Source organism: Rana temporaria, chromosome 5, assembly GCF_905171775.1.
Source record: "Rana temporaria chromosome 5, aRanTem1.1, whole genome shotgun sequence".
Taxonomy (NCBI): domain Eukaryota; kingdom Metazoa; phylum Chordata; class Amphibia; order Anura; family Ranidae; genus Rana; species Rana temporaria.
The window spans coordinates 358,909,486-359,053,664 of record NC_053493.1 but is presented as its reverse complement, the minus strand read 5'-3'; the positions used below and the strand labels follow the sequence as shown (position 1 = coordinate 359,053,664).

General features: G+C 42.9%; 1 protein-coding gene across 5 annotated transcripts; it reads right to left on the bottom strand.

Moving 5' to 3' along the window:
* Positions 1-37,351: 37,351 nt before the first annotated feature.
* ESRP1 (epithelial splicing regulatory protein 1) lies at positions 37,352-130,065 on the bottom strand. Of its 5 annotated transcripts, none has more exons than XM_040354681.1 (17): positions 129,719-130,065; positions 129,510-129,638; positions 104,730-104,843; positions 89,393-89,507; positions 74,519-74,620; positions 73,340-73,394; positions 72,102-72,212; positions 68,577-68,709; positions 68,449-68,491; positions 65,533-65,834; positions 60,763-60,981; positions 55,916-56,102; positions 47,355-47,526; positions 43,181-43,228; positions 42,559-42,712; positions 39,286-39,392; positions 37,352-38,310 (listed from the first exon to the last, which is right to left on the bottom strand). In XM_040354681.1, the coding sequence occupies exons 1-16, from the start codon at positions 129,851-129,853 to the stop codon at positions 39,309-39,311; spliced, it is 2,103 nt and encodes a 700-aa protein (XP_040210615.1). In that variant the 5' UTR covers positions 129,854-130,065; the 3' UTR covers positions 37,352-38,310; positions 39,286-39,308. The 5 variants fall into 5 exon arrangements, with proteins under 5 accessions (XP_040210615.1, XP_040210614.1, XP_040210613.1 ...); XM_040354680.1 differs by having other exon boundaries at positions 55,904-56,102; positions 72,102-72,209; XM_040354679.1 differs by having other exon boundaries at positions 55,904-56,102; positions 129,719-130,064.
* Positions 130,066-144,179: the final 14,114 nt, after the last annotated feature.

The window sequence follows — 144,179 nt, the reverse complement described above, 5'->3', positions numbered from 1 at the left end:
AATTCCACACATTGAAGGTCATGCGACCCCCACCAATGGACATAGTCGCTCCAGTCTGCTCATGTCCTATTATATATCCAAATAACAATAGCTCCTTTCTCCCACCAAAGTGCAATCTAAAAGTTTATAGTTCTTTTTATAGGTAGAAACCTCTCCATAAATTTGATAAAATGCATAACCTCAGATTTAAATCAGATGTATGGGATTAGAAAAATAAAAACAATCATACTCACCTAGATGGTTGTTCACAGCTGTCTCCCGCCAGGGATGGACTGGCCATTGGGACTACAGGGAGTTTCCCGGTGGGCCGATGGCTCAGTGGGCCAGCTTCAGTGACCGCGGACTGCCGCCCCCCTCCGCTCCTCTGTCTCTCCCTTCCCGCATCGCTCACCTCCTCTTCCTCCTTGCAGAGCTCACCTGGGGGGAACAGAGAAGCAGGGGGAGGACCAGAGGAACAGGGGGGATGACAGAGGAGCATGGGGGAGGGGACAGACAGCTGACTCAACAGCTATGGCCTGGGAGTTTCTCACTTCTGCCTAATCTTGTCCCATAAAGGGGGGGCCCCGAACTGATTCTTTCCCCCGGGTGAAATAATGTCTAGCTTCCCCTATAAGAGTACCAGTACCAGCTGTTCTACTCTAATAAAGTAGAATGCTAGTGGCTAGTGAAGGGGGAGAGGGGGCTTGGGTGGCCTGGGGGGGTGCAGGAGTTGTCCGGCCGCCATGGGAGAGACCTGTCAAAGTGGGCCAGTCTGGATGAAGTCCAGGGCCTAATTTTTGTCCCAGTCCAGCCCTGTCTCCCGCCACCTATAAGATTGAGAAGTGATCGATCAAACACCGCTGATCACTCAGCTCTCGATCTACAGCCTGCAGAGAGCCAGTGACTGTCAATTACCGGCTCTCTGCTCTGCCCACCAAAGCTCACTGGAGCACTAGACTGTGAAAGGGGCGGGGTAACTGGCTCAGGCTCTCAGCGGTTCACTGAAAGGCTGAATCAGCTGCCGATCCAGGTTTCTGGGAGGATCCTGACCATATGGTCGGGATGTTTTTAGAGCCTGGACCGTGTCTGTGACGTCAGCTGACAACTGGCTTTAGCTCGCTGTCGGCTGAAAACAGGTCACAGAACTATAACTGCACTTCTTTATTCCAAAGGAGAAGTATTGCCAAAAAGCTTTTGTAGGTAGATTCTGCAGCACTGTGTGGAAAACATTCAGCCTTTCACATGAGTCCTTGACTGTGAAGTGGGACAGGGAAGGCACAAGCCACTACGGTTTTCATAAATGAATGACAGAACAGAGGGACAGGTTTCTGCTCAGCCAACATAAGCCATGGTCTAGGGCAGCCACATCCACCTTGATTTACAGTGTTGCTACTTTGTGGGCAGAATAGAGTACCGCAAGCTTAGAATTTAACCAAATCTCTGTCTTTGCAACTAGAACCAAACTGCTAGAAGTGTAGGGTGACAGTTTCCAGTCGCTGGGTCTACATGTACTGATGCAGAGGGGTAGACTGTCTCTCTCAATTTTTTGCCCCCACTTTGGTACTTCTTATGGGCTATGACAACTGAGCTTGCATAATAACCTTCTGAGATGGGAAAGAAGGGCACCTTTTGCCACATAGGGCGAAGTCAATAAAGCATTTGTGCTACTTTTCTGGTGTTATGGCTTTTTAACCACTTCGGCCCCGGAAAGGATTTGCCATTTTTTGCGATAAAGCACTGCGTCGCTTTAACTGACAATTGCACGGTTATGCGACACTGCACTGAAAAAATTGCATCCTTTTTTCCCACATATAGAGCTTTATTTTGGTGGTATTTGATCACCTTTGCAGTTTTTATTTTTTCCGCTATAAACAAACAATTTGCAGTTTTTATTTTTTCTGCTATAAACTAACAAACAATTAAAAAATATATATTTTTTTTTACTTTTTACTATATTACATACAGTCAGGGCTTTTTTTCAGGGGGAACTTGGGGGAACTGAGTTCCACCACCTCTGGCTCAGACCCTTTGGTGCCTGCGCACCACAATCACTTGTAAACACGGAAGTATGGTTTCTGTGTGTACAAGTGACAGCTCTGCACTCTGTGTGTAACCCCCTGAACTCTACACTCTGTATGTATTGCAATCCTGGTATTTAATGCCCCTTTAAGACCCTTCTACTGTTTTTGAAATCTGAACGGGGTCGTGGTTGAGTTCCTGCACCTATTTTTTGAGAAAAATAGCTCTGCATACAGTATCCAAAAAAAACTATAAAAAAAACAAATGTATTCATCAGTTTAGGCCGATATGTATTCTTCTACATATTTTTGGTAAAAAAAAAATCGCAATAGGCGTATATAGATTGGTTCGCGCAAAAGTTATTGCGTCTACAAATTTTGGGACAGATTTAGGGACTTAATTTTTTTTTGTATTACATTATATTGTATTGGCGACAATCTGCGATTTTTAGCGGGACTGCAACATTGCAGCGAACAAATCTGACCCTCAATGACACTTTTTGGGGACCAGTGACATTATTACATTGATCGGTGCTATCATCCACTGATCAATGTAAAAATTACACTGGCAGGGAAGGGGTTAACACTATGGGGCGATCAAGGGGTTAAGTGTGTTCCCTCGGTGTGTTCTAACTGTAGGGGGGGTGGTAGGCTTCCAGGGACATGACAGAGATCACTGTTCCTGATCACTGGGAACAGTAGATCTCTGACGTCATCTGGCAGAACAGTCAATCGCCTTGTTTACAAAGGCAGTTCCCCGTTCTGCCTCTGTAATAGGTGATCGCGGGTTGCCAGTGGACATCATGTCCGCCAGACCCGCAGCATACAACTGCGCCTGCGCAAGCTGCTGCACAGGTACTGCGATTCACGCAGGAGAGCCTAACCTGCCGCAGTATATCTGCGTGAGCAAGTCAGCAAGTGGTTAAACAGTCCACCAGATTCAAAAAGTCCTGCTGCAAGTTTTGGACGTTTTACTAAAACATGTGATAGATTCAAATGGTACTTAATAGCGCCACTTTTACAAAGTGGTGCCATGGCTTCACCATATTAAAAAATAATTGCCTCCAGGTTGTAAATAATGAAACTGGAGGTAATTAAAGCGTAAGGAAAGTATAAAATTGTTACTTGTTTTAAACTTTTTTTTACACTTTTTCAGTTACTTCCTGGTTACACCTGGCAAATGCTGTCATACATCCCAGGAATCTTCACGAGGGGAGGAGGGGTTTTCTCAGCTACACACCCCCCCTCCTGTTAGGAGCAGGTGGATTCCTGGAAGTGAATGCTACGTGATTCATTTGCCCTTACTCAAGATGGCCACAGCCAGAAATGCTAGGGGAGTGTTTTTCAAAGTGATTTCTCAGAAAAATAAAGCATGGAGACATGGATGGATGGGAAAGTTTGCTTTGAATATTACAAATACATTTATCAGTGTTTTTGGTGCTCAGATGCAGTGTAGTTCTGCTTTAAGACCAACTCTAAGTTCGTGTACAGAAACAGGCAGAGTGCCTGTCTCTATACGAGGTGTAGCAGAGTGACATGTCATCTTATAGGCAATAGGAGGCTGCCTAGTGTCAATCAAAAGGGGAGCGAGCCTGATGGGGAGCTAGTGTCTATGAATCACCATGGGGCTTGGCCCACCCAGCTACAAAACTCCTTGCTTCTGCCCCCTCTGTGTGGCAGCTTTTGCAAGGAAGCTCAGCTGTACTGAGGATGGATTCTCCATATGGTCACTCTGGCTTCAATGCACCTCTTAATATCAGTGCTTGCCCCAAATCCATCTGCCTGATTGAAACAGATACATGACTCTGCCGCCTGCACCAACATTTGCCATGCAGAGGCATGATGGTTTTTCAAAGAGTGTCGCAGAAACTCTTTATGACTTCCCCAGATAATATTTAGGCATGCAAAGTACATTAGAAGTATTACATTTTCGTGAAATCAGCAACCTCTAAAAAACATTTGTTCCATGAAAACGAATCAAAAGGCAGTATATAAATATGTTAACTGTTCTGCATAATTGATCAATGCATTCCAGTGCCCACACAGGGGTCTGGAGATGGGGCTGTCTAAGCAGAAACACAGGATTTATTGTATCCTGTAGCAGAATATAATAAGAACTCTTGACACCGGCAGTTTGGGGTCCGGTCTCTGCAGAACTCTAGGTACAATATGAAAAGAGTTAGGACTTAAGGGACCCCAGAGACCCAAAAGACCAAAGAGCGGGGGGCAAACTGGACTATATCGGTACTGTATGAGCAGGTATACTCAAAGAGTAATTATATTAAAAATATATAAATTTATTAACATAGTATCAAAAAGACAAACATAATCATAAGATACATCGAAATAACAATACAATACAATAGACATGTAGCGAGACCAGAAATACAAGTCACCGAGCTAAAGTAGTCCCCAGGGGGAGGATCACGGTGAGAGTGGAGGTCACGCTGAGCGGAGTCTAGGTACAATATATCAGACCTGTGTCCAGAAAGAAAGAGTCAGCGTATACTCAGAGCTTGCCTAAAGTGCACAACCCACTGAGGCTTTTTTCAACCATTACTCCATTATAATAACATTAAGAATAACTGATGCAATATCATAAATGGCTTGTTCAAGCCAGTGACTGGGGTTTTCCGCACTAGATAAATGCCAGTCACCAGGGCACATAGAAAACAATTGCTTGGTGCTTTCCTTTGAAGCAGATTTAAATACATAGGGCTAGATTTACATACCTTTAGGCGGGCGTAGCGTATCTCCTATACGCTATGCGCCGTCCGTGGACGTATCCCAGTGCGCATGCTCCAAATGATGTCGGCAAATCGTCAATGCTTTCGGCGTGAACATAAATTACGGCCAGCCCCATTCACGGATGAGTTACGCAAACAACGTTACATTTGTTGACTCAATGCTCCCTCCCGCTGTAATGCCGGGTGTGCGGTGTGCGACAATTTATATAGGCCTCTTATGACATCACAGTCCCAGCATGCTTCGAGTGGTGACGACATCAGGGGGAGGGGTAATTATGTCATCACCACCAGGAGCATGCTGGGACTGTGACATCATAAGAGGCCTACATAAATCGCCACGCACCGCACACCCGACATTACAGTGGGAGGGAGCATTGAGTCAACATTGAAGAGGAGAAGAAGAGAAGAAGGCGACGCAGAAGACCGGGCCCCTGCTGGTGAAAGAGCTGAAAGAAGACAGCATTGGTGCCCGGCAGAAGAGAAAAAGAGCGGGAGAAGAGAGCGGATAAGTCGAAAGACCCCCCGAAGTCGGAAGAAGACCCCCCGAGGTCGGAAGTAGGCCCCCGAAGTCGGAAGAAGGGAGAAGACTGGGCCCCCGCTGGTAAAAGAGCTGAAAGAAGACAGCGGTGGTGCCTGGCAGAAGACCCCCGAAGTCGGAAGAAGACCCCCGGAGCTGCCTAATAAACTACTTTAAAAACCTGTGTAGTGTTTTTTTATTGACATTTTTCTTCCACCAGGTGAATGGGTAGGGGTACGATGTACCCCATACTCATTTACATAGGTTGGGGGGCTGGGATCTGGGGGCCCCCTTATTAAAGGGGGCTCCCAGATTCTGATAAGCCCCCCACCCGCAGACCCGACAACCAACAGCCAGGGTTGTCGGGAAGAAGCCCTTGTCCCCATCAACATGGGGACAAGGTGCTTTGGGGTGGGGGGGCCACAGGGTGCCCCCCTGCCCCAAAGCACCCCCCATGTTGAGGGCATGCTGTCTGGTACGGTTCAGGAGGGGGGGGCGCTTGCCCGTCCCCATTTCCTTTCCCAACCGGCCGGTCTGCATGCTCGGATAAGGGTCTGGTATGGATTTGGGGGGGGGGGCAAGCCGTTTTTTCGGCGTAGGGGGTTCCCCTTGAAATCCATACCAGACCTAAGGGCCTGGTATGCTCCTGGAGGGGAGTGCATGCCGGTTTTTTATTAAAAATTTGGCGTGGATTTCCCCTGTGGGAGGGAGGAGCTTGTCTTAGAACAGGTTCACACTGGGGCGACTTCCTGTAAAGTTGCCTCACTGTGAACGGGCATCCGACTTGGAGGCGACTTCCATTGAAATCAATGGGTACAGGTCGCCTAGAAGTCAGATTGAAGTAGTACAGGAACCTTTCTGAAGTCGGAGCAGTACATTAAGGCGGCTCCCATTCACTTCCATTCATTTTCTCGACTGCGCGACTTGGGGCGTCTTGAAGTCGGATCCCAGGTCGCCCCAGTGTGAACCGGCTCTAAGTGTTCTATTCCAAAAAAACAAAAAAAGGAACAAAAAAACAATCAGTAAAAACAAGATGATAAGAACAAGTTTGGTTTGTGTGGAGAGAACATAACACAATTGCAACATTTTCACAGCTTTGAATAACTATAATCGACATCTATGCTGTAACATAAATGTCTTCCAGAGAATCTGGTGGTGCTCTATCTGTTATATTTAGGACAGCAATCTGTGTCCTAATATGATATTGATGTCCTGAAGTGTCTTTTGCCCTCCAGTGCAACAGGCATTCCTGATCACTGATATCATATTAAGACTCAGACTAGAATCTCCATGATCAAAAGATCTCATAATACTAAAGCCTTAAAGAAGTAGAGCCCAAATACCCTATAATACGTTGGCTTTATTTAAGATCAAACCCCAATGAAGTAATCAAGCGATCAATGTTTTCCAGCTGGTTGGAGTTTCCAAGGCTTTCAATCCAAGGACCCTCCATGAGTTATGGCCCGTACACACGATCCGAATATCGTACGACGGATCTTATGACTTTTTTCGCTTAATAGTCGCAAGTAAAATGAAATGGGTTATTAAAGTCACGAAAATTCTCGTACGACCGGAAAAAATAATCGGAAGTGATGTCATGTGTTGTAATGTATTTGTATTGTATTGTCGGACGACAACTGTACTGACTAAACGAAAATCGTACAATCTGACATCGTACGAGGAAAATTTTCGTGCATGTCCGATCGAAAAATATCGGATGAACGGTCGTGATCGGCTCTCGAAAGTAGTGTACACACGATCCGAAAATCGTACGATTCTTCATCGGACGATCGTTTTCGTCCGATATTCGGATCGTGTGTACGGGCCATTAGACCACCACAGACCTCTCCACCCCCGACAAGGTCTAGCACTACCTCACACATATGCTACAAAGTTTCCAGGGTATTTAACAGATGTTTTATGGAACCTGAGGATTAATACAAGTGGATTTTTTAATTAATGGATTTATTTATTTAAAGGAGTTGTAAAGGAATTTTTTTTCCACCTTAATGCAGTCCCGAGATCCTCTTCGCCGCTCAGCCTGGCTGCTGATTGGCTAGAGCGGATGGATTGAGAGCAGCGCAGCCATTGGCTGGTGCTGCTGTCAATCACATCCAGTGACGCGGCGCGCCGAGGGGCGGGGCCGAGTGATACGGTGAGCGGCTATGGCAGCTCGCTGTATCACAGGAGCGCGCCCGCAAGGACTCATCACCATGCGAGCTCTCGCATGATTGTGGTGTGTTTTTGCGGGGAGGACCAGAGACAGCCACCGAGGGACCCCAGAAGACGTGGATCCGGGGCCACTCTGTGCAAAACGAACTGCACAGTGGAGGTAAGTATAACATGTTTGTTATTTTAAAGAAACATTTTTTTTTCTTTATTGACCCTTTAATGGCTTATTTATTTTATGCATTTTTCCATGAAGGATCTGGATCAGGTCATCTGTCCCACCTCATTCTGCCTTTGTCTTCCTGTTGGACTCTAGGCCACCAATCACACTGGGAGGCCTACATTAAAGCATATTGCCACCTTGAAAAATACATTGATCTCTCAGGTTCTCTTTAACCGCTTGCTGACATTAACGTCGGCAGAATGCAACGGCTGAACAAAGGGACATACCTGTACGTTCCATTGAATCTGCCGCAAGCTCCGTGACCATGCCCGCGGGACTCGCAGACTCGATGTCCGCAGGTGTCCCGCGATTGTGTCACGGAGATGCCTGTGCAAACAAGGCATTTCCCCGTTCTGCCTTGTGACAGGACACTGATCTACAACTCCCTGTCATCAGGAGCAGTGGATCAATGTCGTGTCACTCCTAGCCCAGCCCCCACACATTTAGAATCACTCCCTAGGACACACTTAACCTCTTCCTCGCACCCAAGTGGTTAACCCCTTTCCTGCCAGTGTCATTTACACAGTAATCAGTGCATTTTTATAGCACTGATCGCTGTATAAATGACAATGGTCCCAAGATAGCATCAAAAGTGTCCGATGTGTCCGCCATAATGTCGCAGTCACGATAAAATTCGCAGATCGCCCTCATTACTAATAAAAACAAAATAATAAAAAAAAAAGGCCATATGGCATTTGCCCCAGGCCCCCCTGCCAGAGGGGGCCCCAGACTTCCTTTAACCGGTTCCCGAGTGGCGCACGACTATTTACTTCGACAGAATGGCACGGCTGCGCATATGGGCGTATATATATACGTCCCCTTTAAGATGTGAGCCAAGTGGTCGCGTGCGCGGGACCCGCGGACCCGATCGCTGTCGGTGTCCCGCGATCGGGTCACTGAGCTGAAGAACGGGGAGATGTTAGCATAAACACAACATCTCCCTGTTCTGCCTAGCTGACACTGTCACTGATTGTGGTTCCCTGTCATCGGGAACAGCGATCAGTGACGTGCCACGGCAAGCCACGCCCCCAACAGTTAGAACACGCCCTAGGTCACATTTAACCCCTTCAGTGCCCCCTACAGGTTAACCCCTTCACTGCCAGTGCCATTTTTACAGTAATCAGTGCATTTTTATAGCACTGATCGCTGTAAAAATGACAATGGTCCCAAAATGGTGTCAAAAGTGTCCGAAGTGTCCGCCATAATGTCGCAGTCACAATAAAAATCGCTGATCACCGCCATTACTAGTAAAAAAAAATGATAAATAAAAATGCCATAAAACTATCCCTTATTTTGTAGACGCTATAACTTTTGTGCAAACCAATCGATAAACGCTTATTGCGTTTTTTTTTTTTTTAACCAAAAATAAGTAGAAGAATATGTATCGGCCTAAACTGAGGGAAAAAAAATTATTTTACATATTTTTGGAGGATATTTATTATAGCAAAAAGTAAACAATATTGTATTTTTTTCAAAATTGACGCTCTATTCTTGTTTATAGCGCAAAAAATAAAACCTGAAGAGGTGATCAAATACCACCAAAAGAAAGCTCTATTTGTGGGGAAAAAAAGATGTCAATTTTGTTTGGAAAACACATCGCACGATCGCGCAATTGTCAGTTAAAGCGACGCTGTGCCAAATCGCAAAAAGGGGCCCGGTCATTTGGCTGCACAAGGGTCCGGGGCTTAAGTGGTTAAAAAAAAAAAATTAAACTTATTTTCCCTCAAGACTTTAGTAGTGTATTCATTGAGGAAATTGTCAAGTTTGCAGTTTTTGCCAAGTTCCAGTCATGTCTTGCTCCATCTCACCAAGCAGTTTTATTAACCACTTGCTTACTGGACACATATACCCCCTTCCTTCAGCTTTCGGCACTGTCACGCTTTGAATGAAAATTGCGCGGTCGTACGACGTGGCTCCCAAACAAAATTGACGTTCTTTTTTCCCCCACAAATAGAGCTTTCTTTTGGTGGTATTTGATCACCTCTGCGGTTTTTATTTTTTTGCGCTATAAACAAAAAATTAAGGACTGTTTTACTTTTTGCTATAATAAATATCCCAATTTAAAAAAAACATATATATATTTTTTTCTCAGTTTAGGCCGATGCGTATTCTTTTACATATTTATGGTAAAAAAAGTGATTGGTTTGCGCAAAAATTATAGCGGCTACAAAATAGGGGATAGAATTGTGACATTTTTTTTGTTATTTTTTTTTACTAGCAATGGCGGTGATTTTTGTCAGGACTGCGATATTATGGCGGACACATCGGACACTTTTGACACATTTTTGGGACCATTCACATTTATACAGCGAACGGTGCTATAAATATGCACTGATTACTGTATAAATGTGACTGCCAGGGAAGGGGTTACCACTAGGGGGCGAGGAAGGGGTTAAATGTGTTCCCTGGGAGTGATTCTTACTGTGGGGGGAGGGGACTGACTGGGGGAGGTGACCGATCTGTGTCCCTATGTACAAGGGACACAGCATCGGTCTCCTCTCCCTGACAGGACGTAGATCTCTGTGTTTACACACAGAGATCCATGTCCTTGGCTGTGTAATGGCCGATCGCGAGCATCTGGCGGACATTGCGGCCGCCAGGCACGCGCATCGGCATCTCAGTAACGCGGCATTCGCGCCCCCCCAGTCGCCGGAGGAGCCGAGGCCGTAAAAAGACGGCCTCCCAGACCTGTAGAGCCACCTTGTGGCTGTCATTTGACAATGGCCCGGGCTCCAAGAAGTTAAATAACAAAGGGCTTTCTGATACCTTTCCAGGTGTTACCGTAGCTCTTAGAATATGTTTGAGTATGATGGTCACTAGTTGTTCAGGAGAAATGTCATTGAGCAAATTGCCACTGACAAAGAATTATCGGAGAACCATGATGACGTGCATGCGAAAATTCAAATTTTGACCATGTTTTTGCTGCGTACACACGATCAGGCTTTTGACCGGCCAAATCACATCAGACGGAATTCTATCGGAGTAAAAAAGAACGGGGCAGATCCACATACATCTGCGTGGGCGCAGCGTATGTGAGATACGCTACGCCGCTGTAACTTACTTTGCTATTCTTTGAATCCTGGAAGAATTTGCGCCGTAAGTTACGGCGGCGTAGGGTAACTCTTGCAGCGTAAGGGCGCGGAATTCAAATGCGGTGAGTAGGGGGCGTGTTTCATTTAAATGAAGCGCGTCCCCGCGCTGAACGAACTGCGCATGCCCCGTCAGTCAAAACTCCCAGGGTGCATTGCTCCAAATGACGTCGCTTTCGACGTGAACGTAAATGGCGTCCAGCCCCATTCACGGACGACTTATGCAAACGACGTAAAATTTTCAAAATTATATGCGGGAACGACGGCCATACCTAACATTGAGTACGCCACCAGATAGCAACTTTAACTATACGCCGGAAAAAGCCGAACGGAAACGACGTAAAAGAATGCGACGGCCGCTCGTACGTTTCGTGGATCGTCGGAAATAGCTAATTTGCATACTCAACGCGGATTACGACGGGAACGCCACCTAGAGGACGTCGAAAAATTGCATGTAAGATCCGAAGGCGTACGAAGACGTACGCCTGTCGGATCTAACCCAGATGCCGTCGTATCTTGGTTTGAGGATTCAAAACAAAGATACGACGCGGGAATTTTTAAATTACGCCGGCGTATCACTAGATACGCCGGCGTACTTTCTTTGTGGATCTACCCCAACATGTTCTACATCTAAACTCCGACCGAATTCCTCGGAATATCCGATGAAAAAACTCAGATAGGGCTCCACACGATCGGAATATCTGATGGAAAAAGTCTGTCACTTTCTCCATTGGAAATTCCGATCGTGTGTACAAGGCACGGTCTGTTCACAGGTGACAGTTATTATTCCATAAACGGGGGTTCACCTGTGCTCAGGAAGGGACGGAATTCATTCCAGGGGTATTCCGGAATATTCCAGATCAGTCACGCCAGTGTTGTGTATTATAACACTGCTCCTCTGGGAGTAGAATCTCACATCCAACGTCTGCAGCACATCATCCGGAACAAATATGCCAACACAGATCATTGTTCAGTAGCTGCACTGTTTGCTCTGTGCTCCGAATAGCACGTGGCCGATCCACGGAGGGATAAAAATAGCTTGTTTTCCTTTCTGAAGTAATGGAATCTGGGAAAACAGAGGAGCATGCCATGTTTTCTTATAACAAATGTGTGACAGCTTATTTTCAATCACCTGTATATTATAGAGGAGAAAAACATCTGCTGCTTCGGCCAGTTGTTACCCCCAAAGTGCTTGTGTGTGCTATATGAAAATGTATTATTATTAACATTATTTTTACAGGTACTTATATAGTATTATGCAGCGCTGTACATATACAGTGGAACCTCGGATTGCGAGTAACGTGGTTAACCACTTCAGCCCCGGACCATATTGCTGGTCAATGACCGGGCCACTTTTTGCGATTCGGCACTGCGTCGCTTTAACTGACAATTGTGCGGTCGTGCGACGTGGCTCCCAAACAAAATTGGCGTCCTTTTTTCCCCACAAATAGAGCTTTCTTTTGGTGGTATTTGATCACCTCTGCGGTTTTTATTTTTTGCACTATAAACAAAAATTGAGCGACAATTTTGAAAAAAAATAATATTTTTTACTTTTTGCTATAATAAACATTCCCCAAAAATATATATATAAAAAAAAAATTGTCAGTTTAGGCCGATACGTATTCTTCTACATATTTTTCGTTAAAAAAAAATAGCAATAAGCGTTTATTGATTGGTTTGCGCAAAAGTTATAGCGTTTACAAAATAGGGGATAGTTTTATGGCATTTTTATTTATATTTTTTTTTACTAGTAATGGCAGCGATCAGCGATTTTTATCGGTACTGCGACATTATGGCGGACACTTCGGACACTTTTGACACATTTTTGGGACCATTGGCATTTTTATAGCGATCAGTGCTATAAAAATGCATTGATTACTATAAAAATGCCACTGGCAGGGAAGGGGTTAACACTAGGGGCGAGGAAGGGGTTAACACAACTGAAGGGGGGGTGGACTGACATGGGGAAAGGACAAATCGCTGTTCATACATTGTATGAACAGACGATAGGTCATTTCCCCCCTGACAGGACCGGGAGCTGTGTGTTTACACACACAGCTCCCGGTTCTCGCTCTGTAACGAGCGATCGCAGGTGCCCGGCGGTGATCGCACCAGCTGTGCACGCGTGTCGGGATCAGGGGCGAGCCGTGCACGCGCCCCTAGTGGCTGATTCGCGAGGTGACGTAGATCTACGTGACCTCGTGCAGGGCAGCCGACCTGCCACCGTATAACTGTGGCGGCTGGTCGACAAGTAGCTAACGAGCGTTTCACAATGCGAGCACTGTATTTTTTAAAAACCTATCTCGGTTTGCGAGTGTTGTCTTGCAAAACAAGCAGGATTCAAGCCAAAACGGTGTGCAATACCGCGTTTGGCCTGAGGTGGGGGGGCGCGGGAGCCGAGCGGATCCAAACGGCGCCGATCGTAGTCGATTGGCGCCGTTCGGAAATGATCGGAAATACGCCAATCCCGAGCCTTTCCGATGTTTGTCAAGGTCAGCCGAGCTGTCCTCGGGCCTTTTTGTGTGTTCCTGAGGCTCTCCGGCGCCCCCCCCCACCGCTGGCCGCATGCGGTCCATTCATAGAATCAGTTCCGCATAGATAGCCCTAAGATCCGACAGGTGTAATTGACTTACACCTGTCGGATCTTAGGATGCAGTACCTCGGCCGCCGCTGGGTGGAGTTCGCGTCGTTTTCCTGCGTCGGGTATGCTAATAAGCATTGACGGCGACCCACGACGGTTTTTGCGTTCGTTACGTCGTCGCTAGTAATTTTTTCCCGTCGCAAATTTACACCTGCTTTAACATGACTTAACTTTAGTCGAGCCATGTTAAAGTATGGGCGTCGTTCCCGGGTCGAATTTCACATTTTTTTTGTTTTGGCGTAAGACGTCCGGGAATACGAATGGACGCTACGCACGTCGCCATTCTAAAAAATGACGTCACATCGCGCAAAGCACGGCGGGAATTTCTAAACTGAGCATGCGCAGTACGTCCGGCGCGGGAGCGCGCCTAATTTAAATGGTACACGCCCCATTTGAATTGGGAGGGCTTGCGCCGGACGTGTTTACGATACACCGCCGTAAGTTTACAGGTAAGTGCTTTGTGGATCAGGCACTTACACTGAAAACTTGCGGCGGTGTAACGTAAACGGGTTACGTTGCGCCGCCGCAAATGTACGAGAATCTGGCCCTTTATTTTTACCTGCTCGGTTTAGTGGTTTTGCACAGAGCAACCCAGATCCTCCTCTTCTAGGATCCCCCGCTGGCACTCCTGGCCCCTCCCTCCTGCCAAGTGCCCCCCACTGCATGAAGCTTGCTATGGGGGCACCCGAGCCTAGCCACTGTTCTGTGTGTCGATTCAGACACAGAGCTTCGGCTCGGCCCTGCCCCCTCTCTCTCTCCTCATTGGCTCACTGACTTTAAATGACAGCAGCAGGAGCCAATGCCACCCCGCTGCTGTCTCAGCCAATGAAGGAGAGTCCCAGATAGCCGAGACTCTCATGCAACATCGCTGGATTGAGACAGGGCTCAGGTAAGTATTTGGGGGGGCTGAGGGGGGAGCTGCACACGGAAAGTTTTTTATCTTAACCACTTCATCACCAGAAGAATTGGCTGCTGAATGACCAGGCCATTTTTTGCGATTCGGCACTTTAATTGACAATTGCGCGATCGTGCAACACTGCACCTAAACAAAATTGACGTCCTTTATTTCCCAAAAATAGAGCTTTCTTTTGGTTGGTATATGCTCATCTCTGCGATTTTTTTTTTTTGTTGCGCTATTAACAAAAAAGGAGCAACAAGTTTGAAAAAAACACAATATTTTGTACTTTTTGCTATAATAAATATCCACATTTGTTTTTTTAAAAAAAGCAAATTTTTACTCAGTTTAGGTCGATATATATTCTTCTACATATTTTTGGTAAAAAGAAAATCGCAATTAGCGTATATTGATTGGTTTGCGCAAAAGTTATAGCGTCTACAAAATAGGGAATAGATTTATGCCATTTGTTTTATTAGTAATGGCGGCGATCTGCGATTTTTATCATGACTGCGACATTATGGCGGACACATAGGACACTTTTGACGCTATTTTGGGACCATTTTCATTTATACAGCAATCAGTGCTATAAAAATGCATTGATTACTGTGTAAAAGACACTGGCAGGGAAGGGGTTATACACTGGGGGACGATGAAGGGGTTAAGTGTGTCTTAGGGAGTCATTCTAACTGTGGGGGCTGGGCTACAAGTGACATGACAGAGATCACTGCTACCGATGACAGGGATCAGACAATCAGTGTCCTGTCACTAGGCACAACAGGGAAATGCCTTGTTTACATAGGCATCTCCCCGTTCTGCCTTTCCGCGACATGATCGTGGGCCACCGGCGAACATCGAGTTTGCGGGGCCCGCGAAACGGTCGCGGGGCCCGCGAAACGGTCACAGAGAGCGCGGCTTCTTAAAGGGGACGTACAGGTACGTCCATTTGCCCACCGCTGCCATTGTGCTGACGTATATCGGCGTGCAGCGGTTGGCAAGTGGTTAATGCATAGAATGCATTAAGAGAAAAAAAAAACCTTCTGACTTTACAACTACTTTAAGTGGAAAATAGACAGTAACATTTTATTTAGGGGATTGTATAGTCTTTTCAAAGTCATTCATGGATACATGTAGAGTAAAGGGATATATGACAAACATAATTTCTACGTATAATTTTTTAATGATATATTTAATATATATGCGGCTATATTTGCACATTACACGCTGCATTGCAGTGTTACACATTCATTTTGCTTATATGCTCCTTCTTGCGTCGAAGCTCAATCAGGAAGGTGAGGCCGCACTATGTGTATGACACATCAACAGTAGTTGCAATAGTAGCATCACTAGAGCCGGGCACTCGAGGCACATGCCACACATCTCAAGCTCCGTGAACCATGTTGAAAGGCCGCAAACCGCCCCTCATCGTATTTCAAAGCTTCGCACTTTACACACACTCCCAAACATAGCTCATTGGTAAGGTGGGTTTTTTTTGTCCCCTAATGTGCTTTGCTGGCAGGAACAGTAAATCAGCACTTCAACCAGCCTCTGAAGAAGAAGCTTCCAGCATGTGACCACCCCATCATCATCCGCCCACCTACTGCCCTCACTGCCATCATGAAGAGGGAGGCAGACAGGGTGCCATGTAAAGGTAGCAGTAAGCACTTAATACAGGGCTTGACAAATTTGCTTGGAATCTAGGAGCCAGCTAAAAAAGTTAGGAGCCAGGAACACACCCGTCCTGCCGAGCTTGCGTGCAGAATCGAACGTATACGTGAGTAGCGCCCGCATATGAAAGTGGTGTTTAAACCACACATGTAATGTATTGCCGTGATTGGTAGAGCGAGAGCAATAATTCTAGCCCTAGACCTCCTCTGTAACTCAAAACATGCAACCTGTAGAATTTTTTAAACGTCGCCTATGGAGATTTTAAAGAGTAAAAGTTTGTCGCCATTACATGAGTGGATGCAACTTTGAAGCGTGACATGTTGGATATAAATCTACTCGGCGTAACATTATCTTTCACAATATAAAAAAAAATTGGGCTAACTTTACTGCTGTCTTATTTTTTAATTAAAAAAAGTGTATTTTTTCCCAAAAAAGTGCGCTTGTATGACCGCTGGGCAAATACGGTGTGACAGAAAGTATTGCAACGATCGCCATTTTATTATCTAGGGTGTTAGGATAAATAATATATATAATGTTTGGGGGTTCTAAGAGAAGGAGATGGTTAGGCAATGAAAACAGGCAGGGAAGCTCCATTAGCATTGCTGGTTGTCTTGTAATACCATTGGCCACCACAAGAGGACGCCAGATTCCAGAAAGAAGCATAGGCCTGTAGAAGGCCGCAAAGCCGCGGCCTCAATTACCGGCCGGTGCGGCCGACGTGATCGCGCGCGGGGGGGGGGGTGCGCATGAAGACAGGTTACCCCAGCTGTGCCGCCCCAGGCGCTAGGTCACTAATTCTAATCCACATTACTTAGTGACTTAGGGCCAGATCCTCAAAAGGGATACGCAGGCGTATCTGCTGATACGCCGTCGTATCCCTGTTTCTATCTATGCGGCTGATTCACAGAATCAGTTACGCATAGAAATCCATAAGATCCGACAGGTGTAATAGTTTTACACTGTCGGATCTTAGGATGCAGTACCTCGGCCGCCGCTGGGGGCATTTCTCGTCGAAATTCCGCGTCGGGTATGCAAATTAGCACTTACGGTGATCCACGAAGCGGTTTCCCTTCGTGAAGTCTCCGTAAGTTGTTAGTTTGCAAACGCAAAATTAGGGCTGCTTTTACAAAGTGTAAAGTTAGTACACCATGTAAAAGCAGTCCCTTCTTTCCCGCGACGCTGTCAATTTTTTTTTTTTTTTTTTTTTCCCGCCGCATCTCTTTTTTTTCCCGACGCAACTTTTTTTACCCGGCGCGATTCACAAAACTCGGCGCAAGTAACTTCGCGCAAAGCACGTCGGGAAAATCGTGTCGGGAGCATGCGCAGTACGTCCGGCGCGGGAGCGCGCCTAATTTAAATGGGACTCGCCCCATTAGATTGGGCCCGCCTTGCGCCGGACGGATTTAAGTTACACCGCTGAAAATTTCTAGGTAAGTGCTTTGTGGATCGGGCACTTAGGTAGAAATTTTGCGGCGGTGTAACTTAAATCCCAAAAATTAAGTTGCGCCCGCTGTACGTGGATCTGGCCCTTAGTTACTTAGTTTTAAGTGATATTAACGTGTAACCTACTCAATTTTTTTAAGTTGGTAAAACCTATTTTCGAAATGTATTTTATATATGTTTGAAGTTTTTTCAATAAAAATAATACAATAAAATGGTTTAAAAAAAAAAAGGAATAGTCCCATGAAACTGCTTTCAAAACAAATTAACATTTATTATTTATAAAGTGTTACAAATGTAATATTATTAAAGCAGCATCAAATGTAATTGTAAACATTTAAAAAGAAAAAGAAAAAGAAAAAAATGCCTCTTTCTCAGCAATCAAATCAAATCATTCTGAAACACATGTACACTATGGGCCAGATTCAGGTACAAATGCGGCGACGTAACGTATCCCGTTAACGTTACGCCGCCGCAAGTTTTCGGCGTAAGTGCTTGATTCACAAAGCACTTGCCTGTAAACTTGCGGCGGCATAGCGTAAAGCCGTCCGGCGCAAGCCCGCCTAATTCAAATGGGGCGTGTACCATTTAAATTAGGCGCGTTCCCGCGCCAAACGTTCTGCGCATGCTCCATTAGGAAATTTCCCGCCGTGCTTTGCGCGAAATTACGGCGTTTTTTGAACAGCGAAGTGCGTAAAGTACTTTCGCATTCCCTGACGTCTTACGCAAAAAAAAAAAAATTGAAATTCGACGCGGGAACGACGGCCATACTTTAACATGGCTGTTCTAAATGTAAGCCATGAAAAAGCAGGCTTATGTTTGCGACGGGAAAAACCGACTAGTGACGACGTAACAGAATGCGATGAACGCGCGTATCTTCGTGGATCGCTGTAATCAGCTAATTTGCATACGCGACGTGGAAAACGACGCAAACTCCACCCAGCGGTCGCCGAAGTATTGCATCCTAAAATCCGAAGGTGTACGAAGCCGTACGCCTGTCGGATCTTAGCCAAAAGCCGTTGTATCTTTGTTTGTGAATTACAAATAAAGATACGACGCGGCAAATTTGAAAGTACGCCGGAGTATCATACTCCGGCATACTTTTTCTGTGAATCTGGCCCTCTGATCTTTATAGTATATCTGGAAAGAACATAGAATACAGAATGTACTAACTTTTTTTAAAGCCTTTTAGGAAAGTAACTTTAATTACTTCAGCCCCGAAAGGATTCGCCTCCATGATGACCAGGTCATTTTTTGCGATATGTATTCCTCAGATTAGGCCGATATATATTCTTCTACATATTTTTTGTAAAAAAAAATGCAATAGGCATAAATTGATTGGTTTACACCAGTGTTTCTCAATTCCAGTCCTCAGGCCCCCCCAACAGGTCAGGTTTTCAGGATTTCCATTATTTTGCACAGGTGATTTGATCAGTTTCACTGCCTTAGTAATCACCACAGCCTTTTCATCTGAGGGAAATCCTGAAAACCTGACCTGTTGGGGGGGCCTGAGGACTGGAATTGAGAAACACTGGTTTACACAAAAGTTATCACATCTACAAACTATGGGATAGATTTAGGGACTGCGACATTGCGGTGGATAATCTGACTCCAAATGAAACTTTTTGGGGACCAGTGACATTATTACATTAATCAGTGCTATAAAAATGCACTAATAAATGTATAAATTACACTGGCAGGGAAGGGGTTAACACTAGGGGGCGATCAAGGTGTTAAGTGTGTTCCCTGGGAGGTGTTCTAACTGTAGGGGGGTGGGCTACCAGGGACATGACACGTATAGCTGTTCCAGATGACTGGGAACAAAAGATCTCTGACATGTCATCTGGCTAAACGGGGGATCGCCTTGTTTACATAGGCAGATCCCCGTTCTGCCTCTGTATACCACGATTGTGGGTCGCCGGCAGACTCTGAGACCGCCCGACCCGTGGGCACACTCCCGCTATCTCCTGTGCAAAGACCGATGTACACCTATGGCGGTTTGTGCCGTTGAGCAGCAGTATAATGACGGGGCTGGTCTGCAAGCGGTTAAAGTGTTTACATTTTTGAAGATAGATTTTCCACATTTTCTGAAAAACTTCAAAGGTATATTTTAGGTTTTTAGGGTAGCATAAATGAGTCCCATAATCATTCTCGCTGATAAAAAATAAGAGTCCTATATAAAAAATATATACTATACCAATATACCTGCCAATGCAGAATAAATATGGTATACAGTGGAACCTTGGTGTACGAGTAACGCGGATAACGAACATTTTGAAAGACGAGAAACTTTATTTATTTTTTATTCTGACTCGGTTTGCGAATGTCGTCTCACAAAACGCACAGAATTCAAGATAATGGCGTGTGCAGTACCGCATTTGGCCTGAGGTGGGGGGCGCTGGAGCTGAGCAGAGCCAAGTGGAGCCGATTGGAGCAATTCGTAAAAGCTCAGAAATACTCTGTTCCCAGGTGTTTCCAAGCCTTTCCAAGGTCAGTCCTCTGGCCTTTTCGAGTGTTTCTGAAGCTCTCTGGCGCCCCCCACCTCTGGCCACATGCGGTATTGCACGTCATTGAAGTTAATGCGGAACAAATTATTTTCGTTTCCATTGACTTCTATGGGGAAACTTCCTTTGATATGCGAGTACTTTGGATTACAAGCACTCTCCTGCAATGGATTATGCTCGTAATTCAAGGTTCCACTATATTTGTTTTTGAAATGTGGGGCTTTAGGTTACATAACCTTACATTGAATGTCCAATATCTCAAAAGCCGAACAAACAGAAAGTTTGTTTTGTGGTACAAATCAGCACAAACAAATAGTAGAATTGTTTTTAAAATGTAATAACATGTGGTGTAAAGTGGGAGAGGTTTCATCGACTCTAATGCGCAATATCGCTGAAACCAAACCAGCAGATACGTTCGTTTTTGCAGCACAAATCATCACAGATGCAGCGCAATAGTGGGCGGGTCTTGATGTTACATAATCTGAATTTGAATTCCATTATCTCAAAAAGCGACCTGCCGAAACATTCATTTTTGAGAGACAAAATCTGCAACTTGGTTGCGTTCTTCATAATGTAGTAAGTGCAAACTTTGCGTGCGCACAAGTGAGTTGTCCCAATAGGTGTATACAACAGACGCATTTCCATGTATTATATATATATAAATCTTCAAATAAAATAAACATTTTGGATGGTACGTTAACTGGTTAAGACCCGGACCATTATGCAGGTTAAGGACCTTGCCCCTTTTTGCGATTCGGCACTGCGTTGCTTTAACTGCCAATTGCGCGGTCGTGCGACGTGGCTCTCAAACAAAATTCACGTCCTTTTTTCCCACAAATAGAGCTTTCTTTTGGTGGTATTTGATCATCTCTGCGGTTTTTATTTTTTGCGCTATAAACAAAAACAGAGCAACAATTTTGAAAAAAAACGCAATATTTTTTACTTTTTGCCATAATAAATATCCCCAAAAAAAGCTATAATTTTTTTTCCCCTCAGTTTAGGCCGATACGTATTCGTCTACATATTTTTGGTAAAAAAAAAATGCAATAAGCGTTTATTGATTGGTTTGCGCAAAATGTATAACGTTTACAAAATTGGGGATAGTTTTATGGCATTTTTATTAATAATTATTTTTTTTTACTACTAATGGCCGTGATCAGCGATTTTTTTTCGTAACTGCAACATTATGGCGGACACAGCGGACACTTTTGACACATTTTTGGAACCATTGTCATTTTCACAGTGAAAAGTGCTATAAAAATGCACTGATTACTGTGAAAATGACAATGGCCAGGGCCATCTTAATGCAAGGGCACTCCTGGGCACTGCCCAGGGGCCCCAGGTACAATAATCACTGACATTGCCACAGAGATGAACGGGGAAGGTTTGTTTACACTCACCTCTCCCCGTTCTTCAGCTCCTGTGACCCGATCGCAGTACACCCGCGGCGATCGGGTCCGCGGGTGCGGTCACGGAGCTTGGGACGGGGGGCTCGAGCGCGCCGCCGGCGGTGCGCTCGCGACCCACTGCTGGGCTCTTAAAGAGGACGTATATATACGTCCATGTGCCCAGCCGTGCCATTCTGTCGACGTATATAGTCGTGCGGCGGTCCTTAAGTGGTTAAGCAACATTTAAAGCATGTGAACGATAATTTGTTCAATGTTCATTTCCAATGGCATTGATTGGCTTTGTAGTGACTTGGAAAAATTCTTGTCACTGGTGGCGCTCTTTTGTTCTGATGGGCCTCAAAGGTATGGGAACTGCCTTGTGAAGGCTTTCAAAGTTCCAAAAGACGTAAAAAAAATTTAATATACAGCATCAAAACTGACGTTTGGCAAACATGCGTCCCGCAATTTCAGTCAAATGAAAAGATGGGGGTAGATCCACATAGAATTGGATCCGCGCAGTGTATCAGAGATACGCTACGCCGCCGTACCTTACCTGGCGTTCTTTCGAATCCTCAGAGATTTCGCGCCGTAAGTTACGGCGGCGTAGTGTATTTCTGGCGGCGGAATTCAAATCGGCGATTAGGGGGCGGGTTTCATTTAAATGAAGCGCGTCCCCGCGCCGAATGAACTGCGCATGCGTCGTCCCTAAATTTCCCACCGTGCATTGCGCTAAATGACGTCGCTAGGACGTCATTTTTTTTACTTAGAAGTGAGTTACGTCCATCCCTATTCACGGACGACTTACGCAAAAAAATAAAAATTTCAAATTTCGATGCGGGAACGACGGCCATACATGGCATACATGGCAAGTCTATCTATACGCCGCAAAATACCAGCTTTAACTATATGCCGGAAAAAGACGACTAGAGACGATGTAAGAGAATGCGCCGGCCGCGCGTACGTTCGTGGATCGCCGTAAATCGCTAACTTGCATACCCGACGCGGAAAACGACGAGAACGGCACCCAGCGGACGCCGAAGTATTGCATCTACGATCCGAAGGCATACGAAGCCGTACGCCTGTCGGATCTTACCCAGATGCCGTCGTATCTTGGTTTGAGGATTCAAACTAAAGATATGACGCGGGAAATTTGAAAGTACGCCGGTGTATCAGTAGATACGCCGGCGTACTTGCTCTGTGGATCTGCCCCATAATTTTTTTTAAGTAAATGTAACTCAATTAGAATATGGAAAAATGCACATACCTTAAAAGTTTTGTCTAGATTACTCAATATTATACATTATTTTTGTAAATGTAAAAGGTGTGTTTTAAGAACTAATGAAAAATAAGTAAGGTACTTAAAATATCAAAGTAAATGAATTAACATTTATTATATCTGTAGTAGAATACATCATTTGTTGAACTTGGGAGCCCCCTAGTGGAAAATAAAAATATTTGCTTGCCACCGTTACTGTCAGAATTAAAATGTTCTAATCCGCAGGGATAGGCAATTAGCGGACCCCCAGCTGTTGCAGAACTACAATTCCCATGAGGCATAGCAAGACTCTGACAGCCACAAGCATGACACTCAGAGGCAGAGGCATGATGGGACTTGTAGTTTTGCAACAGCTGGAGGTCCGCTAATTGCATTTCACTGAGCTATAGTAATATAAAGCTGACGTACTCAGGTGCTGCGAGTCGCGACATATCTGCTAATGTCTTGTGCATTGTGTTAACCACCTCAATACCGGGCACTTTCACCCCCTTTCTGCCCAAGCCATTTTTCAGCTTTCAGCGCTGTCACAATTTGAATGACAATTGCGCGGTCATGCAACACTTTACTCAAATGAAATTTTAATAATTTTTTCCCCACAAATAGAGCTTTCTATTGGTGGTATTTGATCACCTCTGTGGTTTTTATTTTTTTAGCTATAAACAAAAGAAGAGTGACGATTTAAAAAAAAAAGCAATCTTTTTTACTTTTGCTATAATAAATATCCCTAAAAATATATTAAAAAAAAAAAAATTCCTCAGTTATGGCCGATACGTATTCTTCTACATATTTTTGGTATTAAAAAAAAAAAATCGCAATAAGCGTATATTGATTGGTTTGCGCAAAAGTTATAGCGGCTACAAAATAGGGGATAGATTTAGAGCATTTTTTTTTTTGCTAGTAATGGCGGCAATCCGTGATTTTTATCATGACTGCGATATTGTGGCGGACACAACGGACAGTTTTGACACTATTTTGGGAACATTCACATTTATACAGCGTACAATGCTATAAAAATGCATTGATTACTGTGTAAATGTGACTGGCAGGGAAGGGGTTAACCACTAGGCGGCAACCAAGGGGTTAAATGTGTACCCTACTGAGTGATTCTAACTGTAGGGGGAGGGGACTGACTGGGGGAGGTGACCGATCTGTGTCCCTATCTACAAGGGACACAGCATCGGTCTCCTCTCCCTTACAGGACGTGGATCTGTGTATTTAGACACAGAGATCCATGGTCCTGCTCAGTTACTGGGCAATCGCGGGTGCCTGGCGGACATCGCGGCCGCCGGCCAAGCGCATCGGGTTCCTAGTAACGCGGCTGGCTCGGCAAGACAAGGACGTCATATGACGTCCTCCAGAACTAGAGGATTATCGTGCTGCCGTCAATTGATGGCGGCCGGTAGTAAAGTGGTTAAGGCAGCTCATATATTTGAATGGGCTGCCAATGCAACACAATGGAGCAAGAATTAGACATGCAACGTTCATTCTGATGTAGCACACCACAAAGCATGCAAAACATAAGAACGGATTCTTCTGGACAGCCGCACTCCGAATAAAAATTGCCTTTATTGTAAATCCAAATAAAAAAACAGCACTACATGTCACAGCACGCGGCAGAGCTGACGCGTTTCACACTATACTTAGTGTTTAACCGCTTAAGGACCGCCTCCTGCACATTTACGTCGCCAGAATTGCACGGCTGGGCACATGTACGTATAGGTACGTCCTCTGCTAGTGCCCAGCCGTGGGTCGCGGGCGCGCGCCCGCGACCCGGTCCGAAGCTCCGTGACCGCGGGACCCACGAACCTGATCGCCGCTGGAGTCCCGCGATCGGTCCCAGAGCTGAAGAACGGGGAGAGCTGTGTGTAAACACAGCTTCCCCGTTCTTCACTGTGGCGCCGTCATCGATCGTGTGATCCCTTTTATAGGGATACACAATCGATGATGTCACACCTACAGCCACACCCCCTACAGTTAGAAACACATATTAGGTCATACATAACCCCTTCAGCGCCCCCTGTGGTTAACTCCCAAACTGCAATTGTCATTTTCACAGTAAACAATGCATTTTGGTCCCAAAAATGTGCCAGAATTGTCCGAAGTGTCCGCCATAATGTCGCAGTCACGGAAAAAAAATCGCTGATCGCCGCCATTAGTAGTAAAAAAATAAAAAAAAATTGTAAAAATGCAATAAAACTATGCCCTATTTTGTAAACGCTATAAATTTTGCGCAAACCAACCGATAAACCCTTATTGCGTTTTTTTTTTACCAAAAATAGGTAGAAGAATACGTATCGGCCTAAACTGAGGGGGAAAAAAATGTTTTATATATTTTTGGGGGATATTTATTATAGCAAAAAGTAAAAAATATTGCATTTTTTTCAAAATTGTCGTTCTATTTTTGTTTATAGCGCAAAAAATAAAAACCACAGAGGTGATCAAATACCACCAAAAAAAAGCTCTATTTGTGGGAAAAAAAGGACGGCAAATTTGTTTGGGAGCCACGTCGCACGACCGCGCAATTGTCTGTTAAAGCGACGCAGTGCCGAATCGCAAAACCTGGCCGGGTCCTTTTGCTGCCTAAAGGTCCGGGTCTTAAGTGGTTAATCATAGCCGGTGTGCTGTGATATGTAGTGCAATTTTTATTCGGAGTGCGGCTGTCCAGAAGAATCCGTTCTTATGTTTTGCATTGCCTGCACCCGTGGTTCTGGGAGAAGCAATTATTTTGAAGATTTCCACACCTGAGCGCCATCTTTCTCTTTGGCATGGTAGGGCACTACTGTGCATTGCACTGTGCTTGGGGTAGCCTTTGGAAATGAGTGGCACAGCAACGCACTAAAGCATGCATAGTGCATTACTATAATGTATAGGTGTGAATGGTCCCGTATATATTAAACCGAACTCTAGGCAGATATAAAAGCACTACAAATGATCAAACGTTATCTAAACCCAACAAATATTTAATTTAGTGCAGATTACCAGCCCTTAGAGGCGGTGGCTGCATTTGTTTTATTTTTCAGGAGAGGTATTGTCGTGAATGTTATAGCAAGAGCAATATTTCTAGCACTAGACCTCCTCCATATCTGTAAATAGGTAACCTGCAAAAGCGTTTAAAATGTTGCCTATGACGTTGGAAAAACCGATGTGCAAATACTGTGTGACATAAAAAATTGCAACAATCATCATTTTATTCCCTAGGGTGTCTGTTAAAAAAAATATATAAATAATATTTGGGGGTTATAAGTCATTTTCTAGCAAAAAATACGGATTGAAACTTGTAAACAAAAAGTGCCAGAAAAAGCCCAGGTTTTTAAGTGGTTAAAAAAAACAAAAAGCAAATAAGAAAAAAAAATGTTGTTACAGTTTGCATACACACACTGTGTGGTCAAGGTAGTAAACTTGTATCAGTCCACAATTTCAAATAAAATATTTGCCCTCCAAAACAAATAATGCCTGCTTCACCATATCACTGAAAGTAGATATTTAACCACTTCCATACCAGGCACTTACGCCCCTTCCTGCCAAAGCCAATTTTCAACTTTCCGCACTGTCGCTGTTTAAATGACAATTGCGCGGTCATGCTACACTGTACCCAAACAGAATTTTTATCATATTGTTCCCACAAATAGAGATTTATTTTGGTGGTATTTGATTACCTCTGGGGTTTGACTTTTTTGCTATAAAAATAAAAAAAGACCGAAAATTTTGAAAAAAAAAGTTTTTATTTTTTTTCTGTTTTAAAATTATGTAAATAAGTAAGTTTTCTCCTTCACTGATAGGCACTGATAAGGCGACACTGACGGGCACTGATAAGGTGGCACTTATATGCGTGGCACTTATATGCATTGATAGGCGGCACTGGTGGGCACTGATGGACACTGAAAGGCTGCAATGATGGGTACTTATGGGTGGCACTGATAGGCGGCACTGCTGGGCACTGATACATGCACTGATGGGCACTGACATGCAGCACCGATAGGTATCCCTGGCGGCACTGGCAGGGATTTTGGGTGGACACTGGTTGGCAGCTGCCTGGGCATTGATTGGCAGCTGCCTTGGCACAGATTGGCATTCCCTAGTGGCCAAGCCTGGTAGTCCAGTGTGGATGCCCATCCCTGGTGGTCCTGGGCGGGATCCGAGGGGGGGCTGCGCTGACCCCCCCTGTTAGGAGAGCAGCCGATCAGCTCTCCTCTACTCACGTCTGCGCACAGACGGCGGAACATTTTGAGCCAACTTTCACAAAATGGGGGGAAGGGAGTTACCGCTCCAGGTGCATGTGTTTAAATGATCTATGTCCTCTCAGGAAATCAAGGGTGCAGGCAATGCACAAGGCAATTAGTAGAAAAGAAGGTATGGACAGCCGCACTCCGAAAAAAAACCTTGATGGTTGTCTTTATTTTAAAAGTATAAATGCACTACAAATCACAGCAAAAAAATACAGTGATGAGCAGCTGACGCTATGACTAAGCACTAGTGTGAAACGCGTCAGTTGGTCATCCCTGTATTTTTTTGCTGTGATTTGTAGTGCATTTATCCTTTTAAAATAAAGACAACCATCAAGGTTTTTTTCAGAGTGCGGCTGTCCATACCTTATTTTCAACTTTCACCAAATCACATGTTTTTTTAGCTCTTTACCGCCACCCTTTGGGCAGCTTCTGCTATTGTCTGATCTTTAGCATTGGTTCTGAGCATGCGTGTTTGTACTTTGGACTTTAGTCCGATGGACTTGTGTACACACGATTGGATTACCCTCCATCGGACATTTGTTGCCGGAAAGTTTGAGAGCATTCACAGCGAACATTTATCCGATGAAAAACCGAAAACAATTTTCCAATGGAGCATACACACGGCGGGATTGTCCGATAAAATACGTCCGTCGGACATTTGTTCTCAAAAAGTCTGATAGTGTGTATGAGCCTTTACTTTACACCATTACAAGCACTATGAGAAATTCATGTGCTGCTGATCTCTTGCCAAATTAGAGGTCTGACTTACCCAGCAGAGGCGTAACTAGAAATCACAGGGCCCCATGGCAAAATGTTTTATGGCCCCCCCTGCAAATAGACCCCCCACAAAAAAAAATAATCAGTGACCCCTTACATTATCGTATTTACTCCCCCCTTACATCAGTGACCCCCCCCAGACTGGCCTAGTGCCGCTGTCACTGACCTCCTCTCAGGTGCACCTTGCAGGGCTCAGTCAGTCGGCTCCAACTCAGCGGCGCTGATTTTATCCTATAGTCTACTCACCATATTCCACACACGTCATGACCTCCATCCCGGTGGTGCTCCCACTCTTGACTCCTCTCCAGCCTCCTTCAGAGACTGCAGACGTGATACAGGAGATGGGCAGAGGTTGAGGACATGATACAAGAGATGGTTAGAGACTGCGGGCATAGTACAGGGGGTGGTTAGAGACCAGTGGCGGCTGGTGCTCAAACTTTTTTGGGGGGGCGCAAACGAAAAAAAAAAAATTGCAGCCTCACTGTGCCCATCAAATGCAATCACTGTGCCATCAATTGTCACCACTGTGCCATGCCATCAAACGCAGCCACTGTGCCATTAATGGTCACCACTGTGCCATGCCAAACGCAGCCACTGTGCCATCAATTGTCACCACTGTGCCATGCCATCAAACGCAGCCACTGTGCCATGCCAAACGCAGCCACTGTGCCATCAATTGTCACCACTGTGCCATGCCATCAAACGCAGCCACTGTGCCAACATTTCGCACCACTGTGCCATGCCATTAAACGCAGCCACTGTGCCATCAATTGTCACCACTGTGCCATGCCATCAAACGCAGCCAACTATGCCATGCCATCAAACACAGCCACTGTGCCATCAATTGTCACCACTGTGCCCTTTAATTGTCGCCGCTATGCCCTTTAATTGTCGCCGCTGTGCCCTTTAATTGTCGCCGCTGTGCCCTTTAATTGTCCCCACTGTGCCCATTGTCCCCACTGTGCCCATTGATGTCACTGACTGTGCCCTTCGTCACCGCTGTGCCCTGTAAAGTGCCCCTTCCCCCCCCCCCCCCCGGCACTTACCTTTACTGGAGTCAGCCATCCACGTCCCTCGATGTCTTCTACCGCCCTCGATGACTGACAGGCGTCTCAGCCAATCAGGTTACCGGTAGCCAGAATAGGCCAACCTGATTGGCTGAGATGCCTGTCAGTCTTATACAAGGAGCGCATCCCTAGTGCATCCCTTGTATAAGCTTCCGGGACCCGAGGGCTGTACTCGGAAAGCCTATCAGAGCCGTTGGCTCTGATAGGCACTTCCATACAGCCAACCAGCTGCCGTTATTCAGATGGCCGGACATGAGCGCCAACCATCTAAATAGAACAGCGGCAGCGGCGATAATAACATAGATTCGTGCAATGCATGAATCTATGTTATTAGACTCAGTGGCGGTGAGAGCCAGAGGGGGCGGCGCTCCAGCGCCCTCTATGGACGAACTGCCACTGTTAGAGACTGGATGAGAAAGACTTGATGCAAAAGACAATTTCTGAAAAAATAGTGCCAGCATGTTTTATTTAGGTTTTGGGAGCAGGGAGGGGTTAGATACATCCTTGTCCCCATTTGTTTTAGAATAGGAAGAGGTTTTACCAGATTAAAGAAGTGATGAAACTTATGAAAGCCATTTTTTTTGCTGCCCGTGTCCTTCCTTTTCCCGGTGACTACCTCCTAATATCTCATAAGCGTGTTACAAAGACATTAAAGCACCACAAACTGAAAAAGACCATATGTGCCTCCATTGTGGGGACACTTATAGTTTACTGTTAGGACCACAGATTCCAGGGTGCCGTGACGTGGCTCACGCATGCGTTTGCATATGCGTACGGACAAAACCCCTGTTTTTAACGCATAATGTTAGACAGGTTAATTGGTTTTCTGCGAGCTGGTCAGTAAGCAGGCTTGGTTTTTCCTAGGCATTCCCCAGGCCTTTGTTGTGAAAAGGCCATTTAAACCCGTCACACCAATGTAACGCAAATATGCAGCCTTCAGCTTGAAGGGGCTGTAACGGGGTGATGCCTGCAGCTATCACCCCCGTACCGTTTTTTTTTTTTTTCTTAGAGCCAATAGTCATCTTTCTTACAATAACAGATGCAGCCTGTTGCAGTCAGCTATTATTACCAGCTGCAGGAGGGGATGTATTTTAACTTGCAAGAAACAAGTGTCAGAAATGGGCTTAAAGTGGAGGTTCCAACAAAAAAAATAAAAAATTCACCAAAAATCTAAAAAAAAAAAAAATGTTTTACTTACCCTAAACAGTTGTTGCTATGCGGAAGTGCTGAATCTGCCTCTTCATCGTCCGCTGTGGATTCTCTTCCTCCTCCTACACTGGGTGTCTTCTTGTGAATGGGGCGCGCTGCATTCTGGGAACTGTGTGTGTCCCAGAAAGCAGCCGACCCATTCACAAAGCGCCGCTCGCACATGCGCAGTAGGAAACAGGCAGTGAAGCCGTACCGCTTCACTGCCAGTTTCCCTTACTGTGGATGGAGGCGCTTGGAGCTGGTAGGATCGAGAATCGGCCTCGGCGGGGGCCGACATCGCTGGCGGCTAGGACAGGTAAGTGTCCTTATTAAAAGTCAGCAGCTACAGTGTTAGTAGCTGCTGACTTAATTTTTTTTTTTTTTTTTTTAAATGGAACATCCGCTTTAAGCATGGAGGAGATAATTTGTTTTTAATATTCAACGCAAACTCACCAATCCATGTCTTCATGCTTTATTTTGTTGAGAACCACTTTGAAAAACACCTGCCTAGCATTTCTAGCCACCATCTTAAGGGCAGAAAATTCATGGCGCATTTACTCTAGAATTAATCCACCCTTCGCTCAGGCGTGCTTAGCTGAGAAAGCCCCTTTCTGCAGATAAATGAGAAATAAATGCCCATAAAGACTCCTGGGATATAGGCCATCATTTTGGCCTAGGCCAGGTAGCAACATAAGGCTGAGAAATGGGCAATGTTGATTAGAGAGAGTTTAGTTCTGCTTTAAGCGATGGAAAAGTGTAAAAAAAAATTAAAAAGTTAATTCCTTTACATACTGCATACTAAAGTTCAGAAAAAAAGAATTACAGGACTTGCTTAATAATGTAGTAGAAAGTGCAATGACAATATGATTGGCTATCGCACAATTAAAAAAAAAATCTAATTCAGTGTAACAAGTAAAACACTCCAGAACCCCCCCCTAATATGAAATATTCACAGAAAATGAACGGTTACAAACAGTAGGACTGTTTATTTTTTTCAGTATTTTTTGCACAAGACAGCATCAACAAAATAAGTCCTAGGTTTACAACACAAAAAGTAGAGGCTTCTCTGACGCACAATATACCAGGTCTAGACACTGGAGGGAAAGAAAAAACGCATACAATTTACACTGAGGTTATCATTTGTTAATGATCAAAGAGGCCAATAGTATACACCTGTGACAGCCAGTCATTGTAACCCTTGTACCATAGTGTAGAACGTGCACACCTATTGTCACGACAGAAAACAAAACAATTTAAAGGAGCAACCCTGCTCAGCATAACTTTTTTTTTTTTTATAAAAATGACAACACAATATTAAAAATTTCAATATGTATAATTTATATCCTTCTCTGTGAAAGAAAGCTTTCTTGGTTGGGCCACAAGCCTCAAAATGCCAGATTCATATTCACAAAAAGTCATACCCCAGGAGGAAAAAAAAAGCTCCTTAAAAGGGGTTGTAAAGGTTTTTTTTTTTTCTTCTAAATAGGTTCCTTTAAACTAGTGCATTGATTTGGGGGGGGGGGGGGGAGCATGCTGACTAACCCCCAGCCAGAACATCTCAGATGGGGGAAGCTTACTGACGAGAAACAGGAAGTGAGAAATTCAGACAAAGAAGAAAAACATTTAGAAGGGAAATCGAAGAAAAAGGTAAGTGAACCAACAATGCACTAGCTTAAAGGGGTTGTAAAGGTTTATTTTCCAATTAGGTTTCTTTAAGCTAGTAAAAAATGGTAAAAAGAAAACTGCGCTAGGATAACGGAAAATGGTGGCCTGAAGCTCTACAAACGTAAGCAGCAACTAACCTGAAAACATAACAGTGTAAAGAAGTGAGAAAAATATAGTTGCACTAATATCAAAGGAAACCTTTGCAAAAAAGGTTGAATTCAATTAAAATACCTGTTTAGATAAATACACAAAAGTAAATTAGAAAATCATGAAATAGGCCATAATGTAGACCTATATGCAAAAAAACAAATAAGAATCATACATAGTGAACAAAACATGAGCTTTGAGCCCTGCATTGGGCTAAACCTAAAAACACAGTGAATTAAAAAAGGAAAAAAAGAGTCCATATGATTGCAATATAAGGAAACACCCAGTGATGATCATGTTGACAGCTGCTCGATCTTCTCAAGATCCGTAACATTAAGTGAATGCCACCACCCTAGTTTAAGTGAGACTGCTTACCAGAGCCAAAAGGTCCCTTGTAGTATAGGACCAAAACCAGCATAAGTGTTAAACCCAGCAGACATGACTGAACACTGCATCCATAACGGTGATACGATATGATGATACGGCAAGCTCCTCATACGACAAACTCCAAAACCAGCATAGGTGTTACAACCAGCAGATACGACAGAGCATTGCATCCATAGCGATGATACGATGTGGTGATACGACAAACTCCTCAGCATAAACGTCAATTGGTATGGTATCATGCAAAGAAAGCAGATGCCTCGATAGTGTAAAATCAATGGCTTATTAAAATATAAAACAAACCGTAAAAAAAAAACCTCACATTTCGCAAGTGTTAGAACAGCCTTAAACCTGCAGCGTCGGCTACACGCAAACAGGAAAACCCGTCCGTATGGGAAACCGAGCAAGTCGCTCGTTCTGCCCAACGCGTTTCGTGATAGGTCACGTCGTCCCCTGATTTGCTAATTTACGTTTGTGTATTGTTTATCCAAACAGGTATTCATGATTCACGTTTGTTCATATAATTTTCACATTTATGGTCACCTTTTTCGCGAAGGTTTCCTTTGATATTAGCGCAACTATATTCTTTAAGCTAGTGCGTTGTTGGTTCACTTACCTTTTCCTTTGATTTCCCTTCTAAATGTTTTCTTTGTGTGAATTTCTCCCTTTCTGTTCCTGTTCAGTAAGCTGTTCTGGCTGACTAACCCCCAGCAAGACCGGCTCGCTTACCGAGGAGAAACAGGAAGTGAGAAATTCAGACAAAAAAAAAAAAAAAACATTTAGAAGGGAAATCGAAGGAAAAGGTAAGTAAACCAACAAGGAACCTATTTAGAAAATAAAAAACAAACCTTTACAACCCCTTTAAATGTAAGAGTGAGGCGAGCAAGTCTTTGCCTATGGGAACTAATGAAATATGGAATGTATAAGAATGACCGAAACAAAAGATTTGAGATCAATTGCTTAATATCTGTAGATTATCTTCTTGGGGAAATCTTTTATGATCGATGAGTCCATAAGAGAAGTGATAGCATTTTTTTATCATAGTTAACTATTAACTTTTATACATTTAGCCCTTCTCCGCTATCTTTCGATTTTCAATGTCAAGTTCAAAAAGAAAAAAAAATTCTATTTGCGTACATTTTCATTGATGTACTAGTTTTATACCAGTTTTGTAGGTTTTCCCAGCTGGTCTCGAAATGTTTGTTCCTTTTGCCCACTTCTTTCTGCAACAAATCATCAGCTGGGAGACGGTCTTCATGCACCACCATCATTGACCACCTGATGTGGTCTGATCATATTTTTCTCTAGTTCTCCCCGTCTGTCTCCAAGACACCTTGCAGAAATTCAGAAATTGGGCTCAACATAGGATTTTTCCCTTAAAGGGGTTGTAACCCTACGTGTTTTTTCACCTCAATGCATCCTATGCATTAAGGTGAAAAAACAGCTTGCAGTGTCCTGCCCCCCCCCCCCCCCCCCCCCCCCGTTTTACTTACCTGAGCCCTGTATTTCCATGGGCGCGTCCCCACCACGGAGTCCCGACTTTGATTGGATAGATTGCTCCCGCTGCTGTAAATCAAATCCAATGACGCGAGGGCCGAGTTATACACTAAGGCCCAGATTCTCAAAAGGAGATACGACGGCGTATCTCCAGATACGCCGTCGTATCCGAGTCCGGCCAGTCGTATCTATGCGCCCGATTCTTAGAATTAGTTACGCATAGATTTCTATTAGATCTGACCGGCGTAAGACTCTTACGCTGTCGGATCTTAACTGCATATTTACGCTGGCCGCTAGGGCCGTGTACGCTGATTTACGCCTAGAAATATGTAAATCAGCTAGATACGCGAATTCACGAACGTACGCCTGGCCGACGCAGTACAGATACGCCGTTTACGTTAGGCTTTTCCCGGCGTAAAGTTAGCCCTGCTATATGGTGGCGTACCAATGTTAAGTATGGACGTCGTTCCCTCGTCGAATTTTGAAAATTTTACGTTGTTCGCGCAAGTCGTTCGCGAATAGGGCTGGGCGTCATTTCCGTTCACGTCGAAAGCATTGGCCTCTTGCGGGTTAATTTGGAGCATGCGCACTGGGATACTTTTACGGACGGCGCGTGCGCCGTTCGTAAAAAGCGTAATTTACACGGGGTCACATTAAATTTAAACACACGCCCACATCTACCACATTTGAATTAGGCGGGCTTACGCCAGTCTATTTACACTACGCCGCCGCAACTTTCTTTTGAGAATACGGCACTTGCCTGTAAAAGTTGGAGGCGTAACTTAAATAGGATACGTTACGCCCGCACAAAGATACGCGCATCTACGTGATCCTGGGCCTCTGTATCTATGGACGCCGAGTGTATGACTCAAGAACACGCCCGCAAGGTAACCCCCTTGGGAGAGAGCTTCCCAGAGGGGGTTATCCAATGTGGGGAGGAGCCGCTGTGGGACTCCAGAACAGGTTGGTCGGGGCCACTTTGTGCAAAACGAACTGCACAATGGAGGCAAGTATGACATGTTTGTTTTTTTTAAACACAAACCTTTAGTATCACTAAGGTTTTGCGCAGATTTTGTTTGCAAGTTACTTCAGTATACAGAACAAAATCTCTCTAGCCGAGGAAAAAGTCTTTGTTGGTGCATTGGGTGTAAAGGTTACTACATGTTTAGGAGCCCACAGAAGAAGGGTTTGTACAACATTTTTATGCACCTCTAGGAGTTCAACAATATATAGAACAAATGTCTTCTAAACTCCATCTAAAAAAGCCTACAGAAAATTGGTGCTCAATTTATACATTTCTAAATTTGGTTTTGCCAGGGGCTTTTCTGTAATGTCCATTTTAAATATTCCTAGCAAGGCAGAAGCAGTTTGGCCCGCGATACACATTCTGAGAAAAGGTAAGTGGAATGTAGAAGCAGCCAAAATTGTAAAATGAAATAGAGCCCTGGTTTACATGTTACTTTGAAATCGAAGTAGTGCGATTTCAAAGTAGCAAGGTCAGCACGATTTCAGCTGCTACTTGGACATCTGTGTGGCTTCATACACAGATTTCTATTGAAGTCGCACCTGAAATCAGCAAAAGTAGTGCAAGAACTACTTTTTCAAATCAGTGCGGCGCTGCAAAATCACACAATTGTCGCACCAATTGGAACAGTGCCATTGCCTCCAATAAGCTGCGGGTTGTCATGCGATTTGATTTCTTAAATTGCATGACAAATCGCTCCAATGTCAACCAGGTCAGATATTGGGATTTGTAGGCAGTATATAAAAGTTAAGTAGAGTTTTCCTTTAAATTAAGAGGTGCACAGTCCAAGGTCGCTTGCCTTTTTTCATTTCCATCAATCAGGTGTCGCCGCGACATTATATTAAATTGATTTAATGTATTTTTTGTTTATTTTGACTTGCTTGTTTATCTTTGGATGGGTCTGTGGCCTATATTGTAACATCTAATCAACAAATTTATAAAAATAAAAAATTGCACATTGACAACCGAACAGCAAAAGGGTGGTGCTTGAAGTCTCGTACCATATCTTATTACTTTAAAACTTGTACCCTCATAGGTTAGGCTTTGTAACCGATTTGGTCTTGGAAATGCTTTAACCACTTGCCGCCCGCCAATGACAAATTGACGTCGGCAAAGTGGTTGTAGAATCCTGACCGGACGTCATATGACGTCCTCAGGATTCTGAGCCGCTGCGCGCCCCCGGGGGCACGCATCGTGGCGATCGTTGTTGCAGGGTGTCAGTCTGACACCCCGCAACACCGATCTCGGTAAAGAGTCTCTCACAGAGGCTCTTTACCTAGTGATCAGCCGTGTCCAATGACGGCTGATCACAATGTAAACAGGAAGAGCCGTTGACGGCTCTTCCTCACTCGCGTCTGACAGACGCGAGGAGAGCCGATCGGCAGCTCTCCTGACAGGGGGGATTCGCGCTGATTGTTTATCAGCGCAGCCCCCCCTAGGGTCGCAACACTGGACCACCAGGGAAGCCCATCCTGGACCACCAGGGAAGGGCAACAAAAAAAACCAAAAAAAGTCTAAAAAAAAAAAAAACATTAAAAAATAAAAAAGATGCCAATCAGTGCCCACAAATGGGCACTGACTGGCAACATAGGAAAAATAAGTGCCGCCCCACAGTGCCACCCCACAGTGTCCATCAGTGCCACCCCACAGTGCCCATCCATGCCCAGTGCCCAATCACTGCCCATCTGTGCCACCCATAAGTATCCATCAGTGCCACCCATGAGTGCCCATCTGTGCCACCTTTGAGTGCCCATCTGTGCCGCCCATGAGTGCCACCTATGTGTGCCCATCAGTGCCGCATACCAGCGCCGCCAATCAGTGCCACCTTATCTATGCCCGTCAGTACTACCTCATCGATGTCCATCAGTGCCATCTCATCAGTGCCGCCATATCAGTGCCCGTAATTGAAAGAGAAAACTTACTTATTTACAAAAAAAATTTACAGAAAAAAATAAAAACGTAATTTTTTCAAAATTCAGTTTTTTTAGTTGTTGTGCAAAAAAACAAAAAAAAAACAAAAACAAAAACAAAAAATCGCAGAGGTGAGCAAATACCACCAAAAGAAAGCTCTATTTGTGGGGAAAAAAGAATGCCAATTTTGTTTGGGTACAGTGTAGCATGACCGCGCAATTGCCATTCAAAGTGTGACAGTGCTGAAAGCTGAAAATTGGCTTGGGCGGGAAGGTGCGTAAGTGCCCTGTATGGAAGTGGTTAAAATACATTTCAGTGAATATTCCTTCTTGCTCTCACTCCTATGCTGACATAGCTCAGTGCCAGTCACGTCCCTCATCAATGTCCTCACACAGATGTGTATTGCAGAGAATAGGGGAATCGGTTTCCAAAAGCCAGCCATACATGGATCAAAATTCGGGGACTGGCCGACCCATGTATGGATGAGCCAATTGTACTGGTGTACAACCAGCCTGTTGGATTTTTCTATATACGGCTATAGCTGCTAGCAGTAACTATTGAATTCTGCTGGCTGGAAATGCTTCCTGCTCCCCCCCTGGCAGAATACAATAGTGCAGCGGGAGGCATTCACCCATCAACACAAACTGTGTTGGAGGAATCAAGCCATTTTCTTTCCTTCCACCCATGGTGAAAGGAAAGCAAACTGTATAATTTATGGCCTGCTTAAGAGCCGATTGGCGAAAGCATTGGGTGCATCTCTGGTGACAGTAAGGTAAGACTATGAATATTGTTACAACCACGTCTATTTGACTGCATATCTACTACTGTGACTGCAGTTGGATTTTTTTTTTATCAAGGAAGCACGGTTCAGTAAAGACAAAGCACCAATAACAAATGGAAGAAAAACAAAATGACTTGGCTTGACACTTTATTCAAACATGGCAATAGGTGGAAGGTCCATTTGGTGAACCCCCAACTGGTGCATTATAAAGACAATAAAAAAAATGTTTTTTTTAAGTGAATAATTAATAAAGCACTAGTTCATACTTAAAGCAGTTTTGTAATATATAATGTTCAAAAGCTAACCTCAAAAATATATACATATATTATATATAAAGATAATGTAACAAATAAACACAGTTTGACAAAAGCAAGTCAGGAGTGCATCATGCAAGTGCAATCGCACACACAGGCAATCAATTGGTTTCATGTTACCAGCACATAAGACTTTTTTTTATTATTTGTTTATATTATTTTTTTATTTATTTTTTTTATTTATTTTTCCGACAGTTTTTAATATCAAACTAAAAAGCTTACAAAGAACATCTGAAAAGTTTTAGACATTAAATGTGAAATAAAAAAAAAAAAAAAGTTTGCAAATATATCAGAGCATGCCAACAGAACCGGTAATCGGTTTTAAAATACGGCAAACCATTTACATGACAAGTGAACCCTTTATTTAATGAGTCAACTAAAAATATACATAAAATAAACATCGCCAGCTGTAGTAACACTTTTGGAGCAGAAGGTTGTTCTATTCCTAAGGAAGCATAATACCTGCTGAATGAAATAAGATCATGTGTTCATATATAGTCGGAAAGTCATTGTTTTCTCTTAGCAGTGTGTATACAGTGGATCTCAACTCTGGGTTCAGTAGCTTTGCACATTGGAAAATCATTTCATTTGCCCAGTTATTGAGGAGTCGTTGACCTTCCTGGTAAAAGTTCAAGTCTTAAAAAGTCTAGTGGGGCTTCCATAATTTTATGAGCAAAAATTCATGCTTGGTCAAACTTGTACATTCAGATGAGACCAGAGGTGTTTGCTTGCTTAGCAAGATGACAGCTTACAAAATAAACTAGTTGAGGAGAACCTGTGGTATACAACAAAAATAAAACACATTAAAGAAAAAAAAAAGTGGAGGAAAAAGGAAAAAACTGAAAAATATGCAAAGAATAAGAGCAAAAGTATAAGGCTAAAAGAGAAAAGTAGAAGGCACAATATGCCACATTTACATGCTAGTTGTAACTTCGTAATACTGCCTATTAAATGGTATATCCTTGACATCACCAGCCAAACCACTGTACAATAAGGTGACCAGATGTCCACAGTTTCTGGGGACAGTCACCAGATTGAGGACACTGTCCCCGGACAAAGTCTGTCCTTGGATTGGATTTCAACAGGAGCTGGGGCAATTTCAAAGACAGTCCATGCAGAAAAAAAAAAAAAAAGGCTTAGGGGGTTGTATTCCCCCCCCCCCACCCCATTATCTGTGCCCCTCTCAGATGATCATGTACTGGTCAGAGCGGAGGGACTAATTTGTGAGAAAACACTTGTTAGGCACACATTTAACTCTTTAATTTCCCCTGTTATCCCCTTCCCAGTCAGTGTCATTAGTACAGTGACAGTTCATATTTTTAGCACTGTATTAGTGTCACTTGTTCCCACAAAGTGTCAAAAGTGTCACTTCGTGTCTGATTTGTCCACCGCTATATTACAGTACCCTTATATGAGTCGCTGATTGCCGCCATTACTAGTAAAAAAAAAAAAAAATATGTCCCCGGATTTCATTTAAAAAATCTGGTCACCTTGCTGTACAAACATATATGGCTAAACTAGCTCAAACTTCAGGTCAGTACCATTGCAGATAATGCTGGTGAACAGTGTATTCTAACAAAGCAGCAATATAAATGTTTTCAGGAAGAGGTTTGTGGAGAATAACCAAAAGTCAGGTAATGAAAATTCAGCAAAAAAATAAACACATTTTTGAATATGCTAGAAAAATATATATAGTTACAATGCAGTAAAGCAACCAAAGTCTAGAGAGACAGAAATACAACGTACATACCTCCTCCACAAGCATCAGGAAGACTATATGCACACCCATTCCTTAGGGTGGGTGATCAGTGCTCGAGCTTGGTCACTTATTGGGAGGAGAGCCTCTTCTGGAGAGTACTAAAAGTGAAGGCAATACAAACAGAAATGTGTTGTGAGATCGACGTTCTAGTAATCCAATCAAGCAAATCTTGGCTGTGATGCCAACAGATCAATCATGTTGATCGGTTGTTCTTGGACATAAGCAGGGTTGGCAGGGGAGGGGCAGGTGCCCCGGGCACAGTGTGGGAGGGGGCACAAAGTTACAAGTATGCAGAAGAATCTGTCCACCAAATAATCTGTCACACCACCCTATGGCCCAACCTCTTGCTGCTATGGAGGGGAGGATTGATCCTTCATTTGCCTGCCTCATCAGCAGCAGCCACATCCCTTCCCAGAAAGGAGAAATGCACCCTCTCCTGAGCTCAGGTTCCAGTCAATCGGGCAGCCTTGGGGCGGTCACAGTCCCGATGGCAGTATGGGTGGGGGGAGCAAGAAGGAGAAGAACTGAAGCTCTGATTACTGCCAGCCAGCAGACACCAGAGCTCTTCCCAGGCCACAATGAAGAGGTCAGAGGATAGATATGGGACTGTTTCTTCTCCTCTTCTGAGTCCTGACTGCTCTGCCCTCCAGACTGCCATGCTGTAAACCTACCCTGCCCCTTTTGCAGTGCAGGTTTATTAAAAGAGAAAGGACAATTCTTATTTAGGTTTAGAGTTACTGGGGCTTTTCAGGTGCTTTAACGATTTATTGCACATAGCACATTATAGCATTCTTTATGTGGAATACATGTAGCACCTTAAAAGACTCAGTAATTTTACCTTTTTAAAAATATGAGCATAAAAACTGCAAGAAATGTAGTGCCCAAATACAGCACAACTTTAAAAAAGGTAAAAAGTCTCCTTGCCGTGTGGGCGGGAAATGACCTCCCTCAATTATGTTGACTTGCTCCGTCCAGTTCCAGCCCTCTGCCTCATCACATACTATACAGGAACATGAACTCAGGATAGTACAATGGGAAGGCTGAAGTGTGGCCACAGCCAGTCACAACTATCACAGAAGCTGACCAGTCACAGCGCTGAAGGAAGAAATAAGCTGGACACACACACACACACACACACACACACACAATCTAAATGTGTGCAATTCAGGAGGGACTGGAGGAATTTCGATCTGTGTGTAGCGCTCCCTGTTAGACAGAAGCCAATGGGTAAAATGGGACTGCTAGAAAACCTTGTTTGAACAACAGCTTGCAGCTAAATCAGCTGCAGCACTGATCAGTTTTTTCTGACAGGGGAGAATCCCCAACATTACAATACAATGTCCCAGCGTGGGGGATTCCCGCATCCACTTCACTTGTGTGGGTGCAGGAATCAGTTTATTTCCCCCATTGGCTGAATAAAAAAATAAACATTCCAATTTGTGACAGTGAGCGGAGGTTCTTCTCCCTACAACCAATGTCAAATGTTGAACGGTGCAGGTTTATGGGGCTCCACCCACACGATCATTGAACTGTGAGCACTCTGCACATTTACTGGCCCATTTACACTGCTTAAAGCTCTGAAAAAAAAATGATAGCATGTACAGAGGAATGGGCAACAGGGGTGTGGGTGCCAGACATTGCACTCAACTGCTGCTCACAGGTGCAAAAAAATAAATGCAGTTTTACCAGTAAACGTGTTTTACTTTTCATTAAAAAGGTGAACTTTGCCTTCAAGTATTTATAGAGTATCTCACAAGATTAAGTACATACCTCATATTTTTGAAAAGATATAAAATATTTACAATAATGACACTTTGCTACAATGTAAAGTAGTGAATGTGCAGCTTGTACAACAGTGTAAATTTGCAGTTTCACAGTCTTGGCAATCTTTTTATAGCCACCTTTATGTGGGGCAACAATTCTTTTTTTCGGGTCCTCAGAGTTTTTTGCCATGTTGAACTTCTCCAATGACCACCATGAGAGCGAGCGATTATGCCAAATTTAACACACCTGCTCCCCATTCACAACTGAGAACTTGTAACACCAACGAGTCACATGACACCAGGGAGGGAAAATGGCTATTTGGGCCCAATTTTGACATTTTCACTTAGGGGTGTACTCACGTTTGTTGCCAGTGGTTTAGACATTAATGACTGTGTGGAGTTATTTTAAGGGGGCAGCAAATTGACACTGTTATACAAGCTGTACACTCACTACTTTGCTACAATGTAAAGTGTCATTTCTTCAGTGTTGTCACATGAAAAGATATAATAAAATATATTTACAAAAATATGAAATACTCACTTTTGGGAGATACTGTACCTTAATCCTCTGCCCCTAGACTAAAAAGGCAATTAAACCATGCCGCACACACACACACACACACACACACACACACACACACACACACACACACACACACACACCTCAGTAAAATCCTTGCGTCAGGCCAGTCTGACGTGCGAATGTCACTTTGTTTCATCGTATAGACTGCTCTTGATAAAATCTATATGACAAAACATGTCAACCAAGTGACATTAGCACGTTGGACTGGGACCAGAAATGATGATTCCGTCATGTTTGATTTTAGCGTGAGCACAGTTTGCACTTTCTACTTTATAGGTAAACACAATTTTTAAATAAAGTGGTTTGTTTGCGATACTACACTATAAGACTGCTTATACACTATAGGTGTTGCATGGATCTCTGTGCAGGCAGTCCTATTGATTTCAATTGGAAAGCAACGCTCACACGAACACAGCCAATGCTCACATTTTGACATCTGTATGGGTGCATGTCCCCAAACTTTCATCCGTTCAGATGTACAGCCCCAAATGCAAATTGAGAGCCGCATCCAATAAACTGCTACGTCCCAACTGACATAAATGGAACTGCCTATACGGGGGATGTACAGAAAACATGTGCATCACCACACAGGTAAACACGGCCCTTGCATGGGCATACACCCCATGAAAGCAAAATAAGGCCTTGTTCTCTTTTCTCTGTATTGAACCATCGCTGAAAAAAGTCATCTTCTAGAGCAGGTATCCTCAAACTATGGCCGTCCAGCTGTTGTGGAACTACACATCCCATGAGGCATTGTAAAACTGACATTCACAGACATGACTAGGCATGATGAGAATTGTAGTTCCTGAACAACTGGAGGGCCACAGTTTGAAGACCCCTGTTCTAGAGAAACAAAAAGCCCAATACGTTTCCCACATCCTAGCAGGCTTACCACCATAAAAAAAAAAGTGGCCTTACCTGATAACCTTGGAAGAAGTTCAGGATCTCTTTCATACCAGAGTTATACGCCAGACCCTGCATGCGCACTACTGTGGCTCCGTTGTGCAGAGGAAGACTGCCGGCACTTGCTGTGGCTGGGAAGAAGCCAAGATTACTTGGAGAACCTGGGGGACTGTGTGGGAAGAGCAGACAGAATGATGTAAAATTAGGATGTTCGGCACACCTCTGTTGACCACTATATTTATTCACTCCATCCATAAAACTGTTTTTTTTGTTTGTTTTTTAAGGCAGTGTTAAGAGCGTTAATGGGTCAACTGCAGATACCATCTTTAAAATCAATTTATAAAAACATCCAAAAAGGAACCAATGAATGCGCTGGTAAAAATGCACAATAGTGCGCTAGTAATAGGATATGAACATCAAAAAGTATCCAACTATGTAATCTTTCATTGCATTTTTCAGCAAAGCAGTTAAAATTAGCCCGGTGAACACATTTAAAAACGAGTATAGGGATACCTTTTACAACAATCTATGAAGGAAAAGGTCTAAACTTCAGCATTCTAATGGGCACACATGAGGAGCTAAAAAGGAACAGAGGGATTTGGTTTCAAATGAGGAATATTTGGGAGCTGTAACTTACATCTGATGGACTGGATATTTAGCAGGATTTCTGAAATATATAGTGTCACTGGTAGAGGAAGAAAAACATTTGATCAGCAAAACCTTAACTCCAGGCCGACTCCATTAAAGTCATATTTATGGATTCCAGAAAAAAGACTCCATAGTAATGATGCAGCAGTAATATTAAACAAAAAAAAATCATTAATTGCAATGAGGCCATCCAGATTAGCTTTAAACCAGGGGTGTCCAACCTTTTGAAGAGCGAGGGCCACTTAAGCCACATTTAAAAGCAAAATCGAAGGATGGGGTAAGTGAAGGAGGACTGCACTAAGGTAAAGGAAGCTATTTAGGGGGGGGGGGAATTACCTTCACAACCCCTTTAATAACAGTCTCATTCAGGTATCGCTGGCTGTTGCTGTCCCAGGCAGAGTGCATTTGGTATTACTCCGACTGACAGTAGTTGGCGTTATACATGAAGCATTGGCTTATGCTAAACCGCTATCCCGGAGCAGGAGGTCACGGGGCAACTGGTTGGGCACCCCTGCTTTATACGGACTGTTTACACACAGCTCTCCCCGTGCTTTATACAAACTGTTTACACACAGCTCTCCCCGTGCTTTATACGAACTGTTTACACACAGCTCTCCCCGTGCTTTATACGAACTGTTTACACACAGCTCTCCCCGTGCTTTATACCAACTGTTTACACACAGCTCTCCCCGTGCTTCAGCTCCAGGGACCGATCGCGGGACTCCAGCGGTATGCACCTCATTGACTTAACTCATAGTATGCCAGCACATTTTACATTTGGCTGAATTCCTGGAATTTAGTTTTAAAGAGGAGCACCAGTCTTAAAAAATAAAAGTTAGCAGCTACAAATACTTCTGGGTGGAGCTCTGCTTTAAGTTCTTTTGGATGCATCACAATGAAATGTGGCACTAAATTACGCACTTTTTTCAGCACACCGACACGAAACAGTGGTGTGAATTGCCCTGATGGACAAGGCATTTTGCATTGGGGACTGTGCTGGCCAAGGCTTCTCAGTACAGTCCCATCACACTTGGTGTAAATGAGCCTTTAAAAGCAGTTGTAATTTAGGAGGTCCACAATAATGAACATTGCTTTAGATATTAAAAATACATACATGCATGTTCAATAGGAGCATAGAGGCTTTAATTTTGTATTTATTTAAATTTAGGGGTATTCCCTGTAATTATTCTTGTAGAGAAGAGTTTTGACGGTACTTTACCTAGATTTTGAGAAAGGGCTGGTAATAAAATCCTGCTCTGCTTAAACTACAAACCCCACCCGTGACTTCTCCTACCATAATCCACCAAGACAGTTCTCTGCCAATTTCTGGATAATTTATTACAAAATGGCTGTGTCGACAGTTGTCAGTCGCACTCAGAAATATTCCATTGACTTAACATCAATGGCAAAGCTATCTGGCATGTGCATTTAGGATGGTCATTGAACATCCATCATGGCAAGTAATTTACAGATCTCAGAATATAACCTTTCAAGCAGGAACGTTGGGCTACACCTCTTCTTAGGAATGATGGCATAGAAGTAAAGCAACGTTGTCTGCATAGGTTACATTCTTTAAACTTTACTGAAGCTGCAGAATGCCAAGAAAGGAAGGCTGACCTCGCACACAACCATTATAACTCCAGGGCAACTGTTTGGCAGCTTGAAAGATTTCTGCTCATTACAGAAGCTTTTACTCCTAGAGATTTACTGCTGCTCACTCACCCATAACCCACTTACTGCTTCCCCAATGCCCTTGAATGTAAATATACTGTTACAAAGTGTACTGCCTTCTTCATACATTCTCTGGGTGCGTTAGGCTATGTAATGTAGTTTCCCCAACAGTCACTGTGAGCTGCCCACTTCTACTGAAAACAAAAACACTTTGTGGCTTTAAATCTGTACAGAAAAAACTGCCGCCAAAAAAAAAAAAAAAATGCTTTTCTTATGCGAAGACAACCTGTTGGGAACATTGCCATTGTAAAGTTTAAAAATGCCTAAGAGAAGAAACCTCATAGTTAAATTTTTTGGGTAGTCCTACAATTTTGGGGGCTCACGCTATTAAAAGTGACACCGAGTCATTGAAAAAAAAAAAAAAAAAAAAAGCTCTAAAGAGCCCTGAAAAAGAGGTATTTTGCATGCCTGTCTCTAAGTGTAGCTCACTTTTTTAGAGCTACAGCTGGCAAAGAACCCTCTGCAACAGACACTTGCAGGTACGTAGATAGCCTGGTCCTGAACTGTGTGATGCAGACAATTCTGCAACAGCCACAGTGCATACAGAGAACAAAGATACCAGGCAGCGGCAACAGGTAAGTATTATACCTTCATTTGCAGGGGCCTTTTCTGGGATTTACTGTGCCACAACAATTACTTGAAGTGCTCACATTTCCCAACTATATGGCCAAGGCCTATGCCTCATAAACCATTGTCCTGTACGAGAATCCCTCTGGGGGCCAAGGGGGAGGAAAAGTTAGAAGTATTGGGAGCTAGTCAGACGACATGTTAACCAGCAGGACAAAACTTCCCAAACTTTTTATGACCATAAGAACGAAGATAAGCGAGTGCAAACAAGATAGATTTGCTACATGAGAAAGTAGAAAGGTCTTTTAGCCTTCAAAATAAAAATTGCTTTATGAGGTACAGGAGTTTCTTTGCAATCTGTAAAATGGATGATGTGTTTTGCTTAAAAGCTCACTTGTAGGCAGGTGCCTGCTAGGGAGAAGTACAGCCCAGGCTAGGGAAGGGTTAAGCTTGGGTCTGCCTCATTGCTGGGCTTTTTGGATTTTGCCCTCCACCCTGGTCTATATATGACTAGGAGGGAGGCCTGGCTCGAAGAGTGAGCAGGACCATGTGGGAAACAAAAGGTCCAGATCACAGGAAAAAGATGTAGCCCGGAGCCATGTCCGTCTTCTACCAAAGGGCATTCTTCAATAATGGACTGCCAGCCTTGGACTTAAACCTGAACAGGTATGTTTGGGCAGCCACAGCCGAGAGGGACCGAGTCTGCATTGACCTGTAATGTTCAGAGGCATGCAGTAAAGTTTCTTGAACTGTTCAAAAGCCTGGTCTGAAGTTCTTCAAAAGGGGTGTATGGTGGAACATGGTGTATCAGATGAACAAGGCATGTAAAACACTCATGTGGCAAAAGGAGGAAAGGCACTACAATTTTCACCTAAATCTTATTAAAAGAGAGACAGTGCTGTAACCCAATCTGACACTTTTCACTAATCTGACTACATAAATGCTTAGGATACCATCTGTTAAAGGGACTTGTAAGAGGGTCTCAACTGGTTTGTGTCAGTTCAGTGAAGCAGAAGTGTTTTGAGAACAGGCAAAATTATTTCTTCTGATCACCACCTGCTGATGACTGATGGCAAACATGAATACACAGTTCATATACACCAGGGGTGCCCAACCCTTTGAAGAGGGCCACTTAGGCGACTTGGTAACTGGGCGTGGGCCACAATGAGTGGGCAGATGACCGGTCCATATCCACTCTGCACATACAGAGCAGACACCGACACAGCCTGCTCCACTCTATAGGTCCACTCATCCAATCTGCCCAGATTTACCCACACCAAGGGTGCAGGGGCAGTGCACCTGTGGATTTCCTGCGGGTTAGCTGCAATTTGCTATAGACTTCCATTCTATCCTGCAGGTGTGGTGCCCTTTCTGAAAGCGCACCAAACATGCAGAAATAATAATAATAAAAATAATCTCAGTGCAGGTAACCCATAGGTGTTCTGCTCTGCACCTGCGGATCAGTTTGAAAGCAGCCCAGCAATCAGTGCAAAACATATGCCCATATATACACCGATTTTAGTAATAAACTTAACTCCAATAACAGTCCTCCATTCAGGTATAGCTGGCTGTTGGGCATTTGGTATTATTCCGCCTGTGACAGGTGTTGGCGCTATACAGGAAGCATAGGCTTATGCGGCTCTGCAGCTGCATGCTTCCTCTACCTCCGGCTTCATTCACAACACTGATGCTCTGGAATGGCGAGTCTGCAACCCATTATCTGGGCTTGCCAACACCAGAGCAGGAGGTCGCGGGTCACATGTGGCCCCCTAGGCCACTGGTTGAGCACCCCTGATATTACACAGTTATAATAATTGGAGATACAAGTTTTTATAAACAAATCCTGATCTTCTGAAAAAGCTTACCTAGGGTAGTAAGCAGTGTAGTTCATGAAGAGCTGAGCTCCAGCTGGGTAATATGCAGCTGTTGGTGCTAGGGCCCGAGGATTCAGGAGCAGTGAGGGCTGGTACAGGGTGGCGGCCTCAGCTGGAATTACGGCCGTCTGTGCAGGGAACGTGTATGATGGAGGAGACAGACCTATCAAAAGACAAACAAACAAATGAGATGACCGAGGATAGGACTTTCCATAATGAACTTCTGTGGTTCTGGAAAAAAAAAAAAAAAAAAAGGGAAGAACAACCCACAGCTTGTTCAGATGCATCAAAAAAGGGTTTCATTTCTTTGTATCTAACAGTTGCAAACATTTCTTCATTTGCTTTTACACACTGTGTGGTTACAGCTCCCTATAACGCAGACCCACTGCATATTTTTTTTTAAACCATGAATACATTTATAGCTGCACTGAAGCCATTAGTTCGAGAATGAGAGAGGATTGAGAACATTTGTAGTATCCAGGCACTTTGAATAAAGTAATGCGTGTAGGCTACAATATAGATACCCGACTATGCCCATAACTGTATAGTAAGCTCTTCTGAAATGTTCAATGGGCCGGGTGAGGTCAACAAAAGAACAGATTCAATCCTGTTCCTGACACTGATTTAGTATGGCACCGCAATGACTGCAGAGATCCAGTGCAAACAAACCTGGCTTGCTGCAATGGGTAAAGCACGCTGCAATATCTTTCTATACAAGCCATTACATTTGTGTGCTGGCAAGTACCAGGGTACACCTCCTGACTGAATGAAATTGCAAGGTTGGTGCCTGCTTTACTTGCATTTGCAGCACAAGTCAAATGCAAGTCACCAAAATCCCACTGACTTTAAAGTAGTGGCAGTTCATGGCAGTTCAGAGGCTGCTTCATGTTGCACAGCAAAGGCAAAGCAAGTCAGCAGAGGTGGGCAAATGCAGACTTATGTCAAGCGTAGCCTTTTTTTTCATTCAAATGCATGCAACTAGAAAATGCAGAATTTGACAAAACTTGGTCTACTAACTAAATATTAACATGGTACAGTACATTATTTTTGTTACAGATGCACCATGTGAAATTACATAGGCAGTAAGCCAGGTTCAACTAGTGTTAATCTCAAAGAGTTTCTGCACTCAGCATGGCTCATCACCCAAACGCACCTGTAGAGCAAGGTGTGCATTCCACAGTTCTCCATATTTGATCAGAATTAACCCCCGATTTTTCCCTGAGCTCATGAAACCCTATAAAAGCATTATACCCACAGGGTACTAATACTGGAGCCTTTAGTCCCTCTACAACGTATAAAGTTGACCCATAACAAATATCGTTAAAAAGGTATTCAAATTCTGAAAAATTTGCTCCATATACAAGGAGATTTTATTACAAAAGCTCTGGATTAATAATCCTCTGAGGATATAACCATAAGGGATGGCCCAAGCATTATCAGACAATGGTTTGACTTGGTCATATAGTAACACGGTGAGTCGGAGCATTGCTCCCAACGGTACCTCATTTGGAACCAAATTACTTTGTCCTCATTTCCTTTTTGCTCCGACATTGAGGATTGCCCCTGGCAGCACTTATGGAGGCACAGTGGGGGGCATCCACCTCTGGCACAGCCCTACATATAGACCTATTTTAACTATCAAAGTTTTTCTACACTAATCATTTTATCCAACCTCTCCATTTTTGCATTTGCCATTTTGAATACTTTGTATATAGGAAAAAGTTGGTGAAATATAGTGCTCGTAGGTTTAACTAGAAATTTTTGCTGTAATAACTCTTATTACAGCACCCTGCATCAGTACTCCTCTCAAGCCCTAATGGGTGGATGTAGACAGGAGGGGTGGCTATTCACAAGCCCATCCTAAGTAACATACGCATGATGCTGAGCCTCCATAATGGAAAACATTCAGTAAATAAAAAGGAGTGGACCAGAAACAGTAGGGCTGTGGAATAAAGCCCTAGATACTGGTTGTCCTCCAGCAGGGAAATGAGGGCTCTACCGGACTTGCTGCAGCTTCTGGTGTACACTGCAGAAAGCACAGTGTGCAGTGAAATCAGAACACACAATTTCCGCACAGGAGATGAGCCCATACACCTGTGTAAGACTGTAGATAGGAATAAAACTTGGGTTTAAAATCACTTTCTGGGAGACCCTACAAACGTTGAGCCAAATTACACTAGTAGTAAAATAATGCTACTGCTGACGTTCTGAAATTGCAAGTTACCTGGCCACCTGTCAATCCTTGGACCTATCAGAAACATACTTACAAAGTCCACAGAGTATGTGGCTCAAGAGTTATAGATTCTCTGGCTGCCTGTATTCTGTATTTTGAGTTTGTATATTACATTAAAAGTGCAGATATTCAAATTGTTTAGAAAACTGGAATATTCTACTAAAAAGGGCAAAAGTAAACCTTAAAGTGGTTCTAAAGCCTTAAGGGTTTTCACCTTGATGCATTCATTGCATTATGGTGAAAAACCTATGCTGCACCCCCCCTCCTTTTTTCTTACCCGAGCCGATCCAGAGATGTGCACAAACGCAATGGCACCAGCTGCTCTCTCCTCATTGGATAGATTGATAGTAGCAGGAGCCATGGTCTCCCTCTGCTGTCAATTAAATCCTGTGACATGGATTTGGAATTATTTCTAATCAAGAAATTCTCTCGCAATTCTCCATATTTATAATTTGGAGGCACAGTTCTGTCTGAGAAAGTCACTGTTGCAACAAAACATTGTCCATTCGATGCAAAGCTTATAAATTCTTTGAGCATAAATGAACTACAAGACTCTCAGAATAGCATTTAACCACTTAACTGTGCTACAAGCCAAGCATCAGAGCAACTCTGGGAGGGTGTACTATGACGTCCTCCCAGAGTCGTGCGCCCCGTGGGGCACGTACACAGGTGAAATCCGTGACAGCCGAGTCCTGAGCTGACAGCAGCCGTTTACCATGTTGTAGCTCTGTCAAATGATGGAGCGATCACTTGTAAACAAACCGGCATAACGTTGGGTTCCTCTCTCCCCTCTCCATACTGATCGGTACAGTGTGAGCGGAGAGGGGAAAGATTGGGTGCAGCAGCGATGTGGGCTGGATCTTTAATGCCTGCAGTGCTGCTCTGTGCCCATTGCAGGACTCGTCCATCCATATTAATGCTCATCCATGCCACTACAGTGCTCATCAGTGCCTCACAAAAGTGTAATAGGTAGTCAAATTGGATTTGACATTTATGCCCCTAGAACACCTGACTGTGCTCCCTGCATGTTGGGCCTTTGTATGTGGCCAGGCTGTGGAAAAGTCTCCCACATGTGGTATCACCGTAGGAGAAACTATTTTGGGGTGACATTTTTGGTATGTAGAAATATTGTATAAAATGGACAACTTTGTATAATAAAAAAGGCGTTCATTTTCTTTCCACATTTTGAAAAAAAAAAAAAAAAAAACACATGTTCAGAACACTCATAATGCCTTAGATTATACGTTGGGGTTTCTTCTTTCCAAAATGGGGTAATTTTTGGGGAGTTTCCATTGTCCTGGTGCTCCAGGGCCTTCAAAAGTGCAAGAGGTAGTCAAGAAATGTGTAATTTATGTCCCTAGAATGCCTGAAGGTGCTCCCTGTATGTTGACCCTCTGTATGTGGCCAGGCTGTGTAAAAGTCTCCATACTCAGGAGTAGCAGAATGTGTTTTGGTGTGTAATTTGTGGTATGCATATGCTGTGTGTGAGAAATAACCGAATGACAGTTTTGTAAAAAAAAATAAAAAATAAATTGTGGGGAAAAATAATTACAATTCCAAAAAACTCAACAGGCCTCTTAGAAAATGCCTTTGCCAAAAAGGGGTAAATTTGGAGGGCATTTGTACTTTCCTGACTTGTTAGGGTCTCAAGAAATGAGATAGGCGGTCAGTACTTCAGGTTTGATCAATTTGCAAAGATCGGCACCAAAGCTTGTAGACTCCGTACACCGATTTGGGTTATTTTTACCATAGATATTTAGCAGTCCAAAATTTATGAAGAAAAATGACAGAAAAGAAAAATGCATTTTTTATTTTACATAATTTTTAGTCAGCTACTCTACTGCCCCAAAGGTGCTGCTTGCAGGATTTTTCTTTTAGTGTTCTGCCAGCGCAGCGCCCCAGTGTGAAATCACTGGCTTTCACACTGGGGGAACATTGAGAGTCTGTTTACAAATGCCATTTTTAGCGCTAAAATGCCTGAAAACGCCTTCAGTGTGAAAGTGGTCTTAAAGTCCTGCAAGCAGCATTTTTGGTGTGCTTTAGGAGTGGTGTATACACTGCTCCTAAAGTGCCCCTGCCCATTGAAATCAATGGGCAATGCCACCGAAGCGCCCTGCAAAGCGCTGCAGTTCTTTGTGGGTGCCTATTAACCCCTTCATTGGCCAGTAGCAGAGGTTAAAAAAATCCCCGATAATGGCCGAAAAGCACCGCTAAGACAGCAAAGCGCCGCTAAAAATGGCAGCGCTATACTGCCGACGCCCCCCCGCCCCAGTGTAAAAGTACCCCAAGTCATACTGGCTGGACTTAAAGTGAGTACGTTTTCAGCCTGACCAGCATTTTGATCTAGCCAGTTAAAAAAAAAAAAAATTATTGTCCAACCGTGACTTTGACATGATACAGTGTATGGAAAGTTAAAATTGTGGCCAGTTTTATAAATGGCCATGTATAGGTTTTAAAGTCCAACCTTCTTTAATACTACACAGGATTTATATAGCGCCAACAGTTTACGCAGCGCAATATAAAAAAAAGTCAGACAGTAGTGTTACAATACAATAAAAAGACTACAATACAAGGGGGTTAAACGCACCCCCCCTTTTCCCCCCCTCAACTAAATGCTGGTAGATAAAAAAATAAAAAAAAAATAAACAAATGCCTATTTTACTTACCTGGAGCCACAGTCGTGTAAAAATACTTGCAGCAATCAGAACCAGAGGCAGGGGAACTCATGGGGCAGTGAGGGGATCAAGGCCCAAGAAGACAACTAGCAGGAAAAATGCCTGGTTCCCAGGGCAGATAAGTGGCTTGGCCCAGAAGAAACCAACTTTGATTCATTACAATACAGGATGGCTTAATCGTGTTTGTAATCAAGACTGAGCAGCAAGGTAATTTATGCACAATGCACCTATTTTTAACGCTATGCGTTATTTTTTTTATTGGCTTTATAGAAATGGCGATATAAATAAAAAGGTTTGAATTTTTACTACAGTATACTGATATGCAATGCAATGTTGTTCTTGTTTCATTGTTGTGATCCATTGAGCTTTTAGGTGTTTGTCCCCTTATGCCTCTTTAGATTTTGGACAACGTTACAAAATATCAGACTTAAGGCAAGTCCAGCCTAACACTAAAATCCCTGCATCTATAGACACCAATCTAACACTAACTAACCCAGTAAAAAATAAATCAGTATACATACCTTTTTTACAAGCCGATCCCTTCTCCAGCAGCGAAAGCTCTGCAGAGTACACAGCCGACAATGGCTGTGAAATGAATGGGGAGTGATGTCACCCATAGACTTACTATGGGGCTTCCGTTGTCAGACATGTCCTCTGCACTCGCCTTCACAGTGAAGCCACGGCTAACAGCTCAGCATGGGATCGGGTTGGCTTCAGAAAAGGTATGTATACAGATTTATTCTTTACAGGGTTAGATAGGTTAGTGTTGGATCGGTGTCTAAATGCAGGGATTTTAGTGTTGGGGTGGACCTCTTTAAGCTCCGTACACACACTGGATCTATAAAAACTGGTCGACATTAGGCTTGTGTGTATGGAAGCCATTTGGCTAGCTTCTGTTGGACTAGCATGCTGGAAAACAAGCAGCTGACTGCCATTGGCTGAGCACGCTGATCAGAAAACAGAGGGCGCTGATCAGAGTGTTCTGACGGGGGTGGGGATGCCTGTCAGAACATAACAGCGCAGCAGGGAATGTTGGATCGTTCGTACAGTGGCTCCGACTATAACCGATAGCGTTTTTTCATTCAACCTCCTGGGTTGATTAAAAAAAAAAAAAAAAAAAAAAAACACAATGTACCGGGCTAAAATCTAGATCTCCCATGCTTACCCTGTTGCACATCTAATTTCAGAGTTATATTTCCTCACTTGATGCTGGGGAAGTTTATAACCTTCCTAAATTTACAAAGTAAGCTCCCCTGGATTTACCCGTTTGCATGTTCTCTGTGCCTGTATGGGTTTTCTCAGGGTACTCCGGTTTCCTCCTACACTCCAAAGACAAGCCGTTAGGTTAGATGGATCCGGTCTAAATTGTACCTAGTATATGTATGAATGCGAGTTAGAAGCCTTAGATTGTAAGCTCCTTGAGGGCCGGGACTGATGTGAATGTGCAATGTATATGTAAAGTGCTGCGTAAATTCACAGTGCTATACAAGTACCTGAAATAAAAGCAAAAAGATGAATTTGGTTCTAAACGGGCCATAGATGGATTGAATCTCAGCTGGTTTAGCAAGGACTGGCCGAGATTCAATCCATCTATGGGCAGGCTGATTGTACTGACATTGATACATCAATCGACTTTAGAACAAACAATCTGATTTTTTGCACGCGATGACTGCCGGCAGCTATAGACACCAGCAGTGATCATTGTGTTCTGCAGGCAGAGAATGCTCCCCACCAGCAGAATAGCACTGCGGGAGGGATTCCTCCATTAACACTGTGTTGATGAGGGAATAATGCAATTGCATAATCTATGGTCTGCCTAAGTCAGTTTTCCCCCCAACCTGAAGCCATTTTTATTTTAAGGAATTATAACACGTGTGGTAATTTTTTTCAATGAACTTCTGCATTGTTTCCATCATAATGGGCATTAAAATAAGGGTGAATGTTATAACTAGGTGCCTAAAAACCACAACGTGTGATGACAAGCACCTTGTTCACAATGTTGGCGTTTATGCCAAGGTCATGTTCACAATATTATAAATTAATACAAATCTTTAAAATTATAGACCTTTGAAAAATTCTACCCAATGCAGGTAGACAAGAAAACCCCATAATAAAGAATTAATGTATGATGCTCAATTTAAATAAAGGTCATTAGAAGGTGGATTTGCGCATGGTATCTGGTTAAAGCATAGAAATAATTGTATACATCTGTGCAGGGCTGTATATGCTTCTATCGAGATCCATTGAAAGTGCAAGAATCAAGAATGCAGTTTCACATTTTGCTTTGGATAAAAAGCTTCTAGTCTACTAAAAAGTGACTTAAAGGGGAACTAAACCCCAAAAAATCAACAATTGGTACACAGTCAGTAGGTTTTGATTGCCATTTCTTCATTTCGATGACCTTACACTACAACCATTTTAAAAAGGTTATAACCTTTAGTTTTCTGTGTGTCACCTTGCTTGGAAAATTGCATAGCGGGTCTCCAGGACCTGTCAACCACACAGCAGCCATTTCAAAGTCACCTAACATGCAAGTCAAATATAATTTGGATAGAAAGGGGAGTGTTAGAAGCAGTAGCAGCCCATCCATAAAGGGCGCCGTCCCCCCTCCATGCCGGCCTCTAAACCTATATTGCAGGGCGCTGGATGCATCAATTCCCATTGGGGGGGGGGGTTTGAAGCATGTGATTAGAGCCAGAGGCTCCAATGGGCTTCAAAATAGGGTGGGCTCGCAGCACAGAGCACTGCGCTCCGAGCCCAACCCAGTTGTGTGACACTAGCGAATGATTATTGGCTATTGTCACACTAATTCTCCTCCCGGACAATCAGGAAGAACCAATTTCCGATTGGCCAAAAGGAGAAGCTACACTGGCCACTGGGAGGAGAATGGAGACGCAGGGGAACCTAGCCGGCCGTTCATCGCCCGGAGGGAAGCACTGCACTAGTTAGAACCCTGGGCCAAACTGTTTGTCCTGGTGACCACATAGCAAAATATTTTTATTTATTTTTACAGTTGTCCCCAGAACAAGAGAAGGGAAATTCTCCAGTGACTGCATTTGTTTTGATGACAATTGTTCTCAGGAATTCCCCCCACTTCTTGTTTGTCTAAAATAGGAAATTAAGGGAAATCTCAGCAAAACACAAACCACCAAAAAAATCCCCAAAGGGATTTTTGGACTATGAAAACACTTTACGTTTTACCCAGGGCTGCCATGGGGCCCCATAAAGCCAACCTGAGGAAGCCAAATAAGTATCACTATGAAATGGTGGCTGTGGTGGCTGACAGGTGAAAAACAACTCGGAAACAACTCATTCCAGGCATTATGGAAGACACCAAGTAGGCGTTTCAGTGCCAAGTCAAAACCATGACCTGGCATGCAATCTCCACAGTGTAGGATGGCATTTGTTGACTTTTGCTTTAGTTCCCCTTTAAAAGGGCAGTATAGACATCCCATCGGCGCTCCCGAAATTTTATTCACCACCAGAGAATTGCAATCGTTGATTTTTGGTTCACAAAGTAAACACATTAAACGGCCAATGATGACCCAAAAAACCCACAGGAAGGAAAGCAGTTCCAACACCTACCAGCTCAAAGCGCAGAGAAGCGGCAAGACCCTCAAGCCCACACTTACATGGTAACTTACATGGCGGCGGGGACAAGCCATTTCGATTTAAAGTTCCCCCCATTAAGACAAAGTTCATCTCCTCTGCAGAACATTGAAACACCTCCACATATCTGTCCTTCATGGTCTTCTTATGACACTTCTGTGCTGCCAGAAACGCCCGCTCTGCTGACTTCATCTGAATAAAGGAGTCTCCTGATGGTCGGCCCTTTGTGGGGGAGGGGAGAAAAACAACTATCTATTAATAAAATCCAAGATTTAATATGGGCACATAGCTGCAGCTAAAAGCCTTATACGACTTATCAATTCAATAATAAAGTGCATAACCCCCCCCCCCCCCCCAACATTTCATATTTCAGATGTGTATTCATGTAAACATGTACTTGTATTAAAAAAAAAGTACCCTCTTCCCATTGCTTCCTTTGAAGGACAGCAGGGAGACTAGCAGGGTTACAACGCATTTCACACAAGCTAACCACACTAGGCATGCAAGAACACGCATCTCAGTGTGACTAGTTTGCTTCTTTGAGTGCAGCTGCAGTGGTCAAAGTAGAAGGGAGACTTCTGGTCAAGTTTTGATTGTCTGTGGTCCTACTGCAGCGATATACTCTGAATTTCTCACTAGGTGAAACAGTTGTGACTGACAAGGGAAGGAAAAAAAAAAAAAATTCAGATGCCTTCTTTTCAGACAAGTTAAACTTTGTCGTCATTACTGTACAAGTGTAGCACAATCATTGCCGTATGATATATAGGAGGCATACCGTTAAATAGAGGAGCCAATTCCCTTAAAGGTGTACCCAAACTGCAAGATACAGGAGGTAGCCGATTACTTCTTAAGAATAATAAATTGCCTGGCATATATACACACTATATTGTCAAAAGTATTGGGATGCCTGCCTTTACACGCACATGAACATTAATGGCTTCTTAATCCGTAGGGTTCAATAATGAGTTGGCTCACCCTTTGCAGCTATAACAGCGTCAACTCTTCTGGGAAGGCTGTCCAAAAGCTTTAGGAGTGTGTCTATGGGAATGTTTGCCCATTCTTCCAGAATCGCATTTGTGAGGTCAGGCACGGACATTGGATGAGAAGGCTCGGCTCTCAGTCTCTGCGCCAGTTCATCCCAAAAGGTGTGAGGTCAGGACTCTCTGCAGACCAGTCAAGTTCCTCTACCCCAAACTCACTCATGCAGGTCATTATGAACCTTGTTTTGTGCACTGGTACAAACCATTTAAGTTTTGGGGGGGGGGGGATTGTTTTTCAGGGGGTTGGGCTTGGCCCCTTCGTTCCAGTGAAGGGAACTCTTAAGGTGTCAGCGTACCAAGGCATTTTGGACAATTTCACGATCCTTACTTTGGCCCTTTCCTGTTCCAACATGACTGTGCACCAGTTCACAAAGCATGGTCCATAAAAACATGGATGAATAAGTGAGGTGAAGTAACTTGACTGGCCTGACCTCAACCCGATAGAACACCTTTGGGATGAATTAGAGCAGAGATGGCGAATCAGGACTTCCTGTCCAACATCAGTGCCTGGCCTCACAAATGTGCTTCTGAAAGAATGGTCAAACATTCCAATAGATACACTCCTATACCTTGTGGACAGCCTTCCAAAACGAGCTAAAGCTGTTATAGCTGCAAAGGGTGGGCCAACTTAATATTGAACCCTACAGACTAAGACATTAAAGTTCACGTGCATGTAAAGGCAGACGTCCCAATACTTTTGACAATATAGTGTGTCTGGCTTATATATAAAGCAATTTTCATTAACCAAGTTTGTTCAGCAGTGGCTACACATAATGTTCTATAACCAGGCTAGCCTTTTTACTATATTTAAACACTGTAGCTCCCTGGTGCCCAACCTGAGCCTTTTTCCCAGAAACTGAGAATCAGACCATTACCTGCCGTTAGAGGGGATAAACTGCTTTGGAGTAGATTTTGGACATTAGCTCCAATGAGCACCATCACAGACCAGTTCGAGCAGAACACTTGTAGACATTTGAATAAAACAATGAACCAATAATTTTGCCCAGCTGGGTAGAGCAAGCATCCTGATACTCATGTTATTGCCCTAGGCTCGCTGCCATTTTTAGAGCAGTCCTGCCTGAAAACTACGAGATTCCGCAGCAAAGTGAGATGTACTAGAGATAATCTTTGGATTATGTAATCAAGACATCAACTGTTAATGTAGCACATGCTTTCCAAGATGTAGTAACTATACCCGCTATTGGCATTCTACCAGTCAGAAGCCTCTAATTCTAGGGATGGGCTACTCATGTGATCCAATAGGGGAAAGTATTAAAAAAAAAAAAAAAAAAAGTGGTGAGGTTTGGACCAAGAAGAGCATTATTGTGGTTTTTAAGGAAAGGGATTACAAAAACAGGTTTATCCAGTATGCAGTCAAGTGACCTATAGGAAACAAACTATGTTGTAAAACTTTTTTTGTGGAAAAACATTTGAACCCCTGAAATTGTTGTTTCTATCAAAGTGACTTGTGTTGGGGAGAGTAAGCATATTTCTCCAGGTGACCACTGTCACTAGGATAAAGTCAATGAAAACCTACATTTTCCATCAGAGAGGTGAGCAGTGGCGGTGCATCCATAGAGGTTACAGGAGCGCCGCCCCCTCTCTCCTGCACCCGTCAATCTCCAATAGATGGATTCATGCATTGCATGAATCCAACGTTGCCGGCCCCTATTCAGGTGTCCGGTCCCTTGTCGGGTGCTGGGCATCTGAATCTCAGCGGCTGGGGTGTTTTTGGAAGTGCCTGATTAGAGCCGTCTCTAATAGGCTTCCAAATTGGTAAACAGTAGGCGCAACGCTGTATGGGCACAATAAGGCTGTGTTTACGGGCACAGTAAGGCTGCGCTTTTTTTTTTTTTTTCCGTTTGCGCCCCCCCCAAAAGTGTTGAGCACTAGCCGCCACTGGAGGTGAGCATACATATTGCAGTGCAAACACCCCTCACTTTGCAGGGCACTCTCGCTTTCTAGGGCAGCAAGAGAAGAAATCTCCTGAGGGGCCAGCAAAAAAAAAAAAAAAAAGAAAAAAGGGGAGGGGGGATAGCTGTAGTTAGCTATCCTTAGCTGCTAAAGGCAGTCATTTCCCCTACAAGCCCACCATCCCCCCTTCACAACTACTCACTATGTAACATGGACCAAAGTGTTAACTATGGCAGGATATTATAATGATTAAAAGTTCTTCTCATTAAGTAAATAGGAGTTGCCCAGTGAAGGTTCTGGTCTTTGTGACCTTGGATAACTTAATCTCTTCGTCTGTCTGCCATAGTTGTACAGCAGAGGCTGTGTGCCCGTGTTTAGAGCCACAGGGATGTGTACATTGACAGCTCCAGACAATAGCCCTGCATTGTTTTATTGTACTGGGAAAGGTGGCAGAGCAGCCTCCCAGCTTTATTGTCTGAGCTGAAGAATTCCTGCCTACGACAACCTGTATACAGACCATAAAATCTGAAAGCACCTACAAAGTTTGCGAATAGTTATACATTTGTCCCAGTTAACCCAACTTCAGTAAAGGCATATTAACTATTACAGGGAAATTTCTTAAAGCTCACGAGTTGTTTTTAGAATGGCATATGGTAGAATGTTTATTCGGCCTGGCGGAGGCTACCACACCATCCCCTTCTTGGAGCAGTTGTCCACCTTGATCAACCTGAGAGCACTCTCAAAGGCTGACTATTGCGGTACCCCATGTAGTAAGATATTGCCACTTTTCTCAGGAGACACAAGCGTTTATTTCTTTTTACAAATTGGAAGCACAGTTTAGAAAAGGTGACCGATACCATGACTTGAAATGTAAGGGGACCACCAAAAGTGATCCAACATCAGATGTTTGAAACATGAACATTTTTAAAGCATTGCCTTTGAATTCTGATGACTGAAGCAGCAAGGAGATGCCTCTTTGTAGCACAGCCCATGGCACAAGAAACAGAATGGCCCAGCCATTTTAATGTCTATAGGGGCCAGTCTCGGGAATAATTTTCGGACAGGTCAGAAAGTACATCCTGTTGACTATTGTCCCAAAACTTCAACTAAAAGAATCTCTCATATCATTACAGTTATCAAATTCTCCATAGAGGCTTGTTAAGGGCAACTCCGTCCAAAACATTTAGGCATTTTGGGGAAGATTTTGAATCAGTCTCCTCCGTGACCGCTAGCTGAAAAGCAAGGAATGTTCAATAGGGACAGACACAGCAACATAACTCTACAAGGTGGTCCAACCTTTCTCCCTGCCCCCCCATTTGGGCTGCATGCGGTCTGGTGCAGTCCTGGAGCCGCTCCTCACTGTCAGTGAGTGATTCCGATTTCACTGTCGGGAGGAGCAGCTCCCGACACTTGCTGGAGAGTGAATTAGACTATCTGCTCCCTCCAGCCTGCAGGGGGAGATAGACAGCCGGCAGACGTTCATTCCTCTCTCCTCATCACATGACTGGAAAGAGGAAGAAGAGAAGCCGTCTTCAGAACTGTGAGTACACGTGGAAGGGGGAGGCTGCTGATGGGGACACTCAAAATTTAAGTGGGCCAGTCTGGATGAAGTCCAGGGCCAAATTTTTGTCCAAGTCCAGCCCTGCATATGTGTGCCTTTTTAACAAACACCCACAGCACTTGTCAGCCTTTAGTTGATTTCATACAGGCTGCTGGCTGTGGTCGATTGCACACACCTGTGCATACCAACCATAGGAGAAACCCGATTCCTAGCGACATATGGCCCAAATCAACAGTGCAGACTGAACCCCAATAGTGCTCAGCACATGGATTGTAATGACAGTATACAACTGAGTGAAGCTGGATAAACATTGCATGAAGGTACATGTCTTCTACATTTATTAAAGAGGAATTAACAGATAATCTACCTGGTGGTTCAGCACCATATGAACTCCATGTGTCCTGATATCAGCAGAAAATTCACCCAAAAAGTCCAAGATATCCTCTATTGTGGCAGCATAAGGAAGACCTCTCAGCCGTATACAGTCTCTGACATTGATTTGAGGGATAAATGGCTGAGGTAGTACTGGAATGATGGGCGGGGTTGGAAGGGGGAAAAGAGGTGTAGCAGAGTATCTGTTGAGTACCTGCAAAGAAAAAAGTGTATGAGCACATTTTACAAGATGCCTATAGATCTAGATAAACACGTGCATACATATCCACAATGAAATTAAACCAAATTAAATAATTTCCACAGTTAAGAGATATGTGAATACATCAAGACACTCCTGCAAGATGTTTTGACTAATCATCGTTCCCAACCTAGGACATACACTGATCAGCCATAACATTATAACTACTGACAGGTAAAGCAAACAACATGTTCCCATGACAATGGCACCCAAAAGTGGGTGGGATATGTAGCGCTCACCCCCGAAGGAGCCGCTGAATTATCGGGTCTTCTGTCTCACCTCTGTGACACACCACAAACAATGAATCCACAGCACACCAGCACACCTTGTGAAGTTTTATAACAGATTTAATGACTGTGGGATAGAGCAAAAGCCCTTAATGTCTCCCCACTCTAATATAATACAACTAATAACAGGATGAGATAATACGTTTAGATTGAATGCAATGAACAGTATATATATATATATATATATATATATATATATATATATATACACACACACACACACACACACACACACACACACACACACACTTAGCAGTATCGACCCCGCCCTAAACTACTGGCCAGTAGTACTGTCCTAGGCTAGCCAACGTTGGGGCCCTGGCTGTATGGCAGATGTAGGAAATACACTTGTTGCAATGGCCAAAGGCTGCTCACCACTTCCAGTGTCTCTTTGGGAAAGGAGGATGATTGTCTGCGGAAGCGAATGTCCCTCTCTCCTCAGACCGAAGTCTGTGAAATGGATGCAGTCTTTTAAAGCCTCCGGCAGGACATCTCAGATCGTCTAGGGGCCGTCTGGGGAATCTGGCAATAACCTCCGTCAGCTCCACTCACTCAGTTGGGCAGGCTGGGTTACTCCGGTGGCTGGATCGGCCCTGCGACCAGGCCTCAGTTCGATCGCTCAAAACACAGTCTCTCCCTGTTTCAGTAGGCGAACATCAGTCTCTCCAAGCACTACTGCATAGAGCCTGTGTCTCAGTGGCAAACACACAGCTCTGACACAAGCCGTCTTAAATCACCCTGCAATGCCGATCTGTCTTCCCTGGATCACTGTCCCAGACTGACTCCCCCTTCTTCCTTCCTCTCCTACAGCCTCCTGGGAAAAATGCCGTTCTCCCGACCCTTGTTGTAGAAATGTATCGATATATCTGCTCTATACTGCAGTCTCCACAATCTGTGCTCTCTGGCTCCACCTGCTGCTGATATATATATATATCCTCTTAAATGGCTGAAAATCACAACAGGGCTACAGATATATTAGGCAACAAGTGAATATGTTGTCCCTGAAGTTGAGAAAAAAAAAATTGTAATGGCTAGACGACTGGGCCAGAGCAGCTGAAAAACTGCAGCTCTTGAGGGTGTTCCCAGTCTGCAGTGGTCAGGAAGTACCAAAAGTGGTCCAAGGAAGAAAGACCAGCGACAGTCATAGGTTGCCAAGGCTCACTGATGTAGGTGGGGAGCGAAGGTTGGCCCGTGTAGTCCGACCCAACAGAAGAGCTACTCAAATTGCTGAAAGAGTTCATGCTGGTTCCAACAGAAAGGTGTCAGAACACACAGTGCATCGCCATTTCTTGCGCATGGGGTGGTGTAGACGCAGACTGGTCAGGGTATGTCCACTGCCAAAAGCGCCTGCAATGGGCACGTGCGCATCAGAACTGTACCCCGGAGCAAAGAGAAAAAAAAGTGGCCTGGTCTGATGAGTTCAAAAAACGGCTTGAGGAACACAAGAGTTGAGGTTTTGACTTGACCTCCAAATTCTCCAGATCTTAATCCAATCAGGCAACTGTTTCATGTGCTTGAAAAGCCAATCCGATCTATTGGAGGCCCCCCTCCCCCCAACCTCAAAACTTACATGACTTTTAAAAGATCAGATACTGACAGCTTGGTGCCAGATACCACAGCACACCTTCAGACTTCTACTGGAATCCATGCTTCAATGGGTTGGGGTAGGTGGTCATAACATTATGACTGACTGATTGGTGTATGTAGAGCATGAACAGACTGGGCTTACTTGGAAATGGTCACATCTCTACCGCCAGAGGAAGGAGTATAAAATATTAACACTCAAATTATTTTTAATCTTAATTTTTGTACAGAATATTTCTTGGTAAGACAGCAAGTCTATTTTAGAACTAGCGTGCATCCCCTAGTTGTGTTTACACAGTGCTGGAATTCACGTGGTCGAAGGCAAGGGAAAAAATAAATCCTGCATTACATCAACATTGTTAAACATTAATAGAGTAATTATGCGGGCAGACATGAAGGTGGGAAAAAAAACACGAAACTATTCTAATTTTATGCTCTTTTGTCAAGGTCTCATTTGAATGATAACATTATAGTATATAGGAAAATTTAATGCATTAAAAGCACAAATATCATACAGAAGAAAAAAAAAAAAAGAAGAAGTAGTTAAAAATCAGTCTCTATTTGTACAAAATTGCTTTAAAAGGGGTTGTAAAGGAAAAAATGTTTTTCCCTAAATAGCTTCCTTTACCTTAATGCAGTCCTCTTTCACTTACCTCATCCTTCGATTTTGCTTTTTTAATGTCCTTATTTCTTCTGAGAAATCCTCACTTCCTGTTCTTCTGTCTGTAACTCCACACAGTAATGCAAGGCTTTCTTCCTGGTGTGGAGAAAGCCTCTTGAGGGGGGAGGGGGCGAGCAAGCAAGTCAGGACACCCTCTACTTTGCAGATATAGAAAGGAGCTGTGTGTTAGTGGGAGTCCTGACACTCCTGCTCGCCTCAAGAGGCTTTCTCCACACCAGGGAGAAAGCCTCACATTACGGTGTGTAGTTACAGACAGAAGAACAGGAAGTGAGGATTTCTCAGAAGAAATAAGGACATTAAAAGCAAAATCGAAGGATGAGGTAAGTGAAGGAGGACTACACTAAGGTAAAGGAAGCCATTTAGGGAAAAAAATATATTTTTTTCCTTTACAACCCCTTTGAGTAAACCCTAGGTAACAAAATAAAAAAAGTCTACGTTGTACTACATGCAATCATGTTTTAGGTTAATTTTAGACACAAGCTAATGCAGTGTTTGTTTACTGGGCAAAACTGTAGCATTTTGTAACCGATTATGTTATGTTCTGACAAGTGTGATATTTAGGTCTCATGCACGCTGGCCGTTGAATGTTTTTACAGCAGCCGTTTTTGGCTGCAGATGTTTATTTTTTTACAGTCATTAAATTCTCTATCATGTTACCCTATGTGTCCATGCACAAATAGGCCGTTATCAGCAGTTTTGGGCAGTGGCGTTTTTGAGCAGTAAAAAATAAATAAATAAAAACTAGTTAGTTTCTGTGAGACTTTTTTCAGCTGTAAAAACGCTCCAACGCTGACAAACGTCGATAAACGCTCAAAAAAAGTTCACTCACCAGTCCACTGGAGAAAAAAAAAAATGGCTAAAAACGCCATTGGAAAAAATAAAAAAAAGTTGAAACTCACTGCAAAGCTACTGGTGTTTTTAGAACGTTATTTTAACATCCAGTGTGAAGAAGGCCTTAAACTGACTGGTTGCCGACCTCAGGGGTGCGCAACAACACATACATGTTAGAGTGCTCTAATGAAGGCAGCCAACAGATTTTGTAATGCACAGGACTTTAACAAACCTTCCCCCTTTTTTCAGCATATCAAAACACAGACTATGGGGTTGATTTACTAAAGGGAAATCCACTCTGCACTGAAAGTGCACTTGGAAGGGCAGTCGCTGTAGATATGAGGGGAAGCTCTGAAATTAGGGGAAGCTCTGCTGATTTTATCATTGAAATCATGAGCAAGCAAACATTTTGTTTTTTATTTTCCTTGCATGTCCTCCTCAGATCTACAGCGACTGCACTTGCCTTTCGTAAATAACCCCCTCAGTGTAATTTTTTGCAGGCTCGTTTTTATTATCCTCGAGTATATTTTGTTACAATAAACTCCAAGTGCTTTTGACATACTACACCATATAGTGGTATCTGTTCTTACACTTTTAATCTGAGGAGAAATGTTTTGAATCCATGTTGGTGCAGACCGCGGTGGAAATGATCTAGAGCAGATTGGCCGTTTATGACCACCTATAATTTAGTGGTCCATTCCGGAGGGCAAGAGGCCTGGCTTATTGTGGTGTTGGTGGAGGATTTTTGCTTACCTGCAAGACAATTGTCATTCACATTCTAGGTGCTTCCCGAGAATGATGTGCTTTCTACTTTAATTTTACTGGATATTCATACGCCACATTTTCTTTTTATATTTATTACATTGCTGCCCACCTGTTTTTACCCAAGCGCAGTAATTTTCCCATCTTTATATGTGCATTAAGATGCCATTCTCAATGAATGACACTGCAATGCACCAGGGTTTGAGTTGGTGGGCATTGTGTTACCAAGTGTATTACCGCTATGCAAAAGTAAAACCTGGCCTCAAACAATTTATCCCTGTCTAACAAATATAACTTAGAAATTTGTATCATCTTAGCCCATAAACACAAAAAAAAAAAAATTGTAAAATCTTCACATACCTGCTGCACCTCTGCTGCTGTGCTCCTAAACAGCTCAATGTATCGCTTGCCCAGCAATTCCTTGTGCTTCTTCAGTGCGTTCTGTGCGTATTCCTCGCAGGCAAAAAGCACAAAAGCATCTCCCGTCGGCCGGCCGTCAGGGTAGGTAACGAACAATATTCCTTCCTTGCCTCCAGTCACAGGGCAGTGCTGCCCAAAGAACGTTAGCACTTCTTCGGGAGTGGCAATAAAGGGCAAACCCCGCATGCGTACAATCACTTGGTTCTCCTTGGACAAAAACTGAGCTACTTCATTAGATGTACCTATTAAAATAATAAATACAAATTAAACATAAAACCAGCTGAAGGTTTTGGCTGAACTCTTCTATATTTATACAAACTACATGCATAAGCTAGATCAATGATACCCATCTAGAGGTTTAGGACCAACATTTAGGTGTTGGCTCACTGGAGCCGGTTTGAAACACTGGCCGGGGATGGAAATTCTTCTAAAACAAATATCCAGTCTTCCTTTCAGAATCTTCCTGATTTTTTCAGTAACCCAGCATTAAAGCGATTATAACAAAATATGTTTAAAGGTGCCCATAAGCCTGGATGAAATAGTGCTGCTCGTCCTGTTAAACACTACAATTACAATAAAGTTACTCCCAAGGGCTTTTATGCAGCAAAAGAAAAATAGAACTAGAAAAACATATTTAATATAATAATTTTATTGGTACAAACCTTAAAAATTCTAATCCACATATGGTTTAAAATTTGAGCTCTGATATACCCCAATTACTAAAAATTATATCCTATAAACAAAAAGCCAGGTAACAAATTTTTATAGGAATTTCTAGATTAGTACACCTGCCCAACCCCAAACACGTTTCGATGCAATAGTCAGAATCTTCCTCAGGGGAATGAGGACATCTGGATGGAAAACATATTAGAAGGTTTGCATAATCACATTGTATTGTGTTCATCATTAAATCATCACTAGGTATCATACCTTAGAGATGAAGGGGTTTTGAACATCAACCACAGGAGTTCCTTTACAGTTGACAGCCAGGAAACCATTCTGAATTGTTAATCTTCATATTGCTCTGGTTGATGTTCAAAAAACCTTCACTTTTAAGGTATGGCTGATACCTAGTAATGATTTTTCTTTTGCTGCATAAAATGGGAGAAACTTTATTGCAATTATAACAAATAACGTATGTTATACTTGCCTACTCTGTGCAATGGATTCTCAGGTTCCCTAGCAGCGCTCCTGGCTCCTTCCCCCCTCCCCCTACAGGTGGGGGCTTACTCCCAGGGGCGGACTGACCATTGAGTCACTCGGGCACTGCCCGAGGGCCCCATGCCACTAGGGGGCCCCCCCCATCAGGGTTGCCAGGCTCAGTAAAACCAGGGACAGTATGTAAAAATCATTTTTTTTACATCTGTCCCTGATATGTCCGAAACTGACATGCTTTTGATGTGAAAATCCAGATATTTTAGCTGCCCCGCCTCTGCACTGCCTCCTGGCATGGTGGCCATCTGTAAGCCCGGGGGCCCCATAATCTTCTATTGCCCCATGAGTTGTCAGTCGCCCCTGCTTACTCCCAAGCCGGATTTGCATGTCCATTGACACACAAGAGCAAAGCTTGACTCTGTCCTCCCCCGCTGCATCCTGACTGCCCGTAATGGACCATGGTTCACACTGCTGTTTGAGCCAATGAGGTGGGAGATCCTCTGCTCTCGTGCACATCATTGGATCGAGATGTGGCTCAGTCAAGTATTTGGGGGCTGGAGAAGGAGGGAGGTGCTGGAATTTTCTGCATGATAGACCAGTCACCATTGCCTGCTGTTCCTATGCAGTGACTGGTCTTGTATCTGCCTTCCTTTCGTTTTCTGCAGGCAGCCTTGTAGCAAATGGAGCTGCTCTAGTCTCTCCCACAGCTCTTCTCAGATTAGGTGTAGTCCAAGTGAGGAGGACATGGCTACTTTTACAAGTCAAATCGATAGCTGGGTTTGCAAAGGCATTTGCTGCCTTATGCATAATGCCACTACCCACAAGTTGTAAAGCTGCGCATGTGTATACACACACACACACCACAATTTGAAGCGTAGACTGTTCTTTCAAACTACCAAAATGATGTAATGAGAAGACCTACCAAAAACCAATAGTCAATTAAAGTGGAAGTTAAACCTCCTATCGTTTTCAGCCAAGGAAGCTGCCATCTTGGCCTCTGATCTCCTATGCCATGATGCTGCACATGTGATCAGTTATCACACCAACCATTGGAGAGTTTGACAGTTTGAAAGCACATACAATGGGACAGTTTAATCGATGGGTTTACTTCCGCTTTAAGCCATTTACCCTGCGACACAGTTGCTGGTTGATGACGCAAGGGGATTTTACAGTCACACAGTAAACCATAAAATATGAAAAACTGTAAAAAGAATATGTAGGCTGCCAACACCGACTTGTTTTTGCTAATCCGAATTGCCTGGCTGTCCAGCTCAGTTACTCCAGTACTGAGCCACCGACTCAAAACAAGTATGCCAAAAATCACACTAAACAGCCCCTGTTGTACAAGTTTCATGGTAAGGTAGGGAATCACTCATCTACATGGATCTAATCAAGTATGTAGCAACTTAAAGAATAGATGTTTGATTATTTTTTTAATAGGCATAAGAAAGATGTTACCATGAAATTATTGCATAGCCGGTCTTTACATAAAAAAGTTGCAGCATTGTAGATTAAGGCAAAACATAACTTATTTGCAATAATCAGTTGGCAGGAGAAAACTGATATTACAGCCCAGTTTCCAGAACCAAAATTGTGTTATTGTGACCACGCTCCCAACACGCCAGTCCCACCAGTGCTTTATATGCAAGGCACATTGCAGCCAATTAAGTGGTATAGTTTATAGCATCTTGTAACAATTACCTCCAGCTATTTTTAGAAAGTCTTCTCCTGTGGCTTTATACACCTAGAAGAGGGGAAAAAATAAATGCTATGTTATTTCATTTCCTAAAGCAGTGACCAGATATGCATCAAATCACAGCAGAACATACCTCAATGTATCGGTTTCCCATGTGATGCTTGTGTCTCTGGAGAGCCAGATCTCTGTGTTCTTCGCTCACAAATCTGACTAAAGCCTCTCCATTCCGCCTCCCTTGTGCATTGAGACAAAGGGCCGCTCCACCCCTACACGTATAACATACAGACAGCAGTCAGAACACTTAAGATTTTAGCACTTCTGTGAAATCATTTTTCTAGGAGTCCATTGGAGGAGAACAAGAAAATTCGAAACTCTTCGCAGTATAACCCAACTACAGAAGAATAGGACACTAGCAAAAAATGTAATAAAAAATTGTGGGCCAGCTAAGCAGAACTCCCCACTCCTAGCATGCTTTAGGTTTTTGTGTCATACCAAGAGCAAAAATCAGACAAAAAGCTTCCTCTAAGGACTTGACAGATTTGTTGGCAAGTCCATAAGGGAACCCAGGAATTCACAACAAAAATCAGGATGTTTGTTTAAAAAGGTCAATTTGAGGGGTAGGCAACAGCAACAATGCACAAGCCCATAAAAAAATGTAAAAGGAAAAAAAAATAAAAAAATAGAACAGGCCTGAACATCTACCTAGTAAAACTTTCAGATTCAGAAAACAGATTCTTGAAAATCTGGGAAATGGTAGCTTGTTTTGTGAAAAAGCCCAAGAAGCACTTGAGTGCACCGCAACAGGAAAGGGTAGAACCCGATTAAGACATAAGCTTGGATGATTTGTCTGAGCAACCAAGAAATTGTGTAACCAGAAGCAGGTTCTTCTTTATAGGGGCCATTAGGGATAACAGAGCCAGCCTTTTAAATTAACACAGTGGCTGCAAAGTAAACTAATCACTGTCCACACTATATTAATACAATTGAGGGATATCCATTTATGGACTGTAGATGGACTGTAGATGGACTCCTGTTGAGACGAAAAGCCATAACTAACATAGAAAAAAGACAAATTTCTGGGCCTCAACACCACCTCACTGGCTGCCAGCTCAGACACTCGCCTCACAGAGGCAATGAGCAATAGAACCTGGTAAGTAAAAATCAGAAAAATTATGGTTTCCTGGAACATCCTGAGAAATAAAAATCAGATCCCACAGATGAGACTACAACAGAGCACTAAAAAAAAAGCCTTAAGGAATGGGAAATCAGCAGTCAAAGTTTGCAATAGCTTAAATCTGACACTTGATGGGGCCAAGAGCAAAAAGACCAGGATTCACCTCATGGCGACATTTTTGGGATGAAATTCACTTTTCTCACACCAGGTGAAGTACACCTCCTGTGTGCAGTTGGAAGGCTTTTGGGAAGTAGCTTGCTTAGCTTTTAGCATTATATTTTACCTCTAGATAACTCTGTCCCTCAATAACTACAATTCAATAGCCACAACCAGCTTTTAAGGTGCACCCAGTGGTCCTAGTAAACCAATAGCCCTCGGTGCTCGGCCTACTCACTGAGTAAGCCTTCAGAGACCAGGTCACACCTGGGGACTATGCCATAGCTCTGGACCTGCAGAGCGCTGTACAGTCAACAACCAGTACATTGAATTTTGGAAAGCGCCACAAGAGCCCAGTTCCTGAAGGTCACATTCCAGACTAGCTATGTAAATCTACAACACACCAAAATCAGGCTGAGGAAAGCCTGATCTGGATAGCTGCATTTGTAGACAAGTTCCACGTCAATATAGCAAGAATCTTTAAAAAATAAATAGAGACCACAAAAAGACTTCTTGGCAGAACAGAAAAGCATCAATCCTCTTCGGACTAAAAAAAAAACAAAAAAAACTGGTAGGCATGCTTTGATTAGGAGGGATTATACTGGGTTGGCCCACAATTTGTTTGACGGTGTCCAATCCCCTCGTAGGCAGTGATATAACCAAGCAGTTTCTGAATTTTTAAAGTCCTTCAATGGATGAGAAAGAAATATCAATGTTGGGAAACCTGTGGCTCTCCTGCAGCTGATGGTACAGTGTAAGGCCTGAATCTAGGCAAAGGGGCGTCTAGGCATGTAAAAGGTCAGGATTTCAGAAGAAAACGTGCTGCTGTTTGCTTCATATTTTCAACATGCATCCATAAAAGAAGTAGAAAAAAAATGTATATATGCAGGTTACACTTATACGGGGGATTCGTAACTTTGCAACCAAAAGTGTGGCAATTGGAAAGGCACATTACTACACATTTAGATGTTGGTACAATGCAGTTCATGTCTAGTGAATTGCTAACTACTGTTTCTAATAAAAAAAAGTGTGTGCAAATATTTCTTAATATGTGATCAATCTTAATAAAACTGGCATTTCCAATGTACAGACGTGCTAGTTTCCATTTTGAGGTTAGTCTTTACGATGAGTGATTGTAACAGGCTACAGCTTGTGTTACCATTGGGATGTGTTGGTCCCTGCTTGGTCACCCTTAATGTCACAACTGCCAGAAAACAACAGGTTGTTTTGAGCCTCATGAATGAAAAGCGTTCAAAATAAAATATATTTTTGCACCCATACCAGCAAATATTTGGTCTATTCAATAAGGTGTGCATGGAATAATGAATGTGCAGTTAACTGTAGTCATAATAGCCAATTTCTGATTGGTTCTTACTCTTAAATAATCGCTGCCATCCGCACTTCCTTATTGAGTAAGCCTGTGTCTGTTCTTTTCTAAGCTGCATCTGAAAAAGGATATCTGGAAGCCAATTGGTTGCTACTGCAAACAAGAATATTTTCCTTTAAAACAATGACCCTTATATGAAGAGTGCTACAGAAAAATTATTTGCTGCAGCAACCATTTTAACTTCAACCACACTCCATTAAAATGTTTGGAAAGGAAGGAAATTTGTTTCCAATGGGTAACAAGAACTTCCTTAATTTGATTAGGTCTCTGTATTTAAAATGCGAAAACAGATCCTCTTATGATGCATAAGGAAAGAAGTGATTTAGATGGTTGCTATGGGCAAAGAAAACGGTTTTGTTAAGACAGTTTAGACCATTAAGGTCCACTTTTCACAGGAGGCCCAACATTGAGTTACACCCTTACCCATCCAAAGCAGTGCAAAACCTAGAGGCACGGACCTCTTGGAAAATTATAAGAATGTGCAAAACCCAGTTTAATTTAAAGACAACCTTATCCCACGGTCATTAAAAGAAACAGACATCCAAACAGCAAAATAAAAACATGTTCACTGCAACCATAAAGCTTTGACATGCAGAGATAAAATCATGGCAGTTCAGACTACCGTGAAATCCAAAAGAAAATTTACGCCAGAAGGGAAAAGGTGACAGAATTGAAAATGTTCTTGATACAGCAACCCAGCTCAGGGGGGAAACACACACTGCTACAATACAGGGTCTTGTTCAACCAAAGAACCATAACCCTGCCCTGACACCTGTACTAATCTTACCTGAGTTACCGCAGGGTGTATACAATCACCCCCTAAGATATGGCAATTTCCCAACTGGGAAAAACAGAAAAAACAAAATAACAAATGTAAATAAAGCCAGAAGTGAGGATATAATGTATGGGAAGAGGATCGTTTAGGAGGGCGGTGCACTCACTTTGCTATGTTTAAACCCTTGAAGAATCGTGCAATGTCTTGATCAGATGACTGCCACGGCAGACCTCGGGCTCGGATAATGGCGTTATCATCAATTGTCTCCAGTTTGCTGCTGTAGGACCAAAGGACATAATTGAAATCTGCTTTACTGAATACATTCGATATTGTAAAATAACCAGTTTTAAAATACGTATTAATGAACCACTTTTTGAACCCGTTTGTCTAAAGTATGAGTAACCAAAAGATGTTCACACTTTGCCTGTTGCTTCAGGGGATTTGTAGACAGGCGGCCAACCAAATCACCTGGGCATTCAATGAGAATCTTTAGACAACTGCAGACAAGCTCTCATACTTGGCTCACATTTTGGTGATATCGGTGAAATTAGCCGATTTGTGAGGTAAAGGTGGCCTTGTAAGCACAACCCAGCTTAATAAAAAAAAAAAACAAAGTTGGGTGAATAGCTATTGGCTAAACAGCAACTGCATCCTATTAAATGCAATCACGGTTTTGCAATATCAGCAGCCACCTGGAGATTCCAAAATTAAGACACCTCCATCCAAGATGTTAGTGGTGGTAGAGGAAATCATTTTTATTGTTTTCCCCATGGGCTGAACAGCTGAAATTGAAGCCACATAAATGAGGCCTTAAAATATCCAACTAGTCCTTACACAACAAACACATTGTTCTGTGGATATCCTCATCAAATCACAAGGGAGATGTACTTTGCAGACTTGTACTGTGCTATGCAAATTGGATGTGGGGAAACCCAAATCCAATTTGCAATAGTGTGAACTCAGCCTAAAACCAACGATAATTTGGGGAATCTGATCCAGGCAGATACTTCATAGAACCTGTGCTGAGAGAATATGAAGTAGGAGGACATCCATAAGTACTGAAATCATAAGTACTGAAATCATAAGTACTGAAATCATAAGTACTGAAATCATAAGTACTGAAATCATAAGTACTGAAATCAAGTAAGAAAACTGGAGTAAGGTCAGAATTCTAGAACTGCACGCTTGTTTCACATATGTTACAAAGTGTTAAGTCACTGGGCAGGCAACCAGCATTTTCAGAAGAGGAAATTTTTGTTGGCCTCCTGGGCTCTAGAAAATATGTTCCATGTAGATCTCTACATGGAACGTTTTCAAAAAAGGTCATTAACAATTTGCAAAGCCTTAATATTCATAGAAAATATAATTGAGGCTGTTCTGACATCTAAATGGTTCTAAACTCACCAAGTACCAGACTCAAATTTGTAGTTTACTCTTTCTGGGTCTGAAAATGTGTAATCTAAAATAAAAAAAAAGGCAAGTGAGACATCAATGGATTACAAAATTTGTTTAAGAACAGAAATATGTTTTTGCAAAAATCATTCCAGTAACTCTTCCTATACATTCATAAAAGTTAAACATTCTTAAGCTGTAAAAAGAACTGGCCACTCTAACTGCTTGTAGTGTGAAGTTTATAGCGCAAAAAATAAAAAACCGCAGTGGTGATCAAATACCACCAAAAGAAAGCTCCATTTGTGAAAAAAAAAAAAGCCAATTTTGTCTGGAAGCCACGTCGCACAATTGTCAGTTAAAGCGACAGTGCCGAATCGCAAAAAGTGGCCCGGTCATTGACCAGCAAAATGGTCCGGGGCTGAAGTGGTTAAAAGTGCTTTTACTGCTTGTTCCAAACACAAATCGTTCAGTGTGCAAAAATCTAGGTACAGGTTCAGTTTAAAATCCATCTTTGCGATTCAGTGTTATTCACACATCTGTAAAGGCTAGTGTAATAAAACAAAGGTTTGTTGTCAAAGAAAGCAGATTCCAGAGTATATCATAAAATTAAGATTTTAGTTTTACTTAGCCATTTCATTCCAGTCACTGTACTCACAATACAAATAATTTTGCAGAATTTAAACCTCCAGCACCATTAATCCCACCTGTACCACAGCATCCTAAACACTCTCTGAACTCTCTAAAACAATTGCATTCTGTAATTTGTTTTATTGGTTCTTCATTTATCTACCCCTTGCCAACTGCATAGCTTACAATTTAATAATTTGTAAGAGCAATTTGCACAGCAGGTATTTCCTGTGAAAGGTGTGGCCCTTCAGTGGAACACACCCTTTGTTATCAAGCTTAACAATTTTAAACATTAATTCAATACATACAATTGTATTAAACATAAGTTAAGAAAATTGAAATAAAGGTAATTGTACATAATGAAAATATTCAGTTTGCCAATGTGACAAGCTAGAATTACTACAGGTACAAAATGAACTGGGCAACTACTGTATATGGCAATACAGTCATACAATTTGTTGCACCAGTAATAGCCATGGCACCCTTTCACCTTTGATGATCAGAAAAAAAATATATATATATCACTTTTGTACATTCATTCAAGAGTAATAGATTTTTACTTACTGTATGTTTTTGAAATTAACGTCAGAATTATATCTGCCATAGTGGTCACCTCTGAAGCTCCATGGGACATCTCTTCTGTATTTAAGTTTTCCAGTCCCAAGTCTGCAAATTTTGGTTAAGGAAGAACATGTGTAGCTGTGGAGAAAATCCACACAAATCAACCAAAGTGCTTGTCAATGTATCCACAGATGGAAAATAGGTCATCAAAATTTGGACACCATGGACATTCCTGACCGATCATTCTTAAGGCAACTGTCAATCAGCCAGTCAATTTTGATTAATTCCATTTAGAGGACCCAAAAGCATTCCCACTCCCATTGAAAATGATGCACCTACAATGTGTAGCGCCCCCCTTGCTTTCAGCATGGGCACTACGCTTTAATTTAGTGGGGAACGGGAGAGTTACCTTGCTCCCATTCAATGTTTGTCTAAATTTGATGATCTCCGTCATTCTGGAAGTTCCACTGGGTCAGACTGGTCAGGGGGTGCAGTGCCACCCCTGGCCGGCAGCTGGCGCTAGAGGGGTTCTGGCAGAACAGATCTTTTCCCAGCAGCCAATTAGAGGATGTTATCCCTCGAGGGGCATGCTGGGGGAGGGTATATTTGTGAGAGGTCATACCCACCTTCAGGGTACGTGCATCCATGGACCCCGCCGGCGTGGCCCATCTGGCCAGAGCTGAACTTTGCAGCGAACCTCTTCCCGATGAGAGAAGTGACCCCAGTGCTCCACTGGGTTCCGAGGCCTACTAAAAGGATCCTAGTTTGGGATCGGGTGTCCGGACCACTGACAGGTATGCTTGCTGTCATCCGGGGACCATTTGCAAAAGAAGTCTACTGGGAGGATTCTCTGTCCTCATTTACTTAAGTCCTCTATAGAATTTGGCCTGTGGCAGGGGCCCTAGAGACAGGTCCGTGTGAGAGACCTGTTCCTTCCAGTATTATTCAGAGTGACGCTCCGGCTGCCAGGCCTATCATAGGGGTCTGTCCGGGGGCACTTTACCCACTCCGAGCAGAGTGGCGACGTGTAAACATTCGGTTTAATGCAGAGCAGTGTATTGCTCAGTTCTATATCCAGGCCTGATACTGCATAGTTTCTTGCTTCATCAACCTTGACCTTCCTAATGTATGTTGATGTTGGCCGTGTTTGGCCTGGACAATAAAGCACTGAAAACTCTTTATTGGATGTCTGGACCTCCACTCACTGTTGCTATTCTCACAGTTACACCCTTAGACACTGCCAGGGTAACTTAGTAGGCCGGTTCCAAATCATTTAGCGGCTCCTCCGGGGGTAGCGCTACAAATGTATACCACATAGGGGTGGAATGCGAACACGTATGCTCATTCCATGATCTTGCGTCAGAAAGATTGTTCTGTGGACAAATTGTTTAGGCCTGTAGGCAGCTTTAAAACCTTCAAATCTCTACCATCAGATAATTTTTAGAAACTCCCCCCTTATATTCATCTCTTCCTTCTCAAATAACCAATCATAGAATGCAGCCAAACTTGTATCACTCAAAACTAGTTCCATTACTTCTAAAAATTTCAGTAATCTCCTGGTTACTGGCCATCATCTGTAGTTCTTTAGCAGACGCCAAAGATGATCTGTTAAAAACCAAGCCCCATGGAGAGAAGATACTCGCCTTGTGATGCATAACAATTTATATCCTCACTCCCACAACCGTGTCAACATGGTCTATATTCAAAATCCCATTTAAAGCGGAGGTTCACCCAAAATATCAACTATATTATAACACAATCAATGCATCTACACCAGTGTTTCTCAATTCCAGTCCTCAGGCCCCCCCAACAGGTCAGGTTTTCAGGATTTCCCTCAGATGAAAAGGCTGTGGTGATTACTAAGGCAGTGAAACTGATCAAATCACCTGTGCAAAATAATGGAAATCCTGAAAACCTGACCTGTTGGGGGGGGCCTGAGGACTGGAATTGAGAAACACTGATCTACACCAAAAGCCACCAGAATTTGTTTTATAAAATACCATAATATTGCCTCTGTGTGACTTCCGGCATTTCTAAGCCTTTCCCCGGCACCGCAATGCAATGTGGGCATTCGCTGCAATGTCTTCTGGGAGCACAGTGTCGTGCTACCCAAGATACATTGGGGAACGCCGTGCAACGAAATCTCAAGAGATTTCACATACGAAGTGACGCTGGAGTGGGAGTCTCTAAATTCGCCATTTCCAGGAAGTGCTTGCCTGTGGGCTTCACAATGCCCACAAGCAAAATGGAAACAACCTCAAATGGATTTTACAACTCCTTTGCCAAGAAAACGGACAGCGGATATATGCAGAGACCAAAGTAGTGAGCGTACCTTACTATTGTTAAACTGCAGTAAATGCTAAAAAAAAAAAAGCTTGGCCGCGGAACCCCTGCTTTAAGAGCATTAAGATGGACATAGACAGCAGTCAGCATTTTTGTTTAACCCTCAACTTTGTAATATGAGGACTACCCTTACTATTCAATAAGTGTAGTCTACGTCTTTGAATTTTTGTGAAATCCATGTGACCAGTGAAAGTCGTGCTATATTTTTACACAAATGTTTAGCTGATAAGTTAAGGAAGGCCATTTTGAATCATTTCTGCCAAGCAGCTTTATGGCCAACTAGAACTTACAAGATCTGTGTGTCAAAATTTCACGATGATGCAAAACCCAAATCATACAAGGCCTCTGAGAATATGGTTCCAGATCAGCATGCTTTTTTCTTTAACGTCAATAAAAAAAAGTTGCCAATGCAAAAAACATGTATAGGTAACCTACACTGGGAAGATTTTGACTCTTGTTCCATATAATGTTGGATTGGTTAATGCAAACAATACAGAAGAGCACACGCACAAAACAGACCACTCATACATCTGCTTTGCATTGCTTATGCCAGCGACAGGGGAGCTGCATTTACACCCCCAGTTAAACCAATAAAATGGCAGCAAGGGAATTCTCACATTCTGGTAAAACATATCTTAAAATAGTTCTAATGCACATGACCAATTATTTTAAGGGTCAAACTAAATATGTGGTTACGAAGACTCATTGGTCTTTACGAACAGCTTTGTTGTGTTCCAATGCCATAAGAGAAAATTCCAAATAAGAGACTACAGTGAGAACCGGCAAGAGATAAATGCTGCAGATTATGTTCAACCCACACATGTTCTGAGAATAAGCCATTAGCATGCATGGAGGACCCAGCCCTTCCCTTTATTGCTGCCACTCCAGCTTGTCACAACTTGAACGAATCAAACACATCGGTAAAGTTTTCAGGACATTTGTTGTGCAATGATGCAGACAAACAATTCGTTTTTACAGCAGCACGCAGCTTGACTGGAAGTGATGGCAATCTTCGCTATAGCGAGAGTAAAAAACCTGGATATATGTCATGAGTCAGTGGTTGCACCCTTCACAATGGGAGAAGTGAAGATTGAAAGCAGACAGATTAGCCGGCCCAGAACTGGTGTTTCCAGCACACAATGCAATGTACAGTCACAAGAGCTGGTCATGTGTTAAATGCATTTAAGCGTTCAGAAAATATAAAACAATTGGAAATATAACGTGGCACAAAAAAAAAAAAAAAAAAAAAAATGAAAACCATATACAGCAAGAATATGCAATTAGCAGACCTCCAGCTGTTGCAGAACTAAAAGTCCCATGAGGCATAGCAAGACTCACAGCCACAAGCATAACACCCAGAGGCATGATGGGACTTGTAGTTTTGCAACAGCTGAAGGTCCACCCATTACATATCCCTGATATACCAGTATAAGACTGATGCTTTTAAATTTTCTGAAACATAATTATATATATACACACACACACACACACACACACACATATATACATATATACACACACACACACACACACACACACACACACACACACACACACACACACACCCCATTACTACACAATTACCTTTCCATTTGAATCTGCTGTAATCTAGTATAAACTACCGTAAAATTCAATGTAATATGCCAACCTGGAGGTGTTCTGTACATCGTGGTTTTATGGACCGCCCCCAGAAATGTAATTTCTAGCGAATATGATTGGCTCACCGTTTTCCCCAGAAGTCTGCATTTAGATGAAAGTAAAATTCCAGGCATCCTCTGCAATACTAATTGTATTGTTGGCAATATACTCTATAAAAGTGACTTTCTTCTAAAAGGGATGCAGACGCTGCAATTCTGCCGACAATGAACATAGACTCCCATTCAGGAACCAGGATGTCCAAAGACACAGTAAATCCTATCGTTTTTTCTTAAACACACAATCCTTGCAATGTACAGTACATGGATCACCCAGAGGTGTTTGTGTTGAAGAGCAACTCCGCCTTGCTATGACTAAGCACTTGTTTCAGTGCGAAACGCGTCAGTGGTCAGGTTTTATTTTGCTGTGACTTGTAGTGCTGTCCTTTTAATAAAAGGCTACAATTTGTTCAGCGTGCGGCTGTCCAGAGACAATCTTTTTTCCGGCTCAACTCCGCCCTCACTCAGGAAAAAAAAACACGCACACGGCCAAAAAAGTAAATTAAAAAGATAAAAACCCATTCTGCCAATACGCCATTATTAGTATTTTTTACTCCCCTAAGCATTCTGTGTAAACCAGCAGCATTCTATATTAAAAAAAAAAAAAAAAATATGGTTCTTGCTTGTGTAAGATTTGGAACAAGCATGCAAGATGACACCCTACACGCTTCACTGGAATGCTTGTTCCAGTTATTGCCCATTTTAAAGACATATAGGTGATTCACAAAGAGTTAGGCCGGCTTATCAGTAGATAAGCCGACCTAACTCAGAATCTACGCCGACTTATGTTTAAGTGTATTCTCAATCAGAGATACACTCAAACATATCCAAGATACGACAGCTTGCGCCGTCCTATCTTAGGTTGCAATATTTTGGATGGCCACTAGGTGGCGCTTCCATTGCGGTCGGCGTAGAATATGCAAATCAGTAGATACGCCGATTCACGAACGTACGCCCGGCCGCCGCAGTACATTTACGCCGTTTACGTTAGAGATAGGCCGCCTAAAGAGCTTAGCCCTAGATGGAATAGTAATGTTAAGTATGGCCGCCGTTCCCGCGTCGAAATTCTAATTTTTTACGTCGTTTGCGCAAGTCGTCCGTGAATCGGGATTTACGTCCACGTCAAAATCAATAGGCCCGTGCGGCGTACTTAGCCGCAATGCACACTGGGAAATGTAGGCGCCCGGCGCATGCGCAGTTATAAAAACACGTCAAAAACGTAAGGTCAAGCCCCATTAACATAAAACACGCCCCCTTACACACATTTGAATTAGGCGCCCTTACGCCCGCCCGCTTTAGGCTACGCCGCCGTAACTTTGCAGGCAAGTACATTGTGAATCATGTACTTGCCTAGCTAACTTACGGCGGCGTAGTCTAAACACGCTAAGCCGCCGCAAGTTTAGGCCAATGTTTCTGAATCTAGCTAATAAGGCTTTGGTCTAAAATCAGATATTTTTTACTCGTGTCACAAAATAAAACCAAACTATGGGGAATTAAAGAAGACAATTTATTTTTTTATTTTTTAATACAAAAAAAAAATAAAAATAAAAAACATCAAAATTTATACCCCAAATTAAAAAATTCAGCTCTACAATTTTCAGAAGCTGGTAATCAACTTTCAACCAGTAACCAAAAGTGCTCAAAACAAGTCTCATATTATTAGTTTCTATTATTGATAACCTGTCAAACCTTCAATGGGAAAAAGTGTGAGAATCTTCTGGCATTAGTGCTCACTTTTGTGAGAGTCCTTGCAATTCCAGCACATGAGATTAAATGATTTTTCTCATGCTATAGAGATTCAAAAGAGCAATTGGGTGGATCACAAGACAGCAGTTACATACTTATACAACATTTTGTCTTCAGGGAAAGGCGGCAGTGAAATGGGTGGAGTGATTCACGTAGAACAGCCAAGAACACTGCACTCAGCATGCCATAAGGCATCCAAAACAGACCAAACTTGCTCAGCAGGCTTGACACATATAGGATCTGTCATGTTGCTTGTTGTCCTGTCCCTACCCAAGCGTCTCACACTTAACCCACTCTGCATAACAAGAGCACCCAGCAGCAAGAAGACGTTTAACCTTGCAACCAAAGCTACTGAAATGTCACCATATTTTACAATGCATGTTTTAGAGTGTACAGTACTGTAAAAAGATGGAAACAAGTCCCCTTGTAGACCTCTTAAAGTTCAAATTGCAGCCCAAATTATTATTTTTTAAATACGTGCAAATTTTTTTATTTGTACAACCAGTCCTCAACTTCTGCATTCCTCACAGGAAAGGACGAGAAGCTTCCCAGTGGATGCAGACAAAAAAATTAAATAAAAAAAAAATGTACGTCTGGACAAAAAATAGCATGTGTTTTATCATAAAAAAAAATAAAAAAAAATGTCCTGGAACAAGCAATTCACTAAAGTACACTATAGTTTCCCATTAATGGCAGTAGTAGACAAATCCCTCAACTAATGTAAAGAACTGCATGTTTTACAGCAATCCTGTCCCTTCCAATCTGTGCGAGGTCAAGGTCTCCTCATTACTTGAAATGTCAATGAATTCAAAAAGATCCCAATTATTACTGGGTGGAAAAACCACCCAGGTAAGATTATCCAAACATTTCTAAAAACATGGACAGGTAAGCAAAAGACAACCACATAAAAAAGAAAGTGGCTCCGAGATGAAATCCAAGCCGCCAAGAATCGGAATATAGAGTTCAGCACATTTTCTCAGAGGAAGTCACCCGGAGCCTTCTCAACAGAAATCTCACTAAACAAACAAAGAACCGACACATCCAGGATGTGTGAACCTGGAACATGTTAAATGCGGATTTGCATGGACGCTGAAAGTTACATGAAAAGGGATAACCATTTTCAGCTCATTTTCTTGCTGAACACATAACCTAGCCAACCATTCATGTCACAGGATGTGCAGAACTAATGAAACTGATGTATAGACGGAACATATTTGTCCCACAATTGTTCTACCTTGGCTGATCTGTTATTAATATTTTTCTTCTATGAGTTTATACACTGTGTATTTTATAAATCACAGACTAACATTTTCATGTACTTCTTTCATCTGAAACACCTGCCTGATCCTGCTTGTCACTGGTCTTTCTTGTTCAAAACTGACCACACAAAGCAAAGAAGCAGATTTGTGTTAGAGTGGTCAGTTTCATTCTTTGGCTGTCCAGACACACAGAATGCCCCAGAATGCCTGTATTGGGAAGTTTGTTGAGTAAACATGCTTCCCAATTATAGCCTGCCTCCTGAACATGTCCCGCTGCTCAAGCACAATTTGCATCTTGGCTCAGGATGAACAGACTGGAACACAGGCACATTGCATGTATGTTTTGTCCCAGTCCAGCCCTGCTTGTTAAACAGAAAGGAAAGTAGGGGACTTATTTATGGTCTACCTAAGGGATCTTAAGCTCAGCTCCATCTTTTTTCATATCTTAAAGGAAAATATCCAAACACGTGAAACCAAAAAAGACTTTGTCAAAGCCAATCAAATGGAATTGCCACTTAGGCCCCTTTCAGACGTCCGCTCCGTCTGTCCGTTCATTACAAGTCCGTTAACGGACTTGTAATGAATCCCTATGGGGACGCGTCCGTTAGCGGATGGAGCATCCGCTAGCGTCCGCGTCAGTCGGGTTCCGCTTTTCCGAACGGAAGAAACCCTATTTTTCTTCCGTTCGGCGGAGCGGAACTGATGCAGACGGACAGACGGTCCGTCTGCATCAGGTTCCCCATAGGGGACAGCGGAGCAGAGACAGGGCGGTCCCTGCACTGTGTGCGGGGACCGCCCTATCCGCCGACAGCTGAGCGGGGATCCCCGCTGAGCCGACGGAGACACACGGAGCGGACCCGGAAACGGTCCGCTCCGTGTGAAAGAGCCCTAAAACGTACAGAGACCACCTCACAGGGCCAGTATGACTGTGGAAGCAGTAGACCCGCGCCATGCGATTTGCTCCAAATTCTTGTCACTTTTAGACTTTAAGAAAAATTTTAGTCTGATTGGTGTCTGTAAGAAACCAACAGGCATGTTTTTTCCTATAAGGCTTTCTAAACAGGGCAGGCAGAAAAAGGGTGTTGCAGCATCACAAGCAAGGATGTCTCAAGATAAGTGACAGAGGGAGTGGTGTGTCTGGGAATTAAAAATCAAATCAATCAGCCGGTAGGCTGTGTTCCTTTTCAACTCTAGTTGGAGGGTTATTTTCATACCCACCCAGTTTCTTCACCTGTAAAGGCTTTTGGAAGTATCTACTGAATGTTCCTCGTTTTCAATTGATTTTTATTAGTTCCTTTCTTAAATACAAAAACATACATAATTTTCCTAGTCATTTTTCAATGTACAGAATCTAATCAATGCCTATATACCATATTTATAAAAAAATTCTTTATCATAAATATCTCCATATATTTTACCATCTTACCTTCTCATTCATCCTACCTCACATTCATCCACCATCCGCCACACAGACCCGCACAAAAAAACAAAAAAAAAAAAAAAAACACCCCATAGCCTTGAAGACAGTATCAACACCACTTGTTAATGACCACTGAAACAAGCCATTTGGTCTTGTGGAAGCAACAAAATGTACCCTTAAAAATATACAGGTGAACACTATAAAATTAATATACCTACAGATCACAGTGCATTAGCCTAATCAATAAGTTGTAGACAAGTTTTATTTAAAAAAAAAAAGAAAAAAAAAAAAGAAGGAGAAACATTGTGACCTTCCAGCAGCCATTCTCAACCAGGGTTCCTCCAGAGGTACCACCTCTTGTGGTGCCTGCAATATTTCAAGTCCAAAGCCACAGAGAGCAGCATGACACCAATAATCTTTTCAGCTGTCTGTAAGAGGGGGCATTTGGACCACCACTGAAAAGGGGGCATTTTTCCCACTTATCTGAAATTAATTTTAGCAGGTGTTCGAGAGACCCGAAAGTTAGGCCAGCCATACAAGGTTCAAATCTCAGCCGGTTCAGCAGGAACCGGCTAAGATTCAAACTGTTAATGGGCAGGCTGAATGTACCAAGTTCATCAATCCATTAACTTGGGTACAACCAGGCTGCCGAATTCTCTTGCAATCACCACTAGTGGTCGCTATAGCCACTAGCAATCACCGTCTTCTACTGGTGGGGATGGTTTCCCCTACCATCTGTCTGTTGATGGGGGAATCTTGCAAATTTCTTTCCTGTAACCTGTGGTTTCACAGTGTATGGCCTTACTTTGGAGGGTTGCCCTGGGGGGGGGGGGGGGGGGGACAGAAATTTTAGAAATGCTGAACTAGAGTATTTGATATCCTGGGTAGATAATTTATTCAGCACCCACCTGCTGTAAAACATTTTTTTAAGCAATCTTGAAATTCACAGCGTAGAGTATGAAAAATGCAGTGTCCAACATTACTGGTCAATGCAAGACCGACCTCTTTGCATTAGTGCTGCTCAGAGCGGGTGAGAGATCAATTCCGCACTGCTCAAAAAACCTCAACCACTGGAGGGACCCTGGTTGATAAAAGCTGCCTTAGCTACTTTACTGCCAAAGAACTAAACTGTCAGATTGAAAGGACCAATTCCCAGCATAGCTTAAAGGATAAGTGCATCTTTGTAAAAAAAATTATAAATAAATGTAGGTAAGAAAAATTGGCTTTTTAATTACTTAGAAGCCTGGAAAGCATTGCACCCATAATCAGCAGATAGCAGGTGCCATGCAGGACTCCTGCAGACTGTCAGTAAACTGTCCGCTCGTACTAGCAGGTAATGACAGGAAGAGACAATGCACTACTTGGATTACACAACTCCACCCTGGTAGTTCATTGAAACTACAAGCCGATAGTTGTAATTCTCCCATTCACAGAACTTTGAATGAATAACGCAGGCAGAGTTTTTTTTTTTTTTAAATGGCGACATCAAAAATGCTACTGTTGCAGGCATTTGACTTGATTCCAGCCTGCAAAAGCACCTCTATGTAGCTAGTGCAGAGACAAGGTCATCCAGGATTAATTACAAAGTCCAAGGGTCGGGGCCAAAAATAATATACAAAGAAGATAAGGTGCAAGTTATATACAATGTGCAGGAGTCAAGAGTGGGTAAAGAAACACATATAACCTACCATTTATGTACCCGATTGACTTAAACATCTTCTCTGATTTACTTTCATAATAAAAGGTTAAATTTCCAACCCCAATAAAAGATAAGCCACCCTTGCAGTGGGGTCCCTGAACTCCATGGGTTAAATGCTCATTTTGTTTAGGGGCAGAGAATAAGGATATAAATAAAAATACTTAAAGGATAAGTTTGCCTTAAATAAAAATGCACATATATTTTAGCAGGCAATTTTTTACAACAGGTGTGACAGGCACAGCATTATGAAGTACCTTTATGTCCTGTGGCATTAGAATTTTGATTTCCCTTTCTTTTAGCACAATCTGTTACTTTTGAATTCCTCTAGCGCAGTTCTAGTAAGTTTAAAGAGCACGCCAAACTCTTGAGATAACTTCATTTACTTCAGCTTTTCTTCATATATAAACACTGACAATTTCGCAGCAGGCAGTCCATGTACAAACACATGTTGAATAAAGTATAACAAATGGCGGTTCAACTGTTCAATCTTGTCATTCTACATAAAATGGTAGATCTATTTCCTTCTTCAGTATCTGTACTCTCACTTTAAGTTAAACACTTTATGATCTCTCTGAGGCTTAAATCAATAGTTTTACTTGCTTTATATTGCCGGATGCAGTTTGATAGCACGTTTGAACATTTGCTATGATGTTTAAGGTTTGAATGTTTGGTGGAACTAAAAGTGAACACATAACTTGTTAGTATACAGTTATAATCACATTATTAATAGGAACATATTCAGAGCTGTAGGGGTTCTGAACAGTGCACCTGCATTTCATTTAAACTACAAGTCTGTGTGCGCAGTGGCAGATGAGACTTGTTTCTAAAATTCACAGATCACTGTGTATGAATAATGTGACCAAGCCATTTTCAAAATGTGACGGTGGGTGCATGGAAAAGCACCATCGCCCACTGACACAAGGGGGGCACTGAAAGAGGGGGCAACATGTTACATATTCCAAAAGAAGGATGAACTTCGCCTTTAAGACAATACCCAATGTCCCTTTGTTTCGTCCAGCCTGCTGTACTGGATAAAGTTAGACCTGGGTGTACCCAGCTTTGCCGTATTTCTTGCTTCAGCATGCTACCTCCAGCACTGACTAGTCCCCTACAACTTCTCTGAAAGTTGTGATCATCACACTCCAGCCTCCTCATTGTACTACACCGAGTTAATATCCCTGCATAGTTGGCATATGATGATGATGTCTTTGAGCAGATGAGAAGGAGCGCTGGAGCTGGACGAAGCAAGGAAACGTACCATTTCACTCTGGAGGATGACTTTTTTTTTTACTTTTGAGTTGGGCTGTATTATGCCACCACATCCCTTGCTGTTTATGCTCATATTTTTTAGGTTAGAACTACTGGGACTTTTCAGGTGCTATATTTATGCATACCACATACACATTATCTTATTAAAAGTCATTCTTTGTGTATGTGCAATACATCTTTATAACACCTGAAAAGCCCCAGTAATTCTAACCTATTCAACATTTGTACTTTCGCTTTCAGTAAACCTGCACTGCAAGAAGCAGGGTAGGTTTACAGCACAGCATGGTATAGTCTGGAGGGCAGAGCAGTCCGACATCCATCCTCTGACATCTTCATTCTGGCCTGGGAAGCACTCTGGTGTCTGCTGCTGAGAAGTAGTAATCAGAGCTTGAGATTTATTCTGGCTCCCCCACCCGTACTGCCACGGGCCAGCCAGCCTGACAAGAACCTGAGCCCAGAAGCGTGCGAGTTTCTACTTTCAGGAAAGGCAAGTGTCTGCTTCCGCAGATAGGCAGACAATGAGGAACCGCGCATCCTTAGCTCTGTTCTTGGGCAGGCTGTAGTGGCAAGAGGTTGGGGAATAAGATGGTGACAGCTGGATTATTTTGTGTACAGGTTATTCTGCATGCTCACAACCTGGCCCCTCTCACACAGCGGTCGGGGTACTGGGGTATTCTGGTTGATTAAATCTATTAATGCTCAACGCACCTAAACATGTGCAATGCACAGCTTTTCCTCTGCCAAGAGATGGGCTAACCGTCGCACTGTGTGCATGATGCCCAACTTCTCAAACACCATACCATGTAAAGTTATTTAATATAATGTATTGAGTTGCTATTAATTGAATGGTTTCCTGATTTTGGAGAAACACAAAAAAAAACAAAAAAAACAAACACACCCCCTAATAATCATCACTGCCTATTCCGGAGAACTAGGCTTAAGTGTTTAACCATAAGAATGATATAAAAAAAATAAAAAAAAAAAAGTTAAGACGAACGCACCTTTGCAGGCGACAGGAATAAAGAACGTGAATACAAGTGGCGTGTAGGTCGCCACATGACAAGAATCAACAGAGGAGTGTCGAGGCTGAACACTTATTACAGGCTGTGAAAACACTGCTGCTTTCCAGATATTCAGCCACCCAGAGATTACAAGTGCACAAAGGATATTTACAGCCTTTTGTGATAAAGCCACTTGGCTTCATTTCACGAGCTACAAATGACCAGGTCAGAAAACACATTATGAAAAACCACACACACACACACACACACACACACACACACACACACAATGCTAAGAAAAAACCATAAAAAATTCCACCATGCAGTACTTACAGATCGCAGTACTTACAGATCACACTGCTTCCAGGGGATAAAACACCCCTTGGAAAAAAATAGTCAACATGATCAATTGTGTGTTGCTCACAACATTCCAGATTCTCTGTCATTCTGAGAGAAAATATAAAATAAAATCGGACTCTGCAATGGAAAAGTACAATTCTTCATATACTTTATTAAGCAGGGCACAATTTAGGTGCTATAGGTTTGTCACCCATACACAGCAAAATATTTTATGGACCAAAAATATATATTTCAGCTGTGTATGGATGCTGGCAGATTTAAAAAAGGCATAGTCCACTTTCTGCAAAAATGCAATATATACCCACATTAAAGCAGAGCTCCTCCCCTACAAATATGCCACATTTGTCGAGTCGTTCTTTTTCGGGGGGGGGGGGGGAATACTTGCAATGCCGGCGCCACGGAAAGGCATGGAAGAGAAGCAAGGGTTCGGGGGGCTGCATTGCTGGACCATGGGACAGTTGAGTGTTTATTAAAAGTCAGCAGCTACACTTTTTGCAGCTTCCAACTTAAAACACAAAAATGAGTGGAAAAAAAAGTGCAATTGTTCATTTTTCTATTGGAGCCTACATAGCATTGAAACTGAAAGTAATGCATCAGGAAAGCAGTGCACAGGTTCCTGCATGGTGTACTCCCAGTCACAACATTGCATGGGAGGCAGAGACCTCGAGTTATGGGGCTGGAAGAAGAAAAGCTCCATTAAAAGCTGTGTCCCTTGGCTGCAGTGGCAGATTGGACTTGTATAATTTTCATTACTAGACCCCAGTGAATGGAAGGCACAACTGTGTTGGCAGCACCATGCATAGCTGCAGAAAATATAAAACCAAAACAAAGTGCTGCAGAGAGAAGAACCCCATTTAGTTTAAAGGGTAAGTGGGGTTAGGGAATCCAACCATATTTCCTAGTGCACCTGGACCAAACCGAAAAACACGCACAGGACCTCTGGCAATCCACTCTGCGGCCACCCCAGACATGTGTGAACCGAATCCATCGAGAGCCGCTCACGCTTGTCTGTCATGCGAACCCAGCCTAAAAGGTGAAATGTGTACCGTCGTCTGTTGCCTGTAATGATCTCAGTGGCTGTGAAGAACATGTACGGCCCACAAAAAACAATAAAAAAAAAAAAAAAAAGGACTTTAAATATGCAATCCAGGTGATCCTACATAATATCAGAAACTGACAAGAAGTGTCCATAAAACCTAATATTTGTTTTACAATACAAAGAATTACTGGATATAAACAAGCTCACAATCCACGATTAAAATAAAACACTTATTAAGAGCAGAGATAAAGAGCCTGCGTCCTAACAGGCCAAAATGTCAACTCATTTTGTGGGAGCTGCTTCATCAGGACTTTGATGCATAATAAAGATCTTCCAAGATAGGATTGTATTCTATATGTAGAAGAGGTGGGGGGTCCTTACTGTGAATAATCAAATACCACCCAGGTATAGGCCAATTATATGCATGTCAGACAAGAGTCAAAAGTATAATCCCAGCTGGAAATATGTCCCCCCAGTTCCAACAGCACTGGTACATAGTATAAAATACTCCATATGCAGATAAACTACAAGCCATATAACAATTAGAGTCTCACCATTACAAATTAATATTTTGATATTGGTAATAACCGGTCTCAAAAATGCATTGAGAGCAAACAAAGTGGATTTATATCCTTTGTGGCCATTGAACATATTCAAAGCTTTTGCGCCTGGAGCTCAGCTTTCAGTACTTGAAGTCATACAATCAGAACAAGGATACAAACAAGGAGTTCTAACATTTCAATTCTACATTCGTGTTCCAGGTCAGTGGCTGACAGTGCTGCAACCAGTAGACTAACAAACAGTCAGACAACAATTTTTCAGAAAGCAATCAGCAAAGACGGTTTCCATATTTCTGCCATGACGGTTTTAACTTAAAGCTGCACGCTACCTAAAGGTTTTCCCCATTTCCATTTTATAAAACACAAATCTCCCTCTAAATAGTTGTACAGTCAAGGTTAAAAAGAGAGTGGCTACAGTAGTCAGGGATTTCAAATGGAAAAAAAAAAAAAAGAATTGTGGTGATAAAACAAGTGGCAAAAAGGATACAACTTGCCATTGCCGTCACATCAAGTTCACTTAATTCACCAGACCCCGGGCAGCATTTCCTGAATTCTTTCTTCAAGTCAAAAAAGGAGTAGAAACAGTCAGGAAGAAGTATATTCTGTTGAGGGAAAAAAAACAGGGAAAGAGAAGTAGTCATTAGTCATTACAAAAATACATTTAAAGGACAAATAATAAGTCATGTATTCCTAGGGACATCTTCTAAGTGACGCAAGAGCTAGGACTTCAAAAAACAGGAGCAAAAGTGGAAGTACTGTACATTAATTCAATCAAGGAATGTTATCAATTGCAAAAGTACAATATCCCCAATTTTGCTCTAGTCTTAAGAAAATCACTGCATACCTCAATACATCTCTTTTGGGTCTTCATGCAGTTAGTACATTTCAAAGGATAACTGTACATTTAAAACTCAAACCAGGTGATTGCCTTGACAGGGCCCAAGAACTTAGCAAGTCTTTTAAAAGGGGTTAAAAAGGTTAGTTTATTTCCTAAATAGGTTCCTTTAAGCTAGTGCATTGTTGGTTCACTTACCTTTTCCTTCAATTTCCCTTCCAAATGTTTTTTTTCTTTGTTTGAATTTCTCACTTCCTGTTCCTCCTCAGTAAACTTGCCCCCATCATCCATGGGGGTTAGTCAGCCAGAACAGCTTACAGAGGAGAAACAGGGAGTGGGAAATTCAGACAAAGAAAAAAAAAAAAAAAAAAAATCGAAGGAAAAAGGTAAGTGAACCAACAATGCACTAGCTTAAAAGGAAGCTATTTAGAAAATAAAAAACAAACCTTTAAACCCCTTTAATGTGTATGCAAACAGTTACGCTTGTAAAACAACCCATCCAGTTTAAAATCTAAACAAATAGGCAATACGTGAGTGTGTTATATATAAACATTATAGATACTTTTTTTTTTATGAGCACATAATCTGTACTGGACTGCATAAGGGGCTTAGACTGCTAAGAGCAGAGAAAAAAAACAGTAAAGTGATCTCCACAGGGCATGGCAATGACTAGTCAAAACATTCCGGCATCCAAGACCAAGTCCAACAGGTACAGTATATGTGCCACCAGAATATATATATATATATATAATCAATATATTTGTTTTATATTAATGCATGGCTCTACTTTTAAAAAGTTATTGTGCTTCAAAAAAAAAAAAAAAAATTGGAGGGCTTCTATTGCCTAAAGACATTGGCTGCTTTGTTATGCCCCCCCCCCCCCCCCAACAGGTCAGGTTTTCAGGATTTCCATTATTTTGCACAGGTGATTTGATCAGTTTCACTGCCTTAGTAATCACCACAGCCTTTTCATCTGAGGGAAATCCTGAAAACCTGACCTGTTGGGGGGGCCTGAGGACTGGAATTGAGAAACACTGATATAAGGCCTTATTACTTTCCAAGGCATGCAGATTAGACATTAGGACTCAATTGCTGCATCATGCTTTTCCTGGATCAGTAACTTAATGTGTTGAAAGGAAACCCAAGCACAGAGGCAGGTGCCATTGATGACCTCTATTGGGGCCTCCTGAATTCAAGAAAATTTGAGGCTACCATTGCGGATGTCTTTGTCATGGCTGTCAATCTGTTCCAATAACATTTATTGTTTCAGAGTCACTGAGCTTTAACAAGTAGGCAGCTTTGGTGTTCTGATTCTATTTACTGTATGCTTGCTTCAGGTCTATAGCTGAGAATTTTAGGTAATGAAGGTTAGCATTATGAGGCAAAAAGCATTTTTAAAAGCACACCACTCCATGTCTCAAAACTTTGATTTCTGCAAAGACCAGCTATTACAGCAATATTAGAATTAGCACATATCCATATGGATTACACTAAATTTCAAATGAACTAGCAAACTATAAAACGTCCATAAGCATTGTGTTCGAACTTATTTTGGGAGATGGAGGAAATTCTAATACATGAATCATAACCTACTGTCTTGTCATAGGCTATGCAGTAGGGAAGCATACCAAGGACTTGTTACAGATGGATCCTTCCACAAATCATAGGTCACCACTGTTCTTTTATCTACAGTTGTGTATGCATAGGGACAAACATACCATTTAAAGTAAAATATACTCCTTGTTATGCATATCCATCTACCAGTGAATTCCCCCCCAAAAAAGTACCAACTCAAAATAAAGGGACTAAAAATAAAAAAAATGGGTGCCATGGACCCATTTTGTTCTTCTTCCTCTGTTTAAATGAAGCCTATGTATCTCAGATATTTTACCATTCTACAGAATCCTTGCAAGAATTATGTAAGCATTATTAAGTTACAAAAAAAAAAAAAAGAAACAATTTGCTGGACTACAAGTGGCTTACATTGCAGAAGTGTCAAATGTACAAGCAATATTTGCATAGCAAGTGGCAAGTGCAGTCCATGTATGTCAAGTTGTTCAAGACACTTCACCACCTACACCAATGAAGCAGCTATATATGAACTGTGCCAGGAATAGTGTGAACCGCAATACACCCAGTTTCTACGCCATTGGAACATCACTGGGTAATAAGGCAGAGCTTTAAACTCTCCTAATATTTGCCCATTTAGATTAGGACTATACATACAGCTTGGCCTAGATTTAAAGAAAAAAAAAAAAAAACGCTGATCGCCATTACTAGTAAAACTTTTTTATAAAAAAAAATGCCATAAAATGATCCCCTATTTTGTAGACGCTATAACTTTTGCGCAAACCAAACGCTTATTGGGATTTTTTTTAACCAAAAATATGTAGAAAAATAAGTATCGGCCTAAACTGAGGAAAAAAAAACACACTTTTTAAATATATATTTTTGGGGATATTTATTATAGCAAAAAGTAAAAAAGATTGCTTTTTTTCCCAAATTTGTCACTTTTTGTTTATAGCGCAAAAAAAATAAAAAAGCTGCAGAGGTGATCAAATACCACCAAAAGAAAGCTCTATTTGTGAAAAAAAAAAAAAAAAAAAAAAAAAAAAAAAAAAAAAAGGTTGCCAATTTAGTTTGGGAGCCACGTCGCACGACCACGCAATTGTCAGCTAAAGAGACACAGTGCCGAATCGCAAAAAGGGGCCAGGTCCTTTACCTGCATAATGGTCCGGGTCTTAAGTGGTTAAATAGTGCATTTTTTTTTTTAACTTAAGCCCAAAGACAACCGAGGAGGGAGGACAGAGGGATTTGGGTTCCTAAAGAGAGTCACTCAAAGTGAGGGCAGTTAGTTGGGAGCAAAGCAGCAATTGCAAATGATACAGGTTTGCCAATATGGCAATAAAATTGTCAAGTGTCATCTGAAGACCTGACCCAGCAGAGGGAAGTTTATTCTTTTTTGCTCTCAATGAGATCCTGTGTACAACACTTGCACTGTAGCATGTATAGAATATATAAAGGTCTATTAAGTATTTAATATGCTTACATTTTTACAGATTAAAAAACATTTAGAAATATTTTTTTTCCTGCACAGCTCCCTTCAAGACTATTCAGTAGCAAAGCCCCAATGAAGAGCCCATTTATATAGGTCAATCACTAACCACAATGGCAAACCAATCATATGGGGGGGAAGCACCTAAAACATGGGTCAGAACAGCAAGAAAGTGCCATGAAGCCATGGCAACCTTAATGCGGAAACCTGTGTTATAAGTAATCACAATAATCCTAATACCTTAATTCACTGTTAAACCTCCCTGCACATTTCCCTTGCACCAGCCCCATATAAAAAAAAAAAACACGAACAATTCCTCTCTGTCTCGGAGGATGTTTCAGGGCAGTTAATCTCATTCTAGCACCACACAAGCGGAGAAACCAGTCCTCCTTGTCGACCCTGTTTCTGCACCCATCTCACTTTCGTACACACCTGCAGGGCCAGTACTAGAGTACAAGGATGGTTTGCGCTCCAGGAGAACGCATGTCCTGTTCAGCTCACTTGGCAAATATTGGCTCATATAGTTGCAGGAAATATTCCAAGAAGCAGGTAGATAAATACCTGCAGAGAGCAGAAAGGCGAGAGGAAAACCAGCAACTTAGCATGCCAATACTTCTAGACAAGCAGGCTTGATTAAAGGGCCATCTATTGCCATTTCATATAAAAGGTTAACCAGAGGGCTTGGGGGCAAGAGCAACAAGTAGAAAAGGGGGGAGTGCTTCTGTATAAAATTTAAATAAATCAGATATATACGTTTGCCCCAATTGACAGAAGATTGGCATGGTGAGTTAGAAAATGCAGAAACCAGAAATGGAATGGATCTTCTGGGTAGACAAAAAACAGTTACTGACAAATTTATAAATATTTTTATCTAAATATGATACGTTTTTAAAGGCGGATAATCTGCAACCATGCAGATGGTGTCCTTGGTCACATTTTTCCATACATATGTATACAATATATACACACACATACATATACACACACACACACACGACAGAATGGGGCATATGTCAGCATGACAATGTATGGAATTCAATCCCCCCAATCACTTAAAGCATGGGTCTTCAAACTACAGCCCTCCAGTTGTTCAGGAACTACAATTCCCATCATGCCTTGTCATGTCTGAATGTCAGTGTGTTACAATGACTCATGGGATGTGTAGTTCTACAACAGCTGGAGGGCCGTAGTTTGAGGATGCCTGACTTAAACCATTTAAGTCACAAAACACACACTAAAGGCAACCTGTCTGAACAACCTTTGGGAAGAATATAATGTGTATAAGCCACAGATTTTAGAAAGAAAAACATTCAGATAGTTGTGCCACTTATTAAGGGGTAGGCATAGACCACACAGCTTGTGAGCAAGCAGGTTCAGATCTTTTATTACCATTGTTCTCAATAGTCTTACAAATGCTGGCCATACACAGCTATAGCCGCTGACGATAATCACCATCTTCTCCTGGCGGGGATGGCTTTCTGCCCCCGTCATGAGAAGACAATTACTCAGGAGGGATTCCCTTATCACTGTGTGTTGATAGGGGAAACGTGTGAATTTCTTTCTTGCAACCTGTGGTTGCAAGTAAGAAATTTGCACCGTCTGTTAAATGCCGGGGGGCACGGGGTAGAGGTGACAGAGATAGAACAGAGGACATAGTGGACATATGCCTCTAACAGGTGTCATGCGATGTGTTGTCAAAAACCTCTTCCACTCCAGGCGTTGCTTCCAAAATATTCAGACATAACTTCATTATATGATGGTTTATTCTTCCAACGATTATGACAGCAAACAGACAGCTTATGCTTACATTGTTACGTTGTTACAGACATCTTGGCAGGTAGGCATCACAAAGTTACAGAAGGAGGAAATAGATGTTAAGATGATTTGATCTTTCTTGCTTGGGAGAGGGTCCTCCCTCCCCCCATCTCTCCTGTCGGGCCGGGAGACCCAGGAAATCCTAACTTGCTATGCTTACCACGTGTACATTTATACAGGTTTAACAGCTAACTAAGCACAATTGGCTCGTTTCCAAAGAAGGTTACGATGATCGTTCACACCCACTTAGGTATTTTTAAGTAACATCTCCAACCTCCTTCTTGACGTATGTTTCAAGAATAGATATGGCCTAACCTACATTGACCTTCGTTTGTCTTTAACAAACCTTCAAATGCTACCATGTTTAAGCATTGATTCAGAGACCTTTATAACATAATATCAATACATTTAAAATCTAACACCGTCTATGGCCTGCCTTAAGCCAACCATACACAATGTATTTTCAACTAGTGGGTTAAACAGAAAAAAAAAGGGGGAAAGGGAATTGGATTTCCTATAGCCACACATTCAAGGTGGATGGGGAAATCTCTCCAGTGAAGCCATTGTATTCTAACAGCAGGGAGGCTTCCCCATCATCCAATTACACTTATAAGCAGCACTAATCGAGCAAAAAATATAATAAAAATTGTCCATGCTAAACTAGTCGAATTTTGATCCATCTATGGCTAGCTTTACAGAAGAATATCAGTTTGGAGATCAAATCAAAAGCCTACTGAAAACTAAAAAGGTCGGCTTAAAAGTGGACCAAATCAGTCGAAATGACAATCATTGAAAACTGTAAAAACCCTTCCCCCCCCCCTCATATTTAGGTCAGTGGCAATCTGCCTCCTCATTTTTTACCTAAGCCAGGGAGGCATAGGTATTGGCTGCCCACAGCCCTCTGGGATGGTCATGCAACACACTGGAGGAGCCCGTGTCTCTCCCTAGGAGCCAAATATGATATTTGTCTCTGCAACCTGTAGGAGAAAAAAAAAAAAAAAAAAAAAAAGCAGATTTCCACATTCACGAGATCTGGTATTGTCTCAACACGGGAAGAAACATTGGGCGGGCTTCGAATTCAGCCATAAATATTAGGACTGAAGTCGGTCCTGAAATGGCGAACAGGGATGCACTGGACCCCTGCTGTGAGCCGCACCATGCTGCGGTGTGAACCCAGGCGAAAGGAAACCCAAAATGCATGAGTTTCCAAGCTTAATATTTAAAAAACACTTCAGGACAGCACACAGTAATAATGGGGGGGGGTGGGATATTATATATTATATATATATATATATATATATATATATATATATATATATATATATATATATATATATATATATATAAAAAATATACCCCAAATGTGGCCATGCCCAAATCACTGCTTTTTATGGCTCTAAGCAGTTGTAATATAATTGTCAAGAACGAGTCAATGTGATCTTTGGTTAAGCAATCACTGAAGTTGGCCATACACGTAGCAATTTGATAAAGCAATTTAACTGTGGATTCTTTTTTAGTTAAAATTGCAAAGCAAATTAGTGATTTTCATTGACTATGAATCGAGATTGCCCCAAATCAAACTCTGAAAAAAAAAAAAAAAAAATCTGATTCCTTTCAAAAGATATTACTAGTTTTCCCCTCCATTTTCAATTAAAATTCTCAAACCTTTTTTTAAAGCCGTCAATTTATTGCCCAGTTTTGACTTTACAAGTGACCAGATTCTAGGGGACAAACTTGTCGGGATGTAGGAATTAAGTTTCTAATGATGACTTGCAATTTCCAGTAAATGGAAGTGGTTCAAATGGACTGAAAATTGCGACATATATGGCTAGCTTAAGAGTCTAGCCCCCACATCCTGATAACTGGACATGTAAAATAAACATACGAAAACCTCAACCTTGACTCAAATTTGAATAGTTGGCCATCCTGGGGATACAGGTATGTAGTTAAATAAAAAAACACAACACACACACACCCACACACACACAAACAACACACACAAACAACACACACAAACAACACACACAAACAACACACACAAACAACACACACAACACACACACACAACACACAACACACACAAACAACACACACAAACACCACACACAAACAACACACACAAACACCACACACAAACACACACCAAATAAGCTAAACGTTCCTGAACCAAGGACAACATTTGGTCAATGGCATCAAAAGACCTGCCAACTTCTTAGTACAAATGAAAGTATTTAAATAAGTATTAGGCCCCTTTCACATGGGCCAGTGGAGGTGTGGTGGCGGTATAGCGCCGCTAAAAATAGGGCGCTATACGGTCGGATTTGGCTGCTAGTGTTGCGGTATTGACCCTGCTAGTGGCCGATAAAGAGTTAATACTGCCCACAATGCACCTCTTCAGAGGCGCATTGCGGGCAGTATCACCGCGGTTTCCCATCATTTTAAATTGGAAGGAGCGGTATACACACCGCTGCTCTCACCGCTCCAAAGATGCTGCTTGCAGGAGATTTTTTTCTCTCCTGCCAGCGCATCGCCTCAGTGTAAAAGCCCTCAAGCTTTCACATTGAGAAGGCTGGGCAGGAGTTTCAGGCAGTATTTAGGTGCCATTTTATGCGCTGTACCGCCTGAAAAACTCCTCGGTGTGAAAGGGGCCTTAGCCCTCACTGGTTCAAGGGACCACTCCAGCCAGGGCTTACAGCATATACATACCTCGTAACTTTTTGAGATGGGAACAAGAGACACCCATTAGCAAAAGTATGTAGGCATAGGACACACCCCCTTACAGGAGAATTGTACAAAAGTATATTATATACAGGGAGTGCAGAATTATTAGGCAAGTTGTATTTTTGAGGATTAATTTTATTATTGAACAACAACCATGTTCTCAATGAACCCAAAAAACTCATTAATATCAAAGCTGAATATTTTTGGAAGTAGTTTTTAGTTTGTTTTTAGTTTTAGCTATTTTAGGGTGATATCTGTGTGTGCAGGTGACTATTACTGTGCATAATTATTAGGCAACTTAACAAAAAAAAAATATATACCCATTTCAATTATTTATTTTTACCAGTGAAACCAATATAACATCTCAACATTCACAAATATACATTTGTGACATTCAAAAACAAAACAAAAACAAATCAGTGACCAATATAGCCACCTTTCTTTGCAAGGACACTCAAAAGCCTGCCATCCATGGATTCTGTCAGTGTTTTGATCTGTTCACCGTCAACATTGCGTGCAGCAGCAACCACAGCCTCCCAGACACTGTTCAGAGAGGTGTACTGTTTTCCCTTCTTGTAAATCTCACATTTGATGATGGACCACAGGTTCTCAATGGGGTTCAGATCAGGTGAACAAGGAGGCCATGTCATTAGTTCTTCTTCTTTTATACCCTTTCTTGCCAGCCACGCTGTGGAGTACTTGGACGCGTGTGATGGAGCATTGTCCTGCATGAAAATCATGTTTTTCTTGAAGGATGCAAACTTCTTCCTGTACCACTGCTTGAAGAAGGTGTCTTCCAGAAACTGGCAGTAGGACTGGGAGTTGAGCTTGACTCCATCCTCAACCCGAAAAGGCCCCACAAGCTCATCTTTGATGATACCAGCCCAAACCAGTACTCCACCTCCACCTTGCTGGCGTCTGAGTCGGACTGGAGCTCTCTGCCCTTTACCAATCCAGCCACGGGCCCATCCATCTGGCCCATCAAGACTCACTCTCATTTCATCAGTCCATAAAACCTTAGAAAAATCAGTCTTGAGATATTTCTTGGCCCAGTCTTGACGTTTCAGCTTGTGTGTCTTGTTCAGTGGTGGTCGTCTTTCAGCCTTTCTTACCTTGGCCATGTCTCTGAGTATTGCACACCTTGTGCTTTTGGGCACTCCAGTGATGTTGCAGCTCTGAAATATGGCCAAACTGGTGGCAAGTGGCATCTTGGCAGCTGCACGCTTGACTTTTCTCAGTTCATGGGCAGTTATTTTGCGCCTTGGTTTTTCCACACGCTTCTTGCGACCCTGTTGACTATTTTGAATGAAACGCTCGATTGTTCGATGATCACGCTTCAGAAGCTTTGCAATTTTAAGAGTGCTGCATCCCTCTGCAAGATATCTCACTATTTTTGACTTTTCTGAGCCTGTCAAGTCCTTCTTTTGACCCATTTTGCCAAAGGAAAGGAAGTTGCCTAATAATTATGCACACCTGATATAGGGTGTTGATGTCATTAGACCACACCCCTTCTCATTACAGAGATGCACATCACCTAATATGCTTAATTGGTAGTAGGCTTTCGAGCCTATACAGCTTGGAGTAAGACAACATGCATAAAGAGGATGATGTGGTCAAAATACTAATTTGCCTAATAATTCTGCACTCCCTGTATATATATATTTATATTTTCCACAATTTTCTTTGTTTTTAACACTATTCCTTTATATTGGCTGGCTTTTGAAATTTAGATATTGGATGAAAGGTTTAGCACTGGGAAACACCTTTTGAAACAAATAGTGCATTTTATATACAACTATATGGATCAGACCACAATGAGGGACAAATGGAGGTCAGAGGGACTTTGTTCCAAATCGGGGACAGGTGGGAACTAGGCATATGTCTAAAAAGAAATAGAGAAAAGACTCACAAAATTAGCACAAAATTGCAAAACAACCACTTTGATATTAGCAAATTGCTCAATTACATTGCCTTCTTAAGTTTACGAAGGTATATTACTTAACCGTTAATAAAAAGTTGCAGGTGCACACAAAGCCTAAAACGTCAGTTTTTAGACAAGCTAAACAGCGCTGCAAGGAATGTAGAAGCTCTACATTATAGGTCTGTTCAGACACGAAATGTAACATGGACATTTCCAAAGGTCTTAGAATTTATTATCTATGAAAAGGACCTGAGGGGTATTCTGAGGGAGACAAAGATCAGAGGAAGATACAGAGTTGCTTTCACTGCAGTCACATGGCCTGGAGGAAGAGCTGATATTTCAGGGTATTAAAACTGGTTTCATGTAACCAAACATCAACAACAAATGGAAAATGCTGAAGTAGACAAAGCTAAAAAAGTGCATCTGTGAACCTACTTACAGTGCCTTGAAAAAGTATTCAGGCCCCTTGAAAATTTTCCACATGTTACAAACAAAAACATACAAGTATTTTATTGGGATTTTATGTGATAGACCAACACAAAGTGGCACAGAATTGTGAAGTGGAAGGAAAATTATAGTTTTCAAAATGGTTTACAAATAAAATATCTGAAAAGAGTTGCATGCATTTGTATTCAGCATTTCATGCAGTTACAGCTGCAAGTCTATTTGGGGATGTCTCTACCAGCTTTGCACATCTAGTGACATGTTTTCCCCATTCTTCTCTGCAAAATGACTCAAGCTCTGTCAGGTTGGATGGAGAGCGTCTGAACAGCAATATTCAAGTCTTGCCACAGATTCTCAATTGGATTTGGGTCTGGACTTTGACTGGGCCATTCTAACACATGAATATGCTTTGATCTAAACCATTCTGTTGTAGCTCTGGCTGTATATGTAGAGTCATTGTCCTGCTGAAAGGTGAACCTCCACCCCAGTCTCAAGTCTTTTGCAGACCAACAGGTTTTCTTCTAAGATTACCCTGTATTTGCCCCCATCCATCTCCCCATTAACTCTGACCAGCTTCCCTGTCACCGATGAAGAAAAGCATTCCCAAACATGAAGCTGCCACCACCATGTTTCACGGCGGGGGTGCGAATTAAGGGTGATGAGCAGTGTTATTTTTCCGCCACACAGTTTTTCTTTTAGGAAAAAAAATAAAAAAAAAGTAAACTTTTAGTCTCATCTGTCCCTTCTACATATTTGCAGTTTGGACACGGCAAATAGTACTTCTTATGGCTTGTTTTCAACAATGGCTTTCTGCTTGACACTCTTCCATAAAGGCCAGATTTGTGGAGAGCACGACCAATAGTTGTCCTGTGGACAGATTCTCCCACCTGAGCTGTGGATCTCTGCAGCTCCTCCATAGTTGCCATGGGCATCATGGTTGCTTCTCTGATTAATGCTCTCCTTGCCCTGCCTGTCAGTTTAGGTGGATGGCCATGTCTTGGTAAGTTTGCAGTTGTCCCCTACTCTTAACATTTTTGGATAATGGATTGAAACAGTGCTCTGTGAGATGTACAGCTATATATCTCTATAACACCTAACCCTGCTTTAAACTTCTCCACAACTTGATCCCTGACCTGCCTGGTGTGTTATTTGGCCTTCATGATGCCATTTGTTAAATAAAGCAGAGGTTCTTAACCCTGTTCTCAAGTACTCCCAACAGGCTGTGTTTTGGGAATCTCTCAGATAAAATTGCAGTCCAAAATACCAAGCCATTGACTAATTTAAAGCACCTGTGCAAGATAAAAAGGAAAACCTGCAAACATGGCCTGTTGGGGTACTCGAGGAAAGGTTTGAGAAACACTGCATTACATTTCTCCAAGAAACCTCTGAGGGCTTCACAGAACAGCTGTCTTTCTACTGAGCTTAAATTACACACAGGTGGACTCTATTTACTAATTAGGCAACTTCTGAAGGCAATTGGTTCCACTAGATTTTAGTTAGGGGTATCTAAAAAAAAAAAAAAAAAAAGCAGCGGGAAAACCATTTATAATTTTCCTTCCACTTCACAATTATGTGCCGCTGTGTTGGGTCATCACAAGATTACAATAAAATACCTATACGTTATTGGTTGTAACATGAGAAAATGAAAATTTCCAAGGGCTATGAATACTTTTTCAAGGCACTGTAGGTACAAGTCAGAAGGAAAAGTAAACATTTATGAAAACCTCAGCTGAAACATAATGGTTATGCCAGTTTCTCAGAGATGTGCAATGGATTCTTCCTTCAGCTTATGTAATGCATGATTATTTTGTTACATGTGCATCATGCTCCTGCACAGTAACAGACAGATTTAGAGCTCCAGCTTGCAGAGCTTATGACCAACCTCAATTGTATCAAGGTTTTAACAGTTATCTGTATGTGACCAATAAAACAGTGCTTAAAGGGTCACTATATACACAAGCACACGCAGCAGGCCACCTAAAAACATTTTTGGTAGATGCTTCAAAACTTCCACCACTTGACAGTTCCTTTAGCTCTGTGCTGGGGAATTCTCTGCATTCGATTCCGCAAGCCAACTGTAGCCATTAGGAGGGGTCACTCTGATATTATCAAGAAGAAAAAAAAAAAAAAGGACAGGAGGGTCACAGACAGGGAGAACAGAATTTTAATTATGGCAGGGACTTCTCACTCCTGTAACATCCACATATTAAGAAACACAAGGCGACTTAGCACACCAAGCTTGACTAGAACTGAAGTCTCACTTGGGTGGGTGGAGACCAATCCCTGATGGAGGTCTTCCTGGCCAATAGTCACATGCAACTACCATTTAACTGCCTTTTTTCCTAAAATACTGGTTTACCCAGTATAGGCAGCGAGGAAGAGGGAATCCCCCCCCCCCCCTCGACCCAAGCTAAGCACACTCTCCTACATGCATTCTTGAGCCAAGGGCTGACGGATCCCAGGAAGTAAATGCTACATGAATTATTTGCCCTTGCTCAAGACTGGCAGGACTAGAAATGCTGGGGAGGGGGGGTGTTTTTCAAAGTGATTCCTCAAAATAAATCTTGGCGACACAATTGGATGGCATGCCATTTTGTATAATTGAAAAGCGCTGTTCATCTTTTTAGAATGCAAGAATGCCTACCTACATTAAACATGGTTACCGATTCAGTATTACGCTATGTGCTCTTCTCTCTTTTTCCAACATTTCCATTTATCGTCTTAATTCTGGCCCTAATCGGGCACCTCCTGGAAGCACCATTTTTCTGAATCGCTCTCCTGGTTTCCCTTTGGATCGATGTACGAGTCATCTTATTGGAGATTGCAGCCGACGATCCAGGCCCGCTAGTGGCTTACTGACCCTCTGGGCGCATATCCATTAGGGTAAAGTATTTCTGGTAAGCTTCCCCTTCAATGATCGGTGGTGGATTTTCTATTGCACTTTATTTTGGAGCACTGGGATTATCACCATTTGTATAACATGCATACATTTTTTTCTTATTGGACTTTTTTGGATTATTATCCTTCTTACTGAGGACTTTATATACACTACACCGTGTTCTGATTTTTTGGGATTGAATTTTGTCACTTATTTTGATTATTTTCATTGATGCATTCTTTATTCATTCAATTGGGCGATTCTTATTCATACATGCGCTACACTTTTTATGTTTGTTCTGTTTTCCACAATTGTCTATTGGTAGTGTGAGCTGCTTACCATTGATAGCGCAGAATATTTTGTTCCTCGTTTCTATTAAAAATGTATTAATATCGTTTTTGGTGCTCAGATACAATGTTAATCCACTTTAATGTATGTAAACTGCCAAAAACTGAAAATAGGACACCTAGCATTGATTGCACATGATCTTGGCAAGATTGCAAAGCACCTTTTGGACATTACAATTAGTGCATAGGCAGTCTCATCAACCAATAGTGGAGGTGGGAGAAGAAAGGCACACGACAGACTCAAAAAGAAGCCAAAAATGTTCTGCCATAGCACTCAAAAATCTAAAATTTATAGCCAAGCTAATTTTTCCCAGTTTTGGCTACAGATGAGAAGGGATAAAAAGCAACCAAATTCACTTCCTTTCCCAGTAAGGGGGGGGGATTTAGCATCTGCCTGTAAAGAAATGCAATTTATAACTTATAAATAAGCTTAAAGCAAGATTACATGTAACCAATTTGAAGGGGAGCATCAAATGTGTAAACAGATCACATAGCCTGCCAATGTCACCTGGGAATGTGTCTCTATAATGAGGTTATAATTAGAGACTATGTTGCAAAGCATGTTTTCAAACAACTCCTATGAAAAGATGCTGTATTTATTGGTTACACCAAGTATCCCATTGTGAAAACTATACTAATAAAACGCAATGACTACAAAACTACTGTATATTATGTTACCGATACCTTGTTCAAGGTGTGGTACCAGCAAGGTAACTAAAATGATGTGCGCCCCACTGCACACTGCTGCTTCTCTCTTGGTACTTAGATTTTGGCTCCAATATTGATGTCACCGCTAAAGTTCCCGTGGTGAAGCCGACAGTTGGGCTGAAGCACAGCGATATCCCACATTCTTTTAAAATAATAAAAAGGTGTTCTGTGGTTGGGCGAAGGGCACAGGAGCATCGTGGCTACGTCCACCAGGGGGTAGCCATTGACACCAGTATGCTGTGGGTGGACATTGATACCAGTGCTGGTGGGTGGTCATCATTGCATCCACTGACAGCAACACTAGGAGTTTTGATTGCAGCCACCAACACCAATGCTGACATTTATGGTCAAACACAACAATGAGACTTCTTTTACTACCACTTCTCTTTATAGTGCAATGCGTTATGCTCCAAGAAAATTAGCAGGACCAAAGAATTTGTCAATTCATTAAAAATAGACTGCCTAACTTCACACAATGCACCTGAAAGCACGAAAACAAGCTGCTATTGTGCACAACCCTTTTGAAGCAGTGGAGCTGAACATTAGGATCTCTCATGTTCAAACTGACCACCACCGATATACATGACACTTCAGCAAATGGGCATTAAGGGGAGGGGGGGGGGGACACACACACACACACAAAACCAGTTAATTGAACCCGGTCAAAGACAGAATTTGTTCATAGTTCCTAATGGCCGTTTTCTGGCTTACCAGTCAGTACATGGCCGACTCAATTCTGTATAGTCAAGAACTTAATTCATAGAAAGACAACTGTACCTTCAGTATAAGAATGGTCAAAGAACTCCTTCCCTGTCCTAACAAACCAAAAATAAAAAAACTTCTCCCAATGAAAAAAAAGGGGGAGAAATAGAGGAGGTAGACTTGTATTATGCAGGTGCATGCTATAGAGAGTGAAGGGTGTACCGCCAGGCACAAAACTGGCATCATCATGTTTTAAGAACCGCACACATTCATCACTGTGCAGGTCAGGGCCACCAGAGAGAAGCCTGCATCCAAAGACTGTGCTCACAGGAGGAATTAGGATATTTTGATAAAAATGCCCATTACTAATATTCTGCAGAAATAAAATACTTAATTACCTTTTTGGAGGCTTCAGGATGTAGCACTTGTCTAATGTGAAGCTGTCCATCTGTGCACAGGCAGAATGATGTACCGACACCAATGTTGATCTCATTGCCTACCGTCTGGTTGAACTGCAAGAGAAGAACAGAGCATTTCAGCTACAGGTAGAATTATTAACCCAATTATAACAAACTGCAGAACAAGGGTGCATATTACAGCAAACACACACACTAAAAATATCAGGTTTACATTTTTAAAGTTATGTCACTAGTTCTGAGTAAGCTGTGGAAAATGGGCATATTAAAAAAGCACCCCAACCCCTCCTGTCCCTGAACACAGCTCTGTGCTGTTAACACTCACAGAGCTGTGTTCAGCGACACCCAGAGCCGACCGCCAATCGCCCACTGATCTGCATGTGCTGTGATAAAGCTCATGCTTGACAAATAGGTCCTGCTCAGCTCCAAAATCTTGCACTATGCCTTTGTGGTGTGATCATTCATTCAATGAAGATTTGGTCGTAATTGGAGGATCCGAGGTGTGCTGGCGAATATGTGCATCTATATTATAAAATCAATAGATGGTGCTGCGCTCCAAGTGATAATAGACAAATACATAAGTGCCAAGTGACTACTGTAAAGTGCAATATTCAGAATAATAAACTAAAAAAAAAAAAAAAAATTATACACATACACCTCAACAAAGCATAATGTAAACAATATACAATCTAAAGTGCAAAGTACTCAGAATATGGGTGATAATTTCCAATGTGCAATAAAAGTGCAAAGTATAGCATCAGAAACAGTGCTGTCCCAAACTAAAGTGTTGGTGAAGAAAAAAAAAAAAAAAAACACCACAACACAATGGAGGGGGAAGGGGTTGAGTCCAAAGGGAGCGTAAATCTTCAGATAATTGCTGGTGAATAAAGTGCAGGAAACAGAGTGCCGATTACCAACCAGTGCGATGGTTTAAATAAATTGTGTTTTTCTTCAGTGTTACCACACCTCATGATGAAATGGCTCCTTACCTTACCGCTGTTACAGCGTAAACTAGCCAATGGTGGTCCGGGTACGGTAATAGGTCACCCTAAGGATATCCTATAGATGTCAATATGGTGTCCTGGTAGGCGCTTCTCATTGGGATATGTCTCCTTTATATTAGGTCAATGGCAGTGGAAGTCCTCCCAAATGGACACATTAAATATAGAAAGAAAAAATGGGGGATTCCCAATGGTGAAGTATGCAACGCTAGATGTTTATTTAAAACAGCAGCCAAGACGTGGTACTCTCATAAAAGCAGGTAAAAACTAAAAAAACAAAAACGAGCTTGCTGCCTGGCGTCACTTTGGTTGCCCGTGTATCTGACGCGTCTTGTCACGACCAAGTGACTTCATCAGGGAATAATTACTGGCACTGGAAGAGTCTTTAATTAGGTTAAGTATTGTATGCCAACAAGCGCCCATCTTCCTGTAGTCTTATGAGAAAAATAGTGTAGTGGCCATTTTCTAGCAGATGTTCCTAAAAACACTACAGCTGCAGCCATTTTCTTGTAGTCTACAATAAGAAGCTGTAGTCTTTTTAGGAATATCCAGTGTACAGTGCGTGGTCAGCAAATGTTAGATAAAAGCAAAAAAGGTCCAGCGCAAGAAAAAAAATTGCTGTCAGGTAGGTTAGTTTGGCAGAAGAGACCTTGCATGTGTCTTAAGAACTTCCACTGGCTGCTGGGAATTTTTCTTCCAACTGTACCGCACATGCACAGCTCCGTGTGTAATCTTAGCATGCCTTGGATGCAAGGATACACATTCAATACCGTCACCTTGACTGTGGGTCTATTTTTCTGCACAAAGCCACTCCTCCCTGCCCCCCCACTACCATTGCTGTGCACCTCCAACACCACAAACGTACCCCGTGTCCACACATTTCTATCTAAACTTGCTCCATCCTCCCTTTCATCCTAGCCTAGGGCATATTAAAAAAAAACGCAATGTTTACAGAATTCAATAACTTAATGAATCAGACTACTCTCCCCCTTTTAGATCTTATTTAGAATTTCAACCAAATTGAGCATTCAGGTATTCATCTATTGCAGTGTTCTCTTTATAGACAACCCATGGTTCAGTAGAATTCACTGCTCATTAAAATGTTTAAAACAAGCGTTTCTCTCTTCCCCCCCCTTTTGGATTGGCAATGCAAATTCGAGGGTGCAGCTCAAGCACCCGATATTTTTTTTACATCCAAAGACTACAAAGGGCACGTCCAGATATTCCATGTAAATGTAAAACTCATCCAGACACCTTCATTATGGTAAAACTATTTTATTTTTATTTTTTTCCAATGGGAAAACAAACACTGTGGCTAAAACCAAACCTGATCAACGCTGCTTTTACCCTGTCACTTCGGTTTGTGCCAATGATGGCCACCTGATCTGGCAAAAAAAAAAAAAAAAAACACACATTTTGCCACCCTAAAGATTAATTTTTACAAAATCGGACACAAGAGGCTGCTGTGTCCTCTGGTCTTCTCCTGGCTGTCCACAGCCGGAGCTCAGATGTCACCACCGAGACGACCCAGTGCTGCTACAAGATAAGACATGCATCAGGAAGCAAGCTCACACATGCACAGTAGCAACAAGCTTGTCTAGCACAAGAGTCTGGTTAAAATTTCTAAGAGGTCGGAGGAAAGCCTCAAGAGGAACTTTAAACACTTGGATTAACACATAAGCCAATGAAGAACTCCCAGGAGGATTTGACTTGCATAATATATCAAGGTTATTTGTCATTACTTATTACCATTTTAATTTAATATACTGTAAACACATTACTTAACAGTTGCTACAATACTATCCCAAAAATTTAAGTATTTGCTTGCCAGCAAGATAACAATATCAATAAATATTACACAAGGAAGGAGACAGGCTAAACAGTCAGACAATTTTACAAGAGCAGCAATTGTGGCCATGCAGAAAGCAAGACGCCAACTTAATTGCAGCCAATCAGAAGACATTACTATCCCAATCAAGGATGAATTTTCATTGTTGCTCTTTGTACAGCACTTGGGGCCATAAAAAAAAAAAAAAAAAAAAAACAACATTCTACCTACATACAAATTATATATAAACACAATCAGTAAAACTTAAAAGTAGAATTCCAGGATAAACCCAACAAGCCTTAACAATGTTCCCTCCCCCCCCTAACATCTTTGCCAAATTATATACACACACACACACACACACACACACACATATACATATACATATACATATACTTACACACACACACACACACACACACACACACACACACTATATATACTTTCCAATTTTCAGGTCAATCTGGTCCAGTCATATGATCATGCTCCCCTGTGTCAGCCAGCAGCAGCTGCAGGGAAGAGGAGAGGGTGCTCAACAATGGCTGGTAGGGCTCAGAGCAATGATGTCACCCAGAGGCTCCTATGAACCATTCATCATGAGCATCTCCCTCGTCTCCCATGCTGCTGCCTGACTCAGAAGATCCAGATAATGGGATCTGATAGGACTGGAAACAGCAGAGATAGGGCAATATCTCTACATCGATAGATATAAACTTTTATACAAGTTAGTGTAGTTATTAGGAGGAGGGAAGGGATTTTAAGACTAGTTAAGTTTATGCTAGCATTCTACTTTAAAATGCCATTTCAAAATTTGCTTTTAATACCAGCTCTTTAAAAACAAACGTTTGATCCTGCCACAAAAAGGTCTTTTAGCAGCCTCTAAATGGAAGTGCCTGAACACTGTCCTAATCATGCATAGTCATCTAATCACACAGGCTTTTCATGGGGAATTGCAAATTAATTTTTCAACACCAGTTACATGGGCTTTTTGCCCTGTGTCACCTTCAGAAAGTCCATCCTAAAAAAGTAATGTAACCATTTTTTGGAGTGCATGCAGACAGCAAGAGATCAGCATCACAGATGTGAAGGATGCAAAAAAAAAAAAAAACACACCACACACACAAACTTTACTCTCTCATTCAAAAATCCTAAAGAAGCCTTTCCGATCATGCCATTTTCAGACCAATCTGATTGCAGCCTCAAGCAGTTCCATGGACAGGCAGATTCTGTCCGTTTACACCCACCTACATAGTCTATCTAGGTCTAAAAAAAAAAAAAAAAAAAAAAGTAAATAAAAAAAAAAAAAAAAAAAAAACCTGGGACCAATTCCTTTCCTTTTTTGTCTGGACCTAAACATGACAAGTAGCACGATGTAAACAGCATACGAAAGATTTTCCAGGGCATCACCACAAGGGCAGGTGGATTCTTAGGAACCAAATGCTACATGAATCTGCCCGTACTCAAGATGGCCGCAGCTATAAATACCTTTTGCAAGGCGATCAACAAAAAGCATAAAGACCTATGGATGGGAGAATGTGCTTTGTGGTGCTCAGATACAGTTAAATTCCACTTTACAACAAGGTGCATTTTTGGTCCCATTGACTTCAATTAGAAAGCATCAAATATGCATGATAATGCAAATGCCCAAGTGTGAACCTAGCCTTCATGGCAGCCATGAAATAAAGTTCCTGGGTGCACGCTTGCTGTGACCATTACTGGGGTTTGTAAAAAAAAATAAAAAGCCAGATTCATAGGGTGCAGATCATCAAAAACAGTTGAAAACTGTAGCAGAGACATTGTGCTTTCGGGAGTAGCCAAGACAGATGAGAAGCCAAGAGTTGACCTATAGCCCACTATACACATCAATACGTGGAGAATCACTTCCGGGTAGATTGCCATATTAAAAAACAAACCTGACAATATAGTTATGCATTTAATAAAAAATAAAAAGGGGCCCAATTCACACAGGTTTGTGTATTTGTTTGTGAAAATATTGTTTTGATATATTTGAGGGGGGCCCTGTCAGGTAGGCTGTACGGGGCCCCGTGATTTCTAAGAGCAGCCCTGCCTGCAGTCACTATATCTGGCCTCTCACAGTACACAGAACATGGAAATGCAATCATTTTAGCAAATTTAAACTGCCAAATACCTTTTCTCAGCAGTATACAGCAGTCCTGTGACTACCATCAGTGTCTGGTTAAAGGGGTTGTAAAAAGGTACCATTTTTTTTCTTCCTAAATAGCTTCCTTTACCTTAGTGCAGTCCTCCTTCACTTACCTCATCCTTCGATTTTGATTTTAAATGTCCTTATTTCTTCTGAGAAATCCTCACTTCCTGTTCTTCCTGTCTAACTCCACACAGTAATGCAAGGCTTTCTCCCTGGTGTGGAGTGTCGCACTCGCACCCTCCCTTGGACTGCAGGAGAGTCAGGACGCCCACTAACACACAGCTCCTTTCTCCATCTGCAACGTAGAGAGCGTCCCAACTCTCCTGTAGTCCAAGGGAGGGGGAGAGCACGACACTCCACACCAGGAAGAAAGCCTCAAATTACTGTGTGGAGTTACAGACAGAAGAACAGGAAGTGAGGTTTTCTCAGAAGAAATAAGGACATTTAAAAGCAAAAAATCGAAGGATGGAGTGAGTGAAGGAGGACTGCACTAAAGTAAAGGAAGCCCACACCTCGCCAATGCTTTTCATGGTAACACATGAACAAATCCCCGTGCTGGGATGGATTCCGGGACATGATGTGGCACCTTTTCTATCCCCCTGGCCTTTAATCTTTTATGTACTGTCCTCCGCAGTCTGAATTTACCATCCCTGGGGAAAATTTGTGAATCGGCCGCCATGTGAGCTGTCTCTCCCCCCCTCCACACGCATCATGGCGATGCATGAGCGCGCCTCTCCCTGTACTCTCTACTCCACTACATGACTCTTTCTTCCCGGCTGATCCGTTAGCCACTTGCTATAATACGGAGTCAGTTCACCCATTTGTACATTTATCCCCCTTTTTTTTTTCTTTTTTGTTTTATGTTTTACTTTTATTACTGTTTCATTTTTTACGGCAAACTTCTATTTGGGGTCCAGTGGGGCCCGGACTGTTACCCACGGGTCCGGAGCCTCAGATGGTTAGTAGTTCTACCCACCGCATGCAAGGTGCAGCGAGACTTTTTCCCCCCTGTTGGAAGGAAATCTAACCAGTATGATTGGAGCTGCAGCATTACTGTGCTTGGGGCTTCCCTTTTTTTATTTTTGAGCCTCGGAAACTGTTTTCTTAACACCTTGCAGCTCCAACATCATATTAGTACCTCTTTGCATCAAGAGCAGTTTGTAACTCCACTGTTAGGATTTTTTCCTAGGTTTCGGGACGATGCCTACACCAAGTTCCTGGGGTGTAAGGCGGGGTGGGGGGTGGGGGGTTGGGGAAAGTTTGGATTGAGTAAATTGTTACTTATGAAGATGTGGGTCACACTACACGTTTGTTTTCCATCTCTGATATTGTATGTGCAATGTGTATTTATGTATATGGGTCGCTTCGCGACACCTACCCTATTATCTTTGACCGCTACTCCTTACGTGAGGTTAATTAATACAGCTGAGCCCAGATATTTTTTGGGACGTGGACCATGACAGCCTTAAAATTTCTCACCTGGAATGTCAGGGGTATGCGAGATAAGGTCAAGCGGTCAGCGATACTAGCGTTCCTCAAAAAACAAAGGGCTGATATAATGGTCCTAGTTGAAACGCATGTAGAAGGCAGACTTCAGATGGCACTCCGCAGGCCATGGGTGGGGTGGGCATTCCATTCGACCCACACACCCCATGCCCGGGGAGTCTCCATTCTAGTGGCAAAATCGGTGCATTTTGAACTGTGTACTATCTCTACGGACCCACAGGGCCGATATGTTTTCCTGTCTGAAATTGTATGGGGAGCCGTTCCTTCTTTTAGCATTCTATGTCCCTCCCCCCTTTGCCATGACGGTGATACTCGAAGGGATTACGTTTATGGCAAATCACCCCTCGATTCAGGCAGTATGGTTGGGGGACTTTAACACTACTCTCAACCCCAGCCTAGATAGGTTGGCCGGAACGCCCCCCCATAATTTAGGTGAGGTGACCACCACTAAATTCTCGAAACTCATTGCTTCCCTCCATTTAATTGACTCTTGGAGGTTTAAATTCCCACAAAAACGGTTGTATTCCTGCTTCTCTGCCACACATAGTTCGATGTCGCGCATTGATTTCATTCTAGTCTCCCAAGTCCTCACGTCCAGACTCTCAGAGGCCAAATTCGGCCCACGCCTACTATCTGATCATAGCCCATACTGGATCTCATTGAACGTCCCGATTGACAAACCTAGACGGGCATGGCGTTTGAACCCCTTCTGGCTCTCGCTCCTCCCGGAAGATGACGACCTCTCGGATGAGTGGAAGTCATATTTCGAGACGAATACCGGGTCCGCATCAGCGGAGACGGTGTGGGAATCATTTAAGCTCCACGCTCGCATGTCCCTGATCTCCCGCATTAATAAGATTAAATCAGATTCGGCGGAAGTCTCTGACAAAGAGATGCTAGACCTCTCCCTCGCAGACCGAAGATATGCGACGGACCCAACACCAGAAGCGGCAGCGGCGCTTAAATTACAGACAAGGGTAGTGAATCAACTACAATTTGAACAAGCCAGACGCAAGTTATTTTTCGCCAAACAAAAATTTTTCGAACACGGGGAAAAGGCGGGGAAACTTTTGGCCTACATGGTGCATAGTGAAGATAGACCGCCGGTGGTCATATCCCTGCATGGTCCCGAGGGGCAATGCATCACTGATCCGTCGGCAGTGTCGTCTGAATTTAAAGAATTTTTCGCCAAACTCTACACGTCTCTGAGCCCGGCGGACGACGGCCCGATGCAATCGTTCTTCGAGACTATCACCCTCCCCTCCTTGACGGTTGAACAGACTACCCTCCTCGAGGCCCCACTGACCTCGAAGGAAATAACTGAGGCTATTGCTTCATTTGCTCGATCCAAAACCCCAGGCTCAGATGGACTCCCAATCGAATTTTACTCACAGTATAGTCAAATTCTCTCACCCAAGCTGTTACAACTCTATAACTCCATGTTTGAGACACACGTCCTTCCCCCGACCATGAGAGAGGCAACCATCGTCCTCATTCCGAAGCCGGGAAAGGACCCTGGATACCCGGAATCCTATCGCCCTATCTCCCTCTTGCAGGTAGATATTAAAATACTTGCAAAGGTGTTGGCAAATAGGCTCAACAAAGTTATACTCTCATTGATACACACTGATCAGGCGGGATTCATGCCAGGCCGCAATACCTCTTTTAACCTTCGACGGTTGTATATCAATCTACAGGCCACACACGACAATGTAGGTTCTAGAGTTCTAGTAACACTTGATACAGCTAAGGCCTTTGACTCTGTGGAGTGGAGGTATCTGTGGCGTTGCCTCGAGACTTATGGCTTTGGCCCAAAGTTTTGCAAATGGGTTAGCCTACTGTACCACAACCCCACAGCCAGAGTAGTAGCGAACGGTTGGACCTCCCCATTGTTTCCCTTGAGCAGAGGCACGAGGCAGGGGTGCCCCCTCTCCCCACTTTTGTATGCCTTGGCGGCGGAACCCCTCGCAATATCTATTCGCACTAACCCAGAGATAGATGGTTGCAGAGTGGGTTCATTAGTAGAAAAAATCAGCATGTATGCGGATGACACCTTATTGTATTTGGCAGATTCAGGTCCTTCCCTTCATGCGGCGCTTCAGACGATTGAACAATTCGGTATTTTCTCGGGCCTAAAGATCAATTGGGGGAAATCACAGATTCTACCGATCGATTGCTTCCCACCCCCTGAATCCCAATCCAGTATGCCACTACAGAGAGTAGACATTATCAAATATTTAGGGGTACACATCTCCAGACGCCCAGCTGACTATATTGCCCTTAATGTGGAGCCCCTTTTTGAACTTGTTAGGTCTAAAATCAGGGTATGGGCCCAACTACCCTTAGGGGTCTGGGGACGCATCAATCTTATTAAAATGGTCCTTCTCCCCAAACTATTATATATCCTTTGGCACACCCCAACCTACCTTCACTTGAAATACTTCAAATCATTGGAAGCCCTTCTGAAACCATTCATATGGGGATCAGGCAGACACAAGCTCGCGTGGCAGGCAGTTAAGAACCCGACTGATATGGGAGGCATGGCTCTGCCAGATCTAAACCTCTACTACATAGCCGCACAGCTCTCACAATTATACCACATAGATAAAACTGACAGTCAACGCTTCCTAACACTATTATGCCCGCGAGTGGCTCAGCTCACCGGGGATGCAATTTACGCGGTGTCGACGGGATCTGGGAGTATCGGTCCAGGGAGGGAGACGACGTCTACCCTGGGTCACTACAGACGCATTTGGGAACTTGCTTCCGCCAAACTTGGAATACCCGAGTATACTGATTATACACCATTATGGCAAAACAAGGTTCTACGGGAACTCTCTAATGATCAGGGAGCTGAGCTCTGGGCCGCGCGGGGTATCTATTACCTTCACCACTTGCTATCCGAGGGTAACCTTAAAACCTACCAAACACTCAAGGAAGAATTTACACTCCATGATAATATGCGGTTCAGGTTTTTTCAAATTAGACATGCGATCCAGACACAGTTTTCACGCACCTACCCACAACCAACGCCGCACCCGATCGTGGCCATAGTAAAGGGAAAAGACCCCAACAAACTGATCTCTGCATTCTACGCTATGCTCTCTACCCCTGTAGCCACTAAAATAGCATATGCCATAAAACCTCGGTGGGAAAGGGAGGTGGGAATTCTTGAGGACGAGGAATGGGAAGAGGCTCTGGAGACTTGCAAAGCGGTGTCCCCTAGGCTATCGGATAGACTGACTCAGATATACATCACTCACAGGACGTACCTGACTCCTATCCGCGTAGCCAGGTATAAACGCACACAGTCCACTCTATGTGCGATGTGCGCCCAAGAAACAGGAACATTTTTCCACCTTATCTGGGCTTGCCCAAAAATCCAGGACCTCTGGAAACAGATCATAACATTCCTGCACGATACAATGGGCACGCCGGTTACCCTTGACCCCAAACAGTGTCTGCTGGGAATTTTCCCCACAGACACAGACAAATTCACCAAAATATTCCTCCATGAGTCCCTATTCTCGGCCAGAAAGATAATAGCCCGCAAATGGATGAGACAGACCCCCCCTACTTTCCCTGAATGGAAAGCTGAAATAAATATGACCCTACCCTATAAAAAATGCGTTTACATAAATAGGGCGTGCCCTGAAAAATATTATAAAATTTGGGATCGCTGGCTGAACGACTCTGAAACCTGTAACTAGTTCTCTCCTCAGCACAGGATATGGTCTCCATCCCTCTTGACTTGGTCTACTACTTCCTACATCTAATATGTTCTCTTAACCTCTGGCTGAGCTGGTTCAAAAGGAAGTAAATGGAGTATAAATTACACATGCAAACCTGTACTGATTGTGTGACATCTTTACTAATAAGAGACCTTGTAATGTTCTATACCCACGAATTACTGATTTATTTATGTATGTAACTTTTACTCAATAAACAGTTTTTGTTTGATTAAAAAAAAAGTAAAGGAAGCCATTTAGGAAAAAATAAAATTGTACCTTTACAACCCCTTTAAAGCTTATAGGAGTTTTCATTCTGCTCTTACTGTCCTATCAGGATGCAAGACCACTGACCCTTTATCTGGACAGTGACAATTGGTCCTGATCACATGTACCCTCCCAAGAAAAAGAATATATATTTTACACACACACACACACACACACACCTCAATAGCAATACACACCAAACTGAGCATGTGCAGACTATCCCCGGGCTCTGTTTTCTTCAGGAAATATATTGAGTACAGTCGGAGGGGATGATCTGTCCATACAGGATCAAACAGCCCTTTTACACAATGCAGAGGATTAACCCCTTAGAATCCACAGCGAGATTAACAAGCATGCTTTACTGCCTATACAGACCGATTTTACTGTTGAGGATTAAGTAACACTTTAAAGTTGATTTTAATAGTGTTAGGAGGTGGAGGACCACTATAAATATACAACCAATTAACCTTCAAACTTCTAAAGACAGAAAAATGAGAGCTGCCATTGTTAATATGTTTGAATTTGAAGGCTGTAATAACAATTCTTGTTTACAACCCAGTGAGTCACTGACCTGGAACTAGTATGCAACTGATCAAGTGTGAATTGTCCTGCATGCTGGTTCGAGGTCAGCGATTTAGTAGGTATGCCAAGATCCTGCACCTTTAAAATAGATCAGAAAGCAACTGCCATTTCTATTTATCTAGGTTTAATGATATTCAACGGGGAGCATCCAGAACAGTCTTCACACAGCCAGATAACAGCCGAATAACCCTCTTCCAACTACATTTTTGTGAAATCAATCCTTTTCATACAATATGTGAAAAGCAGTATTTCTCAACCAGGCTTCCTCCTAAAGTTGCTAGGGGTTCCTTGAGCAGTGATCAATAAGGGGTTATCTCCTTTACCAACATCCAATGATCACTTCTACACTGTCCGCCAGTGGCGTAACAAGAGTTATGGGTGCCCGGGGCAGAATTCCCCCCCCCCCCCCCCTTATATAAGCATCCACAATGGTTATAAGGATAATTAAACACATGTAAAGAGCATTACATTTTTAATGTTGATAAAGAGCATTACATTTTTAAATGGTGGTAAAGAGCAATACATTTGTTTATGAAAAAACAATAGAAACATATTATAAAGACAATATTATACATTATAAAGGCATTGTATTTCTAGTACTTTAATACAGCCTATCAGTTACAGGGAACTACAAGTCCCAGTTGGACTGGCCGCTTGTAGTCCACAATTAATATATAATGGCATTGAATTGTGAACTACAACTGGGACCCTACCTTCACTAACCAAGTTAAACTAACCCACATGAGACCGGGGACCCATCACGGTCACCCGGCCATCCCCAACACCTGATACTGTCTGACAGCACAGCATATATATATGATATCACTGACCTGACCAGGCAGTACCACACCTGTGACTGTCACCACCGGGCTGGCCGGCTATACCCAGGAGTCAGGACAACACAGAGCAGACAGACCCCGTGCTGAAACCCCTGACTCACTGTGGGAGGAGCCTGCGTGAGGGGAGCGACACTACAATCGCACTGCAGTCACGGAGCAGAGAAAGTCTGACTCCGGACCGCAGCAACAGAGACCGGCCTCATCCCGGTATAACTTGAGCCCTTCTTTCTCCAAATACTCAACCACTTGCCGACCGCACTATAGCAAAAATACTGCTACAGCGCGGTCGAGTTGTTGTGACCCTGGGACGTCCTCATGCACTTCCTCGTTTGCGCGCCCCCTGAGACACGCTCGCGGAAGTGTTAGTGCTTGCCAGGTGCAGGGGACCCGACGCAACATGGATCACGGTGAAGAGCCAATGATAGCGGCTCTTCACCACCTGATCGCTCCCTCCAATGAGGGAGCAGAGAAAAGTAAAAAAAAAAAAAAAAAAAAAGTCATCCTGAGGTCTTCTCTTCTCTCCTCACACCGATACAGCGTGTGAGGAGAGAAAAGTGATTTTTAAAGTGAGTGCCATCTACATTGTGCCCAGCAGTGCCACACAGTGCCACTACACTACCCATCAGTGCCCCTACAGTCCCAATCTGTGCCACTACAGTCCCCACCAGTACCACCTCTGCCACTCCAGTGCCCATTGGTGCTGCTAGTGTCCGTCAGTGCCACTACAGTACTTATCAGTGCCGCCAGTGCTCCATCAGTGCCGCCAGTGCTCCATCAGTGCCGCCAGTGCTCCATCAGTGCCGCCAGTGCTCCATCAGTGCCGCCAGTGCTCCATCAGTGCCGCTACCGTGCCCAGTGCCACTACAGTGCCAATATCCCATTTTTTTTTTTTTTACCAAAAATATGTAGCAGTATACATTTTAGGCAAAATTTGAGGAAAAATTACTTTTTTGCAAAATGTTATGATAGAAATTTTTGTTCTTTTTTCATTTATAGCAAAAAAAATAAAGACCGCAGAGGTGATCAAATACCACCAAAAGAAAGCTCTATTTGTGGGGGAAAAAAAGGCCAAAAATGTCATTTGGTTACAGTGTTGTATGACTGAGTTATTGTCATTGTCAAAATGTGAGAGCACCGAAAGCTGAAAATTGGTCTGGTCAGGAAGGGTGTTTAAGTGCCCAGTGGTCAAGTGGTTAATCTCACTATAATTCTTTGTTCATTGAAACTTTTTCCACTTTTCCCCATCTTAGTGAATCCCTCCCTAGAATCTTCAGGACCGTCTTAGATATGCCAAATTTACATCTTCTATTTTGTCGAACCACCCTCAGATTTTTGGGCTTTGTACTTCCGTTTACTCAGTACCAAGCTTTTTGCGGCGTTCATCTGTACCATCATTGAATTTCTATATTCTTTTATCGGGATATCTACCCCATGAAATAGACAGGTCCATGGTTCCTCAGGTAGAACCATGTTGGTAATAATCTTGATATAACTTAATATTTCCTTCCAATAAGTTCTAATTTTGGGGCACCCCCAAAATATATGGGCCATGGTTCCCGTTTGGTTACAATCCCAACACTTGTTGTTTGTCCCATTTGATACTTCCCAAGTATTCCTGGCGTTCTATACATGGCTTACACACTTGTAGTTCATTTTCACCATCCAATCGTTTACTGATGATCCATGTACCAGTTTCAGAATTGTTCCCACTTCTTGGTTCCTTCCTCGTTTCCCCAGTTTCCTCTCCCAATTTTCATGAATGTCGGAGATTCCAGCTCTTCTACTTTAATCAGGGTTTTATATATTCAAGATATATTCCTGCATGTTTTTCCGATAGTACATAGTCGCTCTATTGATGTACGAGCATCTCCTCTTATTGGGTGAGGAAGTGCTGCTATAAAATGCTTGAGCTGAAAGTACCTCCATTCATTAATCTCCAATAAAAAAAAATTCTCTTGTATAGTGCAGATTTCCCCCCCTTATTATACTGGTTTTGATAAGTGCGGACAAGTTGATCCTGTCAGAAGTTCAGAGCTGTGCCGTTTCCTGTGCATACTTGCAGAGTTGTCTCAAACAGCCCCGTCTTATCTTGGACTATAGAATGATTTGCATTTATGTGGTGGATATATGAGAGTAGGAGTGGTTAAGTAGTATAGGAAAAGACAACTGAGCTTAACAGAATGCAATTTTGGCAGATCACCTGGAAGAGCCAATTGAATAGGTCAATGAAACCTCCATCGCCCGTAGATAATCAGCACCAGTTGCTTTTATCGCATACCACGGTGTGTAATAATTGTGCTCTTAAAAAAATAAAATTATATTTGCAATTTACTAGCATTTGATGGGGTGGTTACATTTTCTTTTGCTTTATTTTCATCTGGTAATCCTGTAAATAACAGTCTCTGGGTGGCTATGTCAGTTCTCAACTATAGCTATAGAAGAAGGAGTCATGGTTGTCACCCAAGCCTACTCGCCATATATGGACTACAAACATGTCTATCTCTTCAGCTTCATTACATTGGGAGCTGAGCAATTGGTGGTTTACAAAAGATGATATTCTTCTCTGCAGCCATAGGTGTGCGCAGCCTATTGCATTAGGGCAGGGATATGCAATTAGCAGACCTCCAGCTGTTGCAAAACTACAAGTCCCATCATGCTTCTGACTCTGGTGTCATGCTTGTGGCTGTCAGAGTCTTGCTATGCCTCATGGGAATTGTAGTTCTGCAACAGCTGGAGGTCCGCTAATTGCATATCCCCGCATTAGGGTGTGCACCGCAAAGCTCAAATACACACTACCGATCACTCACCATGTTCATTCAGAAAGGGAAGGGGCTGATAAAAACATATTTACTGGTCCTTTCCCTTATTCATCCTAAAACATCTCCACAGCAACAGCTGGCAGGAGAGGAGGGAAGCCGGAGGTGCTTCAGAGGGAAGGAGCCAGGGCAGTAGGGGAAATCTGTGCTGCACAGAATGATTAGGGTGTGCCTGGGTACACCCGGCATACCCCTTGCGCATGCCTATGTCTGCAGCTCACAGGATGAGACAAGCACAATGCATTTCTGGCTGGATCAACAGAAGTTCTGAAGAAGAAGAAAAAAAAAAAAAGGACCAGAAGTTACAATATATTGAATTTTTGTTCTTGGGTTTAGTCATCCTTCAAGTGCAAAGCTGGTCATACACCAGGAAAAGAATTTGGAAAGTGTTTTTGTTCAATATTCTAATAGTATATTGGATCAAATGGACAATTGTTTTTGACCAGGTGACAAGGTAAATTAGAGAGACATGGGTAAGATTTTTCTCATATTAAAAACGGATTTGAATTCTTGCTTTGATTTAGGGAAAAAAAACATGCATTCCAAAAAATATTCAACACTGGCAAATCAATAAAATAATTTTTTCCAGGGCTGGTTCACACCACAAAAATGCAGATCTGTTCTGAATGCATTTTTTTTTTTACGGGGCATCCGATGCCTGGTCCCATCCGTCTGCCCCTGCATCAATAACGTGACGCAAGGATAGATGGTTGGAACCACAATTGTGTTGGTTGCTGAAGAAATTTTAAATGCCTTAGCTCTTTATGAGAGCAAAAGTCTGCAGTGGGGGACAGAATAGTTTTTTTTTTTTTGCAACAAGTCACTTTATGATGCACATCGTCAAAAGATAGCTTGGGTGTCCTAGTCTTATGTATGAAGTGACTTATGTATACAAGCCTCCTTCTACAGTCTATGGGTGTGCCTGCTCAGGGGATTAGTAGATCAATAGAACAGATTGTCCAACGTGATTATTCCTTGCCTTCCCCCTTAAGCCAAGCTACTACCTGAATCACCTCCCCCTTAAGCCTAATACACACCAAAAAAAAAAAAAAAGAAAAAAAAAAAAGAAGAACTACTACATGCGATCTCCCCCGCTGAGCTGTTATGTTCTGACAGGGGGGATTGCACCCCATGCCCCAGAACAGTCTGATCAACTTTATCTGCAATTGGCTGAGAGCGTCGATCGGGAGTTGGTCGGCTGCTGGAAAGACCAAAAAAAAAAAAACACACATACAAGCCAAAATGTCTGACTTTATTTTAACCAGTTGTGATCTCGTGGACATTCGGCACTGGTATATGGGGCTTAATCGGATATTAGTACAGCAATCTCCCCTGCTGTGCTATGGTGTTCTCACAGGGAGACGACCCAACCAGAACACCCTGTCAGCGCTCAGTCATTGGCTGAGAGTTCCAAATCGGTAGCTGGTCAGCAGACCATTTCCGATCATGACCCTTTAACAGGAGCCGGCCAAAATGGCCAGCTTCTGTCTGACCAGCTGCCATACACACGAGCCAGATGTTGGCCGGTTTCTATGGAACCAGCCAATGTCACACGGCATTCGGCCTGTGTGTACTAGGTTTTACCCTTCCAGCTTTGCCAGCAGGAAGATGAGGCATGCACAGCCAGCTGCCATCTAGGGTCCAAGTGCCTCAACTCTGGTTCCTGAATCTTCTTACATACAGTGGCTATAAAAAGTCTACACACCCCTGTTAAAAGGGTCAGGTTTTAAAGGATGTAAAAATAAAAGACAAGAGATCATTTCAGAACTTATTCCACCTTTAATGCACATAAACTATACTGTACACGCAATTGAAAAACCAAACTGAAATATTTTAGAGGGGGGGTGGGGGGGAGTAAAAATAAACTAAAATAATGTGGTTGCATAAGTGTGCACACCCCCTTATAACTGGGGATGTAGCTGTGTTCAGAATTTAAGGGTTTGTAAAGAAATTGATTTTTTCCCTAAATAGCTTCCTTTACCTTGGTGCAGTCCTCCTTCACTTACCTCATCCTTCCATTTTGCTTTTAAATGTCCTTATTTCTTCTGAGAAATCCTCACTTCCTGTTCTGTCTGTAACTCCACACAGTAATGCAAGGCTCTCCCTGATGTGGAGAAAGCCTCTTGAGGGGGGGGGGGGGGAAGGGGGCGAGCAGGAGTGTCAGGACACCCACTAACACACATCTCTTGTCTATCTGCAAAGGAGAGTGTCCTGACCCTCCTGCTCGCCCCCTCCCCCCTCAAAAGGCTTTCTCCACACCAGAGAGAAAGCCTTGCATTACTGTGTGGAGTTACAGACAGAAGAACAGGAAGTGAGGATTTCTCAGAAGAAATAAAGACATTTAAAAGCAAAATCGAAGGATGAGGTAAGTGAAGGAGGACTGCACTAAGGTAAAGGAAGCCATTTAGGGAAAAAATAAATTTCTTTACAAACCCTTAAATTCTGAACACAGCTACATCCCCAGTTATAAGGGAGTGTGGTGCACACTTATGCAACCACATTATTTTAGTTTATTTTTACTCCCCCCCCCCCCTCTAAAATATTTCAGTTTGGTTTTTCAATTGCGTGTACAGTATAGTTTCTGTGCATTAAAGGTGGGAAAAGTTCTGAAATTATCTCTTGTCTTTTATTTTTACATCCTTTAAAACCTGACCTTTTTAACAGGGGTGTGTAGACTTTTTATAGCCACTGTATGCAAGAAGATTCAGGAACCAGAGTTGAGGCACTTGGACCCAAAAAAAAAAAATAAAAAAAAAAAAAAAAAAAGTACCTTCACAACCCCTTTAACCACTTAAGGACCCCCTACCGACGATATACGTCGGCAGAATGGCACGGCTGGGCACAATCTCTTTAAAGCCCAGCCGTGGGGTCGCGAGCGTGCCGCTGCGCTCGCAACCCGATCCGAAGTTCCGTGACCGCAGGACCTGCGGACGCGATCGGTCACCAGAGCTGAAGAACGGGGGGAGGTGTGTGTAAACACACCTTCCCCGTTCTTCAGAGGCAGTGTCACTGATCATCTGTTCCTTGATATAGGGAAAGACGATCACTGACGTCACACGTCCAGCCCCGCCCCCCTACAGTTAGAAACACACATGAGGTCACACTTAACCCCTAAACTGCAATTGTCATTTTCACAGTAATCAATGCATTTTTATAACACTTTTTGCTGTGAAAATGACAATGGTCCCAAAAATGTGTCAAAATTGTCCGATGTGTCCGCCATAATGTTGCAGTCACCAAAAAAAGGTTATAAAAATGCAATGAAACTATCCCCTATTTTGTAAACGCTATAAATTTTGCGCAAACCAATCAAACGCTTATTGCGTTGTTTTTTTTTTACCAAGCGCTTCTAATTTTGACTGTCCTATCATCCTGGGTGGTCCTTCCTCACTGTGCTATATGTTTCTGCTGCACCATCTACTTAAAGTAGAACTATAGGCAACACTTTTTTTTCATTTTGGATAGAGTAAGGGAGGGTTATAGCTCCTGTCAGTTTATTTTTTACCATCCCTGTCCCATTGCTGAGATTTCCCTTCACTTCCTGCCCCATAGCCATACAGTAAGTGAGAGGAAATCTATGCAAATTAAGGGAATCCATTGCTTCCCCCCACCACTCAGAACTAGTGTCCCCAATCGAAAATTTCAGGGCAGGTCTTAAACAAGGTGTGGGCCATATTTAAATTAGGGGGTGCACAAGTTTAGTCAGGCCTAGGGTAGCACAAAACCTAAATACACTACTATTTCTTTATATTGGCTTTTAAAATGTACAGATACAGCAATTTAGACATTTTTTAAAAAGGGTTTAGCACTGGGAAACACTTTTTGACAGATAAATAGTGCATTGTATATTCAGCTATTGAGATCAGACCAAAATGAGACAAATGAGGGACAGAGGGACTTTATTCCAAAAGAGGGACAGTTGGGAGCTATGCACATGGGTGCTCCTGTATTTCTTTCATGTGACATAGCCAACCACTTTGTGACTGCCATACAGCAGTTTTACTGCTACAGGGTGGCCGCTGTGCGCAGGATCATGCATACATACCTGATCGCACACTTACAGGTAGTGGGAGTGAATGCGTGCAGTCGGCGGCTCGCTGTGATTATGCACAGCAGGCTCGATGTCCGCTGGCAACCACTGCTCGTTCATTACAGAAGCAGAATGGCACTCTGCCTATGTAAACAAGGCAGATTGCTATGCTGTCAGTAGGGAAGGCATGGATCCTGTGTTCCTGCAAAGCAGGAAAATAGATCAATGCTTTCCCCTAGTTAAAGCACCTCCCACACAGTACAAAAACACTGGCTAGGCACACTGTTAAGCCTTTGACCACCTTGGGGGGGGGGGGGGGGGGGAAGAAGGGTGGAACTCCAATTTAAATTTTCTGTAGTGCAAATCTGCAAAAATGCTTGGGTGTGAAACCAGCCTTAGGGTGCCACTAACCAGGAACCTTAAAATTTCATCTTGTTCAGAAGTAGTAACTCACTAGATAGTAAAAAAGGATGAAGAGGACAAAAGACATATCCAGAACACACACCTTCACAAACAAGTGGCCTTATTAAATTACAGATTGTAGGAAGGCAGTCCAGACTTAAGCTTTCAATAGCTGCATGCTTGTAGTTGAGCCCAGTGACTTATTGGGTAGGGAAGGATCAAGATGACAGCCCTGGAGCATAACCAGCAGATACCTCCAAATTTCTATCCACACAAGTTCACTTTAAGACAAGCTTCCAGAATAGAATATGGCAGCTGCCCACATCAGCAGGTCACTAAAGTAAACCTGTCACAAAGCTGGGCAAGAGACACAAGATGAGAAATATATGAGCGGAGGAAACCCTTAGTAAAACCTTAAGTCCAAACAATCAGAAAAAAGAAACCAAGAGCAATCAGCAGGTAAAGGTATATGCAAATGCTGACTCAGCGGGAAAAGTGGACCAGCATCATTAAGCTGCCTATTTAGACCTGCGATGTGTCATGATTAAAGAATTCAGCTAAATGACAACTGGATGTACCAAACACTACAACACCAGGCTAATACAATTACTAAGATTACGTATAATGAGCCTTCTGCTGTTGTGACGATACAAAATGTCAGCATGCTTTTTCATTATCCTTGATATTAAAACAAGACACAGATTACCCAACAATTGTATGAGCGAAGTTTAATGTAGGTAGATACACACACACATACACACAAAATAAAAAATCCCCGCCAGGGTCCCCCTATGCATCAAGGTCTGCATCAAAGCCCCCCATTCCCCACCTTACATCATAAGTGGAGACCATAGGCAGCCTCTGCTGACCTCAATTAGTGCACACTGAAGACACACCAGTGACCCAAGCAGTGGGTCAGATTAGGACCACTGGTTGTAGTTTCAAGATCTCTACACTAATCCATATTTTCCTCAAAAGGGTCCATTTAGATCCATGTACATGCTGAGATGAGCATTTTTTTGTAACGTTAGCTGGATTATCGTGCATCAACATGCATTTATTTTGGAGCACTGATAAGATATTTGATGTGCAATGTCAACGCATTTTTGATCTAATTTGGGAGCAGATACAGTTAACCATTGAGCAAGGCATCTAATGCGTTTTGGATGTGCTGCCATTGACCTCATTAAGCCTCCCAATGCACACACAAATTTTGATATCTATATTTTTTATTAAAAGGGGAAGAAACAAGACAGGTGATTGTATTTATTTTTGAAAAATAAGAACACTACATTGCCCATATGGGAACAGGCACACTTATTTGATGTTTAAAGTGGGTCTAGAAGGCATGACTATCTAAAGCGTTATACAAGCGAAGCCTCATCTGCAATCCCAATGTGCTGGTAAAGCACCGCTAAGACCCCAACGTTTTAGAAATTTTTTGCAGTGCCTCAGTGTGAAAGGGTAAGGCGTTTTTACAGCGCTTTCAATTCATTTCAATGGAGATGGGCGTTTTGGGAGTTTTTTTCAGCGCCCAAAAGCTGCTCCAAAGATGCTGCTTGCAGGACTCGGTGTGAAAGGGTCCATTGAGATGCATGGAGAGCGTTTAATGAGCGTTTTAATAGCGCTATTTTTAACGCTAAAACGCTGTAAAAACGCTTTAGTGTGAAAGGGGTCTAATAATAATAATAATAACATTCGATTTTTCACTCCAGCAATATACAAGTTTGGAAATCATAGACAAATGCTTACATAATGCTTTACAAGTTAACTGCACCCATTCGATTTTCAATGACTAAAATTAGTTTTAATTGACTAAAAAGTACTGGAGGTTAGTCGACGAAATACAACCAATAGCTGGATTCAGGTATGGCGGCTTACTTTTGAGGCGCGGTGGCGTATCGCATATACGATACGCCGCCGTAAGTCAGAGAGGCAAGTGCTGTATTCACAAAGCACTTGCCTCCTAAGTTACGGCGGCGTAGCGTAAATGGGCCGGCCTAAGCGCGCCTAATTCAAATGTGGAACAGGGGGGCGTGTTTTATGTTAATGACCCGACATGATTGACATTTTTAACGAACGGCGCATGCGCCGTCCGTGGACATATCCCAGTGTGCATTGCTCCAAAGTACGCCATTTCGGCGTGAACGTAAATTACGTCCAGCCAGATTTGTGTACGACTTACGCAAACGACGTAAAAAGATAGGCCTGTTCCGACGTCCATACCTTGCATGGGCTGCGCCACCTAGGGAGCAGCTTTATCTTTACGCCGGCGTATCTCTAACGTAAACGGCGTAATTGCGACGGGCGCACATACGTTCGTGAATCGGCGTAACTTGCTCATTTGCATATTCGACACTGCAAACAACGGAAGTGCCACCTAGCAGCCTGCGTAAATATACACCCTAAGATACGACGGTGTAGGAGACTTACGCCGCTGGGATCTTAGCCTAATTTAAGCGTATCTGGTTTCCAGAATACGCTTAAATTTACGACGGCGTAGATTCAGAGTTACGACGGCGTATCTACTGATACGCCACCGTAACTCTGTGAATCTAGCTACAAAACAATTGCAGAAGACTAAAATGGGACTAAAACTAAATCGAAATTTGTCGCCAAAATTACCACTGCTTTGAAGCCAAACAAATTTACACTCAGCAGCAGGAAATAAACAACGTAGCAAGAAGATTTTTTTTATGCACATATTTGTGTTATCTCTCCGAAATTCAAATAAATATCAAAACAAAAACCATTGGATACATCCATGTACTGCAGCTTTTATTATGGGCAACTTCTTCATGGGGAGTAGAGGGTTAATGTGACAACACCTGGTGTCCTAATTAGCATTGACATACCAAAGATAAAAAGCCAGAGAGAATCTATACATTGTTCTCATTTATTCTACTAGTAACCAATTCTGATCAGGCCTAAAAAACACCTTGATAATGTAAATCCAGGAAAACATATGGATGAAGGTTGTGTTTCTTTGTAAGAATAACTCACAACAAGAATGATACACAAAGACATAAGAAATAATGTATCTATAGAAGGACTTCATTACACAGTGCCACAGGAGAGACAAGAGGGAGGACAAATCCCAACCTACACACAGCAGGCAGACACTACTTCCTACATAGAGATCCAGTAACAATCAGATCCTTCTCCAGGAACTGCACCACCCGGATCTCTGCCCTTGTGTGTGATTACAAGCTACCAGCAGACGGATTATGGGCGGAGAACGCCACAGCTGTAGTTGAGCAAACCCAAGCCACCTGTTTAGTTAATGACTTTCAGTGGGTGGAATGACACCAACAAAAAACTGGAGTAAGCGTCAGAATAATGGAGAATGAATATCGCACACACAAATACTTGTTGTACAGCAAAGAAAACTATATTTTTCATCCAAGAGTTATTAATTTTCCACGAGAGTCAATTAGAAAACCTTAGGCGAAAACAGTGATCAGTCTCCTTAGTATTTACACATAGTATTAAAGATGCAATACTGTATATAAAAGACAAGGTTATAACACTAAAATATATATATATATATATATATATATATATATATATATATATATATATATATATATATATATATATATATATATATATATATATATATATACATACATATATACATACACATATACATACATATACATATATATACATATACACACACATACATACATACACACACACACACACACACACTTTCACCTAAGTTTCACCTACTTTTCATACAATATCTGATCAGAAAAAAAAAAAAAAAAAAAGGGTTGTTGGTGGGGGGAAAAACAGGGATCAATAGACCCCCTTCATATCCGATTCCTAAAGAGAGTTGTAAAGGGTAAACTATAAAAACACACTATTAGTAATAATAATAGTAGTATAAATAAAATAGAGAGCACTCAAGATTTTTTTTTTTATTATTAAATCTTGTGTTAAAAAAATAAATAAAATAAAAAGGGGGGGGGGGGGGGGAGTAGGTAGATCTTGTGTGAAAATATTGATGACTAGAGCCCTTCGTATCCTACATATAGATTAAATCTACCCCAATGGGTTTTGTACTAACTGGAGAATACAGATTCTGAAGTGCATAGTAACCAGAGTTGCCAACCTTCAGGAAATTTACGAACAGTTTATAAAATGTGTACTTTTTTGCATCTGTCCTTGAATGTCCATTACAGACATGCAGGCTGCATCATGCATGTCCGTAACTGACAGTCATGGACAGATGCAACAATTGTGGATTTTACAAACTGTTCGTGAATTTACTGAAAGTTGGCAGCCCTGATAGTAACCAATCATCTCGCTTCAGCTTATTCAGTTAAGCTTTAAAAATGAAAGCTAAAAGCTGATTGGCTGCACAGCTGTTTGATAGATATGAGTGCAGCACAAAAATTACAATTTAGGAAGTCTTTTTGTCAATGTTTTCACCCAATACTGCACACAAGATTCCATTAGACTAATAAGTAAATGTTGGGTAATAAAACCAACCTATTGATCCCTATGGTATCCCACACATAGTGCCAAGGCTAGATTTAGAACACATGCTCCTGGGTTACTTTGTATCACACTTGGCTAGCAGTGTAAGGATTTCCTGAGCTCATCCATGACAGCTATAACCAGGGAAATCCTGACATCGGCCATACTGCTATATGTTGAGCAGTGCTTTGGGGGTCCAGATGAGCAGTGTGTAAAGGGGGGGCAGGTGTGCAGTGTGTACTTGGAATCCAGATGAGCAGTGAGTATTTGGGGGTCCAGGTGAGCTATGTGTAGGGAGGGGCAGGTGTTCAGTGTGTACTTGGAATCCAGATGAGCAGTGAATATTTAGGGGTCCAGATGAGCAGTGTGCAATGGGGGGAGGCAGGTGTGCATTATGTACTTGGAATCCAGATGAGCTGTGAATATTTGGGGTCCAGATAAGCAGTATGTAAAAGGGGGGGGGGGGCAGGTGTGCAGTGTGTACTTGGAATCCAGATGAGCAGTGTGTATTTGGGGGGTCCAGATGAGCAGTGTGTAATGGGGGAGGCAGGTGTGCAGTATGTACTTGGAATCCAGATGAGCAGTGTGGGGGGGGGGGCAGGTGTGCATTGTGTACTTTGAATCCAGATGAGCAGTAAGTATTTGGGGGTCCAGATGAGCAATGTGTGTGGGGGGGGGGGGGCAGGTGTGCAGTATGTACTTGGAATTCAGATGAGAAATGTGTGTGTGGGGGGGGGGGGGGGGGTGCCAATATGCAGTATGTACTTGGATTTCAGATGAGCAGTGTGTATTTGGGGGTCCAGGGGTGCACTTGGAATCCAGATGAGCAGTGTGTAATGGCGGAGGCAGGTGTGCAGTATGTACTTGGAATCCAGATGAGCAATGTGTGTGTGTGTGTGTGGGGGGGGGGGGGCAGGTGTGCAGCATGTACTTGGAATCCAGATGAGCAGCGTATATATGGGGTCCAGTGTGTACTTGGAATCCAGATGAGAAATGTGTGTGTGTGTGTGTTTGGGGGGGGGGGGGGCAGGTGTATGTACTTGGAATCCAGATGAGCAGTGAGTTTTATTAGCATTTTCTTTTCATTGGGGGGGGGGGGGGGTCTCACCTGTTGCAGGGCTTGCTCCAGCTGGGCAGCCAAGTACAGGCTCTCAGGCTCGATCTTGCTGGCCTCTTTGCATTCCTCTGTCAGCTCCAGGTGATCGGGTCTGACCTTCACATCGTGCAGCTCCCCTACCTAGGAGACAAACAAAGGGTGTGATCCTGTGCTGGCCCAGGTGTGAGAGCCCCCCCTCCCCTCCCCGGGTGGGTACTTACCTTCATGTTGGCCAGGTCTATCACCTTCCATAGCAGTTGGATGACCTCCTTCTCATCGGAGCCCAGCTTGGCACAGTTGGCCCCGGCGGTTCCAGTGAAGAGGATCACCAGGTAATCCGGGGAAGCCGCAGTCATGACGAGTCCAAAGTGTTCCAAATACACAAATGACAAAAAACATACAAAAATAAAACAAGAAAGAAAAAAAAATAACCTTTCACCTTCCCCCAAAAAGTGAAAGAAAAGCCCCCAAAGACACGCCACCACCCTACACCTGGAATCACCTCCACCTATAGAACACCCCGGGGACCTGCACTCTCTGCAGGAGGATCCAGGTGGGGGAGGGGAGGGAGAGGCCGGTTTTGCCTCTTTTTTTGTTTTGCACTCCTGTGTGTGAGCCAATAACAAACAGGCTGCGCCCCTACTAGGCGCCTTAGCACTGGCTGCTGACTTGTCATTGGGATGGGTGGGATCCGCCCTCTACCCACGTGGTCTTACAGGTAAGAGATACCTGGCCAGGTCGCTTCGGCTTTTTCCGTCTAGGTGTTCGGCTGAGTTCGGGTGCGGTCTCTCTGGCTCCCCCTTCAGGAAGATGAGGGTAATGATATTCTGCTTCCAATCTCCAATGAACCCATAGCAGTAGTACTAGAAGGATTTCGCTATTTGTTATGTTAGTAAAATGTGAAGTTGGTCATAAATGGATAAAAAAAATATAATAATAAAAAAAACATGAAAAATCAAGTTCAATTTTCACAGATTTGGTGCGCTCAGCGAAAGCTAATTTCCGTTTCAAGATCGCAAATGAACAAGCGAACATGTTGAAAACTTTTCTTTCCTAATTTTTAACTATTTTCTAATCATTTGTAAGTCAATAGCTCGGAAACAAAAATGTAAGTGAATACAGATGAATAGTAGTGGCAGAAATTAGTAGAAAAAAAAAAACAAAGTTTAACACATTGACAACGATTGGAAAAATGTTGACATTCACAGAGAAATTTCCGATACAATTATTGGCGCAACGAATGCGAAATCAAAAGAACGTTTTCAGTTTTTGTTCATTTTTTTACTCATCCATGTCCAGCTTTAGGTGAAAACTTAGTCAATGGGATAGGCGTTGGCACAGGGTGTGTCAGGTGTGCCCGGGCACACCCTAATCTCCTTGTGTGGTGCAGATCCCCCCTGTTTACACGCCTGATATTTTTTTTTAAAACGCCCTCTAACGGGGCTCATAAAAAAAATTGTCATAAAATTATTACACAAAAAAAATTGTAAAAAATAGTTTAAAAAAATAATACAAATAAAACCTAATGACACCATCTACTGCCCTAGTGACATCAATCTCTGCCCTACTGACACTGTCCACTGCTCTTCTGACACTGTCCACTGCTCTACTGACACTGTCCACTGCTATACTGACACTGTCCACTGCCCTACTGACACTGTCCACTGCCCTACTGACACTGTCCACTGCCCTACTGACACTGTCCACTGCCCTACTGACACTGTCCACTGCTCTACTGACACTGTCCACTGCCCTACTGACACTGTCCACTGCTCTACTGACACTGTCCACTGCCCTACTGACACTGTCCACTGCTCTACTGACACTGTCCACTGCCCTACTGACACTGTCCACTGCTCTACTGACACTGTCCACTGCTCTACTGACACTGCCAGTATATCCACTTGCTTACTGGGCACTTAAACCCCCCTCCTGCCCAGACCAATTTTCATCTTTCAGCACTCTCACTCTTTGATTGACAATTGCACGGTCATACAACGCTGTACCCAAATGACATTTTTATCATTTTTTTCCCCACAAATACAGCTTTCTTTTGATGGTATTTGATCACCTCTGGGTTTTTTTTTGTTAATTTTTTTTAAAGAGACCTATTTTTTTTTTAACCACTTGACAACTGGGCACTTAAACCCACTTAATAACCAGACCAATTTTCAGCTTTCGGTGCTCTCACATTTTGAATGACAATAACTCAGTCATACAACACTGTAACCAAATGAAATTTTTGTCCTTTTTTTCCCACAAATAGAGCTTTCTTTTGGTGGTATTTGATCACCTCTGTGGTTTTTATTTTTTTCGCTATAAATGAAAAAAGAACGAAAATTTTGTAAAAAAAATGAATTTTTCTTCATTTCTATTATAAGATTTTGCAAAAAAATGAATTTTTCTTCATAAATTTGGCCTAAAATGTATACTGCTACATATCTTTGGTAAAAAAAAAAAAAATTTGGATATTATTTAGTCTGGGTGAAAGTTATAGGGTCTACAAGCTATGGTACCAATTACTGAAAATTGATCAATTTGATCACATCTGATGTACTGACAGCCTCTCTCATTTCTTGAGACCCTAACATGCCAGAAAAGTACAAATACCCCCTAAATGACCCCTTTTTGGAAAGAAGACATTCCAAGGTATTTAGAAAGAGGCATGGTGGGTTTTTTTAAGTTGTCATTTTTTCCCACAATTCTTTGCAAAATCAAGGTTTTTTTTTATTTATTTTTTTTCCACAAAAGTTTCATATTAGCAGGTTATTTCTCACACACAGCATATGCATACCACAAATTACACCCCAAAACACATTCTGCTATTCCTCCCGAGTATGGCGATACCACATGTGTGAGACTTTTACACAGCGTGGCCACATAGAGAGGCCCGACATGCAGGGAGCACCATCAGGCGTTCTGGAACACCCAGACCAATTCTGACATTCCTCTCCTACATGTAAAAATCATCATTTATTTGCTAGAAAATTACATAGAACCCCAAAACATTATATATGCTTTTTTAGCAAAGACCCTAGAGAATACAATGGCGGTCGTTGCAACTTTTTATCGCGCATGGTATTTGCACAGCAATTTTTCGAACGCATTTTTTTGGGAAATAAAACAGTTTTGTGCTTTTTAAAAAAAAAACATTAAAGTTAGCCCAATGTTTTTGCATAATATGAAAGACGAAGTTACGCCGAGTAAATAGATACCCAACATGTCACCCTTCAATATTGCACACGCTTGTGGAATGGCGCCAAACTTCGCTACTTAAAAATCCCCATAGGTGACGTTTTAAATGTTTTTACTGGTTACATGTTTTTAGTTACAGAGGAGGTCTGGGGCCAAAATGATTGCTCTCGCTCTAACGTTCGCAGCGATACCCCACATGTGTGGTTTGAACACCGTTTTCATATGTGGGCGGGACTTACGTACACATTCGCTTCTGGATACGAGCACGCGGGAACAGGGGCGCTTTAAATATTTATTTTTTTATTTTTATTGTTCATTTTACTTAATTTATTTTAGTTTGACACGTTTTTCCCCAAAAATAAATGTTTTGATCACTTTTATTCCAATTACAAGGAATGGAAACATCCCTTGTAATAGAATATAGCATGACAGGTCCTCTTTACAGTGAGATATGGGGTCAATAAGACCCCACATCTCACCTCTAGGCTGGGAAGCCTGAAAAAAAACAAAAAAAAAAAAACGATCCTGGCTTCGATCGCAGCGGTGAGTCAGAAGAAGCACCGGAGGGCGAAGGGAGTGGGGACGTCCCTTTTTGCCTCCCGTAAGAACGATCAAGAGGCGGAACAGCCGCCATGATCGTTCTTATGGTGTAGAGAATCGCCGGCTGAAAAAAATGATATCTGAATGATGCCTGTAGCTGCAGGCATCATTTAGATATCCCTGCACAAAGTCAAGGACCTCATATGACGTGGGCGGGAAGTGGTTAAAACACATTTTTTTCCCCAGAGTATTTTCTGGGTATTGCAGAGTATTGGCCGGGGTATTGCAAAGTATTGGCCGGGGTATTGCAAAGTATTGGCCGGGGTATTGCAAAGTATTGGTGTGGGGGTATTGCAGAGTATTGGTGCGGGGGTATTGCAGAGTATGGTGCGGGGGTATTGCAGAGTATTGGTGCGGGGGTATTGCAGAGTATTGTGTGGGGGGTATTGCAGAGTATTGTGTGGGGGGTATTGCAGAGTATTGTGTGGGGGGTATTGCAGAGTATTGTGTGGGGGGTATTGCAGAGTATGGTGCGGGGGGTATTGCAGAGTATTGTGTGGGGGTATTGCAGAGTATTGTGCGGGGGGTATTGCAGAGTATTGTGCGTGGGGGTATTGCAGAGTATTGTGCGTGGGGTATTGCAGAGTATTGTGCGTGGGGTATTGCAGAGTATTGTGCGGGGGGTACTGCAGAGTATTGCGCGGGGGGTACTGCAGAGTATTGCGCGGGGGGTATTGCAGAGTATTGCACGGGGGTATTGCAGAGTATTGTGCGGGGGGTACTGCAGAGTATTGCGCAAGGGGTACTGCAGAGTACTGGCAGGGGGTACTGCAGAGTATTGCGCGGGGGTATTGCAGAGTATTGCGCGGAGGTATTGCAGAGTATTGCGCGGGGGTATTGCAGAGTATTGCGCGGGGGTATTGCAGAGTATTGCGCGGGGGTACTGCAGAGTATTGCGCAAGGGGTACTGCAGAGTATTGCGCGGGGGTATTGCAGAGTATTGCGCGGGGGTATTGCAGAGTATTGGTGCGGGGGTATTGCAGTGTATTGAGCGGGGGTATTGCAGAGTATTGCGCGGGGGTATTGCAGAGTATTGCGTGGGGGTATTGCAGAGTATTGCGCGGGGGTATTGCAGAGTATTGCGCGGGGGTTTTGCAGAGTATTGCGCGGGTGTTTTGCAGAGTATTGCGTGGGTGTTTTGCAGAGTATTGCGCGGGTGTTTTGCAGAGTATTGCGCGGGTGTTTTGCAGAGTATTGCGCGGGGGTTTTGCAGAGTATTGCGCGGGGGTTTTGCAGAGTAATTGCGCAGGGAAGGCAGAGCATTGCAGAGTATTGCGCAGGGAAGGCAGAGTATTGCAGGGGTTAATGCAGGGATGGCTGAGCAGGGATGGATGGATCTGTGACTGCAATAGTCACAGATCCATCCCACACTGCTGCTGCCATCCGCGCTCTCCTCTCACACTGTACCGATCGGTACAGCGAGAGGAGGGAGGAACCGGCGTCATCAAATGACGCCGGTTTGTTTACCTGTGATCGCGCCGTCATTGGACGGCGCGATCACATGGTAAAAGACCGCCGTTGCCGGTCAGTTACCGTGATCTGTGTTATAACATTTTGCAAACAGGTAATTTTTCTCCTTCATTGATTTACTCTGATGAGGCTGCCCTGATGGGCACCGATAGGCTGCATTGATGGGCACCGATAGGCTGCATTGATGGGCACCGATAAGGTGGCACTGGTGGTCACTAATAGGTGGCACTGAGAGGTGGCACTGATGGGTAGCACTGATGGGCATTGATAGGTGGCATTGGTGGGGACTGAGAAGTGGCACTAATAGGTGGGACTGATAGCTGGCACTGATATGCACTGATAGGTGGCAGTGATGGGCACTGATGGGTGGCAATGATGGGCACTGATCGGCACTGGTAGGTGACACTGATAGGCAGCACTGCTAGGTGGCACTGATGAGGCACTGATTGGCACCACTGGTGGGCATTGAGAGTTCGCACTTGTAGGCATTGATAGGTGGCACTGATTTGTGGCACTGGCAGGCGGTACTGCTTGGCACAGATGAGGCTGATGTGCCTCTTCCTCTTCGGGAACGATGTCCCTTGCACAGAAGCCGGCGATCGCCTTTTTTTTCTTCTAATGCTTTCAGCGTGAGGAGAAAAATAATAATTACCGAGCTTCTGTTTACATCACGTGATCAGCTGTCATTGGCTGACAGCTGATGACATGGTAATAAGCCGTGATCGGCTCCTTCCCTCGATCTGTGATCACCCGAGTCTCATTAACTCGGTGATCACAGCACGCCGCGCGTGTCCTGTAGGGGGCGCGCTGGGAGCGTGTAAAGGGGAGGACGTCTATTGATGGCCTCCCGGCAAAGCAGGTCCACACTGTAGCCGTCATTCGGCTATAGCACGGATCTGTATATCTATACACACTTGGATGTGTTTGAGCTTTAAGGTGCCTGCCCTAATGCAATAGGCTGTGCACACCTATAGTCAGTGGTGTCACTGGAAGGAGAAAATGTCACTGTGTCACTGGAAGGAGAAAATGTCACTGTGTCACTGGAAGGAGAAAATGTCACTGTATCAGTGGTGTCACTGGAAGGAGAAAATGTCACTGTATCAGTGGTGTCACTGGAAGGAGAAAATGTCACTGTATCAGTGGTGTCACTGGAAGGAGAAAATGTCACTGTATCAGTGGTGTCACTGGAAGGAGAAAATGTCACCGTATCAGTGGTGTCACTGGAAGGAGAAAGTGTCACTGTGTCACTGGAAGGAGAAAATGTCACTGTGTCACTGGATGGAGAAAATGTCACTGTGTCAGTGGTGTCACTGGAAGGAGAAAATGTCACTGTGTCACTGGATGGAGAAAATGTCACTGTGTCAGTGGTGTCACTGGAAGGAGAAAATGTCACTGTGTCAGTGGTGTCACTGGAAGGAGAAAATGTCACTGTGTCAGTGGTGTCACTGGAAGGAGAAAATGTCACTGTGTCAGTGGTGTCACTGGAAGGAGAAAATGTCACTGTGTCACTGGAAGGAGAAAATGTCACTGTGTCACTGGAAGGAGAAAATGTCACTGTGTCAGTGGTGTCACTGGAAGGAGAAAATGTCACTGTGTCAGTGGAAGGAGAAAATGTCACGGTGTCAGTGGTGTCACTGGAAGGAGAAAATGTCACTGTGACAGTGGAAGGAGAAAATGTCACTGTATCAGTGGTGGTGTCACTGGAAGAAACACCAAAACACTACACAGCTCTTTCTCTGCCCCCAGTACAGAGGTCTTCCCTCAATTCCAATTCCTTCCCCCACCACCACTTCCTCTTTACAAACCTCTCACCCCCCATCCTTACCCCAGTACAGAGCCCCCCATACAGAGCATCCCCCTCCACCCACCACCCTGTACTAACTCAGGACACAGAGGTTTTAATGATTGGGTTTAGATATATAAAATAAAGATATACAAATAAAAGTTGCCTTACCAGCACTGCAGGATCATATGGCAACCTATTCTACAGGAAAGGTAAGTGCTTCAGCCCTTGTATTCATCATTATTCATCCTTACCCAATAAGATAAATAGACAATATACATTTAAGATTATATTTGAATGTAGACCCGATTTCAATTAAAATTGGGGCACGGGCAAAAAATTGTTTTGGTTATTTGCACGGTAAAAATAAGTTCTTTCTAATGATGTGTCCCCCATCTCTGCCCACTGCAGCGTTTGGTATGTACTTACTTTTATTCAGGCAGCAGTATCCTGTTGATACTAAATGCCCTGTGCTTAGGCTCAGTGCTGGGACAAGGTCTTCTAGAGCCCAGGACGAACATGCCAACTATGCCCCCCCACCTCCCAAGATGTATGAGTATTATGTGTAAGCAACCCCCCCCCCCCCTCCCAAAAAAAATTGAGCACTTATCTGCATGCTTATCCTCTAAGCATAAATTCTCCCTACTCCCAGAACAAAACCGCTCCCCCCAAAATCACAACTTCTAACACAAATCTTCTACAGTTCAAATCCCTCAAATTTTTTCTCCGAGTACACACCTTACCCCTCTCCACCCCATATTAAATACCCCCCATCTCCCTTGTAACTCAAATCCCCCCCCCCCCCCAAAAAAAAATTCACTACCAGCAACAATTCCCTCATTCATCCCTACTAGTACAAATCACCCCCCCCCCCCCAAAAAATGTCTGCTCCTAGCACAATTCTCTTTGCCCCCTCTACCATATCACCTCTTCTAGCAACCCCCCCCCCCCCAATCTCCCCTCCTTGCATCCTTTTCCCCCATCCCCCTCTCAACACAAATGCTCCTAAATCACCACTCCTAGCACCCCCCCCCCCCTAAACTTCCTCTCCTAGAACAATTCTTACCCCCTGCCCCCCCCCCCCCAAATTTCCCCTCCCAACAGATATTTCTTTACCCCCAATCTCCTTGTAGTGCCCCCCACCTCACATGATATCACAGTCCCCTCCTGCCCACCCATTGTCCCAGCCCTGCTTAGGCTTGTTGGTCTGGCTGCACTGATCACTGTGGGTCACTTGGCACCGTCTCCATTATAAAAAGCCTTGCTTTATTTCAATGAATAAAAGGCCATATTTTGATTGGAGAAGATAAGATTGTGACATTCATCTGCACTTCTTCCATTCATAAAAACCTTGCTCCTTTTCAATGAATAAAAGGCCACCTGTAATTGGAAGAGGTGAGATTGTGACATTCATCCTCATCTCCTTCATTCATAAAAACCTTGCTCCTTTTCAATGAATAAAAGGCCACCTGTAATTGGAAGAGGTGAAATTGTGAAATTCATCCTCATCTCCTCCATTCATAAAAAAAACGTTGCTTCTTTTCAATTAATACGAGGTCCTCTGTGATTGGAATAGGGGAGAACTTGACTTTCATCCACACCTGCGCTAATCACAGCACACCTTGCACTGATTTAAAATAAACCATACCTTTTATGAATGGAGGAGGTGCCAAGTAAGAAACCCACAGTGATCAGTGTACTAAGTGTATTGCACCTGGAACTACAAGCAGGGCTGATCCTAGGCAGGTGTGTGGGGTGCAGTGCACCCAGGCGCCACCGAGGTGGGGGCACTGAAGCGCCAGAGTGCTCCCCTCCCTCCTCCTCTCCTTGTCCATGTCCAGAGGTGGCTCTCTCCGCCGGTCACCGCCACTGTGTTTCCTGCCCAAGCCTGTCCCCCCTCCCTCCTCCTGTCAGAGAGCGAAGCAGCGGCTGTCAATGTGTGGAGAGAGACCAGCCCTGTAGTGACATCGCTGGGGGGGCGGTCCGTGCCTGACGTGTTCTCCTTGTCCGTGTTAGGGGAGCATCTCTGTGTTTGAGTCTTTGCCATGGAAACATTTGTAAAGGGGAGGAGTTGGTAAGATGACCACGCCTATGTGGGGGCGCCTAGGATCGGCCCTGATTACAAGCCTCAGCACTGGGCGTTCAGCACTAACCACATCCTGCTGTCTGGGTAAAGTTCGATATGTAACAAATCCTGCAGCAGCCAGACATATGGCACACATCATTAGCGCTAACTTATTCCTACTATGCAAATGAAGCAACAGGTCCACATTTTAGCCATACATATCCACACTAACATAAGTACTGACATCAAAGGAATGGTGAGCAATTATTAATATTATATTATCATTATACAGGATATACTGTATATGCACAGCTCTTTACAACATGAAGGCAGACAATATAGGCAGTTACAGTATAATGCAATACAGGAGGAATTAAAGGGCCCTGCTCATTAGAGTGTACATTATAAGAGGGAGTGTCAAGTGATACAAAATTTAATAAGTGTGGGGGATGACCTGATGGCAATAGTAAAAAAAAAAAGTTTATTAGTTAGAAGCAGGAAAGGGTTCTCTAAAGAGTCACATTTTCAGGGATTGCCTAATGGTGGACAGATGGACAAATTGGGGTGAGGAGTTCCAGAGGATGGGAGAGCCTCTGGAAAAGTCCTGGAGGTAACCATGGGAGGAGGTGATGAAGAATCTAGAGAGCAGGAGATCCTGGGAGTACTGAAGACAACAGTTTGGTTGGTATCTTGAGACAAGGTTAGTGATGTAGCTGGGGGCAGGTTTGTGGATGAGCTATGAAGCTATCGTTTTCCTAAACCCCTGTGTGCTCACAGTATTGTTGAGTATATTGCCAATGTTACTAGTGCTGCTTATTATCACATGGAGGAACAATAGCAAAGAAACTGGTTTTGAAACCTTCTATGAGCAGTTGCCTAGAAGCAATGCACGGGGCGCATAAACTCGAGATCTTCACTCAATCTAGCCATTTTCTCTAATCTTATATCTTTGAGCAGACTAAGTTGCATATTGTATTACCAAGCCAAAGGGGAGCCAACATCAAGTCCAGGACTATACAGTGCTTGGAATACACAGTGCATTATACAATCTACAATAAAAACAAACAAACTACCCTGTGCTAATTTAGCCCATTGAAAGGTTGCCACAATACATCTCAATGACCTTTTCCTTTGAAGGACACACTTTCTGGTCACCTATAACAAAGCTAAACTAGACAAACAGGTCGTTATTTTGTTGCTAAGGTTTGCATCTATATGGCTTAGTTTACCTAGCAATTACCATTCATATTGTTGACCTCTTCATTGCACTTGTAACAAAAGTAGCTAATAATGTTAAATTGTGTCTATGGTGTAATTTCGAGATGGACGTTTTACAGTAAATATACACCTACAAAAGGTTACTACTTATACTGTAGAGATCAAGTTGAGGTAGTTATTAGGAATGAGCCGAACATGGCTTTTTTTTTTTTAACAGAGAACGTTCTTCACAGTTATTACATTTTGCATCACTTGCCCCTCCCTTTTATATTGTAAGTAGAGTTGAGCGGACACCTGGATGTTCGGGTCCAAATTTTAAAATTGCGGGGTCACGTGACGGGTGGCCCTGCCTCCCCTATATAAGTAATGTCACAGCTTCAGCGCGTCATTCGCTGGGCTGTGTCCAGCGGTTAGAGGAGGTCGGCGAAGCTGCTCTCTGGATGGATGGATCTTCTTATCGCTGGAGATCACCTGCAGCCGTCGCTGGATCAGGACAACGTTGGAGCAGGAAGCCGGGAACGAGTGGATTATCACCGCTGGAGTTTTTTTTTCTTTCTTTTTTTATTAATAAAGGACTTTATTCTACGGTGTGTGTGTGTTTTTTTTCAAGAATTTACACTTCTTTCGTGAAATGGTAGGGGTACAGTGTACCCCATTTCACACAGGGGGGGTCAGGATCTGGGGGTCCCCTTTGTTAAAGGGGTCTTCCAGATTCTGATAAGCCTCCCGCCCGCATACCCCCACAACCACCGGTCAAGGGTTGTGGGCAGGCCCGGATTTACTCCCTTTCCAGCCCCAAGGCCGGGTCCTTCAATGCCGCCCCCCCCCCCATCATCACATAGGGGGGCGGGGGGGCGATGCAAGGGGGTAAACGATTTTTCCCAGACAATGACTGGCGTTAGTGCTTCAATCATTCCGGCACCATGGTTGGTCTTCTTTCGTCTTCTCCGCTCTCTTCTTCTGATCTCCGCACTCCCCGGTTCTTCTCCCGCTCTCCGGTGCCTTCTGCCGGGCTGCGCCGCCGATATATTCTTTGTAACTCTTTCACTAGCGGCGGCGGCCAGTCCGGTCTTTTTTGTCGCCTTCTTCCTCGTCGCCTTCTTCTTCCCTCTTCTTTTCTTCCGATGTTGACTCGATGCTCCCTCCTGCTGTAATGCCGGGTGCGCGCCTCGCACCGATTTATATAGGCCTCTTATGACGTCACAGTCACAGCATGCTCCGGGTGGTGACTCATTCACCTAGGGTGGGGGGCCGGTATGTTAAAGGGGGCTCCCAGATTCCGATAAGCCTCCCCCCGCAGACCCGACAACCAACGGACAGGGTTGTCGGGAGGAGGCCCTGTCCTCATCAACATGTGGACAGGGTGCTTTGGGGTGGGGGGGGGCTGCAGGGCGCCCCCCTGCCCCAGAGCACCTACCTCCCCATGTTGAGGGCATGCGGCCTGGCACGGTTAGGGAGGGGGGGTTGCTCGCTCGTCCCCACCCTCTTTCCAGACCGGCCGGGCTGCTGCTCAGATACGGGTCTGGTATGGATCTTGGGGGTTCCCCCATGCCGGCGTAGGGGGTTCCTCTTTAAATCCGCACCAGACCCATGGGCCTGGTATGCTCCTGGAGGGGGAACCCATGCCGTTTTTTTTGTTAAAATTTGGCGTGGAGTTCCCCCTCCTTCATTGAAAGTCGGACATATGTCGGACTTCAAGTCGCAGGGCAAAGTCGGATCCAAAGTAGTACTAGTGTCATGTCGCACCAGTGTGAACCAGGCCTTACAATCTATCGACTGATCACAGAATAAAAATGTCAGGTGAGGCCATGTCATTAGGAAGATTATCATCAGGTACAGACTTTGGTTTTTCACGTCTCTTTTCATGGAAATTAAGTTGCTACAAAGAGTAAATGTCAAGGACAGCCCATGATCTTTATCTGAGTGATGAGTAAAATGCAGGAGACTTGTATAGTTGGCAGGATTTTTTCCGTTACAAAAAGTGAGCATTTTCAAAAGTGAACAATAAAAAAAAAAAGATGCTAGTGCCCAGTCACAGGTGAGGTACATTAAAGAAGAACTTCTGCCAAAAAGGGTCTTTAGTGTTAACCACTTAAGGACCTTGCCTGTTTTTCAGACTCGGTGTTTACAAGATTCAAAAAATTTTTTTTGCTAGAAAATTACTTAGAACCCCCAAACATTATATATTTTTTTGTTCTAACACCCTAGAGAATAAAATTGCGGTCATTGCAATACTTTTTGTCACACCGTATTTGCACAGTGGTCTTACAAGCGCACTTTTTTTGGAAAAAAAAACTTTTTTGAATTAAAAAATATGACAACAGTAAAGTTAGCCCAATTTTGTTTTATATTGTGAAAGATAATGTTACGCCAAATAAAATGATACCCAAATGTCACGCTTCAAAATTGCACCCACTCGTGGAATGGTGGCAAACTTTTACCCTTAAAAATCTCCCTAGGCGACATTGAAAAAATTCTATAGGTTGCATCTTTTGAGTTACAGAGGAGGACTAGAATTATTGCTCTCGCTCTAACGATCGCGGCGATACCTCACTTGTGCGGTTTGAACACCGTTTTCATATGCAGCGCTACTCACGTATGCATTCGCTTCTGCGTGCGAGCTCGTCGGGACGGGGCGCTTTAAAAAATATATTTTTTTGTTTTCTTATTTATTGGAATTTATTTTATACATTTTTACACTTAAAAAAAAAAAATGGGTCACTTTTATTCCTATTACAAGGAATGTAAACATCCCTTGTAAAAAAGCATGACAGGTCCTCTTAAATATGAGATCTGGGGTCAAAAAGACCTCAGATCTCATATTTAGACTAAAATGCAATAAAAAAAATAATAATTGTCATTTAAATAAAAGACAACCAGAAAATGTGCCTTTAAGAAGCATGGGCGGAAGTGACGTTTTGACGTCGCTTCCGCCCTGCTATGCCATGGAGACAGGTGGGGGACATCTTGCCCTCACTCGTATCCCAGCCGAGCAGGAGACAGGACCTGATCGCCTCCGCCGCTGCCGACAGCTCCGGTAAGCGGCAAAGGGCGCGGGAGAACGGCGGGAGGGGGGCCCTCTCCCGCCACCGATAACGGTGATCTTGCAGCGAATCCGCCACGGATACAACCGTAATCGTTAACAGGACCGCTCACAGGAAAGATGAATATCTCGGTTGTGTCAGCAGCTGCTGCCGTTACCGAGATATTCATCTTTAAAATGCCGACGTATATAAATACGTGAGCGGGTCCTTAAAGGGGTTATAAAGGTAAAACATTTTCTCCCTAAATAGCTTCCTTTACCTTAGTGCAGTCCTCCTTCACTTACCTCATCCTTCCATTTTGCTTTTAAATGTCTTTATTTCTTCTGAGAAATCCTCACTTCCTGTTCTTCTTTCTGTAACTAAACACAGTAATACAACGCTTTCTCCCTGGTGTGGAGAAAGCCTCTCGAGGGGGCGAGCAGGAGAGTCAGGACGCTTTCTACTTTTCAGATAGAGAAAGGAGCTGTGTGTTAGTGGGCGTCCTGAAACTCCTGCTCGCCCCCTCTCCCCTCAAGAGGCTTTCTCCACACCAGGGAGAAAGCGTCGTATTACTGTTTAGTTACAGAAAGAAGAACAGGAAGTGAGGATTTCTCAGAAGAAATAAGGACATTTAAAAGCAAAATGGAAGGATGAGGTAAGTGAAGGAGGACTGCACTAAGGTAAAGGAAGCTATTTAGGGAAAAAATTGAAAGCTTTAAATTGGCCAGGGTAAGAAGCGGGTGAAGGTGCCCTGTATTGAGGTGGTTAAAGTGGAGTTCCACCCATAAATATAACATTGCATCAGTAGTTTTAAAAAAATGTCATTAGTCCTTTACGAAAAACATTTTTTTTTAGATGCCTTCAAAGTGTTGTTGCTAGGCAGAATAGTTAATCTTCCCACTTCCTGCACCTAGGTGCTTAATGCTTCCTAACCTACACCGCACAGACTCCTGGGAATGTAGTGGGTGTAACTTTCCAGGAGTCTGTGCATTCCCCAGTCTCAAAGAATCATGTGACTTGGACAGCACAGGTGCTGAAACCTGATCTGACACTGCTTGTGCAGCACTGAGCATGTGCGAGATCTGCAAGTCATACAGTCTGGCTTCATGATGCACACACTTAAGATGGCCCCAGTCAATTTCTATTTTATAAAGTGTCTAAATGCTGTAACAACCTAACAAAACGGGCCTTAGTTTACAGACTAACTTTACTAGAATACATTAAGCTTGTGTATTACAGGGGTATTTATATTTAAAAAGGAAATTGTGGCCGGAACTCCGCTTTAAACTGGCCATATATAAATGTAAAAAAACTTTCCGCACTATCCC

Coding starts and splice junctions, on each gene's coding strand:
- ESRP1 (XM_040354679.1), bottom strand. CDS start 129,853: ATGACTGCGGCTTCCCCGGATTACCTGGTGATCCTCTTCACTGGAACC. Junction 68,710..72,101: donor AAGGGTTTAAACATAGCAAA/GTGAGTGCACCG, acceptor TTATACGTGTAG/GGGTGGAGCGGCCCTTTGTC. Junction 42,713..43,180: donor AAATATCCAGTCCATCAGAT/GTAAGTTACAGC, acceptor CTTCCCACACAG/TCCCCCAGGTTCTCCAAGTA.